The sequence below is a fragment of the Micromys minutus genome (assembly GCF_963924665.1).
Source record: "Micromys minutus genome assembly, chromosome: X".
Taxonomy (NCBI): domain Eukaryota; kingdom Metazoa; phylum Chordata; class Mammalia; order Rodentia; family Muridae; genus Micromys; species Micromys minutus.
The window spans coordinates 10,382,310-10,526,488 of record NC_137970.1 but is presented as its reverse complement, the minus strand read 5'-3'; the positions used below and the strand labels follow the sequence as shown (position 1 = coordinate 10,526,488).

The 144,179-nt window shown below is 36.9% G+C and overlaps 1 protein-coding gene across 3 annotated transcripts; it reads left to right on the top strand.

Annotated features, from left to right (window-relative positions):
* Positions 1–33,888: 33,888 nt before the first annotated feature.
* On the top strand, positions 33,889–136,888 carry USP9X (ubiquitin specific peptidase 9 X-linked). Of its 3 annotated transcripts, none has more exons than XM_080910606.1 (45): positions 33,889–33,976; positions 54,111–54,364; positions 57,953–58,098; positions 60,158–60,237; positions 63,042–63,154; positions 64,580–64,798; positions 69,764–69,879; positions 70,239–70,490; positions 70,565–70,703; positions 72,577–72,729; positions 73,422–73,526; positions 75,322–75,528; positions 76,225–76,361; positions 78,078–78,226; positions 86,091–86,178; positions 87,552–87,894; positions 88,990–89,085; positions 89,598–89,809; positions 91,806–92,046; positions 92,745–92,894; positions 93,652–93,772; positions 96,485–96,615; positions 96,821–97,099; positions 99,397–99,522; positions 100,749–100,874; positions 107,714–107,880; positions 109,664–109,772; positions 109,957–110,103; positions 111,041–111,187; positions 112,045–112,267; positions 114,856–115,076; positions 117,794–117,984; positions 121,368–121,541; positions 123,553–123,694; positions 125,197–125,950; positions 126,853–126,976; positions 127,964–128,189; positions 129,139–129,268; positions 130,285–130,470; positions 130,852–131,072; positions 131,160–131,248; positions 132,647–132,803; positions 133,384–133,596; positions 134,545–134,640; positions 135,291–136,888. In XM_080910606.1, exons 2-45 carry the CDS (start codon positions 54,269–54,271, stop codon positions 135,426–135,428), a joined length of 7,680 nt encoding a protein of 2,559 aa, XP_080766732.1. In that variant the 5' UTR covers positions 33,889–33,976; positions 54,111–54,268; the 3' UTR covers positions 135,429–136,888. The 3 variants fall into 3 exon arrangements, with proteins under 3 accessions (XP_080766732.1, XP_080766733.1, XP_080766731.1); XM_080910607.1 differs by lacking the exon at positions 33,889–33,976 and adding an exon at positions 34,499–34,605 and having other exon boundaries at positions 78,093–78,226; XM_080910605.1 differs by lacking the exon at positions 33,889–33,976 and adding an exon at positions 34,499–34,605.
* The last annotated feature ends 7,291 nt before the right edge of the window (positions 136,889–144,179 follow it).

The window sequence follows — 144,179 nt, the reverse complement described above, 5'->3', positions numbered from 1 at the left end:
AAAAATATTAGTTTCCCATGAATCTGCTATATTTGGTCACTTCTATATTACGTGTGTAAAATGAGGTGAGCGGTGTTACTTTTGTGTATTGGTTTAGTCTCGTTTTGAGACTGTCTCTACCTATTTATATAATCATTGCTGCTCTGAAACTCCCTATACAGATCAGGATGGTTTCTAATTTGCAGTAATCCTCCTGCTTCTGCCTATTGAGTTTTGGGTTACAGGTATGAGGTACCACACCCAGTTGGATTTTTTTTTTTCCTGAAAGTGATTTTAATATTTGATGGTAATAATGCCATGATTGGAGATCAAACTTATTAAAATGGCATTTGGAATAATGAATGGATTGTCTTGTACTAATAATCTGTCTGGCCTCCAACTCAAGAGATCTGTGCGCCTCTGCCTCCCAAGTGCTGGGATTAAAGGTGTGTGCAACCAATGAATACCTGGTTATTTTTCTTGTTTTTAAAAAGAAACTTTTTAAGATTTATTTTTGGTTGAGGGCACATGCACCATGGTGTGAATGTGGAAGTCAGAGGACAGCTTGTGGTAGTCTTGTTCCACCATGTAGGTTTGGGGGGGTCCAAGTCAGGTTTTCTGGCTTGGCAACAAGTGCCTTTTCTTGCTAAGCCAATCTTGTTTTTCCTGTTTTCAAAAGTATAAAAAGTTTTTTCAAAAGTATAAAAATTATAAATAACTCTATGGAAAGCCTTTAGGGGTAGTCTTCTGGGAGATCAACGATTGGAGGAGCCAGAAACATAGGGCCAATATGTCACAGAAGGTGTCTACTACCAGCTTTGGGGCTCATCTCCTTGCAAGAAGCATCAGATAGGCTGTCCTGTCCCCAGTAGCGTAATGGGCAGTTAATCACTTTCAGGGCTCAGTTCACATTTTCTTGAGTGGCTCAAAGAGCGAAGATGCCTGCTAAAATGGGTCTTTATATGTAGAAGGGAGAGTTTGCCAAGATTGCCTGCCTTGGAACAGGGCAGAGCTCCAAATGTATTGAGTTTGCATCTAGCTCTTGCCAAAGTTGTATCAGGCTCTTTACAAAGCCATTTCAGTCCATTTTACCAGCACTGTAGGTCACACACTCACACACACACAGTGGTACTTTGGGCTTTTGTCATCAGAAAACAGAAATGCCATGCTGCCCCAGCAGGGATCCCTTACGGTGCTGGAGTTAGATGAGCCCACGACTTGGCAAAGAGCCCCTTCTGGTGTGGTGGAGGATTGGAGAAGAGCCTTCCTTGAGTCCTAGTGTAAACAGCTGTGCCGGGAAACAATTAGCCAATGCACAGCTCTGTGGAAGAGCCTGGTAGGCTCTTCTTCTTTTCCACATTTCAGATGTACCCCAAAACATAGGATAAACTATGTTCTAGGTGACAAAAGGGTTACCTCTGACCTCCTTCCCTCCATCACCCTCTCATTTGCTCCCTCATCTGCCTTCCTCATGTGTTTCTTGTAGGCATTTTGTAATTTCATGTTGATTTAGCTCTAGTGTTCCTTGTATATAGTTTGCTTGTTTGTTCTTTTGTTTCAGATAGGGTCTCAAGTAGCCCGGGTTGGCCTTACACTTCTAATGTAGACCAGGATGACCTTGAGAGTCTGATTTGGATGACCTTGAGAGTCTGATTTTCCTACTTCTACTTCCTGGGTAGTGGGATTACAGAGATATACACAATGCCCAGCATTGTTCATCTCCTCTCTCTCTCTCTCTCTCTCTCTCTCTCTCTCTCTCTCTCTCTCTCTCTCTCTCTCTCTCTCTCTCTCTGGAAATGAACATCTCTCCTAAATTCTTAGGCTCAAGTCATTCTCCTGATGTGGCTTTGAGTAGCTGGGACTACAGTTCCATGTCACTATGTCCTGCTGGGTATATCTTTGTCTGGTACAGGCAAATGTCTAAGCATTCCATTATATATACACAAGTTAGTCTACTGGAACCTCCACTTTGACAGTTTGAATGAAGTGTAGAAATCTTGCCTCTTGATAACTCAACACTCCCCTCTTTATAATATAATAACGATTTCCTCTACATATACTAAGAACTTCAAAAGTCAGTGCTGTAACTGTTGCTTTAACTGTTAAACACACACACACACACACACACACAGAGCTCCCAGGAACTAAAACACCAACAAAGTGTATGCATGGAGAGACCCATGGCTCCAGCAGCATATGTAGCAGAGGATGGCATCGTCTGGCATCAATATAAGGAGAAGCCCTTGATCCCGAGAAGGCTCATTTCCCAGTGTAGGGGAATGCCAAGGTGTTGAGGTGGAAGTAGGTGGGTGGGAATGAGAACATCTTCATAGAAGCAGGGGAAGGGGGAGGTAGCATGGGACAGGAAGGAAAGGGGATAACATTTGAAATGTAAAAACATATCCAATAAGATGAGAGAAAAATGTCTATTGTATGTATTGCTCTTTTTATTTGGTCATTCTTCCTTCCTTTCTGATAGGCAAGACTTCTCTTGCCATTTATGTTTATAAAAATCATGGTTCTTATTTGCTATGCTGGGAAAGCAAACCCAGGGTCTTGTGCATGTGAGGGCAAGGGCTCTACCCTGGGGTCCATTTCAACTTCTTTTTGTCAAAAACCTTTCTTTAACTATTCTTTAGGATCTGTCAGCAGCAAATTCCTACATTTTTGTTCTTTGTTTTTTTTTTTTGTTGTTGTTTTGGTTTTGTCATAAAAAATATATCTTGATTTCTCTTTCATTCATGAAGAATATGTTTGTAAGCTAAATAAATCTACATTTGAAGCTATTTTTTGTTTGTTTTTATTCAGGTTGGTAACCCAGGTTGGTTTCTTACATGAGAGCCTCCTGCCACAGGCTGCCAAGTGTAGCATATGAGACAACACTATGCCTGACTAAATTTCTTTTCAGCATCTGAGAAACATGGCAGTCTTCTTCCACCATTCTCCGATTCCTCCCATTTTTACTCTTTAGATAACATGTTTTCCTCTGGGTGCTTAGATGAATTTGTATTCATTTTCAGAAGCTTGGCTCTGGTAAACCACAGATTTTTGTTGTTTGTCCTGCTTAAATTTTTCTCAGGTTTGCCCGACAGTGATGCCAAGTAAGTTTAATCCTGGCACTTGAGGCCAAGGCAGGGTGGATCTCTGTGAGTTGGAGACCACCCTGGTCTACAAACAGTGCGAGTTCTAGGATAACCCGAGCTACACAGAGAAACGATGTCCCCCAAAACAACACACACACACACACACTCCTGCACCTCTATGTTTATGCCCTTTGGCAAATTTCAGAAAATTTTAGGCATTAATTCTTGACTACTACTATTTTAGTTTCATCTCTCTTGAAATTCTCATGATCAAAAAAATTAGATTTTTAAAATATTATCTTCCATGGTCCTGAAGGTTTGTTTTTTCCAGTTTATTTTCTCTCCTTGCTTAAATAGAGTAAATTTTATTCTAAAATGGGATTCTGATTTTCTCTCCAAGACTTTTAGGTTCTGCTACTGAGGTCTATTATTTTTGCCTGTAAGCTATTGTAATATTCAGTTCAAAAAAATTGCATTTTGAGTTTCGAGGCTTTCCTCCCCATTTGTTTCAAACAAACATGCTCACAAAAAAAAAAAAAAAAAAAAAAAAAAAAAAAAATCCCGATGCATTTTTTTAAATGACAGCCGTTTTTAAATTCTTGCCAGTTAATTCTAACAATCCTGTCATCTTAGTGAATTGTCGTTTCCCACTCAAGCTGAGAATTCTCAGATTCTTAGTATGGAGAGTAATTTTCAAAAACTGACGTTATATTAGTCAAATACTATGTTTCAGCAAGTGTTCCCTACGCAGCTCAAACTAACCAGCTCCGGGCACGGAAAGGTTAAGTTCCAGCTTCTGAGACCAGCATTTGCTGACGTGTGCGCACGCGCGCGCCTGCACCTGCGCCTGCGCTCCTGGATTGCTTGTGACAGCCTGTGACTGCCTGTGACGGCCTGGAGGGGCGGGGCGGGGCGGGGCGGGGCGGGACGGGATGCTGGCTCTACTCTAGGCCGCTAACCGCCAGTTGCCTTGCGCTCTGTGGCGCCTCTACATCGCCTCCAGTAATCTGGAGGCAGCCAGGAACTCGTCAGCGCTGTGAGGGGGGTGAAAGTTCAGACCCTGGGCCAGGTGACGTCAGCGGAGGGGGCGGGACAACTCGGCACTTCTTGGAGGAGGGGAAAGTCCGGGCTGTTTCAGTTGAGCCAAGGAATGGGAGGCGCCCTAGCCTGCCCGCAGGCCACAGCGCTGGGAATCCTGCCTTCCCTGCTATCTCCCTGAGGAAAGGGGTGTGTGAGAATGTCTCTTTACTGTTTGAAGGCTCGAGCCTTTCCTGCTTAAGGGTGGGGCACACAGGCTTTGGAGATTTTCCCTTCCCTTGTAGTGTTTGGCTGAAATGGAACAGTCATTGTGCAGAAATTTTCTGTCTAGATAGAAAAAGCAGACTTTTCTTGCAGGGTGGTTTTTGTTTGTTTGTTTCATTTTTCTGTCTGTGCCTGCTCTTTCTGGGGTGCTGGCTTCTCCAAAACCAGTCTGGAAGGTATGGAACCCCACAGTGATGTGTTCTTCAGGTCCGGTAGCCCTCAATAGCTCTGCTTTTCTTCTCCACCTTATTTTATTTCTAAAATTAGGCATTTGGGGTGTTCTTAATGGTACTGGGGAAGGTGCATTTTACTCCATTTTTCTAGAAGCACAGGGCCCTAACTGTTTTTTCATACGTCATCATCATCACAACCATGAAAGGATGCGTGCAGGCTTGGTAGGCTTTCTCAACTGAATGGGAATCCATAAGTGAATAGGAAGACATTTTAGAAAATCAGTTTCTTGGTTGGGTTTTAATTTTTATTTTTTGTCTTTAAAGAAACTTGAAAAGATATATCCCTGCCAACAATTTTCTGTTTCCCTGCTTTGATGATTATGTAAGAGGAAAGAACCATGGTTTCAGGGAAAGGACAATAGTCAGTTCTGGTAATTTCTGTGTTTTAACTTAGGTGCGATTAGTTTATAAGGATGTGTATATATTTAAAATATATGATTGCATATAACACACACATACACACACCACTACAGCATCGCCACAATCAAAACTGAACAAATCTATCACCTCAAACATTTTCTAATTTCCCTTTCAAGTTCCTCCCTTCAGTCTTCCCTACCTGACTCCTCACCCCAGGTAACCAGGACTCAAGCTCTTGATGTAGCCCAGGCTGGCCTCCAACCCACCATTTTGAGGCTTTGGCCTCCTGGGTGCTGGGATTGCAGGCTTGCTATGTCACACCCGTACTATTCATCTACTTCCTTGCACAAAATCAAATCGTATTGTTTAGAATTTTGCATACCTTTAGTAATAATTATTGGCTGGCTTCTTTCACACTTGATAACTCAGTTGCAATTCATTCATATTACTATACCCATTGATAGTTTTTCTTCTTTTTTAAAGATTTCCCTATGGCTGTAGGACATCCTTTCATTTGTTGATGGGCATTCCAGTTGTTGTCAATTTGGCTGTTATAAATAAAGTGGCTCTGAATAACTAACTATTTTGTGTAAATATATGTAAGCTTTCTCTGCTTGTGGCTAAATACATAGGAATAAAATGGCTAGATCACAAAATTGGCACATGTTTAATATTCTTCTCTCCTTTTTTCTGTGTGTATACAGGTTGGAGGTTAACAAGGAGTATTTCTCAATCAATTGCCACCTTACTTTTTGAGATATAGTGTGTCACTGAACCTGGAGCTCACCAACGCAACTAGACTGAGTAACCAGCACACCTTAGGGACCCTCATATCTCTCAGCTTCCCCAAGATTGTAATTACATACATACCCAGGTTTGATATTTTGCTTTGTATTTTGATGAGGTCTCTTGCTATCTTGTACTTTTTACACCCCCCTAATACTAGTAATGGTACCAAGCATCCTTCCAAGTGCTTTGAGGTAACTTAGGTACCTTCTTCAACAAAGAGTCTGGGTTTGTTCCTTAGTAGTGTTTCTTTATATATTTTAGACATAAATCACTTACTAAAGACATATCTGGTCATTTAAAATTATCATACAATCCAGCAATTCTACTTTTGGGTATAGAAACAAAAGAACTGGAAATGAAGACTCAGAGAAATGTTTTGTAGCATCCATATTTACAGCAATCTAAGTACTTATGAATCAATAAATATCTATAGAAAGTATGCTGTGACTGTACAATGGAATACTGTTTCTGTATTTTTGTTTTTTTCTTTTTTAAAGGAAGTTCTGACAAATGCTCTAGCACGGATGAACCTTGAGGGCATTAAGCCGAGGGAAATAAGTCAGTGACAAAATACAAACATTCTGATCACACTTAAATCAGGTAAGTAGACTGGTCAAGTATGGAGAGACAGAAAGCAGAATGCTAGTTCCTAGGGGATGTGGAGAAGGCAGAATGGGGATTTGTTGTTCAGTGGAGACAAAGTTTCAGTTTTGCAAAAGGAAAAGATGAGACTGGGGACATTGCTCTCTAGCAGAGCATTCGCCTATCATGTCTGAGACTTGAGTTCAATCAATGTCCAGCAGCTTATACACACACATACACGTACATAAGAAAGAAGGAAATAGAGCTACCTTTACTAAGTGTTTATTTTTATTTTATGTTTGTGTGCCTGAGTTGTAAGTGCCGCCGAGTGCAGAAGGTGTTGGCTGTCCTGGAACTGGAGTTCCACGTGGTTGTGAGATGAGCTGTGAGCTGTACTCAGGCCTGAAACAGCAGCAAGGACTCTTAACTGCCAAGAGTGTCTTCAGCTCACTGTATGGGTTTTGAACCATGTAATACAGCACAATGAGCTTTGTTTAGACAGCTAATTACCTTTTAAAGATATTTACACAAATAAAAGATATTTTGAAAATTCTTATAGGGCTCAGGTATGACTGAGTTGTAGAACACTTGCCTACATAAAGCCATGGGTTTCATTGTCAGCAGAGCAGAATGAAATAAATGAACTTATATTTATCGAATTTGTTAAGCATTTCTGGCTTATTCGTTTGTATAGATTCAGATTGCCATCTGCTATAAATTTTCTTCTACCTGAAGGAAACATGAACATTTCATGAACTGTAAGTGCTTTTCACCACTGAGCCATCTCTCCAGCCCCTCTTTTTTCTTTTCCATTCTTTTGAGATCAGACATTCATCTATCTCAGGCTGATCTTGAAGTTGCTAGCTAGCAACTATGATGCTGAGATTACAGGCTTGTATCACCAGATTTATGCAGTACTTCAGATGTATCTAAGGGTCTGTGTATGCTAGGTAAACACTCTACCAACTAAGCTGTGGACCTATTCCTAACTCCCATTTATTTTTGTGTTTAAATTTTGGTAGTTTATGTGGCTGTGTATTCAAGTCCACAGTTGTTTTTCTTTCCCAAGAGGATGAATGACACCTACCAATAAAACAAAACAAAACAAACAAAAAACCCACACAAAACAAACAAACAAACAAAAAAACCCCAAAAAAACGAAACAACCCAAAACCACAAAAACAGAAAACCAAAAGCCCTATAGATTTGGAGTTAATGTTGAAGTATTGGACATTTCCCCCTTAAATTAGAGATTAATCAGTAGGAGCTGGAGAGGTGGCTCAGAGGTCAAGAGCACTGACTGCTCTCCCAGAGGTCCTGAGTTCAATTCCCAGCAACCACATGGTGGCTCACAACCATTTATAATAGAATCTGATGCCCTCTTCCGGTGTGCCTGAAGACAGCGAGAATATACTCATATACATGAAATAATAATCTTTTAAAAAGTTATAATCTTTTAAAAAGTTAAACAAAAGAACTCAGGCACTAGTATCCATTCTCTCTATTTCTCTTCAAAGCATGCAGATCAGAAAGGAGGAGGTGAAGCTGTTTGCATATAACATGACTGTTTCTTTAGAAAACTTTTAGGAATACACCCGGCCACTGCTGACCAAAATTTTAATGTCACAAAAGACAAAGTTCATGTTTCCAAAACTCATGTTTTTCTTTGATATGCTACCCAAAAAGTTGAAAAATGCAATTTTTAAAACGACATTCCATGTGTAGCCTCATCAAATCCATTAAAATAGTTAAGTAAATTCAACATGTGTACACCTCAGTGCAACAAAACATGTTTTTAGAGAAAGGAAAGGGAAATGAAGTAAATAATGAGATAGTCCATACCCACAAATTGAAACCTCAGAAGTGTTGGCATGTCAGTCTTCCCTAAATTGATTTCTAGATTCAAGGTAACCCATATCTAGATATCAACAGTTGTTTGGGTAAATATTGAAAATCTAGTTCTAAAGTTTATATGAAAATGTAAAGGGCCTAGAGTGTGCAAAAACTGGTTTTAATAAAGAATTATTCTCAGCCAGGGAGATTAGCTTATCTATCTCGGGTAAAGGTGATGGCTACCAAATGGGATCCCAAACCCCACATAGTACTGACGATGGGGAGAACTGACTCCTAACCACCACACATTCATGGCATGCTTGCACATGTACTAATGTTACACACACACATACACAATTTTATAAATAAAAATTTAAAAATTACTCCCCAAACAAGCTGGGTCAAATCATCTTTTTTTTTTTAATTTTAAAAATGTTGTAGATCAGTACCTGCTTTTCTACACTCTCTACAATTTTTATAACTCTGGACATCATCGCTATTTTTAATTTTTTTATCTGTTTGATGTTTGAATTTACTGGTGAGGTTGAGAGTCTTTTAATATTTTATTAGCAATATGGTTTTTCATTGTACATTGCTTTTTATATTTTTAAAGATTTACTTACTTATATTATGTATATGAGTACACTGTCTATTCCCATCTTCAGACACACCAGAAGAGGGCATCAGATCCCATTACAGATAGTTCTGAGTCACCATGTGGTTGCTGGGAATTGAACTCAGGACCTCTGGGAGAGCAGTCAGTGCTCTTAACCACTGAGCCATCTCTCCAGCCCCTATACATTGCTTTTTCATTGTAAAAATTCTATGCCTTCTCTTCTGAATTGATTTTTTTCCTAATCTATTTATCACATTCTCCAGACTCAGTCTTATGTCATTTCTGATGAAGATACAAAATACTGGGCCAGAGAGTTGTTGTTGTTGTTGTTTATTTCTGAAACAGGGTCTCACTGGGTAACCTTAGCTGGCCTGAATCCCCCTGCCTCCACTTCCTGAGGGCATGTGCCACCACACCTGGTTTAAGGTTTTGCTTTTTAAAGCATTCTGTGGTTAATATAATTTTTTTAAACTTAGATGTGTAACGTGTATAAGCCTTTCTGTTTGGCTTCTACTTTTGAAGTCTTATTTAAGAAATTATGCCTTAATTGTCAGGCATAGTGAAGCAGGCTTGATCTTAGTACTTGAGAGGTAAAAGCAAGACTCGGGTTTAAACTCATTTGCAGTTCCATAGGGCATTCTGCGTTGGTTTTGGGCTGAATTTGACCCTCATTCTCAAGAAATGAAATTCCATATCACATGGTCAAAAAGACATTCTTAGATTATCTGCTAAAATGTTTCCCAGATGTATTTTCTGTATGGGGAATCTGTATAAGACAAAAGCAGGATGACATCATGCATACAGCTTTATAACCTGTTGTTATATAGCAATATATTTTGAACATCCTTTCATTTGAATAAATGTATTGCTAGTGTTGTGGGTGGGGTTTCCCGGGAAACAGACTCTGGAGACAAGAGATTTGAGTTCAGGAAGCTTGTCTGGGAGGGAGTGCTTTCTAGACCAACCAAGCGAGAGTGGGGGAAGGGAGTAGAACAGGATTCAACTGGAGCGGGCGCAAGGCTGTGCGTGCTGCAGTCGTCACAATGGCTGAAGCTTGGGTTTAGAGTTCCCTTCATAACCGTCCCCATTCTAAGAAGGAAAGCCGGGGCATTTGATGCCGGCTCTCTGCCTCTGCGGAAGAGCTGGGGGTGTCACTGGGCAGGGCAGTTGCCTTCTTGAGAGAGTGTCATTCCCAGAGCCAGCCAGCAAGTGGGCAGATTCAGGCCGCTACAAGCTGGTAAGCCTTAAAGGAGGGGAATCTGAAGAGCACCTTACAGCTCACCGTCCTTAAAGGCACTGCTTGCTCCAAGCCGCAGAAAACACCACCCACCACTCGCTCATCAGGTTTGCAATAGGTGATTCTTGGCAGAAGGGTATCAGTCCCTTTCATGAGGAAAGCAAAAGTTTGGCGAGGTGCCCAGTAGGCTCTCACATTTCATTGACCTTAACTAAAATGTTAGGTGAAGGGGGAGCAGGGAAAGTGGGGTCAGGGTTGCCCTGATTTTGTGCCTTGAGTAGAGAACATTGCTCAGAACTATACTTCAGCCCAGAGAAAGAACATAGAGGATTTCTGACAGTGTCTGCCACAAAATGGAATTCTATACAAATATTTGAATAATAACATCTGCTTTAATGATACAAATTTCATATTGACTGGCATTTGGGTGTCTATAATTTATGTTGTGATCCGCTGTATTGATATTAACAGCCTAGTAATTTTTCCCTGCCCATAACTTCGATTGTTTCCTAAAGATTGTCCATGGTTGCTTTCTGTCTTGGTGAACACTATGACATAAAGCACCTTGGAGGGATTTGTTTTAGATTGCATGTTATTGTCCATAACTGAGGGAAGCCAGGCAGGGACCTGGAGGCAGGAGGCCATGGAGGAGCACTGCTTACTGGCTTGCACCCATGGCTTATCCAGCCTGCATTTTTATACCACCTATGACCACCTGCTTGTGGGTGGCCACATTTGTGGGCTGGGCCATCCCACATCTATCATCAATCAAGAAAATCCCCGGCAGCCATGCCTACCAGGCCAGTCTGATGGAGGCATTTCCTCAGTTGAGGTTTCCTCTTCCCAGGTGACAAAAAGTAACTAGAGCAAGAATGAAACGCCAAGTATATCACTTCCAAGCGCACCTTTAAATGGAGGGTGATGAAGAATACCAATAAGTACCATAGAAAGCCTCTATGTGTGCTTTCCTTGAGCAGTAAATGAAGAGGCCGATTTTTTCCCTGCATCCTTTTGGACACTGGATTTTTAGCATTTTCATTAGTTGTATATATATTTTTTTCTTTATAAGTACCCTGCCTTCACTTTCATTTTCAATTGATTTTATTGGCTATATATGCTTGTGGCTTTGTTTGTTGTTTTGTTTGCATTACAGTCTTAAAATGTCTTTTGAACTCTGTTAACTCTGAAAAGCTTTGAGACACCATCTGTGATGTGTTCTTTGTACTACAAGGGTTAATTTCAGTAGATCTGCCTAGTTTTGCTGGTCAAGCCATGAAACACGCTGATTAACAATGCTTCCTTTTAAGCATCAGCCCAAGGAATTTCAGGGCATTTTGACCCAGTTTGTTTTATTTGTTTGTGGATAACCATGAGATTGATGATTGCTTAGCGATCTTACTGTTACACGCTTCTGTCTGCACAGGGCTCTGGTATTCAGAACAATACCTAGGTGTCTAAATACTAAGATCTAAATATATATTCTCAGAATTGATGGCAGCAGAATTAGCGGCACATCTGTGCTAAGGTACTTTACAACATGAACAGTTATTTTTCTGACCCATAAATTACATTTTGGATAGCTGGCTAATGTATGCCAGAAATATTTTGGAGACATCACTCTGGAAAGTAAAAGGAGGGAATAAGGACACATTGACTTAGAAACAACTGGCCATGGTCATCTTGATGAGGAACATGACAATGCTATTTCAGAAATAATTTACTGAACGGAAAGCTTATAAATAATAGAACTCTAACCACCAGTTTAAATGTTCTTAGTGAAAAGGTATTCACAACCATTGTTATAGTCAAAATCAAACCACGATGCTATAAATCTAATAAAGCACTTCAAATACTTTCTGATCTTGAAACATATAAATTTATCATATTAAAATTTTAGGAATAATTTGTATTGGATTTTATATTACTTGCATGTAAATACTAAATATTTACTGGCTTAGGGAAATATTCGGAGTCTACATGCACTTTAGATTAAAGATACAGAAGAGTAAATTAAATGGTATTTGATATGTGTGTAGATTTTAAAAGCAATGAATTATTATTGAAATGCACAGTGATAGGGTAAACTAAGTACTAAAATATGGTGTAAAAATGCACAACTCCTACACAAATATACTTAGCTATCTGTCAGAATAGTAAAGATTAACTCAGTGCAGGTGAGAATGCAGACAAGAGCCCAAACATGGTAGCATGTATTTAGTTTCAGTACTGGAGGCAAAGGCAGGTGGATCTCTGAGGTTTGAGGCCAGCCTGGTTTACAGAGAAAGTTCCAGGACAGCCAAGGCTACACAGAGAAACTCTGTCTAGAAAAACCATAAAAAATAAAAACAAGAATAAAAAACACAAAACAAAGTGAACACTCTCTCTGTTTTATGTAGGAATGTCATAGGGGTGTATGTGATGTTTAGTGTGGATCAATTTGACAACGTATAAAACAGGCACAAAGTAGACCTTAGACTTAATAAATCTGTACCTTTAAGTCAAGTTGTCTAAGATAATTGCATATCCAGAAAATCTTCATACACAAGGATATTTTCTATAGTATTATTTATAATGACAAAAATTTTAAGCAATTCAGACACCCTAAAGGTAAAAAATAATTACAAAATGATGAAGGCATTGAAACATTAAACTAGTGACTAAAGGACATAGCAGAGTTGAATGAAGCGCCATAGTGGACTGATGACATCTGTATGCTACTGTTAAGAGTATGGTGCTGAGGGGTCCCCAATGGTGGAGTTAGAGAAAGGCCTGAAGAAGCTGAAGGGGTTTGCAACCCCATAGGAAGAACAACAATATCAACTAACCATGCCCCCCCCAAAGCTCCTAGGGACTAAATGTTTATTCCAACCAATGAGTACACATGGAGGGTGGCTCCAGCTGCATATGTAGCAGAGGATGGCCTCATCTGGCATCAATGGGAGGAGAAGCCCTTGGTCCTGTGAAGGCTCATTTTCCCAGTGTAAGGGAATATCAGGGTGGGGATGTGGGAGGGAGTGGGTGGGTGGGTAGGGGAACACTCTCATAGAGGCAGGAGGAAGGATGGGATAGGGGGATTCCAGAGGCGAAGCCAGGAAAGGGGATAACATTGAAATATAAATACATAAACTATCCAAAAAGTAAAAAAGAAAAGAAAAGAAAAATGGTTAACACATTGCAAAATAAATAAATAAATAAAAATAAAAAAGAGTATGGTTCTGAGGCATGGGGATCACTGAGTTGGAGGACAGCCTGGTCTACAGTTCCAGAACTATACAGAGAAACCCTGTCTTGAACGACCCCCCTCCCTCGGTGTGTGTGTGTGTGTGTGTGTGTGTGTGTGTGTGTATGTGACAGAATTAGTTCTGAGAAAAAGCAAGGTGCAGGAATGTTGTGTAGCAAATCAATCTTGGGAGCTGTCAGTGACTATTTTCTGATATTTTTCAAAACAAAATACTGGGAAGCAAAAGCAGGAATTAATAAAAGTGGTTTCCTATAAGTGGAGGGTGTTCAGAATGTACAAAGACAAGAGCTCCTTTCTTTGAATGTTTTTGCTTCATACCTTTTGTTGTTTTGTTTTTTAGTTTTATGTAAAAGGTAACCTTCAATGACAATTATCTCTCAGTATTCAGACCCGTGTGATGTCCTACCAAAGGGTGCCCTGGTTGGGCTGTGTGATCCTTTCCACAACTAGGTTTTAGACACAGTGAAGCTTCCTTGTTTCTCTTTTTGTTTCCTGGATCATTTGTTCTCTGAGAAATTCTTTGCTCTGCCAAGCAGTAATAGGTGAGCAGAATCTGAGGCCCAATGAGAGACTTGTGGGGGGCTATCTTGGAAGCCAGGGCTCCAGCTCTGAACCAGCCTTAAGGTGTGGCTCGGTAAGAGTGCCTCTAAACCAGGACTGCTAAGCTAAGCTGCCCCAGGTTTCTGAGCACGGAAAACTGTAGGAAAATATATGTTGTTTTCCACCACTAATTTGTTATATAAGCTGTTAGGCTGTAGTAGATCACTAGAGAACTGTCAAGTTGGTTTTTAATAATTTAAAAATTGAATATAAGCAAAAAAAGATAGTTTTTTTTTTTAAATTAAAGATGAACTGGGGGGAAAAGGAGCCCAACTATAAAGCTAGTGGCAAAAGTATACAGTAATTATTTCAAGGGACTTAGAATATTTTTACTATGTATCCCCTGTGTAGGGATTCCAAGGACAAAATAACTAGATAAATCTTGAATGGCACTTAGTGATCTAATTGTCACTAATATTTATATCATTATCCTGGAACTATATTTGTGTAATACAGTAAACTAGACAGGTTATTGGTTAACATCATTAAGAACTAAGATTTTACACATGAGAAGCAAAATGCAAATCAAGGAAATGAATAGGAAACCCTTTTACTTCTTAGATTGGAAATAGGAGTTTGTCATAATTTCCTTTTCTAAAAGGCACAACTTTCTTTGTCCTGTTCAATGAAGAGACAAGAAGAAATTATACCAAAATGCCAGGCAAGACTGCATGCAGGTTGTGGTGTTTAAATATCATTTAAAGCAGAGAACGGTTCAGACCTTCTTAGAGAAATGGCTAATTCCAGTTCCAAGGCTGAGTAGATAGACACAAGATGGACCTGGAAGATCCTCTTGCTAGAAATTAAGGATGAAAATAAAATTGTGTACTTCTTAAGGGGTTCTTTCCGACCCAAGACAGAAGAAATGGCCCAGGATAAAACAATCTGAACTTCAAAAGGCATAATGGCTGTTAGTATGTTTCAGTGGAAGAGAGCTCTTGCACAAGGCCTAGGTTCTAACTCTAGGCCACATTCCTCAAAACAAACAAACAAACAAACAAACAAACAAAAAAACAACTTGTAACTGTGAAACACTCTATATATTGATACATATTTTTTAAAAGCCCAAGGTGTTCAAACTGCTACTAAATAGATAAATGAAGTTGCTAGGATGCCAAGCCAGTAATTATGAAGTTGGCAGATGAATGGAAAACCTGCATCTTGCCTTTCTTTTATAAACTCCGGAGTATCCAGAATGATAGTTTTATGTTAAATGCATTCAAGCTCAGAAAGAACCTCAGGATTGAGAGATAAGCATTTAGTGAAGGGATAATGTGAGATATGTAAATGCTTTTGTCATCAGTGTGGACAACCCAGGCCCGTACAATTCATAAATGTTCATCCAGCCATTTGCTTAGTACTTAATGTGTTTTATTGCAACTTGGCTTTTTCTGTTACCATACAAAATAAGGGGCTTCATTTGGACACTTTCTTATGTATCTAACATTGTATTTATATTCACTAGCTGGTGACTCTCCTGTCCTTCTCCCCTCTTGTTGGTCCCCTTCTTTCTTGAAAATAGCCTCCTGTCTAACCTTACTCATTTCACCTCATTTCTAAAACTTACAGTCCTATGTCATGTCCACTTTTGGGGGAAGAGGGATGGAACCCACTTGCTAGGCACACATTGCCCTCATGCTGTGCCTCTGGCGCCTATGATCTAGATTTTGACTAGAAACTCTGTAAGCCACATATCTTCATTGCGGGTGGTTTCCTGCTTGGCTCTAGCTATGAGGGGCATAGAGGGGACAGAGCTTCGAGGAAGGTGAAGGAACTTAAATGCTTTCTCTTCTTCTTTCCTGTCAGCTTCCTGTGTCTCCCAGCTTCCCCCGAGATACTTCTCCTTGGTACCAGCTGCGCCTTCCCTGGGTGTCCAGCTGAGTTGTTTGCAGTTAACCAGCTTCAGAACATGTCGGCATAAGGTGAGCAGCATCCCTTCATGGGACCTGGGCCCAGCTCCATGGAGCTCCTCCTCCCAGTTTCTAGATTCTGCTAGTTCCATTATATTTGCCAGCCCCGATCCTGAGACAGTCACTGTCTCCAAAACACCACAAAGTGTTCTTTTATCCCCTTGGCTAGTTACTTTAAATTATTAATATGGGCTCCTATCCTTGACTAGCTCTTGACTGACAGAGTCTGTTATTAGTCACTAATGAACTGCATTAGTCCTCTGGAGTTCCTGCTAGCAGTTGCCAGTTGGACCAGTGTATGTTAAACCGATAAGGAAGAGGGACAGTGTCTGCAGCACAGCCAAATGGCCTTTCTAAAACAATTGATTTCTTGTTGTACAAACCTTCATTGTTTTTGAAAGGCAGTTTATTATTACAAGGCTGCAGTCCTCTCCATCCACACTTCCAATCCCCATTGCCTTCTCTTCATCCCTCTTATGAAGCAACTATACTGTATTAGGTAGCATTTATGTGTACTTTAAACATAGAAGTATTTGTTATTTTGAAATGTATGGCGTTTCTATAGGTTTTTACATTTCAGTTCCTGGTAGAATGATCTTTTTTCAAATTTCCCTTACTAAATACTTTATCCTGGAAGTCATTCCACATGGATTGTTTCTTTTTAACTACTGCATAATAGTCCTCAGCATGTATATACCATGGCTTATTTCACAGCTTGCCCTGTTTTAACTATCACAAAAGTTCTATGATTAATCCCAGTGTCCTTGTTGTTTCTCTAGGATAGATTCAGAGTAGTAGAAATACTGAGTCAGAAAGAATGTGCATTTTAAAGATTACAGTGGATGTTAACAAATATGCTCTCTTAAAATACAGTTCTAGAAACACATGTCTTTCATCCTAGCAGAGGCAGAAGGATCTCTGTGAGTTTGAGGCTAGCCTGGTCTACAAAGTTCCAGAACAGCCAGAGCTGTCACAGAGAGAAATCCTGTCTTGAAAAACAAAACAAAACAAAAAAAATACATTTCCAATTTTTAAGTATACAGGGAGACTGCCAAGTTCCTTCTTTCTTGCTGTATACTTAAAATCAGAAAGTTTTTGGGCTGGCTTGCTACCCTTCTGCTGACTTGGCTGGTACTACATAACAAGGGTCAGATGGGTAGGACTGATATTACGTAAAGAGAAAGTGGGATCAACATGGCGTCAGTGCTCTGCATCTGAGTTCTACAGGATGATGTCTAACCTAAGGAGCCAAAGTACAAACCAAACCACCTGAGTGGTAGGTAGGCTCTTCAGTCATACAGAAGCCAGATCTCAGTGCAGAACAGCAGCATCCTATTATGGCACAGATGCCTGTGGATGTCCTTGAGCTATGAATCAGGGAGGGTGGAAAGGACTGTCCTCCCCCAAACAGAGGATGGGTGAGAAATGGTCTTGTGGCGGTCTCCCACAAGATAGGGACAAGGAACTCCCTTGAAGCAGCCCCTGTCCTTATCTCTGCCTGTTCCAGGAGCAATCACAGGGCACTCTGCCAAGACTCCTTTCAGACTGCAGTTAAGTCTTGTTCATGTGGCCTAGATGAAGATGTGCAAAATAATCAGCATGCCATACAGGGGTCATCCCCCTATACATGGTTGCACAAGGCTTTTCTAAGTCTGTCTTCTAGTATTTTAGACCAAGGGACAGTCCAGTTTTTAAACCTAATTCTCAAATTGCCCAACTTGACTTTTCCTTTCTGCTCTTCAATCAGCCAGTTCTTTCCTGAGTTTGCCCCCACCTCCCCACTTTGCTAAACACAGCAAATAACCACCAATGCACACCTCACATTGCCTTCTGTCCCCTTTCCATGAAGTTATTGGCACAGGAGGTATTTTATATGGCTTCCAATTTATCACAGGTGACATTTTAATCAAGAATTTTGCTGTTTTTTAATGTGGCTCTCCATCTTTCTGAACTTCAATATTAGTTTTCTTACTTCCCACTGTTCAGAATCCTCTAAAATGTAATTGCTCATCTTACGGTACTGGGCAGGTGAACAGGTCAAAGGGCATTCCTCTAAACAGTCAGAAACCCTGGCTGACAGGGACTTTGTTGCTTTCAACACATAGCAACCAAAGTCATCATTGAGGGGACAATGCAGAATCGTTGCCATTGAAACAAACTGGAAGGGGAGAAATGCAGTTAAGACTATTGGTGTTTTATAGCCAAAAATTTCCTTTCATATTCTACTGATTGTCATCTCATTTATGGGCTGGGAGAGTGGCTTGGTTGGTGCGTACCTAGCATATTTAAAGCTTTGGGATCCATCTCAGTGCTTTGAAGGTAAAAGGCAGGAGGATCAGATGTTCAAAGTTATCTTTGGGTATATATTGAATTCCAGGACAGCTAGCCTGGTCTACATGAGACCCTTGTCTCAACACACACACCAACACCACTAACGAAAGCCATAATTTCATCATATGGCTATATCTACCTGCAAAGGAAGCTGGAAATGTGTGCCCAGGAGGAAGAGGCAAGCACTGCTGAAGTGAGCAGCTACGTCTCTGCTACAGGTGCTTTGGTATATGAGGATGGTGAGAAATGCCCAAACTGGGAGGTTTTGTTGAAGGTCGAAGTACCAGAATCTGTTGACTCCAAGGTATCTGGCCTGAATAATTGGGAAGAATAGAGCAACCATACGAGATGGCAGATGATGAAAATGCATGCAGTTTTGAGATAACTATAAAATGTGCACATGGAGTCATCAAATAGGCAGTTAAATAAGCAAGTTTACCTCTCAAAGGTACTCTTAAAACTGGATATGTAAGGGACCTTTGGGACAGTGACCATTGTTAAATCCACTGGACTTATATTTTAACACTGAATTTTATTCATTCTACAAAGTACATTTTCTCATGCCTTTGAAACTTCAATGTATTTATTTTCCAACATTCAATGGAAGTTTCCATCATTGTGAATGGCAGTATCTTCTTTCCTTGTCAATGGCATTTGATCTAGAGTTGTGTCTTATAATAGATGGTACCTCAGGATCAGTGAAATACAATAGCAGTAAAAGGCTGATAATATGGAATACGGACTACTGTAATCAGGTCCTCTGCTAGTGCACCAATGACTATGTTTTTATGTAGTTATACTATAGAAAGGTGAAAAGAAGTAGTTGAGGAGATAGCTTAATAGCTAAAGACTTGAGTTCGATCCCTCAACTCACATGAAAACAAGTCAGATATGGTATATGCTTGTAATGGTGGCAATGGGGAGGTGGGCATAAATGAATCTCTGGGGCTCACTGGCCAGCCAGTGTAGCTTTCTTGTCATGTTCCAGGTCTGTGAGAGACCCTGTTTCCAGTGTTGAGCTGGAAAGATGGTTCAGTGATTAAGAACAGTAGCTGCTCTTTTAGAAGACCCAAGTTAGTGTTAGTTCCCAACACCCCTGCCAGGCAGTTCACAACCACCTGTAACTCCAACTCCAAGGGATCTGAAACATACTTTTGGCTTTCAACAGGACTCCTACACATCTCTCTCTCTCTCTCTCTCTCTCTCTCTCTCTCTCTCTCTCTCTCTCTCTCTCTCTCTCTCTCACACACACACACACACACACACACACACACACACACACACACACACACAGAGAGAGAGAGAGAGAGAGAGAGAGACAGAATCAGAGACAGAGAGACAGAGAAACAGAGACACACAGAGAGAGACAGAGAAAGATAAAAATCAAAATTTAAAAAATAGAAGGAGGAGCTCCTGAGGAGCCCCACTCAAGGTTGTTCACTGGTTTTCATATGAAAATACATTCATGTGCGTGCACACTCGCATGCGCGCAAGCCCATACCCATCACATACATGTGTAATCCCTATTGAAAGGCTAAAAACACTTAAGAGGGCCCCACCATGTACATCTAAATTTTGACTCTCAGATGAAAAGTTACAGAAATCCAACTAAATGTTTAACCTATCTTATCTAACATGTAATGACAGTAGTACCTAACTTAGGGTTGATTCTAAGGATGCCAAAAGCTAACTAATATGGTCGGTAAGAGTGGTCAGTACATAATAAACAGTGAATGATAGCCATTGTTGTTAAAATGTGAAAACTGATATATGCATTCAAACAATAAGTAGTTATGGATCTCTGTGCCTTACTGAATGTGTTTTGTACATCAGAACAAAATAGTGATCATGTTTTTTTGTTTTGATTTAGACAGAGCCTCATGTAGCCTAACCTGGAACATCTGATCCACCTGCCTCCACAATGCTGGGGTTAGATGTACGCCTCTGCCTTGTGTAATTTTATGGGGATTCTTAGGATGGAATGTGGGGCTTTGTGTGTGCTACTAACAACCTGAGCTATAGGTACAACCCAAACTTTGTCTTCTAAATAAGAATAGGCACCAATATTCATGGAAGCATTTTTGTTGGAAATAATGCTTCAGTTTTCTTTTTATTAGTGTTAAGAAGGCAAAAATGCCATTTTTTTTACTTTTATTGTTATTTGTTTTGTTTTGTTCCTTGAGACATCATTTTACTTTGTAGCTCAGAGATCTACTTGTCTTTGCTTCCCAAGTGCTGGGATAAAAGGCAAAGCCATCTTTTAATCTTTCAATGCCTTTAACATTTAAAACGGGTTTCTTAGATAACAAATAGGCATTTTCTTTTAATCTCCTCTGACTAGCTTTCTCCTGGTTCCTGTTCCTGGTTTCACCCCATTACCTAGTTTGCTTGGTCTCTTTTTTTGTGTGCTGGAGATGCTATACAGGTTACCATACATTTTTAAGCCTTGGTTTCAACACTTCTTCTGTCTTTTAATTGGTGTATTTGGACTACTGATGCTTCTAATGACTATGAATGAATACAGCTATGTTTCTGTATCCCTTGTTTATTATTCTTTTCTGTTCTTTGGCCTTATTCTTTGATCTCCTCCACTCTTTTACTACTCTTTCTGGTATTAATTGAGCATTTTATATGGTTCCATTTTCTCTCCTTTCTTAGCATGTCAATTATACTTAAAAACCAAAAAGAATAATCTACTAGGGAAGAGCTTGTGAGCTCCACCTCAATTGAGAAGCTATTGGTGGTTGATGGCTTCCTGGGGATGGAGAAAAGGTTTTTTAAAAGGATGTGATTCCTGGTAGTCAATTATGCTCCAGTGGATTGTTCCACACCTAGGGTTATATAGTCATCACAAACTAGACTTGATGGGTTATTTTAAGAAAAAGAAAAAAAGATGTCAGGAAGTTGGGAGGGGGTGTCAAGATGGAGTTATATATCTGGGAGGAGTTAGCTGGAGGAATGGGGATGATTATGATCAAAATACATTATATGAAATTCTCAGTGTTATAGAATTTTCAAAGAATAAATAATAATTCATTTTTAAATCCCCCAACCATATGTTGTGTAATAGTTTCTTCCAAGATTGAAACATTCCATCCTACAGGGAAGCTCTTTAATTTAAACAAAATATTAAGTAACTCTAAATAGCTTCAGGACGTCCCTGAAACTCAACAGATTCAGGAGGCCCCTCCCTGCAAAAGTAAAAGCTGAGTATTCCCCTCTGACTAGGAAGCTGTCCCGAAAATTAGATTCTTGGAATAAAAACCACCCAACCAAACAAAAAACTGCAAATAAGACCCTGAGACAAGACCAGTCAAGGTGCCTGGAAGAAGTTTAGAACAACTGAGGCACCTGGAAGGGACACTTTCCAACTTGAGCTGCCTACAGGCTGTGCAGTGTACACCAGGATCCCAGCTTTGTGAGCTGTCACTGTGCTGGGTGGGCTTTGGTGGTACAGGTGTCTTTGCTGCATTTCTATTCCTATATAAGTAACCCCTTACTCATATTCCTGTAAGTAACCGTAATAAAATTCATTGGTTCACCAAGTTGGACTTAGCTGGTGTCCATACTTTGCTCTGTCTTGGGTTCTTTACTTGGGTAAGTAGGCCAGTACAGTTTGTCTCCCCAGGAAAATTCTTGTTACACAATACCAGGGACAATGACATATTCCTGTCCCAACCACTTGGGTGACTCATATAGGAAAAAGGCCTCGGTTCTAGTAAGTTTGGGGCCAGCCTGGGCAAAATAGGGAGACTTTGTCTTAGAAACAAACTCCAATGAACTTGCTCTTAAAGTTTGTAATATATATTTACAGCTACTCTGAGTCCACTTCCAAATAATGATACCACTTTTAGGTATTAAAGAAACTTCTAATAGAATATTCCTGAGTCCTCTCTCCCATTTCTCATGACATGCCTGTCATTCTTTTTAGTTATCCATCAGCTATGGCCACTGAATATTCTTTCACTGTTATGATTTTGAGCAGACTATTATTAGGTCAGTTAAGGAGAAATACCAATGATTTTATTCTACCTCCATTTACTTCTTTTCTAACTGTATCTCACTGGAGAACTGAGTTTCTGACCTATATAATTGAAGAGCTTATTTAAAATACTTCTTTCTAGATAATCCTATCAGCCACAGAACTTTGAGAAAGATCTTTATTTCTCCTTCACATTTAAAGAGTAATTTGGTTGGATAAAGAATTCTAGTTTGTGTGCCCACCCGGCACTTTAAAGATTCCATTCTACTCTCATAGGTTCCAGAGAGAAACCTAATATCATCTTTCCTCTTGTTTCTTCCAAAAAGTTCTACAATGAATATGATATTAGGTATTATATGATTACATGTGATACCCAGATACCAATTGGGGGGGCATTTATGCTGCTTACTGTCTTCCGACTTTAGATCTGTATGGTGCCTATCATTATTAATTTGGGGTGGTGCACACCTTTAATCCCAGCACTCAGGAGGCAGAGGCTAGCCTGGTCTATTGAGAGATTTTCAGGACAGCCAAGTGCTAGGGGTGGAGTTAAGGGCTACACTGACTCAAAACGAAGCAAAACAAAACTGAGGAATTCAGGCTAGAGAGGTAGCTCAGGAGTTAGGAGCACTGGCTGCTCTTGCTATGGTCCCAGCAAGTACATGGCAGATCAGGACTCTGGTTCGCCTCACAACTGCTGTTTATACAACTCTGGCCTCCATAACTCCTGTTTCAGGGTATCTGATTCCTCCTTCCAGCCTTTTTTGGCACCATGTGGTGTGTATACATTCCTCATACATCAAGACAAACGTGTATTCACATAAAATAATAGTAAGTAATTATAAATATTGTTAAATTCTCAACCAGTATAATATTAAATATTTCTTCCGTTCTTTTTTTTTTTTAGTTTCTTTTTAAGATTTATTTTTATTTTGTGTGCATAAGTGTTTTTGCCTACATGTATGTGTATGGGTGTAGGATCCCCTGGAACTGGTGTAACCGGTAACTGTTAGCTGCCTTCTTTCCTCCCTCCCTCCCTCTTTTTTCCCTTCCTCTTTTCCTCCCTCACTTCCTTTGTCTTTCTTTCCCTCCTCCCTCCCTCCCTCCCTTCTTTCTTCCTTACTTCCTTCAGTCCTTCCTTCCTTTCTTTCTTTGAGGTTTCTGTTGGCATATTTTTATGTTCTCTGACATTTTCCTTTGCACACTAGGCTAGAGTTGAGCCTCTCAAAGGTACATGTGCTTGATTTCTTTTGTGGTTGTTTTGAATTTGTGGGGTGTGGGGGGGGCTTTGTTCATACTATGTCTATAGTTTATGACTGTCCTATATCTGTAGGCCCCCATTTTGATTTCTAGAATTTTTCTATTCATTCTTGGAATTTCTGTTTTACTTGGAATGCATTCCAATTTTTCATTAAATCCCTTTAGTATATGGTAGTGGTTTTAAATTCTTGCTGATGTGATCAGAATCTCTCCAATAACTGAATGAGCTTCTGAGACTTAGCTCTTCAAACTGTATTTAATTTTTTTTCTCAGTGCTTTTAATGTTCTTGTGGACAGATGGGCATGGTATAAAAGGTAAACATTGCTAGCATGATTGAATCTTCACTGATGTGGCTGCAGTATTAGAGAAGGGAGAGATACTACAGTCTTATACATTAAGTGTCAGTCTTTTAGTGAGCTTATGCAGCTGGATGGCTGGATTGGAAATTTAGTTTATGTTCCTTACCCCCCTCCCCCATCTACATTGGCAGGTTGGGGAGAACTGAAGTCTGGCATTCCTTTCCCCTGTGTAGAAGGTTAGAAGCCTTCCAGTTTGATTAGAACCATACCTAAGGTGGTTAGACTTTGTTAAAATACTTTTCCTTGCAGACATGTTTTTATTGAGAGCAAAATCCTCTAAGAATATTTCAAAATAGTTTCTTCTCCTATCTGGTTGAGAAGCAGGCAATAATCTCCTGAAACATGCTCAAAGGTACACCCTCAGAACCTGAAAAGTTCCTGTAGGTAAAACAAAATGATATAGAACCCCCTGTCAGCTAGCTTTTAACTCTCAGGTTTGTCCATACACACTTTGAATTACAATTTAACTGTACCTACCCTAGTTCTGGCCCTAGCTGGCAGGCTTCTATTCCAAACTTATGTTTTGGTAAACTGTGATTTTTCTAAACTCTTCATGGCTCTGTCCTGTGTGTGTGTGTGTGTGTGTGTGTGTGTGTGTGTGTGTTGGGGGGATAGCACTTTTAACCTTGTGACCTCAATTTTCTGATTGCTCTAAGAGGAGTTGTTGACTTTAAGGTTGTTTGCTTTTCTTTTATTGTAAGGTCAGCAATGATGACTCCTGAGGTCCTCATGTGCTGGGTTAGAAACTGGAAGTCAGCATTTTCTTATCATAGTAAAAAGACTAAATAACAAACCAAATATTTATCATTAAAGGACTGGTTATCCAGTTGTCCAGCATTTACTCAGTGTGATACTGTTGACTAAAACTAGTTCGTTCTAAATACCCAGATGTTAAAGGTGTAAAATATTTTAAATTTTTCTAGAAGTTAGTAGAGAAAATAAAGAACATGCTGACATTTGTTCAACACTCTGTAAATGAGCCAGTGTTCATGTAAAAAATATTCATAGATAGCTACTTCTCAAAAGATCAACAAGGAGATCTTTAAAGATTAGTAAAAAAAATACATATATGACAGATTATAGCGGTTGTGTTTCAGCATTGTAAAAAATATTTTTGCCTTTTAATTTTCCAAACTTAACTCAAATATGGCAAGGCATGCCTGTAATCTCAGCGTTTAAAAGGTGAAGGCAGGAGGGTTAATGATCTAAGGTCAGCCTCAGCTCCATGGCAAATTTGAGATCAGCCTAGGTAACAGGTAACCTTATCTCAAAACCAAAACGAACAAAAACTTCAAATGTTTTTAATTTCACTAGATTAATTTAAGAATTGATTTTTAGAAAAACCGTTCTTTCAAATAAATCTGAAAGGAAATACGTTAAAATGACATTAGTTGTTGAGTTTGGTGGTAGAATACAAGACAGTTTCTCGTCTATCGGCCAGATATTTTTGTAATGTCATCATATTCTGTTAAATGGTTTGTATGTGATACATAGGAGAGCTTTGTTTACAGTCAGCCTCTGGTGTCCAGATGGTATAAAGCACAGTGCTCGTTCCATTGCCATTAGTAGTGCACATTTAAAAGCTGTCATACGTCACTCTTTCAATAAGTGCTTCCATGTTTGCTGAAGGACTTGACCAAGGAAAGGCTGGCTGAGTGCTTAAGCAAACTGAGAGGGAACAGCCAGCCTTTAACAGCAGCACCTCCTGTAAACAACCAGATGGGCTGGCAAAAGCAAGGGCAGAGCTGACATGTCTGCTGTCATACCCCCTCAACCCTCAGAAAAAGCAAGAGGTTCAGGAATGAACCTAAAAGTGGAAAGGAGACCATTTATACTAGACAGCTGACAGGTAGCCATACCTGTTTTTCTAAAAAGATATTTTAGACAGGGTTTCTCTGGGCCCTGGCTGTCCTGGAACTCAATCTGTAGATCGAGCTGGTCTCAAGCTCACTGAGATCTGCCTGTCTCTGCCTCCTGAGTGTGGGATTAAAGGTGTGGAACACCACCAATACTACCACTGCCTGGCATGAAATCTTTAAGAGTAAGAGACAAAAGACACTTAAGAGCCAAGAAAGAATGCCCATTTTTAGCAATAAAACATGCAACGTTTATAGTACAACCCTCCCAACCCCCCCACACATACCAAATCCTACTAGTGTCATTGGAAGGAAAAAATGGGCTCTCTTTGAATCAGCGAAAAGTTCTGGATTGCAGGATGTCTTTAATAATCACTCTATGACCACACTCTCAAACATACAAACTGGGTTAATGAATAATGTCTTAGAAATTCTGAAATAAATAGAACTCACAGTTCAGTAACTTGCCATGGAATTATCTGGAAAACATCCCTTTTAGTTGATTTCTTGGCACTGCCAGTCTTGATTCTAGAAAGTTCTGTAGAAAGCAGAGTGTTTATGTCATTACTATGTTATTTACAAAGGCTTTAAAGAAACTGTTTCAATTACTTTTTTTCTGTTTCAATTACTAAGAATGATTTTGGAATTTAGAATCTTAACAGATTTTTAAAAAGATTTCTAAACAATTCTATTAAGAAACTGGATTATAAAAAATAAAATCCCTTATAAATTTGTTTATGCTGTGAATTTTAATAAGGTCCTCATTTTTCTTTTGTGAAACAGGGTTTATGTTTATTTTATGTGTGTATTTTGCCTGTATGTATATATGTATGTATGTATGTATGTATGTATGTATGTATGTACCCTGTGTGAATACATGTTGCTTATATTGGAGGAGGGCATTGGGCCCCATGGAACTGGAGCTACCAATAGTGGTGAGTTGCCATGTGGTTACTGGAAAGTGAATCTGGGTCCTCAGTAAGAGCAGCAAGTATTCTAAACTGTTGAGCCATTTCTTCAGCCCTAGTCTTTTTCCCAGATGACAAAGCCAGCAGAAAGATCAAGACAATGGTCATGTAGAATTATCAAGTTTTGATTGTGAAAACGATGTAAAAAGTCATATTGTTTTTCTGTGTACAATAAACTTAGGAGACTTATATTGTCAATAGGGAAGACCTAGACAATTCAGAATATTCCAGACAAAGATCTGAGCTATGCTTCTGTGAGAAGCTGAAGTTATTAAAGCATGATAGGGTCAGGAGTAGGTATAATCTCTGTAACAATATGATACTCCCTCTCAAACTAAATAAATCTGTACTTCTTAGAGTTACACAGAATTAAATTTTGCTTACAAAAAAACCACAAAAATATTTAATTATTTTACATTGTGGTGGTTTGCACAAAGTATACAAAATCAGTCCTTTCACATTTTAATCGAACATTCAAAGATCTTCCTAATCTAAAGCAAAAAGAGTGTCCTAACACTTTGAATGAAAAGACCATGGAGTCACTGGACAAATATTAACTGATGCGTCCTGTTGGAGTGGGATGTCAGCTCTGTGATTCAGCCAGCTTTTTCTGGTCTCAATTTTTGAATCTTGAATGTTTACAGCTATCTGGTCTCTGGTTGCTAACTGCATGATAGCAAAATACAGATAAATCTAACAGAGAGTACAACTAGAAGTGCTCATTCTTAAAGGAAGACATCACTTATTATTAACAATGGTATGGTGTTAATTAGCCAAGGGATTTGCTATAGAGTGTCAACAGTTTGAAAAGCTACTTTTTAGTGAAATAGGTGTTTGTCACCTGTGCTTTTCTGTGCCTTCTTATCGTTGGTGGTCTGGCCTGCTGCTTTGTGTTTCCTCTGGTTTTGTTCCTGCATGTGAACCCCTTTTGGGCATCCCGAAGAGCCATGCAGTTTCCTGCACAGACCTGGGACACTGATCTTCCACCTTACCAGGTTGACCAGCTGGTCATGGTGGCCCAAACTTTTAAACCTCAAGAGGCAGAGGTTGATTGAGCTCTGTAAGTTTGAGAGTAGTCTGGTCTACATAGTGAATTCCAGGATAGTTAGGGATTTGGAGAGAGACCCTGTCTCAAAACAAGCAGAAAAAAAAAAAAAGAAAGAAAATCAAAGTGAAAAATATTTCATCTTGTTACATGTGTTTGCCTTTTTTTTTCTTGGCTTTTCAAAGGTTGCTGCAAACAACTTTATGTTGTTTATTCACTGGAAGAAGATATCACAAAAACATGCACAAATTTATACAGGCACTGAATTATTTATGTTTCTCATTTCTATGACAAGAGAGTTAGCAAAAACAACTTAAGGAAGGGTTTATTTTGGCTCACTGTTGTACTTTGCATCTAACATGATGCTTGGGGCAGCTTGAGGCATCCACATTCAGGAAGCAGAGAGAAATGGATGTTGGTGTCCATGTTAGGGTCCTTTCATTCTCCCAAGCCCTGCCACCTTTCTCTCCTTCCTTGAGAGAGTGTCTCTCTGTGTAGCCTTAGCTGTCCTGGAACTGCTCTGTACAACAGGCTGGTCTGGAACTCAGAGATCTGCCTGCCTCAGCCTCTGAGCTCGGTTTGAAGGTGTGCCTATCACTGCTAGGCTTGATCCATAGTTCCTAATGAGATAATGGGGAAACTCTGGGCTTTGTGAAGTCTGACACAGTCTAGGAAGCTTTCTGTAAACTTTTCAGAATTAAAATACAAAATATAAAAGTGAATATTTACAACAAGAAAAGGAATCACCACAATTATAAGTTGTAAAGAGCTGAAAAATTAAAATATCACAAAATCTAGGAAGGGTAAAACATGGTTGATTAAATGTCTTTCTTGTGAATAGTTTAGAAATTTTTGTTCAGTTTCACAACTTAATATCAGATATATTAAGGTTTCTTTATAAAAATTGAGACAACTATCCAATTTCATATATAAACTGTAAACCCTCAAGACTTATTTAATAATCTTAAATATTATTTGATTTGATAATAATCTTTAGCTAGCTTATCCCCGATATTTTCCTTGTAATGGCTATGATATTCATTGGTGACTGCTGGTGCAGATTCCATAATTAAAGCATTTATTTTAACTCTCTCAAGTAGGCAGGTATAGGAGATGTCTCTTTTGTGTGTATATCCGTGAGACACAGAGATGATCAAACCACAGAGTTACTCTTGGTGTTCCTACTGGACTTTGTATCCTTGACTGTTTAGATTAGTTTCAGAGAGGCACCATCAGAAAAAGATGGACAGATCATTTCTAATTAGGAGATTCTTTTTAATAGGGAGAACCATTTAACCCCTCACCTACAGAACTTCTTTGAAATTTGTCCTCAAGAAAGCCTACATTTTAGAATGTATGTTAGTAAGCAATGAATATACTTAGCAAATTTTTGGGGGGTTGAGTGGGGAGGGAGTAGCGTACAATAGGAAATTTTATGAGGAAACAGAATATAATAAAGTTCTGTTCTAATGACAAGAACTATGAAGTTTTTAAAAATTACAGTCTTCAACCTGAAAGGATAACTGTTAGAAAAGAGAAGCCAAGATAAAGGAAGTGAGAAGAAAGGGCTGGACTATAGTGAGTCTTCATTTCAGTTATACTGTGGCATTGAACTTCTCCTGATTCATGAACTGAATGGAGGTTGTCACAGGGGGTAGTCCTGTAGCCATACCCAGCCTGGCAGCCAAGTGCACACTTGCTCCTGGGGAGTAGCTGGAGAATAAGACTTAAAACTAGATGTGCTACTAATATGTAGTTTCCCATAGAAAATTATCAATATTTGATTGGAATTTTTCTTCTTTGAATGGGAGTGGGAGAGCTCTGAGGATTGACTCCAGAGCCTCACTTGTGCTAAACATTACTGAGGCACACCCCTAGCCTTTCACCCTTTGAAATACATAGTAAAACATATATAAAATTTACCATTGTGATTACCATGTGCTGCTCTATGACATTCAGTAAATTAGCAGTATTGTACAATCATCGCCATTTTCCACCGCCTCTAATTTTTGTCATCTCTATTGAAATCCCATGTCTCTAAAATGGAAGCTCCCATCCTCCTTACCCCTCCAGCAGCCACCATCCTACTTTGTGTACTCTTGGTCCTGCACAGAAGTGAAGTCACATGGGAGCCTTTATGTCCCACTTATTTTACTCGGTATGTTCCCAAGCTTCATGTATGTTCTAGTGTCTGGCAGAGACTCATTCCTTTTTAAGGCTGAGTAACATTCATTGTATATGTCTCCCATATTTTGTTTATCCATTCATCTACTCAACATTTGGGTGGTTCCCACATTTGCTGTTGTGACTATGAACTTTGGTGTACAAGCAATTGCTTGTTTTCAGTTCTTTAGGCTTTATCTAGGAGAAGAATTAGAAATTTGTTTTGTTTTGTTTTGCTTGTTTGTTTGTTTGTTTGGTTTTTCTTTTTTCTGAAGATCGGCCCTGTAGCAGCTGCACCATTTTACTTTTCTACCAGCAAGGTGGAATTTCAATTTCTCTGCATCTTGGTACTCATTATCTCCTTGTTTGCTACATTACTTTTTCTGTAATAGTCTTTCTAATGACTATGAAGTTTTTTCTTATGTGGCTTTGATTTGCATTTCTCTAATGAAAGTCTGAGTTAGGTATTTTTTCATTTATTTATTAGCCATTCACATATTTGATGAATGTGTACTCAAATCCTATGCCTATTTTTATTTTTAAATTTTAATTTTACCTTCATGAGGTAGAGTTTTACTATATAATTCAGACTGGACTCAAACTGAACATTGTCCTGACTCTGCTTCTAGAGTGCTGGGATTAGAGGCAACTGTAACTGCCTTATACCCAGTCTCCTTTGCTTAGATTTTACATTTTTAAAATTGTGTGTGTATATATGTATATATGTATGTACATGCATCACAAGAGACCAGAGAACAACTTAAAGGAGCCTACTTCTTCCACCATGTGGGTTCCGAGGATCAAATTCAGGTTGTCAGGCTGACAGCAAGCACTTTGACTCACTGAACCATTCACCAGCCCCCTTTGCTTTTTTGTTTTGTTTTATTTTTGGTTTTGTTGGTGTTTGGGGCAGAGTTTTTCTGTGTAGTTCTGGCTGTCCTAAAAGTGTCACTCTAGACATTTTTGCTTATTTCTATATTGAAAGGTTTTATTTGTTTTGTTGTTGAGTTGAAGGTACTATTGTAGATGCTAATTCCTTACTACATAACTGATTTACAGAGACTTAAAAAAAAAACATTCTGTAGGTCCTAAAAAGGGTTAGATTGTTATTTAAATAGACACATAGTAATCATATTTATAGCATGTAATATGATAGCTTTTTTGAGGGGATGAATGGAGATAGTCTGATCTCTAGCCTCAGTCATGTTAAAAATCATGTATTAGTTTTATTGTTTTTTAAATAGAGGATTACCCAGGGCTTTCCCTATGTAAGATTATGTTATTTGCAAGGAAAGTTTTAATTGTTCCATTCTTATCTGGGTATCTTTCACTTGTTTTCCTTCTCTGGCTAGAACCTCAAGAATAATGCTGAATTGAATTGGCTACTGTGGAAATTTTTTTTTAAGAATGTACTTTAGATGAGGCTGAAAGAACATTTATTTACCAATCCTGTTGGTCTTTCATGGTTTACCCGTTTTGTTTTTCTACCTAAAATCAAGGCTAGAAATACCTATCCATCTGTTTCAGAGGGTTCAATAAAATCCACCATACCGTGTACTTAGCAAATTTAGAATGTTACATGGGTGATAGTCTCTCTCTGGAGGCTCCATAAGCAAGGGAACGCATGAATGGAAGTAATTATATAAACAAGATTGCATGGACTAAGAGTTATAATAAGGACTATAAATAATGTGCTTAGGGTAAGCGATTTCTGTGGTGAAAAGTGCTGCATAGAGAAATGGTTTTTAAAAAATTATACCAGTAACCTGTTGTCACCTAAATTCTTTGGGATTTCATTTAACATTCTTTTATTAGAAATGACTATATTTAGAGCATACATTCAACAATCCTATATGAAATATAATGGACTTTATAGTATTTTATAAGGATTTTAAACAAGATTCACTGCCAACAGACATTTTTAAGTCAAAATGAAGTGTGATCGATCAGTAATTGTATTTACTTCCTCTTCATTTGTGAAATTTAGGTAAATTGTAGAATTGTTCCAAACCTATCAATGTTTGAGATTGCTGTGATACGTTTTTCTTCTGCAGCCTGTACTTTGAATTCTCAATATGCAGAAAATAGTCCCTGGCATAGCGGATAGGTTCATACGACCCTCCCAGGTTTGCACACTGAATAGTGCTGATGATATGGCAACAGTTCATTTTACTACATTTAATATTACTAAGTAGCAAAGGTGTCTAGGATTGTGTCTAATTTTTTTTTGTCTTTACTGTTGTAAGGATTCCTGTGTCCAAAATGTCCTCAGTCCAGTCACTATGCCTTTAAGACTGACGAAATGCTTTTAGGTACTGATGCTGCAGGATCCTGTGAATGAGCCGCTTAAAGCGCCTCCCTCAAAGTGGAGTGGGAAGGCCCCTGGATCTGGAGTTCAAGCCACACCTTCCCCCTATCGGCAGGGTGCAGGTGGCCAAACCCTCAGGACCTGGCACCACAGCTCAGTGGCCTAGCCTGTCCTCGTGTCACGTGATGTGGCTCAGCCGCACGCACTGTCAAGACCCTCGAGCTATGCGGGTGGTGCAAACGCCTAGCACTGGGACCCAGGAATCTCATCTTTCTGCCCCCTTCAACCCCCCCACCATTCCGGAAAAGGGGGAGGCTGGGTGACGTCACCATCCGGGCACTCCATGGTGGGGCCACGGTTCACAATGGAACAAAAACAAGCAGCCCTAGTCAAACTAGGCGACGAGGCTGCAGCTTGCGTTCTTAACCCTCTCCAGTCCAAATCCCTGCCATTACCGACGGACCCTTTGCCCAGGCTGCAAGCCGGATCTTTCCCTTCCCCAACACCACCCTCCTCTTCAGAGTGTTCTGGGTTCTTCGTCAGCTCTCGGCCCAGTCCCCTAATTGAGGGGTACGTAATAGTCTCAGGCCCTTGGAGGGGCCGTCCGGAAGAGACCGTATGACCGCACAATCTTTCCCTAGCATTGTCTTCCCCTCCCCCACCCAGTTCTCTGTGTTCTAGGCGTCCACTGCCTTGTCCGAGCCCCCTAGTGGCCCACAGCGCTCTTCCTTTCGATCCCTCACCAACGCGAGGTGGACAGGGAGAGGGGGCAGTTGGCCCAGAGGGGGGCTGGGCACGGGGGAGGGGCCAAGCCGAGCGCGGAGGGGCGGGGCTTGGAGGGGGAGGGCCCTGACGGGGGCGGAGAAGTTCTGAGGCTTGGGCGGTGCTGAGACTAGTGGGAGTCTGCGCTGCTGCCGCTGCCGCTGCCGTTGCCGCTGCCGTTGCCGCTGCCGCCGCCACTACCGCCACTGCCACTGGCCGTGCGGGTTTTCTTTTTCTTTTTGTCTCTTCTTTTTTTTTTTTTTTTTGATTTGTTGGGTCCGCCATATTGACGAGTCTGTGGTACCCAAAGCTGAGAAAGCTAGACTCCGCCGGTGGCGGAGCCGCAACCTCTCGGTAAACGGCCGTTCGGGCCCCCATCTCTGTCCCACCGAACCCCTTCCCTGCCTTACACCGGCGGCTCTCAGGCCTCGCAGGAGCCGGCCGCCGCCTCTCCCTCAAGAGAGGCGGCCGCCTTTACAGCCCCAGGGTTTGGGGTCGGTGACGGGAGTGAGGAGAGGAACCCCAGCAAAGCGAGCAGGCCCAGAGTGGGGGGACAGAGGCGGCGACTAGGGGAAGGTGAAACTGCCGCTGCAGGAGGAGGAGCAGGAGGAGGTGACGCAGGAGAAACGCACTGCCCGGAGCTTGACTGAGCTCAGAGAGCGCCCCAGCCTGAGGGGAGAAGGGGGAAGAGGGCCGCCACCGGCTGAGAGAGAGGGGAGGAGGCGGTCGTAGCCACCGCTGCCCTAAGGCGGCCCGGGTGAGGGGCGGACTCCTTGTCGGTAGGCGTAGAGCGCCGCGAGCCGGGCATCCGCAGACTCTCGTATTTTTGTCCCTCGTCAGCCTCTGGCTTGGGATGCTCCCAGGTTAGGCCTCGTCAGGGGATCGAGCTTTTGCATTTTGTCTCCCGCCTCCGCGTGTCCTGCTTCTTAGAAGACTCCTGTGTTGTGTTTGGTGAGTACTTAGCTTGGCGGTGCCGGGGCCACTCGCCTTTCCGGGGCCTACAGCTGGCTGGAGGGGTGGGGAGGACGGCGCGAGGGGGTGTGCGTGCGTAAGAGCTCCCTCCCTTGGGGGCCACTGACGGTTGGTGTGTGGGGTCTTGCCTTGTCGCCCCGGGGCCGGGTCAACGCGAACGCGCGAGAGGCTTCATCGTGCGCGCGGTCGGTGTCCCGTGAGCATGTATGTCTGTGTCTGTGAATGAGCGTGTCGGTGTGTGTGTGTGTGTTTTGGACTGGCAGGGAAAATGGCTGACGGCTCTGGCCCTCCCCTTCCTCCCCCTTCCCGTCCTGACTAGAGTGGAGAGGAGGAGGAGGATGGAGACTCCGGGCGCGGCGTGCCGCCCCTCCACCCGCGCGGAAGGTCGGCTCGGAGCGCGCGACGGCGCGCGGCCGCGCCGGGGGTGGGGGCGGGGACGGTGACGGTTGGTTCGCGCGCCCCTTAACCCGGCCGCGGACGCCCTCAGCCTGTTCCACTTGACACCAAACGCCATTACTGAGGTGGAGTGATTTGGAGCGGGAGTGCTAGGCCTTGGCGACGCCTGGCTATCAGGCCTGCGGACTACTTTGCCTCCTCTCCGCCCTCCCGCGATAACCCGCAGTCGCTCGGTGGCCCCGTGCCCTGGGAAGTCTGAGCCGGTTATCGCTCTCCCACACCTCCCTCGCCCCGCTTCATCTGCTCAGGGCCAAAGGCCCGGAAGGATGTTTTGATGCTGAAATCGCTTCTAAGCGAGAGTAGACCTACCTACCACCTTTGTATTTTTAGCTTATCCTGAAGAACAAGAAAAAAGAAGACGACGAAAGAAAATACTAGTATGTGCAAGTTTTAATAAAACCTTCAGATTGCTTGTGATGTGAGGCTTCAGGCTTGATAAATGGTTTGTTTTTCATTCATTGTAAAATATTTAAGTTAAACAGGTGCGAAGCTGGGGTTTTGTTTCTGTTTAGATTTCTTCAGAGACTGGAATGATAATATTTTTTGATATGACGTGCTTAAGATTATTTTGGAAATTCTGTAGTTAACACCGTTAATTGAGTTTTCACAGCCACAGTTTACAGGTGTGTGTAATTGCCGCAGTGGGTCGTTGATTGTAAATGAAGGAATTGTGCGTTTAGGTAATATTTTCTTGTTTCTGTTGGAAGGAGAGAGAGGTATTCGAAGTAAATTTTTTTAACCTTAAAACCCACCAGCCTTCCATTTCTGTATAATTTGACTTATGAGGGATTAATTTGAGTGTAGTTACGTGGGAACTCTTCAGCTCATTAGTTTCCTTTATTATAAGGATTGGTTAACTATGACTAGGTCGTACACTTGAACTTAATTAAAAATAGGGACTACAAACTCTTCTTTAGATCGTTCTAGTCTACTGAATCACCAGGCTGCCATTTTGGCTTCAACAAAATACCTTCCAATAATTAGAATATTTAGTGTTAAATATACACAGATAGCAACATTTATTTTTGCAACGTTTAAACTTAATTGCTTTGTCATACATGCGACTTTAACCCTTTATACTTTATTGTTCCAGTGTTTGGCAGAATTTAAGCCAGAAGTATTTGGAATTTAATGTTTCAAGGGTGAAGAAAAATACGTTTTTTCCCCCTCTCACTAAACAGCCCATCTTTTAAGCTGTATGAATGTCTTCATGCTTTTTCTTACCTCTACACAAAAATACATTGTTATCTTAATGTTCTGCTGTTTCTTCCTTTTGTTTGCTGACCTTGGTAGAATCTAATGATCTGGAAGGATTAAGGACCAGAACAGAACAGCATGGACAATAATAATCTTAGTTGTTGTTGTTTTTCTTTTTTTGAAAGCAGCTTTGAAAAGCAGATTTTATCCTTAAATTATGGAGCATTTCAATGGGGATCCCTTCGTTTTCTGCCCATCAGTGGAATGCTCCATCCATTAGGATTTACTTTGGTTCTTTTTGTTTTTGTCTTCTAGCCTTTTGAAATACATTTTCTGATAATCTCTGCAAGAGTGATTTAGTGTTGTCTCTTTAAATTATTTTTGACATAATATTTGTAAAGCTACTTATGGATGTTTGTCATAAGCCAGTCATTTCGTTATTGATTAGTTGGACACATGAAAACATTCTATTCATTTATTTTTTCCATTTAATGAATCAATTTTTAAAGTTTTTTTATTTCTAGAATTTGATTATTGGAACCAGTCTTTGTTTAAAGCAGGTGAGAGAAAATTACTTGAAATATATAGGGGTGTCTGGGACTGGAGAAATGGCTTAGTAGTTAAGAGTACATACTGTTCTTACAGAGAATCCAAGTTGGATTTCTAGCACCCACATTAGTCAGCCTGCAAACTAATTCCAGCTCCAGGGGATCTGACACCCCTCTGACACACACACACACACACACACACTTAAAATTCACAAACAAGTGTGTGATACACATGTATATATATGGATTATTCTTTGATCCCCTATGAAGTGAAATATTCTGTGGTTGTTGAAATACTTGAATTTTATTTTAAAAGCTCACAACACGTTTATTAGTTTGCACATTGTATTTTCTTGCAGATAAATTTTCTGAATCTTGAAATGGTTCTCAAAAATTAAGAAACAGGTCTAGTTTCCATTTTATTGTTTTAGGCTCTGCATTGTTGAGAACCATGTTATTTGTTGCTGTCTTGTGATTTTACAAGTTCTAACAGTATTTGGGAAGGATTTACTGCAGTCATACTCAACTCTGGATATTATAATCACTTGGGAATGGTTTTGTTTATCTGATATGGGACTAAATAAAAGCTATATTTTAAGAATACTGTGTATGATTCTGATACTGTATCAGAGTTAAAACTGGAGTTACTGCATATTATTATAGAACTTTTATAGATAAATAAAAAAATGGATTTTTTTTCTAATTGCTTTCCATTTTCAGCATAATTAGCATCTATTTAGTATTAATTACACTGTTAAGCATTTAAACATTCTCATTTATTACATTATATAGTAGTAGTTGTCGTCGTTGTTGTTATTATAATACCAGTGGAGGGCCTACCATTTGTGCTACTTTAACTTAGGTGCCATATTAGTGAAATGATACTATTTTAAAGGAAATTTAGAACCTCTTGTTGACTATAAGAGTAGCTTTTGCTTTATTTTAACATTATCAAAATAGTCTGACATTAGAAAAATAGCTTGATTGGTCATGGAAAAATAGGACAAATAGGTGTCTTCTGTATTTCTACTAACATGTTCAGAGTAATAGGTTATCAGTGACTCTATGACTAAAATAATAATAGGCAACTTACATTCCTGAAATGAAAATATATTTGTTTCCTGGGAATTCGTATTATCTCAAAATACAGTGAAATTGGAATTTCAGTTTGAGAACTCTGAATTTTATTTAATTTAAAATTTTACTTTCAGTAAAAATTTAAGGATTTCTTTTAGCATTTTTTTAGCCTTGGTTGATAATTATAGAATGAAAATAGCCACAACAGATGTTTGGTTTATGTGCCTCGTTTCCTTAAGGTCTCATGAATCCCAGGGCAGTTAAATTCTATCATCAAGTTAACATCTCTGTCTCTATGATCATTCTTAATGTGACATAAGAATCCTCAACTGTCTTTAGTGACTTTTAGAAAATGGGATTTTGGTGATCTTTAAAGTTCTTTTGTATTATTTATGTTTCAGTGTTTTGAGACAGGAGCTCACAAATCTAGGCTAGATACAAACTGGCTGTATAGCCAAAGGTGACTTTACATTCCTGATCCTTCTGCCTCTACTTTCCAAGTGCTGGGATTGTAGGTATTTGCTGGTACATCATCTGGCTCTAATTTTTTTAAGTAGAAAAAAAAGACTATGAAATATTCTGACACATGTCATTGATGCTAAAATATCTAGTGTATTCTAGGGAAAAGATGTATTTATTTAATTTTAATATTGTTAAAATGAGATATTTATCTAAAATTATACTGGATCTTTGCCAAAAGGCTAAGAAATTATTAACTTATTTTTCAAGCACACCTATGCTAAGTCCTCTACGTATCATAGGTACATATATACACCTTCAGCAAATAACTTGGTTGTTTGGTGTTTTCTGACTGGTCCCCTATGAAGCACAGATTGGCCTCAGCCTCCTAAGTACATGAGAGTATGGACCTGCCATGCCACACTGATTAATTTCCAATTTTATTCTGGGTGATTGCCTAACAGTTATTTCTCTGCCTCAACTGTGTCAGAATCATTTGTGGAACATTTTCAAAGTATGTTTGTCTTGGTCTTATTCTATAGATTACAAATAAAGTTCGGAGCAGGAACTGGGCATTTAAAGAAAAAAAAAAAGAGGACAAAGTAAAAGGTACTTGGAGTACAAGTCTAATAATGATTAGAGTTCTGTCTTGACACCCAGGACAGGAGAGTTATTTTGAAGTTCATTTTAGGGAAAAGGGAGGATTTGCAGCCCTGTGCATTTTGTATTCTGTTAGCAATATACTTGAACCTAATTTTGCCAATAAAAAATTTCTTACTCAAACCCAAACATAGGGAGAAGTTCAGCACTTAAGATTAAGATTGATTAGGTATGTGAGAAGGGATTGCACAGGTGTTACTCAAATATATTATTTCACACATTCATTGGTTTTGAGAACCTTCTCAAGAATTAAGGTTTCTAGCTCCAGAGTTAATGTTTTTAATATGTTTTAAAGCATTGACTAATTATCACAGATAACTATTTGGTATCTGCCATGTCTTAGGCATTGATCTAGCGACTATAATTGTATAAAAGGAGAGGCATTGGATTAGTTATCTATAAAGTCCCTCCTAGCCTTTAATTGGCATCATTTTGTGTGTCTCACAGAAACTAATTTAGGTAGATATAAGTAGTAGATCTTGTTAAGGTGTAAACCAATAGGATTGTCCTATTTTCAGTTTCTTTAAAATAACATCTGAATTTATTTTCTCTATTGAAGGATATATTTTTTTTGAGATAGGGTCTCACCATGTGTGAAACCTTGGCTGGCCTGGAACTTGTTAGATGGACCAGGCTGGCCTTAAACTCAAGAGATCCACTTGCCTCTGCCTCCCAGTGCTAAAATACCAGCCTGTTATGCCCAGCTGAAAATGAATTTTTTGAGCATTGGCATTAGGAGAATGCTAGTTAGAGGAGTCACTTGACCTGATAGTTCTTTTCTTATCTTTTATTTACTGGGTGGGGAAGGGGAGGGAGAGAGAAAATCAGTCAATCACTTGGTTAGCCTGGTGCTTGCTGTATAGACCAGGCTGGTCTGGAACTCAGACATGGGTCACCTTACCTACCCACCCATCTATCTTCTGTCTGCCGGCCTGACTGAATGACTGACTGACTGACTGACTGACTGACTGTCTGACTGTCTGACTGTCTGTCTGTCTGTCTGTCTGTCTGTCTGTCTATCTATCTATCTATCTATCTATCTATCTATCTATCTATCATGTGTGACTGTTAAATACACACATGGATTCAGTGTGCTCAGGGCCCAAAGAAGACAGGATCCCTTGGAAATAAGAGTTGTGGTTGTAAAGCCCCAAGATGGCTTACTAGAAACCAAACGTAGGTGCTCTGAAAGAGCAAATACTCCTAACTGCTGAGCCTTGATAGTTCTGTTATGAGGAATTCTGGAATGTGTCTAGTCTTTTGTTTTTTGTTTTGTTTTGTTTTTCAAGACAAAGGGTTTCTCTGTGTAAGAATCCTGGCTGTAGACCAGGCTAGTTGATCTGCCTGCCTCTGCCTTTCTAGTGCTAGGCTTAAAGGTATGCACCACTACTGTACTGCTGAACCTAGACCTTCTTAACAAAGAAGAAAATGGCCCAGTGAAATGAAGAAACATAGCCAAGATAGCATGTATAATATAGACTACCTTCTTTGTGATGGTATTTCCATAATTAACAAATACCAGTTGTTTTTAAAACCAATATCTTTGGCATCATTCATCAGTTAATGGATATTAAGGTCAGAAATTTTGTCCTTTTTAAGTATTTGCAGAACATTATTGATATCTCTGAATGGCAAAATTGGGGTCCTATTTGATTTGCTTGCAGTACCAGGGATTGAAACTAGGGCCTTGAACATGCTTGTGCAAGTGTTCTCTTTGCCACCAACCTTTTATGTATCCCCAGTGCCATTCTTCCACCTTTTATTTACTTTTTGAGACAGGGTCTTGCAAACTTGCTCAGGCTGATTTTTTTTTTAAAAATTCATTTTCTTTTGACTAATTGTAAAAATAAGTGTCACAGGGCTGATATTCTGAAAGAATTTTTTAAAAGTTGCATGTTTGTTTATTAGCAGGGTTACCTAACCCTTAAACAAAAGGAAAACTTCAGCGGGGCATGGTGTTGCAAGCCTTTAATCCCAGCACCTGGGAGGCAGAGGCAGAGACCAGTGCACTCTTGAGTTCAAGGCTAGTGGCTACATAGCAAGATGTCTCCAAAAAAAAAAGCCAAAACAAAACTGTTTTGATTTTAGTTTTTAAAAATAAGTGTATTTTATTGTACAAAATGAATTTCATGATTTCTAAATGTTTATTGTGTACTTTGATCATTATACCTCCTTATTATCTGTTCTTGCCTCTGTCTCCTTTCTCATCCTTTTTCCAAGTAGTTGCCTTCCTCCTTTCATGTTTTATATTTTATAACTTAGCTTATCTTCTAGAGGTCAGTATTTTTGTTGGCTTGAAAGTTCCTTACTTTTTAAAATCACTTTACATCCCAATATCAGCTTCTCCCAGTACCCCTTCACACAGATCATCCCCCAACTCCCTTCCCCTTCTCTGAGAATGGGGAGCCCTCCCTGGGTATCCCCTTTCCTGCACACCAGGTTACTGCAGATGCATCCTCTCCTCTGAGGCCAGGCAAGGTGGTCCAGCTAAGGGGAAAGGGATCCACAGGTAGGCAACAGATTCAGGGACAGTCTTTGCTTCAATTGTTGGGGGACCTGTGTGAAGACCATGCTGCATTTGAAATCGTCTTAATTTTTTATTCATATCAAAGTATCACTGGCTCGAGATTGGGATAAATGATAATTGTTTTTATTACTTTGGTCATTACTTATACCACCCAAGAAACTGACGCAGTGAAGTGACTGATAGCCAGGATCACTGGACCAGTAAAATTAAAGAGTAGGCACAGAGATGATAAATCTCAACCTGTATATTCTGAATATGGAAGGGAAAAACAGGAACAAAGGTAGAGAAGGGGAACACTCCCATTCCTGTCTTTAGTGCCTTGTGTTTTGCTGACTGGTGGCTTTTGAAAGTCAACAAATTTTGGTGGTTGGTTACAGGTCTCTCTTTGTCTTTACTCTCAATTATATGAGTTTCTTGAGTCTGTTTATTACTAACTTTGACACCAGAGAACATGACAGTTGATGTTTAGACCTGTATTTTAACCTTAACAGAGTGGTTTGTTTTTGAGCACAATAGTGCAAAAAAGGATGGGGTTGCTTTTCTTTATAATAATGCAAGTCAAAGGAAAAGATTAGGCAAACCTTTTTTCTATAAGAAGTCAGATAATAATAGTTTGGACTTTGTGGGCCAAGAGGAAAAATTGAGGACATTGAGTTGTATGTTGAAATAAAAATGTAACTGGACACATTAAGTATAATGAGAAAAAACAAGAGTATAATGCATTATTTTAATTGGGATTTAAAGCTAGTGTTCTCTCAAGGTAATTGCAAATATTTTAGTGTTAAGTCATTCTTCATCTTGTAGGTTGAACAAAAAACAAACCAAGAGGTTGGATTTAGTTTGTCACCCTAGTTTTGCCTGACCTGGTTTAGAGAAGTGGTTCCCAGACCTGAAGGGCTTGTTCAAAATTTTCTGTTCATTCCCAGAGTTTAGTTCAGTTAGTCTGCAGTGGAGGTCTAGAGCCTGCTTCTAAAAAGTTCCCAGGTAGGGAGTTACCCCAGGAGAATCACTCCATTAATTACCCTACTTTATTAGTCTATTATAGTCTAGTTCTATCTTGAATATTCTGCTTTTTGCTTAAAGTTCAATGATATAGTAAATACATTTTATGTACTGGGTTGTACTGTGTATTAGGAACTATACCAGGTAATAACAATATAAGGTTTTAAAAAAAAAAATTGCTCCAACCATGAATTTAAAATTAGTCTCCATATTTACTTCATTAGAATCTTTGAGCCAATTCAATTTTAAAAGGAGGCCAGTGATGTAAGCTAAATTGGAAAACTGTATTATCAAATATTAAAGACTTCATTTGATATAAAAATTTAAATATCAAAGTTCTCTTTCAAGACTGTTAAGCTGTAATTGAATATTTGATGGAAAGCTTTTAGGAGTGTTATACAGTTAATTTTTTCTGATTATGAAATTAGTCTTATTTCAGGTAGCTGGAAATACAGGCATCTGTCATCATTCTTGCCAGTCATCAGTTTTATCTCTTTACTATACTTTTGTAGATACTTTTTTGTTCAAAACTTAATCATGAAGTTGATTTTAATACGACTTTACAACTTTATTTCCCACTTTAAAAATGTCCTATTCACTTTTTTAACATTTATTTCCCATACGCTCTCTTCTCCTTTTAAAAAAAGAGTTTCTGCTTTTTTGTAGTAGTAGTTTGTTTTTTGTGATATAGTTTTATGTATACCAGGCTAGGCTGTAACTCATTGTGTAGGTGAATGCTACTTTAAACCTCCTACCTCCTCCTGAATGCCAGGATTACAGGAGTGTATTGCCATGCAGGGTTTATGCAGTGCTGCTGGGTATTAAACCAAGGCTGTACTATTACCAGAACAAGTACTACACCAAATGAGCTATATGCCCAGCCCATGGTTTTTATTTATTTGACAATTGAAGGTAATCAGGAATTTTATAAATTCCTCCATTCTGAGAGTGGGGAAACGCTGTTATTTAGCTTTGAGAGATTTGAATTCTTTGAAGGAAGATAAGGAAGTACACTTGAGGAGGGGGTATTCTTTTTTATTTTCATTGTTGACTTTGATACAGGCTTTCATGGTTTTGGTCTCAAAACTACTGACACTCCTGCCTCAGCTTCCCAAGTGCTGGTAGAAAATACAGGCCTGCACCACCATGCCTGGCTGTTTTTTCTTTTCTCTTTGAGTCAGAAACTTACATATAATCTCTTCTGGCCTCTAGCTCCCTGTGATCTTCTTGCTTCAGCCTCAGGAGTGCTAGGATTATAGTTAGGAACCACCAGGCCTGACTGGGGAAAGTGATTGTGGTTGTGTAGCTGAATGAAGACCAAAGAATCTTCCCATAAATTTATTTTTTGTGAGAGCTTCCCCTTCCTACTATGCATTGAAGTTAATAAGTCATATAAGCCATGTTGAAAGGTCACAGAGCAGAATCTGGGTTATAGAAGGATGACGTTCAATGTGTACCTTTATATTAAAGGGTGAATTATCTAAATATATTTATCACCTTTGTCCTCTATGTGTAAGAGGTTCAGGACCTGGTACCAGAAAGCATTAACTATAGGCTCTTCATATTTGTTTAGGTATTACTTTGCTACTTTAAAAATAGTTTGAATCTTTAAAAATAGGTGAATTTTCTGTTTAAGGTAGCTGTAATTTTATTGCTTATTTTTGTAGGGTTTATTTACTTTCCCAAAGAGCCCCCTTTTTAGTGAGAATTGGGTTAGTCAGTGGAAAAGTAGAGGGGACATGGAGTTTGGAGTAATTTTTCAAGTAAAAGAATGGAAAGGGTAAAACAGAAGTTGGATTAACAAAGTGCTTGGAGAGCAGAGGGATAATACAACTTGAATACTTCCTTACCTTGCTTCTATACCTACACGGAGTCTGGAGAGCTTCACAAAAAAAACCCAGAATCTTATGGGCTAATTATAGTTGGTCAGTAGCTTGCAGTGTGAATTTAGGGACCATAGATTTGGTGGTGTAGAGGTATAATTTTTTGACAGACAGCGTAAACCTTGATTGAATAATCATTGCTGTTTTGTGGTGCCAAGGATTAAATTCATAGTTCTTACATTCTAGGCAAGCTTCCTATTACTGAGGTATGTCCCTAGTCCAAAACTTGTTCACATTTTTTTTCATCTGAAATCTTGCTTAAGCTTCAAGAACATTAATGCAGCTTAAAATTGGTAGCCTACTAGGAAAAAAAATAGTATTTAAGTGGAAATTATGTTTTTCCCAGTAGAAGATGAATGTGCACAGGTAAATGTAGTAGCAGTGATTTTTGTCCAACATGCTTTCAGAGAAAATAGTGATACCCTACTTTTGACTTTTTTTTTTAAGGGAGCTAACCAAACAAGCTTATTGGGTCTTATTGTATTTCTTTTTGATTTTTTTTTTTTTTTGTTTTTTTTTTTGAGACAGTGTTTTTCTGTGTAGCCCTGGCTATCCTGCAACTCTCTGTAGTCTTGGTTGGCCTTGAACTCAGAGATCCAATTGCCTCCACCTCAAGTGCTGAAAGGCTTATATTACTTAGCCTAATAATTTTCAAAGATTTGTATTGGGTATCTCACAATCAGGTATAACCCCTGTTCTAGTGGATCAATCACTCTGGCCTCCATAGGTATCCATGAGTACATGCAAATAAATAATAAAAATTAAGAATAACTCATTTCCTATCAGTATACATGTTTTTATGAAAAAAGACTTCCTCAAAAATAAGAATTCTGAAGAATATCGGTGGTTTATAATTTTTGCATCTCTGAAAGACAGCTGGGTATGATATTTTGTGGCAAGTAATATCTAACTAAGAAGGATCTCAAAGATGCCAGGGAACCCCCAGACCATACTTGCACAATCAGTAACATACAAGACTGCTGTAAACAAGAAAGTTTAGATCTTTAGAATGGCATCTAATCTCCTATAAAATTTTAGTTTTTAACAGATAATTTACCTGTATAGTCACCAATCAGGTTATACAGAACATTTTTAATATTAGTCTAGAAGCTTCCCTTATTACTCCAAAACATATTTTGACCTTTCTACTGCAGTTATGTGCACATATATCAATGCATCATTTAATTTATCCATTCTTATGTTGGTGGACATTCTGATTTCAGTGATTTTTCTTGTACTAATAGAAATGTTGGCATAGGTCCTGGCATGGACCTTTAACTCCAGCACTTGGGAGGCAAGTGGATCTCTTTGAGTTTGAGGCCAGCTTGGTCTACAGAGTGAGTTTCAGGATAGCTGGGGCTTCATAGAGAAACCCTGTCTTGAGGAACAAGACAAAAACCATCCCAAACATCCTCATATAGTAAATATATTCATAAAAATATATACCATACAATGAAATATTAATGATAAAAAATGAAGTACTGATATGCTTCAACTTTCATGAACTTTGAAACATTCTGAAATGAAAGAAACCAGTTGCAGAAGGCAAAAAGTAGATCAAGGGAGGGTGTAGGGAATGGGAGTATGGTTTGTTTCTTTCTGGTGCTGGAAATGGAGTCCAGGGCTTCTTGCATACTGTTTGCTACTGAGCTACTACTCACTTAGCTTTGGTATGGTTTTTCTCTTGTAGATGATAAAAATATTCTGGAATTGTAATTGTACAGCTTTAAATATAGGAAGACTCATTCAGTTGTATAATTCAGATAAAATGATTTGTATTACACTGAGATAATTTTATTAATGGGAAACAGTTTGAAATTGTTTAGTTTCCTTTGTCACATCCTTTACTCTTCTACATATGTTGCATAACCAGTCCAATTGTGGGAGATGCAGGCAAAAATATGTGCATAAAGTTAGTAATGCTCTATCTGCTTTAAGATTTTTATTAAGTGAAGTCTTTGGTGTTCTGAAGTCATTCTGTTTGTCACTTTTAAAGTTTTTTGACAACCTGGCGGTGGTAGGGCACCTTTAATCCAGCACTTAGGAAGCAGAGAAAGGTGGTGGATCTTTTGAGTTCCCGGACAGCTAAGGCTACACAGAGAAACCCTGTCTGGAAAAACAGTCTGTTAGCTATAACTTTGAGTTCATCTTAAGCAGCCCTTTCGAGAGTAGGGTAGGTAATACATATTACAGAAGGATTTATTGCTTGATACGTGATTTATGTTTTATGGTTTAAATCAACGCTTCTCATGTATGTTGGCTGATAATGTTTTGGGATTGAAGTTTATTGTGCTCTTGTACCCTTTGCAAGGATTTAATAAATTTTTGGTAAAAGTATGTATCTTTTTGTTGTAAATAGACCCCAAACTATATATAATTAAAAAAAATTTTTTTAGAAAGATGTTAAGGTAGATAGTGGTGAATTTAACTTTATATTACGTTTCAGGAAGCAGAACTGTAATTAATAAAGCAGTGACAAGGTAAAATAGCATTTTGATGGTAGGAAAAAATTTTCTATGGCAGCAAGGAGTGCCACAATGTTAACATGTCTAGGGGCAGAATGGATGTAGAATCACCTTCATTTTGGCTGGTTATTTCCAAATTCTAAATTTTCATTGAGCCATCCCTACCTAAATCCCTTTAGTTGAGGTTTTCTATAGATTTCTTTTGTGTGTTTTTCACATAGTGCTTACCATTTAAAAAATAAGTCTTTTCATCTGTTGATTTCTGGAATAATAAGAATAGCAGGCAAATTTCACACATGAATGGTATGTTAGTGCCAGGAACAAATGATATTATAGCATAATGTGTACAGAGTGATGTAGTAATAGAAATAGAAGTAAGAAAGCTATCTTCTACATGGCATGATAGTTTTGGTATACCCATGTAGGCTCATGAATTCTAACCTAGCAGTCACAACTACTTCCAAATCTGTCAAGTTATATTATTAGGTTTGTTTGGACTTTGTGTGTGTGTGTGTGTGTGTGTATGTGTGTGTGTGTGTGTGTGTGTGTGTTTGATTTTATATAACTAAATTTAATTTTAAATTTTGTTTCTGTATAAAGTAACATTTCCTTTTTAATTTTGTCCCCCCCCCCCCCACAAAGGTTTATCTGGGTAGCCCTAGCTGTTCTGGAACTTGTTCTGTAGACCCAGCTGGCCCTGAACTCAGCAATCTACCTCTGCCTCCTGAGTGTTTTAATTAAGGGGCATGTTACCATGCCCAGATTCCCTAGCAATATTTATAATAGAAAGTAATTAAAAGATTCTCTAAATGTAGAACTGGAATTAGCCAACTTGAACCAGCTTAGCATTGATAAAAACCTAGCAGGTATGATCAAATGAACTAGAATCACAATTGGTTACATATTACTAAGTCATTTCTCTATTAAATGGAAAGATAGATTTGTACTTCAAAGGGTGGTTAGTTTGTATTTTCTTTCATTCCACAGATAATTAGTAAGTTGTGTAGAACTGCCTAATTTTGATGTCATCTTGTTACTGGCTTATTTAATTTCCCCACTATTAAGATTTTTTTAGAACCAGAACAAACTCTGATAGGAATATTAAGACACGATGAATTAAATTTCAGAGGTTAACTTTTTTTTTACTTGAAATTCAGTTTTCACAAAGGATAATGTAACTATCAACTATAGTAGAGTTTTGGGTTAATGCAACATAATATACAGCAATGTTATATAAAGATGTTGAAATTTTGTATTTCATAAATCATCTATAGCAATTGTGACAATGTATATCAGAAGCAGAAAATCTTGGTAGTGTTTATAATTTGGGGATCCCCCGTCTAGAAATCCTATTCTTAAGGAACCTTCGAAAGTTCAAAGATTTGTCAAGAGTGAATAATAATTTAATCTGCATTTTGAAAAATATATTTACTGGGTTCCTTCTGCATGTTCCCTGCACTTGCACATCCTCTCCATTAAAGTTTTCTAATAATCTCTGGAGGTGTTAGCCACCTGGAGAGAATGAGTGATACTTGGAAATTGAAGAACTTGTTGAGATCCTGTTATATTGTACTATGCATTGCTGAAAGAAGAAGGGGGAAAAAAAACTATGTTCTGCAAATCAGCCTTGGAAAAATAATGGGATTTATGAGAAACAGTAAAACTAAGAGCAGTTTGGTTACCCAAACTCTGTCTTACTTTTTGTAGTGGCATACCCCTTTAGTCTTAACACTTGAGAGGCAGAGGTGCGTGGATTTATGAGTTTGAGGCCAGCCTGGTCTGCAAAGCCAGTTTTAGAGACAGCCCAGGGCTACAGAGAAAAATTTTTTTTGTCTTCCCCCACCCCCCCAAAAAAAAACCAACAACAAAACAAACACATCAACATCACAATGAAAAGGTCCTCAATTCCTGACAAAGTATAAGACCCTTTTAAAGGTAACAGAATAGAAGGGATGGGGAGGTACATGCAAGGGTTGAAGTTCTGAGTTAGGATACAAGGTTAAAGCAAAGCACATATAAAACTCAGGTAGAACTGCAAGAAAACAAATTCTAAAAGCAGAGCATGTAGCTAGACAAAGCCAAAAAGAATGGGACAATAATGTTATAGCTACACAATAGCATGACTGAGGAAGGCTGGCAACAATCACAATTCTGCTTTATGAATTTGATGACTAGGTACCTCATAAATGATATTATGGTATTTGTATCCTTTTCTAACTGGCTTATTTCACATTTTATTTCATAAAATAATACACTAAATTTTCATGCATGTCATGGCTTATACAACTTTGAGAGTCTTAACTACACAAGCTAGCCTTTACTAAACCTGGAACTTTGTAGAGTAGGATAGCCTCAGGCTGAGAGATCTGCCTGCCTCTGTCTCCAGAGTGCTTCGATTAAAGACATGTGTCACACCACACTTGGTAAAATTACCTCTCTTTGGAAGCAACACACAGGGATTCTAATTTTTCCTTATCTTTATTACCACTCCCGCCCTATCTTCATTAAAGCTCAGGCATTTGGCTGGCCCTTAATTTTAATTTTTAATGCTAGAGATTGAGTTTAGTGCCCATTCAAATACAGTGCTTACATTCTCCCATTGTGCTACAACCCAAGTCTTCCGAGTTTGTAATTTTAGTTAAGTCTGCTTTGTCTGTTCCTTTTGTTGCTTGTGGTATAAGGAAAATCCATTGCCAAATCCTAAACTATTGAAATTTGCTTTTTATGCTTTTAAATCAGTGAAGAGTAAACAAAATAATTTCACATTACATTTTTCTCTTTCAAGGTGTCAGTTTGATTTACATGGAGGTTTTGACCATAATTTCATCAATAATTTGTTCTTGGGGTTTTTTATTTTTGTTGTTGTTTGGTTGGTTTTTGCTCTCAGTGCTTTTCAGATTACTATCTAACAATCTGCAAACTTGATGATTATAGTGAATTTTTAATTTCACTTATATTTTTCAAGCCCACGCCTTTGACTTGGGTCTTGGGTTTTGTATCTTATTGACAGTTCACCTTTAAAGGATACAATCACATTTTCTTTTCCTAGTACCATGCTTTCCTTTAATTTTTTTGAGGATACATACAAGAGCTGTTTTGAAGTCTTGCTGAGTTGAGCATCTGGACTCTTTGAAGGCTTTTTTTTTTTTTTTGTTCCTGTAGGTGGATCAAACATTTGTTTGTTTTCATGTATTTTAATTTCTAATGTAAAAATGGACCCTTTATACAATGTAGTACATTGGATAATGATTATTTTTACTTACTTTGCCACATCCAGGGCTTTGTTTTTTGTTTGGTTTATTTATGTAATAGCTAGCTGAACAATCTTTCCTGTCATTTTTGGAATCTCTGTGGTCTATCTGTTAAGTGTTCTAACAAGCACTATATGTGTCTTGTCTTTGCCTGCCTACTCTTCAACCCAAATATTAGCTTTTACTAATTACTTACTGATTGCTCTATTGTTTTACATGATGCTTTAGGTTATAAAATTCTCCAGTCTGATCCTATTAAATTCTCATTTTCCAGGGATAATCTTTTTTGCTGGTTCTTGAGGTTTTGTTTTTGACCCAGGATGGTTTGCAGCTCCATTCCCTGATTCTCTTTGGTAAACTGCTAGCTGGGTGGATTTTATTGGCTTTTATGGAGCTACCAGAATCTTAATTGAAATAAAGCCAGTTTACAATAGAAGAACTTAGATTTTTGTTTTTATTTTCTTTCCCCCGGTAGAACCTTTATACCTCTTCAGAACTGAAGAAGCAGACTATAGCTGGGTTCTCTTATAGTTAAAGCCCCTACTTTAGCAGACATCTGCATGGAGGCAGCATCTACCATGTGGCTTTTAGCCTTTCTTCTGCCTTGGGATCTTGAACCTATGGATGAGACAGGGTAAGAGCCATTAGTACGGTAGTATTCTTGGCTTGCTGCCCTTGGAGTAGAACTTTGCCTCATAAGTAGGGCTTAGATGGAACAAAAGATCCCAGACAGTCTTCTTGTAATAGAGCCTGTTGCTGGATGTGATAAGAAATCTAGCTGTGTTTTTCTCCCAAGAAGATAGCAGTAACTTGAAGGGGAGAGCCCAATGTTCTTTGGTGTGCTCTTCTGGAATGAAACCATGGTGATTTAAATACCAGGTTCTGTTCTTAACTGATATATGGTAGATTTGTTGTGATCAAAGGTTTTGTTGTATATATAGTTGTATATTTAGGACTTGATAAACTTGGGGGAAGTCTGAATAAGAGTATTTGGTTAATTATCAAGCATTTCTGAGTGAATACATTACAGTTGCTGTAAGGAATTTCAAGTGCATGCATGGTACAGGTCTGTTGCAGTGACTTCTAGAAAAGATATCCTTAGGAACTAGTCTTAGTTATAGATAGATATAGTGACTTAGTTACAAAATACATGAAGAGAGCTTTAAGTAGTGTTGAGGATAGAATATGAACATTTAGTTGACATGGGAATATAATAGTAATTAAACATCTTTATTTTCAATTTCTAAACTGTTTGGTTGTAAAGTTGTTTAGAACTGTCATTACACTTGGAACCTTGTTCTTAATGTTGGGAACCAATAAGAATTCAGAATGATAACTTCATATACTGATAATTATGTGAGTATTGGGGGCTAGGACAATGAAATAATTTTATTCTTGAAGAAAGATTAAATAAAAAATTGCTTACTGACCAGTCAGCCGATAGAGGTGTCTCTGCCATCAAACCTGAAAACCCAGGTTCAATCTCCATGACCTACATGGTAGGTGAGACCTGAGTCTTAGCAAATTGTCCCCTGAACAAAAACAAATCATACTTTGTTTGTATACTTTAACACTCTATTCTAAAATAACTGTAAATTTAATTTTCTTGTTTAGTTTTTAAGACAGGGCTTTTCTGTGCAGCTAGTCTCAAGCTAAAGAGATCTGCTTGCCTCTGCCTCCAGAGCTCTGTGATTAAAGGCATGTGCTACCACTACCAGAGAACTTTAAATCTTTTAAAATAAAATTTCTTAGAGATATTTGCATTCTTGGCTATGGACTAAACTGTTAAATTATAAATGCACTGTCTTGGGCGGGAGAGATGGCTTAAGGTCCAGAGTTCAATCCCCAGCAACCACATGGTGAGTTATAACCATCTATAGTGTGATCTGATGTCCTCTTCTGGCATACATGTAGATAGAACACTCAAATACATAAAATAAATAAATTAATTAAAAAATTAAAACAAATTACTGTCTTTCAAACTTTGTAGCATGACCTTTCATTATGTGGAATAATTTTTATAAATTTTTATATGTGGGTGTGGATGCTGGAGGTCAATATTGACCTATCTTTCTTTCTGTGTACCTTATTTTTTAAAATTAAAAGGGTTTTAACTATTTTGGTAATAATTAATACTTTTTAATCTTAAACAATTATGTGTCTGGGTGTTTTACCTACATGTTTTGTCTGTATACCACATGCATGCCTGGTGCTCGAGAAGGGCAGAGAGGATCATCTTGGAATCAGAGAAGATTATGAACTGCCATGTGGCTGCTAGAAATCTATTTAACCTGAGTCCTCTCTTCAAGAGCAGCCAGTGCTCTTAAATGCTGTGTCTCCATTCCCTTCAGATTTCTTATTGTATGTGTGAATGCATGCATGTGGAAGTAAGAGGACAACCTACAGAAAATGGATCTTTCCTTCCACCATAGGGATCCAACTTGGGTCACCAGACTTGGTGGCAATTCAGCTAGAGTAGCTAGCTGGTCAGCAAACTCCAGGTATCCTCCTGTCTCTACCCTCCCAATGCTGAGATCACAAGCATGTGCTGTTTTACCTTGCTCTTCATGGGGGTACTGAGTATTGAACTTAGATCTTCATTCATGCTTGTATGGCAAGTATTTTACACATTGAGCTATCCAGTTTATAATTTTTAAAAGCCATATTTCTTATTAATATGCCTAGTTATGTTTTAGAAAAATAATATGAGGAAATCATTCCTCATTGGAAAAGTCCAATTTTGTGAAAGGTCTCTAAATCAAAAATTTTTGATAGGTTCCTGTAGTTTTGCCCCTTAGTAGTTTATTTGGTACTTTTGTCTGGGGTGATTTTTCTCATCACTTTTGCCCAGTAGTTGTGGTTTGTCTATTGATGCCGAGTTTTGAATATTGTACAGATGGAAGGGAGAGGTGTGTGTATGTGCGTGTGCCTGTGTTTATGAATGTATGGGCTAGAGAAATGTCTTGGCAGTTTATTGCCTTTGCAGAAGACCAGGGTTCAGTTCCCAGGACTCACATGACTGATCCCAACTGCCTATAACTCAAGTTCCAGGAAATCAAAAAGGCTTGGGTTTGGTTTCTGAACTAACTCTTGGTGGTAGCTAACTCCATTTCAAAAGCATGTCTCCCTCTTCTGGTATCTGAGTTCACTGCTTGCACATGATGAACAAACATACATGTAGCAAAACAGTCATACACATGAAATATTGGAAAAAAAAGTTTTCTATCAAAGACCTATAAGCAGTCACCATTTCCAGAACTTTTTCTTCTTTAACTGAAAATATCCCTTTAATGTTTACTGCAGCCTAGCCCTTAATTTTTAATTTTCAAAGATACATCTGTCCAAATTCTCCTGCTGTCTGTGAATGTTGCCTAGGGTAGAACATTTTATTTTAATTGGTATTAAGATTTTTATTTACATTTTCCTCATTAACCTACTGATAAGGTACACTTTCTTTTTTACTATAAGGAGATAGAATGTAGAGTTAGACACAAGTTAGATATGGCTTTGAATAGGTTTGAATAATCTGCAGAATTTTTTGTCTCTAGAATGAGGAAAATAATACCTTCTGTACTGCACAGACTGGGAGAAACAAATAAGCTGTATAAAGTTCTTGAACATCTGTTGTACTTTATTGCTACAGTGCTGAAGTACAAGAGCTCCAAATACGTTTTAATGCCATGCTGATCTTGAATGGCTTAAGCCAGGTTATGAGTAGAAATTTTGCAAAATACTTGTAGCAGTCTTTCAAAGAACCAGTAAGAACCTTGACTGGCTTAGGTGATATTTCAATTTTAGGGTACATGGGCTATTCTGGGGAATGTGAGAGTGGTGAAAATTAGACCAAAATATAAAGATCCAGTTTCTCAATCTAGTGGCACATTAGACTCAATCAGAGGAGGTTGGTTGGTTTCTTTTTAAAGTGCACTTGAATAGGCCCGATTGTACCTAATGAGGAATCTGGACGTCAGCACTATTAAAAATACCTCTTGGAAAAGACCAAAAGGAAACTCGGTGGTAGAATAATTGAAATTAAAGTTTTGGTTGTATTCTGTGCACTTTTATTAGGTTGCAAAGAATGCTTGCTGCTAAGTGATTGGCACCTGTTGCCTTGAGAGGGCACCAGGAGTGCTTGTAATGAAAACCTTATCAAAAGTGGAAAGGTACAATTACTTGATGAATTTGGTTCTATTGGAGTAGTAGGTTACACAGTTAACAAAAATTCCCTCCAAAATGTGTGATAGGGTTCAAGGTCTTTGGTTTGGGAATAAGGGTAGGATATAAATAATAACAGTGTAGATTTCTTATAATTATGGAATCTGAGATTCAAGATAGGTTTGCTTGTTTGTTTTCTTTTTTAGGTGTGTGTGTATCTCTGTTGTGTATCTGTGTGTGTTGGAGAAATTGTTGCTGTCTTTGTTAGATGAGTAATGTGTCTTAAAATTTCCAAGTGAGTTTGTGCTTTACATCCTGAGTATACATGTTGTTTGCAATATACTTAAGGCATTAGCCAGTAACCCATTCCATGATTTAAACAAGTGGCAGCTAACTTTTTGATACACTTGAAGTTCCAGAAGAAAATTGAAATTATTTGATACAACTACACTTGTATGGTTTTTGTGGTATAATGGCTACAATACCATTATTTAAGTTGAATATAGTAATGAAGCTTTAGTGTTTCACGTTTTACCTGTCATTTATATAGCCATGCTCTCTTGACTTAATTTACTGGTGATACTAAACTTGAATAGTTTTTTTAGTTCATGATTGTTATATCTACAATAAAATATTCTCTTTTCTCTTTTACTTGTAGGTTATGCAATGGTCTCTGCAAGATGTTTTATTCTTGAATTGGAAACTTTTAAGACTGACAAATGCTGGTACTTCATCTTCTATAAGTGGACTATAATTTCTTTTCTTAAGACAACTACATAAACAGACAAAATTGCAAAGATCTGCCCTGTGTCGAGTATGACAGCCACGACTCGTGGCTCTCCGGTTGGAGGGAATGACAACCAGGGCCAAGCTCCTGATGGACAGTCTCAGCCCCCCCTCCAACAGAATCAGGTAAGAAATCAAAGATACTAGTTAAAGCCACATTGCAATGTCTCCTAAACTCTGGAGTGCTGAGTAAGGAAATGTGATAGAAAGAATTGTCAAGTAACCATAAAATGAATGTTTTAAGAAAAGTAAATAAGGCTTTCAGTAGCAAAAAACTTGGGTTATGAAAGCAACATTGTTTTCTTTGTTTTAATTTTCAGATGTCTTACATTATCAGTCTTCAATAAAATGAATGAATTAAGCTTAGTGTCAGTTTTGGGAGAAACCATTGTATGATTTAGTGTAGCCTATGGGACACGTAAATTATAATTCCATTTTGTATGCCATATACACAAAATCATTAATTGTCAATCTAAAATAGTTTTAAAGAGTATGTACTGAAGTATCATTATTATTGGTGTTCATATTTCACCTTTGCACCATACTAGCTTTATGAGTAGGTAAATTGTAATCTCTAATCTTGTTTCTTTATTTATACAATATGGATAACAGTAATGGAACTTTATAGCATTGTTTGAGGATCAAGTAAAATAAGGAGGGGGAATGGGGGGTTAACACCCAGAGTGGGGCTTCTCCTAAGGGAAATGGGGGGGAAGACTTATGTGAGGAGAGGAAGGACTGACATTGGATTATAAAGTGAATAAGTAAATAAATTTAATAGTGATGATACATAGCATAGATACTGGTGTCAGTATTTGTGTGCCCTAAAGCTCTTAAGGTAATATGTATTCTCAATCAGTGTACATAAGGCTTCTAGTTGTGATTCCTGTTCCTCTTGGAAGATTTTAGTAGGAAGATTTTACTAGTTAAAAAAACAAAACAAACCCAAAACCTTGATCTTGTAAGCAAGTTTTCTATATAGATCAATCTTTTGTTTTTGTTTTTCTGAGACAGGAACTCTATATAGCCCTAGCTGTCCTGGAACTCACTATGTAGACCAAGTTGGCCTTGAACTTGCAGAGATCCTCTTGCCTCTGCCTCTTAAGTGCTGGGATTAAAGATGTATACCATCATGCTGATCGTAGATCCATCTTTTTAAAAAGTGTTATTTTTAATTTTTTTGGGGGGGTTGGTTTTGTTTTGTTTTTGTTAGCTTTGTGCACATCATCTAGAGTGTCAACTTTATTTAGATGCAGTTGTTTACAATAATCTTTGTGCTCTTGGGTACAGGGATGAAACTTGTGTGCTGTAGCTTGCAGCTGCTCCTCACCCCAGTTCCTGTTCTGGTACTGCTAATTTGTATTTTCTCTCCAAATCAGTCTTTCTATGGGGTTTTATCAATTTAATTAATGCCTCCTCCAAAAGCTTTTGGGACTTTGATAAACCCCCACAAGCATACAACATGCTTTCACTCTCATCTCCTTGTTCATTACTGTCTATGGATTTGGTTTTCTTTTCTTTTTTGTTTTGTTTTGTTTGAGACAGGATTTCACTGTGTAGCCTTGGCTGTTCTTGAACTAGCTCTGTAGAGCACCTGCCTCTGCTTCCTCAATGCTGGGATTTAAGGTTTGAGCCACTACCACACAGCTTGGATTTGATTTTTCTTGTTTTCATCTCCTGAAATTTATTTCAGCCTTTTCTAATATATATAGTTTTATACTTGGAAGAATTAAATTGAATAACACAAACAAAGAGTAAGATTTGTGATAATATAACTCCTATATTGGTAGTACATGTAAATTAATTGAAATTGTGCATACATGAATGGCTTGCTCCTAACAGGTATACATTTCTATGTCTTTTCTGCCAACCTGCATTGGATTTTAACCTCTTTTGCAATGTTTATGGCTTTGTGGGGCTTTCAGTGAAAAAAGAAATCCTACTTAACATTATACTCATGTTGAGACAAGTTCTCTCACTATGCAGCTTTGGCTGGCCTGGAACCCTCTATGTAAATCAGACTGGCCTCAATCTCAGTCTTTGTCTCCCAAATGCTGAGATTAAAAGAACATGTTAACTTTTATTTTAAAATCTACTTAATTTTTTAGAGGTCTTAGGTTTGTGATATTAATATTATATGTCTGTTAGGTATTATGTACAATGTGTTTGTTAAAACTGATATTTTTAAAACAAGAAAAACAAATTACGTTCTTGCCTATAGAATCACTGTTTACCTTAGAATCTCTTGTTGTTTCTTATTGTCATTCTGTATTCTTTAATGTTAGTGTTTTAAGTACTTCATAAGATCTGATACTGTTGGATCACAAAGGAGCAACCACAGCTTAGTTAGGGCTTAGGTTTTTTTTTTCTTTTCCTTTTCATAATTTTTAAATGTATGTGTGTATGTGTCTATGAGTATATGCACATAAGTGTAGGTACATACAGAGGTAGGAGGTGTAAGATCTCCTTGTAGCTGGTATAAAAGGTGCTTGTGAACTGCCTTGTCCAGGTTCCAGGAATTGAACTCTGTTCCTCTCTTAACTGCTGAGTAATCCCTCCAGCCCAGGGCTCAGTTTCTCATAAACTTTACATATATTTACTTAAAGGGAAATTAGAAATAACAACTCAAACAAGTTGATTCTCTGCACCTTGTGTGTTCTGGGTGTTTAATTTGAGGCACCAGGTTCAGCAGCAAGTGCCTTTCTTACTCACTAAGCCATCTTGCTATGGCTCATAAAGGGAATTTTTTTAAAGATTTATTTATTTATTATATATAAGTACACTGTAGATGTCTTCAGGCACACAAGAAGAGGGCATCAGATCTCATTACAGATGGTTGTAAGCCATTATGTAGTTGCTGGGATTTGAACTCAGGACCTCAGCAGTCAGTGCTCCAGCCCATAAAGAGAATTTCTTAATTAAAATTTTAACTTTAAAATCTGTACCTGTAGAAGAAATTTTAAATCATAAATCATAAAAACCAATACCAAGTAGGATGAATAGTTCTTAGATGTGGTATCTGAGAAGAATCTGGATCATAATTTGGTGACACATTCCAATAGCTTTAAAAGAAATTATCTATACTGTTGTAGTTATATTTCTAATATCCTAAAGAAAAAAATTTATCAGATTTATACTTGCCAATGAATCATGTTAATTTTAATTTATGTAATGCTTAAGAATTTGAATGTTTAGGTATTAGATAATAAAGGACAGATATAGTCCTAGTTTTATTGAAAATGCATGCATACATGGCCAGTTTTTATTTGGCTCATAAAAGATCTCAAGGGGTTAATTAAAATATCATTACTGGTGTTTTATTTGTTGGTGTGGTGTTATAGATGTTTATAGTTGTTTTTGTCAGTGTTTTCTATAAGAATGTGTTTTGTTGGTTTTAAAATACAAAAGGCTTCTAAAGTTACGTACTTCTGATAGCTTTTGTATGGGGTTTCTAGCACTTGAATTCTTTGCCTGGCAACTTAACTGTTTGGGTAACTGCAGTGTTCTCCATTTTAAGTGTAAAAGTTCAGGTTGCTAGTCTGTCTTGGAAGTTCAGCATAAGCTTTGAAAGGAGAACATATTAAATCATAAGCTTTCAATGATGTCTTTGTAGAATTTTATGTTACTAACATTTTTTAGAATAATGCTAATATGTTAGTTTTGTGTGTGTATGTTAATAGAAACTTAAATCTGTAATGTTATTTGTTAATCAAGACTTCATCGCCTGATTCATCCAATGAAAATTCCCCTGCAACTCCTCCTGATGAGCAAGGTCAAGGTGATGCTCCTCCACAGATTGAAGATGAGGAACCTGCATTTCCACACACTGACTTGGCAAAGTTAGATGATATGATCAACAGGTCAGTTGGTTTTGTTTCTACTATATATAATATATAAGAAAACCAAGTTTTTTTTTTTTTTAATAGCATGTGTGGTGGGTAACACAGAGACAGTAAAAAGGGAACCTGTATCTTTAATTTTCCCATTGTAGTCACTGCCAAGTTCTTTACAACTCATGGTTCTTGGTGGGTCTAATAAAAAGGAGCAAAAACTTTAGTGAGGTTTTGTTGTTTCTGTTGTTGTTTTAGATTAACAATATGGCCTTAAATGTTTGTTCCAAAGTAGAACTAGTTACTTAGCATGCCTTTTTAAGAGTTGATGAAGCTTCTTTACAATTGGCATGTTCTTGACTGACTTTAATAACTTTAGGGTGGCCCTGAAGCAAACCTAGGTAGGTTATAAGGAGTTTCTTAGTCTGACCTTCATGATAGTCTGTAGAGTAAAAAAAGGTTGTAAAGAAACAAGAAAAACATATAAAAAAAATCCCATACTCCTCACTAGGTGGTATGAGTTCAAGGCCACTCAAAAACTGGACACTGAAGTAATAGCTCAGCTATTAAGAGCTCTTGCTGCTTTTGCAGAGGATCTGGCTTCAATTGCTGGCACCTACATGGCATCTTACAGCTGTCATCTGTAATTCCAGACCCGGGAGTCTGGTGGCCTCTTCTGGTTCCTGAAGGCACAGAGACACAATACCTATATATAAAAATTAATTAAAAATGAGATTTTTAAAAGATTTATTTATTTTATTTATATGAGTACACTGTAGCTGTCAGACACACCAGAAGAGGGCATCATATCCCATTACAGATGGTTGTGAGCCACCATGTGGTTGCGGCAGTTTGAACTCAGGACCTCTGGAAGAGCAGTCAGTGCTCTTAACCACTGAGCCATCTCTCCAGCCCTTTTAAAAGAAAATGAAAATACATTTTTATAGGTACTTTGCTTTAACTTTTTTGGTGTATTTTTACTTAAAGTCAAAACTAATAAATACATGCACAGGGAAATAAAACATTTTTGTATTAAAATAAAATTGAGTTGGTCATAGGGCCCCAAATCATTAATCTCAGCACTTAGTGGGTAGAGGTAGGCAGATTTCTGAGTTCAAGGTCATCCTGCTTTACATAGTGAATTCTAGGACAGCCAGAACCACATAGTGAGATGTGGTCTGGAAAAAAACATGCAAACAAGTATCTGATTTTCTTAGTAATAGAACTGGGTTGTATAATATACAGTAAATACATTAAATTTCTCTAACCCCTCCTTCATAACCCCCAGCTTTATTTCCCCCCTTTACATATTCCAAGCAATTTTTCAAATAATCAGGAGTATATTTTTCATATTCTGTTTGTCATGTATGTATTGATTTTTCTACACATTCAAAATCTTAACTATAATTTTTTATAGTTTGTTTTAATTTGCTTGAAATGTTCCTCCAATTTACTCTTTTTCAAAGGAACATTTAACAGAACATATATGCTTTTAGTAGCAGCCTGTGTATATGGACTATTGAAAGTGTGTATTTATAATGATCCTTGATTGTTCTCAGATGACATAACAGTGTTGCATTGTTACATTTCAGTTTTTTTCTGGTGGTCAGTATAATATGCAGATTAGATACTAGGCTGCATTAGAACAATTCTTGATGGAAGAAGGCAATGGATGTTTATAAATAAATAATGGGTAGTTATTTGATTCTTATAGGTTATTAGAAAAAGTTGACAGATTATCAAGCATAAGTCAGTCTTGGCCTCCTAAAGTTTTTATTCTTTCTGAAGAAGTTCAGGGCTTCTTTTATCTGAATCCTGAAAGCTCTTTTCCTGTGGTTTTCATAGTAGGCCTCTGTGATGCCTAAATAATATTTTATTATAGTAGTTTATATTATTATTTTTTAAATCCTGCTTGTGGAGGCAACAAATGACAGTTGTAAACTTTTCAGCCAGCACCAATGTTTTCATATTTAATGCTATTTTAGTTATTTAATATTTTCATAGTGAGTAATTGTAATTAGTAACTGGCTGTAATACTTCATTTATTTAGTGCATAACCAATAAGCCTCTTTATTTTATAAATTCCTAGGCCTCGATGGGTTGTTCCAGTTTTGCCGAAAGGGGAATTAGAAGTGCTTTTAGAAGCTGCTATTGATCTTAGTAAGAAAGGTATGTCTTGGTGTCATGCTTTTCTAAATGTGCCCTGCTAGATATATTTTCACTTTATTCTTGAAAACTTCATTTTCCTGTTAAAACACAGTGTTTTAATTAACTAAGTATATAGTTAAGTTTACAAATAGAGGGTTGTCCTTTTTAAAAAAAATATGTGAGCTCAAGAGTGCTAGACATAAAATGAATATATATTCACATTTCTAAATATTGAGTCTGTTTAGATTTGCAATCGCTTAATGACTTAAAACATTTCTGTTATGGGAATTCCATAATATACATAAGAGGTTTTATAATTAAATATTCTGTAGGTGATGCATAGTACAAATAGCACTCAGGTTTAAGTAGCTGCAGAAGTGGGAAGGGATTTCTGATACCGAGATGAGTCATGTATAAACCTATAAATTACTTAAGCTTTCCTGAGGCAAAGGTGCATGACTCCTGTGATTCTTTGAATGAAGATGACTATTTTGTTGATTCTTTTTTTTCCAATTTATATATTCATTGTGGTTGTAGGGAGGTAGGTCCTTGGGAGTAAACTGTTTTTATAGACTGAGCCGTATGACTAGCCCAATAATGTGTTTTTTAAATAAAACTAGCTTTTAAAAAATTAAAAAATCCATTTTTTCTCTAAAAGAAAAAAAAAACACTTGCAAAGTGGTTCTGTGTTTAAAAGAAATATTAAAAAGAAACAATAAAAGGAATCTGGTACTCAGTTGTTTAGATGTAAAAGGTTAATGTTGAAATTATGCAATTTTATTATTAAATTAATCTGGTCTATTTCTGGTGCTGTAGAATTCTTTCAGTAGAGGACTATGGCTATGGTACTCAGTTCATTTTTTAAGGCACTGGAATTGTTTTGCTTTTTTGGACAGGGTTTCTCTAAAGAGCCCTGGCTGTCCCAGCACTCCAGGTCTGTCTCTGCCTCCTGAATGTTGGGATTAAAGGTGTATGCCAACACTGCCCTGGCTAAGCACTGGCAATTAAAAAGGAGCAGTATTTTACTTTACAAAATAGTATTTTGTATTATCTTTTTATTACTGTAAAAATAAACAATCAGCTTATAAAATAATCAGATTATAAACAGAAAAGATTTATTTTGGCTCATAGTTTTCAAGATTTCATAATATGGTCAATTGGGCCAAGGCAAAGTGTGAGTAGAGCAAAGAGGCTCACCTTTTAGTGTCCAGGAAGCAAAAGAAAAAGATTTGGAATCTTTTGGGAGTAAAATCAGTTTTGAGAAGAAACCACTACCTTTTTTAGATTTTTTTTTTTACTAGATTCTGCCTCTTACAGGATTCACCAAGCCCCCATATCACCACAGAGTGGTGACCAAATCTTTAGAGGACACTTAACCACAGAGCTGTGTTGTGTTATAACTGACAATAAACTATTTATATTAGCTATTGTCAAAATTAATGTCTTTATATAGTACCTAGCTTTGGTTCATGACATTTCCTGGCAAGGGGAATTTTATCTCATTAGTTATTCCTTTTTTTGTCTAAAGAATCTTTATTATGCCTTATCAATCTTGAAAAGTTATAAAATAAGTTATTCAGATGTTTATTTTTATAATTTCAATGAACATTGCTAGTTATAGTCCAAACATAAACTGTATAATAAAAACACGGTATTTAGTAGGCTTGTCTACCTTGCTCATATTTATTTTTAGCACGTTTGTTTTAATAAGGCTCAATTAAATACCACTCATATTGTACAATTAAAATCAAATAAATTGAGATGTTAAAAACATTCTTTGTATTTGATGACATGTGATTCTGTTGTCTTTTTTAAATCAGATGAGATGAAGCAAGGATAGAAAAGTGTAGGGTTGGCAAGATGGCCTGATGATATGAATTCAATCCCTGGAATCCACTTAAAGGAAAAAGGAACAAATTGACTTCACAGTTGTCCTCTGGTTTCCATATGTACTCCATAGCTCTCATCTTCCCAGATCATACATGCATGGAAGAATACTCATGAATAATGCATTTTTATAAAGAAGATAAAATAGTTTTTTTGGCTTGGAAGAAGAAAGATGTGTATAGATAGTAAAGTAAAAGAAGATAAGGCGATTCATTGTACTTGGTCATTAGGAGAATAGTAAAAATATGAATGGATGCTAAGTACATAGTTTGCAAACTAATTAAAAAGTAATTATGAAATGTAAAATTTAAGGCATGTTTTCAGAACAAAATGGTATAAAATACTTAGTCTCTTTGTTACATGATACCATTTTGGGTTTAAGATACAGTGTCATAATTTGTATCATTTTCAGTTAATTATTTTATTTTTACTTCATTAATGATTAAACCTCTAAGATCTTGTACATGTCAAGACTAGCTGCCTTCACAGTGAGCTATATCCCCAGTACTGAGTTATTGTTAATATTTTCACATTACATGTACTATTGCATAATTATTTTAAAATTTTATTTGGGACGGGAAGGCTGATGAAACAGCCAAGCAGTTAATTTTTGGATCCTTGCTGCTCTTGAAGAAGAAACCAAGATTTGGTTCCTAGTACCTATGACTGGTGGCCCACAACCACGTGTGATACCAGCTCCTGGCAATCAAGATACCATTTTTGAGCACCTGCACTCAACATGGTATAAACTCAGGCCATTGCATACACACATACTTAAATTTTCTTTAGTAATTCTTCGTTGAGTTTCTTTTCTGACATACAGAAACTTTGAAATAATAGTAGTGTAATTTCACTGTGAGCATTTTCACCAGATGTGCTCTGCAACTGCTAGCCTGTTATCTGGGTTTTTGCTAATTATTTTCTTTCCTTTTTCTTAGGCCTTGATGTTAAAAGTGAAGCATGTCAGCGATTTTTCCGAGATGGGCTAACAATCTCATTCACAAAAATCCTTACAGATGAAGCAGTGAGTGGCTGGAAGTTTGAAATTCATGTGAGTTTTTCATTTGACTTTTCCCCCCATTTTTTTATTAGATACTATCTGTACTTACATTTGAAATGTTATTCTCTTCCCTCACCCCATCCCATCCCCCATCACCCTCCACTTGTCTTCACAAAGGTGCTCTCCCTCCTAATCACTCTCTCTCCACCCCCATTGCCTTGGCATTCCCCTACCTACATTGGGAAAACGTACTCTCCCTGGACTAAAAGTCTCTTCTCATATTGATGGCAGACACTGCTATTCTCCACTACATGTGCACCTGGAGCCATGGGCCTCTCAATGTGTGCTCAATAGTTGGTGTTTTAGTCCATAGGAGTTTCCATTTGAGTTTTAAAAAGCAGATATAGTGATCCGTTGGATGGGAAGAACAAGTCTGTGTGTGTTTGTGTAGTTTGTGTATGATATATTCAACCTATTAGAAGATAAAAATACAACTTTTAAAGTAATTTCATATTAGTTCATTTCTTTGGAGGCAGCATGGGCATATTTAAAATTAGCATGAGATTGTAGAGTTAAAAGTACTTTAATCTTTCTGGTTCTCCTAGTGCCTTGTGAGGTTAGGAAGGTCGCCACATTTTATTGAAAATCTGATGTTATCAATTATAAAATGAGCCAGTATTTTATGTATTAAAGGCAAAATGCCCAAGAAGGGGAAAATATAACACAGTTCTGGGGGCAACCAGAATAGAAGTAATGATACATAAACTCACATGTATATTTTAATTTGGGCACCTAAAGTTCCTAAGTATTTGGATTATGAGCTAATGTTTAAACAGTTATATATAGCCTTGATTCAATTTACAGTTTTGATTCCTTTTTAAGTAAAGACTACTAAAGTGGTCTCAGGTCCCTAATATCTCCAAATACTGAGCAGAGACAAAAACAAATACTTCAGTATTCATTATTTGTAGGATGAAATCAGATTTCACTCCAACAGTGAAAGAAGTTGTTTTGGGACTAATAAGATGCTTTAAAGGCTACAAACCTGTTTCTATGTATGGAAATAGTCATGAAGCAGATGATGTTTTGTGGTCTGAACCATTTTTTCAATTAGACCATGGGGTAAAAGTCCCACCATCTGTTTTAACATAATTTCTTAGATTTAGAAATGCAGAGCTTGGCAGTGTGTACTCTTCCATCTGTGATAATTGATACATTATTTCAATTTTAGAAAAATGGGAATTTTTATCTTGTCTGAAGATATCAGAGCAGGATTTGGCTACTCATAGTACCTACTTCATTTTTAAGCAAGTAACATTGAAAGCAAATTAATTTCGTCATAATACTAGTGGATAAAGTAATTATCTACCAGTATAAAATGAGGAGCTCATTTAATATTAAGGGTAATTAGGGTTACATCTGTTTGAAATTGCAATGTTTTCACATTCTAAATCACCTTTCTCCTATATATGACAGAGATGTATTATTAACAATACTCATCGCCTGGTGGAGCTATGTGTGGCTAAGTTAGCCCAAGACTGGTTTCCACTTCTAGAACTTCTTGCCATGGCCTTAAATCCTCATTGCAAATTCCATATCTACAATGGTACACGTCCCTGCGAGTCAGTGTCCTCAAGTGTTCAGTTACCTGAAGATGAACTATTTGCTCGTTCGCCAGACCCTCGATCACCAAAAGTATGTTATTTTGTTATTTTCAAATTTAATTAAGATTGTTTTGCTCTACCACAGAACTTTAATCTCGGTTTTCTGGTAACATGGCAAAAGACTGGTTTAATTATACTCTGAAAGAGGTTCTGCATTATTGTTTAGTTTATACCAAAGCTATATTTTATTTATTTTAATCCTTTTTTTATTGAAGAACTTTATTTAAAAAAACAAAGATAAATGTACAAATTTTAAGCATTTTTGCATAAAAGTATGCGAATACATTTTTTTGTCATTGCTTGGCTTTTTTTTTTTAAGGTTTGATAGTATGCATTAAGTTCTTACTAGTTACAATGAGCATAAAGTACATGTAAAACCGGATGTAACCTGGAATTAGTCAAAGTTTTTTTGGTGTGTAAGGAGTAAACATAGTGTTTTTTTTTTTTTTTTCTTTTCTTTTCTTTTTCATGAACTTCACACAGTCTGTGAGTTGTTTCTGGGGTGTTCAGAGCTTTTTGGGGTTAGTATCCAATTATCAGTGACTGCATATTATGTCTGTTGTTTTGTGACTGGGTTACCTCACTCAGGATGATATTCTCTAGATGCATCCATTTTTTTAAGAATTTCATAAGGTCATTGTTTCTGATAGCTGAATAGTACTCCATTGTGTAAATGTGACTGGGTTACCTCACTCAGGATGATATTCTCTAGATGCATCCATTTTTTTAAGAATTTCATAAGGTCATTGTTTCTGATAGCTGAATAGTACTCCATTGTGTAAATGTACCACGATTTTTGTATCCATTCATCTGCTGAAGGACATCTGGGTTCTTTCCAGCTTCTGGCTATTATAAATAGAGCTGCTATGAACATTGTGGTGCATGTGTCTTTGTTGTATGTTGGAGCGCCTCTGGGGTAAATGCCCAGAAGTGGAATAACTGGGTCTTCAGGTAGTACTATGTCCAATTTTCTGAGGAATCGCCAGACTGATTTCCAGAGTGGTTGTACCAGTTTACAACCCCACCAACAGTGGAGAAGTGTTCTTCTTTTTCCACATCCTCGCCAGCATCTGCTGTTGTCTGAATTCTTGATCTTGGCCAGTCTGACTGGTGTGAGGTGAAATCTCAGGGTTGTTTTGATTTGCATTTCCCTGATGGCTAAGGATGTCAAGCACTTCCTTAGATGCTTCTCAGCCATTCAATATTCGTCAATTGAGAACTTTTTGTTTAGCTCTGTACCCCATTTTTAATAGGGTTGTTTGATTCTCTGGTGTCTAGCTTCTTGAGTTCTTTGTATACCTCGGATATTAGGCCTCTATCTGCTGTGGGGTTGGTAAAGATCTTCTCCCACTCTGTTGGCTTCTGTTTTGTTTTCTTGACAGTGTCCTTAGCCTTACAGAAACTTTCCAATCTCATTAAGTCTCATTTGTTAATCTTTGACCTTAGAGTATGAGCCATTGGTGTTTTGTTCAGGAAATTTTCTCCTGTGCCTATGTGTTCTAGGGTTTTCCCTACTTTCTCATCTAATAGTTTCAGTGTATCTGGTTAATGTGGAGATCTTTGATCCACTTACACTTGAGCTTTGTACAAGGAGATAAGAAAGGGTCTATTTTCATTCTTTTGTATGCTGAGTGCCACTTGGACCAGCACCATTTGTTGAATAGGCTGTCCTTTTTCCATTGAATGTTTACTGCTCCTTTGTCAAAAATCAGGTGACCATATACATGAGGGCTCATTTCTTGATCTTCTATTCTATTCCATTGATCCACATGCCTATTTCTGTACCAGTACCATGCAGTTTTCAGCACAATTGCCTTATAATATAGCTTGAGTCAGGGATAGTGATTCCTGCAGATGTTATATTTTATTATTTGTACTACTATTTGGTTTTTCTCTGTAGTAATAATTGACATCTGATAACCAAGTGTGTTTTGAGACTTTTATAGTCATAGAATTTTAGATCAGTGCTTATGGCTTCTTAAAAATCTTCTCCATGTTAATTAACTATACTTAATTCCTGTTTGTTATCTTTTACTCTACCTAGAAATAGTCATAATTGGGTTAATATATAATGTTTTCATAATAATAATAATAATAGAGAAAGATTATGACTGATTAAAAACCTCAGTTATGAGTCAATAAGGCTATCATGATTTTATATATTCTAAGTGTTTTTAAACTTCAAAATAGATAAGTGGTATGCATGCTTAATAATACATAACAAAAGTAAAATAGTAGAAATTATAAGATTATAAAAAGTGCTAACAATACATAATTTCTAAATTTAGACTTTAGGGACACTTTTTCAAGATTTATTTATTTTCTATTCCTGCATGTATGTTTGTGCACCATGTGTATGCCTGGTGCTCTTCGGAGGCCAGAAGAAGACATTGGATCCCCTGTAATTGGAGATACAGAGTGTTGTGAGTCACTATGTGGGTACTGGGAATTGAACCCCATTTCTCTGTAAGAGCAAAGCTGAGCCACCAATTATGTTAAACTTAGAACTGTTATTTTTCCAGTTCATATTCTTGCCACTAGATGGCTTGGTTTTGCTTGAGTAGCATCCAGTTACCCTCAAAGTAATGATCTTCAAAGCCAGCCATGGTGGCATACATCTTTAATCCCAGAGGCAGAAAGAAGGCTTGGTTGGATCTCTTGAATTCAAGGCTAGCCTGGTCTACAAAGCAAATTCCAAGACAGCTGGGACTATGCAGAAAGACCCTATGGGGGTGAGAGTGGAGAAGTCTGTCTATACCTACATTTCTTTTATTTCATTTCTTTTCTCAGTCAATAATCTTCTGCTTCAGGGGCTCACAGAAAATAACTCGATTTAACATGAATAATGCAAAGATTTGGAGTGACGTCTGGCTGAAGATATTTTACTTATTTGAAATCTGATTCTTACACAAAAACTGTCAAAGACAAACATTCAAATCTTTGAGTTTAGTATATACTTTTGTTAGATTATGGTTATAATCTTTATTTCTGGGGAGTTGTCTAGTAGCCACTGAAATCTGAGGAATTTTGTAATTTTTTTTCATTGTTGAATCTTTGTAAACTTGAAAAAATTTATCAAGAATGTCATTGGTCAGAATTTTCAACTCTGTCCCTCTTTGGATGCAGACACTATGATATAAAACATAAACTTTCCAAAGATTGAGCATTTTTAGGCTCAATATGTAGACCAGACTCAAGAGATCTGGCTGCCTCTGCCTCCTGAGGGCTGGGATTAGTGGTGTGTGCTACTCGGTATACCAAGCATATATGAGATTCTTAAAAAAAAAATGAGTATTAAAAATATAGGTAAAATTACATTTAAAAGTGCATGCACATTCTAGGCTATGAAATCATTTCAAAAAATTTTCTATGTAGGATTGGTTTGATGTTGCCAGTTCCAAGGTATATGATTCCTCTTGATGTCCACAGGTATGTGGTACACATACATGCAGACAAAACACTCAGAAACATAAATTCTTTTAAAAAGAGAAATATATAACTATTAAATATATCAGCTCAGTAGTCTTAAAGCATGCTTAGCACCTTACTGAAGAAAAATTTAAAAATATATAACAAATCCATATCTTGTTTAAAAAAAAAATCCCAAAAGAGATCTGGTAAGCTTTGGGCCTGGGGCAAGAGAGATGGCTCAGTGTTTAAAGAGCACTTGTTGCTCTTTTAAAGGAACCAACTTTCCTTTAAAGCTGACAGCACCCATATAATAGCTCACTATCATCTTTAATTTCAGCTTTAGCGGATCCAAAGGTCTCTTCTGGTCTCTGGACATGGACACCAGGCATGCACAAGGTGCAAATGCATGCAGATAAACACCCAGACACATAAAAAAATGAAAGTTTAATGACTTAAAATGGTCTTTTAATTGCAAAGGAAAATGTAGGAAAATAGAAAAATATACTGAAATTTGTAGTTTAGATTTCTTAGAATTTTATATTGCTACAATTTATTTTTTGTATTTGGTCTTAAAAAATATTAACAGCTGGGCATGGTGAGGTTTCAGGCAGGTGGTGGGATCTCTCTGAGGTTTGAGGCTAGCCTGATGTGCAGAGCAAGTTCCAGGACAGCCAAGGCTACACAGAGAAACCCTGCCTCAAAAAACAAAACAAAATAAATATTAATATTAAAATCTTTTATTCAGTGTCACTCTTTTAAAAATTGCTATAGGTATTGTTTTTGCTTAGGGCATAATAAAGAAATCGTCTTTCCTTCCCTTTCCTGTTTTTTAAAAATGGCCTTTTAGATGGTGGGAAGGTATAAAAAAGGTTGTCTTAATACTTAGCTTTCAGATATATTTCTCTTTTGTAACCTTTTAGTTCATTTTAAGTTGTTTTTAATTGCAAACGTGGTTGAAAAATAATCAAGCGGGAACTTAATGTATTGATATAAGTTAGCAAAAGCATTCAGATGTTCTAGTTCTACCATATATTCCACCTTATTAAGTTTTCTTTTTAATTTTTTTCTCTTTTGTTTGCCCTGCAATGCAAATAGTTTATCAAACTTGTGCCTTTGCTCATGGTAGACAACGTTCAATTTCTGCAACAAACGTAGTTTAGTTTTCAGTTGACAGTTCACTTTTAGGCTTTAAGATTATGTGGGAAAGTTAAATACTTATAGCTACAATAAGAAATTCTCAGAATTTTTACACTAGATTTTCTTTGATCTATTATTTAAGGTGTTTTTAACTTTTTATGTTGTTTATAATACAAGTGCTTTTAGGTATTTAGGAAAGCCATGCACTCTTAAAAGTGGGATAGCTGACAGAAACAGCTTACCAGGCAATACTGATATGAGCAGTGTGTTTCTGTAATTTAATTCATGATTACTATTTATGCTGCTGTATCACAGGTCGATTACTGTGAATGTTTTGAAGCCTTTTCAAGAATGATTTAACATTAATTGGCTTTAACATATCAGTCAAAATAGTACTTTGTTCATCCTAAATGCCAAGAAAGTAAACTTCTTGTTAATTGTATTACAGGGTTGGCTAGTGGATCTCCTCAACAAATTTGGCACTTTAAATGGATTCCAGATACTGCATGATCGCTTTATTAATGGATCAGCATTAAACGTTCAGATAATTGCAGCCCTTATTAAGTAAGTAACATTTTAAAGTGAAATGTTAAATATGTTGTTAGTTTTTGTTTTTATTTTGACTCAATTCAGAAATGGAGTAATTGGGGTAGAGAGATGGCTCGGTGGTTAAGTGGCTGTTCTTTCTGATGACCTGAGTTTTATTCCCTATACCTGTGTCAGGTAGCTTACAACTGTCTTTAACACCAACTCTAGGAGAATCTGGCATCTCTGGCTTCTAAGGGCATCTGCAAATACCTAATCCAAATTTGAAAACATATACACACAGAAAGTGTTTTTTAAAATAATACATGTGCTATGAGAAATTACTAAGTTGATGTGAAGAAATCAAGTATTTACAGGAGTTTCCTATCTTATTTCAGACCATTTGGACAGTGCTATGAGTTTCTTACTCTTCACACGGTGAAAAAATACTTTCTTCCAATAATAGAAATGGTTCCACAGTTTTTAGAAAACCTAACTGATGAAGAACTGAAGAAAGAAGCAAAGAATGAAGCCAAAAATGATGCTCTTTCAATGATTATTAAATCATTAAAGAATTTAGCTTCACGAGTTCCTGGACAAGAAGAAACTGTAAAGAACTTAGAAATATTTAGGTTAAAAATGATACTTAGGTAAGTTATTTATCTTGAAAATAATTATTTACATGAATTTTTAGAATGAACTTACAACTGAATTTCTCTTACAGATTATTGCAAATTTCTTCTTTCAACGGAAAGATGAATGCACTGAATGAGGTTAATAAGGTGATTTCCAGTGTGTCATACTATACCCATCGACATGGCAGTCCTGAGGAAGAGGAGTGGCTCACTGCAGAGAGGATGGCTGTGAGTAAATGAACATATAAGCCTTGAATGGCTGTCAGTAAAATTAGTAATTTTAACATTCTAAAATAAAGTTGAAAGTTGGATGTTTTAATTAATTTACAACTTGAAACTTTTAACCTTGAACTTTTTAAAGTAGCAGCATACTTTTGTGGTTGGCCGCATATATCTTTGTTAATTTATTGCTGAATGTAATTATTAGATTATTACAAGTTTTGCTATAGAAATTTTAGAAGTAAGCTCAGGAATGAATGGGATAGTATTTGAAACATAATTGAAGAAGGGTCTTGTACATATGACCAATTCTAGTTAATGTCTTTTAAACACAAAATACACAGGAGAGTATGGTAGGGCACAACCAGAATCTCAGCACTACGGAAGTGGAAGCAGGAATATTTGCTACGTGCTTAAGGCCAGCCAGACTTACATATTGAGACCCTCTCTCTCTCTCTCTCAATATATATATATATATATATGAATGGGAGGTACACAAATTACTTTTTATCTTGATTTTTAGATTTTGTTTTTAAAGTGCATAATTTTGTATCATTTTAGCATTAAATACTTAGAAAACTTTTTGTTTCCCTTTATATTTTATGTATGGCTGCTGTAATAAATTAATAATTATAAAACTCATGTTATTTGAGTACATATGTGGCAATTATGAGACGTGTAGCAAACCAATATCTTTAGAGAGTCTCTTCTGTTAATATTTTGAGAAATGACTAGAATGTGATTTAAAAAGAAAATATGAAGAAATTTGAAGTATAGCTAGCTCATTAAGGCCTTTGGTTTAGTTGTCAACAAAGAAAAGTTTACAAGATATTTAAACCAGTCCCTGGGTTAGGAGGTCAGGTGGTAGATGTCTAGTTTTCTATATGTCATGTGCTTGTCTACATTGAGACTGTTGTTTGTCCTTGAGCTGTGTGACCCCATCCTAAAGTATATAGAAAATATCATTAAATGTATAAAAAATTGTGATAGTGTGATATTGCTTATATATTTGTTATATTTTAGAAAAAAATGATTTATTTAATAAGTTGGGAATTTTTAAACCTATATTAGCAAAAAAAGAATCATATTTATAACATTTTTGGGCTGTCCTACCTTTATTCTAAGAAAGTTGAGTATTGGATTATCTTTTTAAAAAAATTCATGAGTCCTACTTTATTGCTCTTGAAGTTAGGTAAATGGCAGTCACGCTGGCTTAGTCTAGCACAGTATTACAGAAACAATGGAAGTATGAAGACTTGATTCAGATTCCTGTGCCAATATCTGCACACCGTTTACTGTGCCAAGAAAATGTATCTCTTACTTAGATTTCAAAGATGCAAACAACAATAGCATCCAGTACATGTCAGTCAGTTAATAAACATAGTCTTTTAATCTAATACCAAAATCATTCTGGGGCAGAATTAGTTTAAGGAACCAAATACCGAAGATATTTGTGTGTGCCCATTCTACTTAAACCTTAAGTGATGCATTTAAATAATATTATGAGTTAAATGCTGGAGTGTATAATACCTTTTTGATGATTTCAGTTTTTATAATTTATGGAGATATTCACCAATAAATTACTTCGTCAGGCATGGTAGTTTCCAGCTTCAATCCCAGCGCTTTGGATAGATGTGGAGTCATGAACATCACAAGCTTAAGACTAGCTTATGCTACATAGCAAGATGCCATTTTAGGGGTAAAAGATAAGAGATTACTGCAAATTTTTTAGAGTAATTTTTATGAATACAATGCATTCTTGCATATTATTTTGTGTACATGCTTATGGAGTTCTATGTATTCGTTAAATTATATTTTAGTACTTTTAAAAAGTCTTCGTGTTTTATTTTGTTTTGAAACCTGGTTTTTATATTATTTTTAGGAATGGATACAGCAGAACAATATTTTATCCATTGTTTTACGAGATAGTCTTCATCAACCACAATATGTAGAGAAACTAGAAAAGATTCTTCGCTTTGTCATAAAAGAAAAGGCTCTGACCTTGCAAGATCTTGATAATATCTGGGCAGCACAGGTATGGCTCTTGAAACCTCTTAAATGCTTCTGGAAGAAATTCTTCTAGAAACTTCCTGAAGTTGTCAGGAATGCTTGATTACTCAACAGTTCATGTTTGGCAAAATTTAAAGAGTCAAAAAATAAGGGAAATTGAGTGTTTGTGTATATCTGCAATCTCAGTACATAGAAAGTGTACAAGTGGGAGATTTATGTATTAGAAGGTAGCTTAGTATACAAAGTGCAAATTTCTAACTCAGAAAATAAGGGCTAGGGATACATATGACTCAGTGTAGTTAAATCACTCAATTCCAAAAGACTTCTAATTTACAAAGCTTTGGTTTTTTGGGGTTTTTTTTGTTGTTTTTGTTTTTTACTTTATAGAAATACAGAAAATAGCTTTGCTTTTTAGTATTTACTACTTCAATTTTGGGAAAAATAATGTGCCTTATTTGTGGTATTAAAGTATTAGTATATTCAATAAACTAATTAAAAATTGTATATTTCCTAAAGTATATATTAACTGTGTATATGCAGAAGTGAAATTGTCAGATTTCAGAACTAAAGAATCAATAGTTAAGAATTTTATGTGGCAGTTAAATGGAAATGATGATAATTTCCTGTTGGTCATTAGGAATCAGTATAGGTAATGGTTCTCTTGTTCACAGTCTAGTGTGCTATGTGTGCTATGTGATCTTTGTTTTTATGAATAAGGCAGGGAAACATGAAGCCATTGTGAAGAATGTACATGATCTACTGGCCAAATTGGCATGGGATTTTTCTCCTGAACAACTCGATCATCTTTTTGATTGCTTTAAGGTAATTATTAACACAGCAAAGTTATTACTATTTTATTTTTAGATAGAATTGAGTCATTAAAACTTCAAGTTATTCTTAATCCACAAATACCTCAAAAGCTCATAAGACAGCTTCTGATATGAAAGGACTTTATCTTGTTTGAAAGACTTTTCCAGTGTTTTCTTTCTAAGAACTTGATTTTCATTTTCATGATAGTGCTAAGAGCCCTAATAAAGACTCTTGTTCAAAATTCAGGTTACTGTTTTGAATTTTTCCAGTCTATTTTGGAGAAGAGATTGACGTTTAGAAAAGTAGGAAAGGAAGATTGTGAGAAACATAAGAGATGGCAATAAAAGAAATATTAATACAATGGTGTTCTGGGGATATATACTTGGGTAAAGCCTAACTTAATAGAAAAATGTAGCAGTTTACAAGGCAGTGCCAGACCATACAGTCATACTCACATTGGTTCTGTCAAGTACTTTTATATAGTGTTAATAGTCTTTCTCACTAGTTGCTGAGATTCAGTGCATGGTTAATTGATTAGTGAATTTATGAATTAAGAGCATGACATTATGTTTACAAAGAGAAGGCCTTTTAACTATTGGCATTACATCATTAGCCAGCAAGTATTACTATTCAAAATAGTGATTCTGACTGGGAACATAAGTTGCTGTAACACTTTGGAAGGTTATGTGGTGTTTCTGATGAAATATAATATTCTGGGAATATCAGTATAGCTCAACAGTAGAACACTGGTATAACAAGACCCCCATTCAATCCCAAACACCAAAAAATTCTTGGATATATGTACCAGCTTGCATGTCCAAAAACACATTAACTGAAGTGGTTTGTAAAAAACTTTCAAATGGCTCTGTAGAGAGGTTATATAAGGGATGTTCATGTAATGGGAATGGGAATATGCAAGCTGGAGTGAATTAGCAACATGGATGAATTTCATTGGCAGTATACCGAAAAAAAGGACTAAAACTATGTAGTAATTTCTGTACCTTGATTAAATTAACATAAATTTCAGAAATAGTCCCCAGATGACTCCTAGGAATTTTTCACCACATATGAATTTTAATGTAGTTAATGGTTACATAGAGCTCTACAGCAGGTACTTTTATAATAAAACCAGTTTACATCTTCAATGTATATTTCACAGTAGGGAAAAAATGACTTCTACCCCAAGCATATTAAGTCAGTCACTAGGTACAAAGCCTAAAAGTCTGAATTTTCATTAATGTGTCAGTTATAAATCGGATGTCTTGTTGAAAATTTTTATTGCTTTGAAGGGAACAAATTATTAAATGACTGTTTTCTGCATTTTTAAATATATCTTACACATTTTACATATGAGAAGATAAATTTTCTGTATATATTTTACTCATCTTTTGAAATGTGATGATGAAATTTTAGAAATAACGTAAGCAGCAGTTATTGTGAATGCCCTAAAGTTAGTCATTCATCCTTAATGCTGAGGAGACTTCTGAAATAGTGCTGATAAATGGTCAATGACAGACTTGAAAGAAGAAAAGAAATAAAACAATTATCATATCCTTTGTGTCTTCTTACTCCCAGGATAATCTTTAGATAATTCCTTAATTTATTCCCCCTTTGGATTAATAAATTCTTATCAAGAGCTTGCTAAATAACAAGCAGTTTTTTTAAAAATTGGGGAGTATCTAGCTGCTTGGAACTCGCTGTATAGACCTGGTTGGCCTCAGACTGGAGAGAGCTAACACACTACCATAAAACCCTAAAAATGAGAAAGCAAAACAAGGGTCTTCATGTCATTTCAATGTCTTTCTAGGCCAGTTGGACAAATGCAAGTAAAAAACAACGTGAAAAGCTCCTTGAGCTGATTCGTCGTCTTGCAGAAGATGATAAAGATGGTGTGATGGCACATAAAGTGTTGAACCTTCTGTGGAATCTAGCGCACAGCGATGATGTACCTGTAGATATTATGGACTTGGCACTCAGTGCTCACATCAAAATACTAGACTATAGTTGCTCCCAGGTAAGGAGTTGTTGCTTGGCTTGGTTGTATGACTTTTATGCTCCTACAGTACTAGGTAAGATGGCTAAAGTACAGGGTAATTTTAGGTTATTCTAGCATTATCTTTTTAATGATTTCAAGAATTGATGTTCATGTAAGTCTGCCTTTCTGCAGTCTCTACAATAATGTTTTAACAGCCATCTGAGTCTTTATGGAAGGAAGTACAAACAATAAGTCATTTAGTGATGGTGTTGTCAAAGGTATGGCAAAGGAATCAAATAGATCATAAAATGTTAAAGCTGAGTTAGGAACTTTGTAGATAAAAGTTTGCTCATAAAAGATTAAGAACAATTAGAAATTTCTAGGTAGTAGATCATAACATTAGGATGTTGCATGTTAATGCATGATTCTGTGATGTGATAGAATCTCTTAAGTCAAACTTTACTAAATGAATGTGATAAATTTTAGTGTTTTAATTTTTCGAGTTTGGTGGTAAATGTGAAGATATGACATACCTAGAACACCTTTAAAAAAAAACTCTTAAAGTGCAGTATTCATCATGTTCATCTTATAAGAAAAACTGAGTTTTTAATTCCATGGATTATTGGAATTTAGCTCAATTTCATTATAATATACATTTATCTTTAAATACTATGACTTAGATGAGATAGAATTCTCCTGAGTATTGATCTATATAAAACACTGAAATTGTTTAAGGACCGGGACACACAAAAGATCCAGTGGATAGACCGCTTCATAGAAGAACTTCGCACAAATGACAAATGGGTCATCCCTGCACTAAAACAAATTAGAGAAATTTGTAGTTTGTTTGGTGAAGCACCTCAAAATTTGAGGTAAGATTTTAAAACTAGATAATTTAAATATTTTATTTATGGTTTGTTAATTTCAGTTGGCAAAAGAAAATTTTAAATTAACTTTGTTTTATTGAATTGCTTCATTGATGAGGAAAGTAAGCCATGATTAAGTGATCAGTATTAAATTCAAAGTGATCTTATCTGTTTCATGGTAGTTTTAAAAAAGATTGATTTTAATTTTTAAAGTTAATTTAGAAGTTTAAATTGTATGGAGATTTAAATGATAGTAGATAGCATGGTATAACACTGAATTTTTGAATATCATTTCTTAAGTATACTACGTTAGGCCAGACATGGTGGTATACACCCTTAATATAAATAAGCACTTAGCAATCAGAGGTAGATGGATTAATGTGGTTTCCAAGCCAGCATGGTTTACACAGTGAGTTCTAGGCCAGCTAAGACTACAGAGTGAAACTCTATCTCAAGCAAACAGAAAACAAAAACAAAAAATAAATACACAAAAAAATCAGGTGCTGAAGGGATGGTACAGTGCTTAAGAATACTGGGTAGTTTTCCAGAGGACTGAATTTCAGCTCACAACTCTTTGAAATCAATTTTCAGGGGATCCCATGCCCTCTCCTTGCCTCAGACACTGCACATACATGGTGCACAGACACTTGAACATGTAAAAAAATTAATATTTTGAAAAAAAAGTGAATTAACGGATAAAATAAATGTACTATCTTAAGGTTCCAAAATCTGTTTATAAATACAAATTGTCCTTTTTTTCTGGGATTGAGTTAAAATTGTTGACATAGAAAGGAAAAATTATGTGAAGTGAAAGAAAGCTGAGTGTAGTAGAACTAATATTCACAAATGAAGAGTGAACAATGCAATCATACAATCTTGGGAGTAGTCTCTAATCATGGTCTCCTTGTGTAATAGATGCAGATGGGGAAAAAACATGGTTGTCAAAGTGATCTATCTTGAGTATGTTTGGCCCAGGGTATATGTGCCACTTGTTCTTTCTGAAATCTATTAACTTGAAGAAGGTAGACATGGTATTCAGTCTCTCAGAAATTAAAAACCTTCTCTATATTAGAATGGTAGTACTACTTACGAAAGTTGACTATGAAATTTGTTTTGTGACAAAACAAACTGAAAAGGAATTAAGTATTTTTCTTTTGACAAGACCAACTGAGCTGCAAACCAAATGTTCCCAGGGTGTAACTTAAACAGCTAATAGTTTTTAAAATTTTACTACATTTTTTATTTTGGGGGGGTGTGGAGAGTAGGAATTCATTTTTGTATGGCAATCAGAGGACAACAGGTTCTCACCTTCCAAACAAGGATAATGGGGATCAAACTCGGTTTTCAAGCTGGCAGCAAGTGCCTTTTTCTGCTAAGCCATCTGTAATAATAATAGTAATAGTAATAATAAAGTAAAAAAACCACTGACCAGCAATTGCAATACCAGTTGTACAAAGAAGTTTGGATTCTTGTAATTTTCAAAAAAAAATATGTATTTTAAAAATGCTTTGCTACTGCCATATTGTAAGAATAGACACAAACTGATTCTTGAGTCTCAAGTAAAACAATTTTTATTTTTTAACACTAATTTATTTTAAGTTGCTTAATGTCATTAAGGAAGCAAATGAGTAAAGCTGGCTTTGAGTTGTTAATTAGTAGCTAGTAATTTAGTTTAATAAACGCTTGATTACAAGAGTTTAATTGCCTAATTATATTGTTAAGTTCTTCTCGTTTCAGTCAAACTCAGAGAAGTCCCCATGTATTTTATCGCCATGACTTAATCAATCAACTTCAGCACAATCATGCCCTAGTTACTTTGGTAGCAGAAAACCTTGCAACTTACATGGAAAGCATGAGACTGTATGGCAGAGGTATGTATTATAGGGTAACTGAACTGTGGGAAGTAACAGTAATTGCTGTTTTCTATAAATTATCTTAGGAGTGACAGTTTTATTTTAAAGAACTAAAACCAGTTGGTTTTATGAATTCTTACTTTGTACATCCATATATATTGTCACATCTTACATATATACAATGTTCAATACTTTTTACTCAGTATTTGCCTTTCTCAGTTAAATTTGGTTTCTGTTTTGCCTCTACTTGGCGCTCAGGAATTTCTTCTGACTTTCTAAGATATGTGCCTGATTTGTTTTACTGCATCACCTTTTACGAAAATTTTTCATATACTTCTGTAAGTTCAGTGTCTTCCATATGTGAAGCCTTATATCAAAATATTTGACTTCTAAACAGCATGTCAAAATCTGTGTACTAGTGTGCTTCTTAGTACACACTCTGTCTTATGTCATATTTATAGTCCAGCATTCCCAAAAGAAAAGCCATCTCCTGATGTTCTGGTTTGCCCCTACAGCCATTGAGAACTTTATGCAGTTTCAGTGCTAGAAGCTGAATTATACATGATTTCTACACATACTATTTATTCATTTGCCATGTTAAAGGATTTGCAATGAGTATATTAAAAATAAGATTTGTAACATTATTTCAGTAGAATGAACTTGACATTGAATTAAATTCATAAAAATTTTATTTTATTTTTTACTTATAAATCACCAAACTTTTGTTTTTAACACTAAAAATTCAGATAACTCAAATCGTTTCTCATCACCATGGTAGAACATTGAACGTTATATAGGTATACAACCACGTGGTATGTGTTCTATACCAAAGAAAACCAAAATCGGAGAGATAGAACGGTCAAAAACTCTGCATGTAGACACTCAAACATTGAAACTTAATTTATCAGACTTTTTCTATGATCTCTTGGAGATTTTAATTATCAGTACAGACACAGTACCTTGCCCCAAGGTAAGTGTCATACAGGCTATATTTTATTGTCAAAAATTAAGGACTATGCTTTTGGGTATTTAGGAGGTGGTACTTGTGTAGTTTATTTTTAGTTCAACCTTACTAAGGTTTTCTATTCCATTTGAGTCAAATTCTACATGAATTACTGCCTTATCTTAGTTTTGCAGTCACAAGAATGCTTGCATTTTTCAAGGCTTTTTTTCCTTTTTTTTTTCTTTTTTTCTTCTTTTAAGCAGTCATTAAATTTATTTTCTGAATAAGTTTGCTTAAAATATTAGACTTTTAAAAAATCATTTATTTTATAAAATATAGCTCACAAAATTTGTAACATATATGATGAATACATGATTTTTTTCCTTTTTCTTTTTTTCTTTTCTGTTCTCTTTTTCTAAGAAGGACTGAGGTGTCCACATTCTGGCCTTCCTTCTTTTTGAGCTTCATAAGGTCTGTGAGTTGTTACTTGGGTATTCAGACTCTCTTTTAAGGAAGACACTTGGCAGACCGGGTTGTTAAATTTCTCTTTGTACATTAGGCCATGAATTCATAGGGAACAGGGTCCAGCAGTTCAGGCTCCTTTCCTTTAGTCCTCACAAAGTGCATTTCTCTGGGTGGCACAGGCTGGTGCTTCAGCTGAACCCAGGTGCCCTTCTCCTTGCCTTCCTTTTCTTCTGTTTTTTCTCCCTCTTCAGGAAGCTGTCTCTGCTCTTTGAGTGCTTGATGTGCTCAATCCGAACACAGTGATCCTCTTAGCCAGAGTCTCGCCCTTATCTTGCTTGTTTATAATGATGCCCACAGCATGTTATAGCCTCTTCCACACTATAGCCTCTTCCAGTTTTTTTTTTTTTTTCTTCATGCTAACACTTATGGGGCATTCCTTTCTGAACAGTGCCCATTCCCTTGATGTCTACAATAATATCACCCTTCTTGTAGATTCACATGTATATGGCCAAAGGAACAACTCCATGTTTCCTAAAAAGGCTTAAAGTACATATCCCTTTGTATTCTTCATTTGGTGAGTTAACTGGAAGATGGCTACTGCCTTTTTTCCCTTTTCTTATATTGTCTATTTCTGTGTGTGTGAATAAATGTAAGTCTGCACATACATTATCCAAGTCTGATATATGACTGACTCAAACAATAGTATTTTTTATGACCATGACTAAGTTACTTATGCTAAAACAATATCTGGCACATAGCAAGTACTGAATTTTTAAAATATTTTCCTCTGAATTCATTGATACCACACACCTTTATGTCTAAAAATCAGTCTGTATACTATTTCACTATAATAGTGTGGTTTTAGTGAACACTAATCTAGGTATTTCAATATAGGCAAGAGGTTAATTTTTAAAGCTACTAAATTTGTATTGAATTCATATTAAATTACTTCTGTGATAGTAATGTCTGCCCAATTTTTGAGTTTGCAATTGTGCAAGTAAATTACAGAATTTGTTGCTTATGCATAGTGAAGGTGTTTCGTGAATGTTATTTATAACATCAGACTTCCACAGTTAACTGATAATCTGAATTACAAGTAACCATTGCATCAGCAGTAAGTATATGTTTTGTTCCATGAGCACCTTCAGCTTGGGTGAGACTATGTATCAGTCAAATGTTTAGAAGATTTCAACTTCTATGTTTGAGTTGTTTATGTCTTGTTTTGTTTTGGTCCATGTTGTTCTTCACAACTTTTCCATCTTCTCCTCCTCTGGAGAAAGGAAGATCTTACTGTATAATTCAGGCTGTCTTGAAATTGTATACAAGATTGCCCTTGATCTCACTGAAATCTGCTTGCTTCTGCTTCCCAAGTACTGGAACTAAAGGCATGCACCACTATACCCAGCACTATCTTCTATATTAACTTTCTTAAATAAAGGAAGATGAACTACTAAAAATTTCCCCAATATTTGCCTATGTGTTGTGACTACTAGTTCTTTCATGTGCTGGTGCTTTACCAACCAATCTTTCTGGAGTTTTTCTGTACAGACAGCAAAGTGTAAACTACCTTTCAGTTGTCACTGAAGCTTTAGTTCACTGGTAAGGACCTCAACACTTAAATAGAAATGTGATTTACCTCATCACCTTTTCTTGTTTTCAGACTTGAAGTACAAAGTTTATATTGGTTTAAAAAATACAGTATTAACAACTTTGTTAGCATTTCTACCTACTACCTATCTGGAGAAATGGCTGTTTTGGGGCCTGGAGCAAGAACTTCTTAAATGGAAAAGTGTGAAAGTGATCAAAGAATCAAGTTTATGTTGAAAGAATGAAGGATTCAGTGTTTATTGGCCAAAACTAGAACAAAATAAAAATAACTATATACATTGAATAAATAAAATACAAACTCATATAAAGGAAAAGACTCAGTAGACTTCGACAAAACAAACATTTAACTGGATAAAAATACAAAAATAATTTTAAAGTGTCTAGAAATTGTTATAAGGAAGTATAACAAATAAGATCTAAATCTCAGAACTAGCAGTTGAGCCACAACTTGTTCATTCACTATGAAGAAACTATTCTGGACTAGTTTGACTAATGAGTAATCCCCTCCTCACAGGTCCTAGTCTAGGAATGCACTTGGCTTCTTGCACAGCAAGCTGCTAGCCTTAGTCCTTTGTTACAGATGCCTTCTTAAATAGGCAGATGTAACTTCATTATTCTGCCTACTGGTATCTATGTGAGTTGAAGCTTAACTCCAAACATTATAAGCAGGCATTAGGGCCCTAATTATTCTGCCACAGCTGGCTCCAGTGGTCTGTACCAGTGGAAATTAATGGCTCTATTTTCACCCCTGCACATATTGATAAGTCAGAGATATCATTCTTGGAAAAAAGCTGGGTACTGTCCTGCCTCTGATTCCTGTCTAGTGACACAAGACATTCTGCCCAAAGGATAGAGAGAAGCCATAGGGACACAGTTTATGCAGTCGGTTATATTTGAAGAAACCAGAACATTCCATGCGAAGTTAATTATCTAAAAAGAGATGGGTGAAGAACATCTAAAAGGGTTGTAGCTCCCTCTTAACTGCTTCCAAGTTAAATGGTACAGCAAACCATTTCCACCTAGAAGACAAAATGAGCTCTTCTTTGATCCCAGTCTCACAAAGACTCAAAACTGCTGTGTAAGTGTATTATGCTACATCACTCACTCAGAGCTGGCTATGGAACAGGTTGAAATTTCTACAGAGAAACTATAGGTAGGTAGCTAGTAAGAACTTTAAAAATGCTCAATAGTGTTAATTTTAAAAATGTGAGCCAAAACCACTGTAAGAAAGAGTATATTGTGATATAGGACAATACTTGGTATTGCTTAAACTGCTAAGAAATTGGATCTTTACTCTTTGTGAGCTTATTTACTATTAGATTGGCAGTTCTTCTAAATATTAAACAGAATTTACCATAGTATGGTTCATACTCAAGTAAACTGGAAGCAAACTAATAAAAACTAGTGTCTCTTCTGTCACAGCAGCAGCCCCAGCGGCATCACCTCAGCCCAGTTTCAGCCCCAATCCCACCCATTGCCAGTTCTGCCACTGGCACCCGTGATCCTGCTGTAACTATGCCTGCAGCTCCGGGCCAGACCCCAGCGTCTACACCAGCCCCTGCAGAGACTCTGGTGCCCTCAAGGCCTGGGCCTGCCCTCCTGAGGCCTTGTGGTCAGGCTATACCCAGTCATTTTGACTTATCAGTCATTTGGATAGCTGTGAATGCAAAGAGGGAAGCTGGTAGTGGAACCCTGCTGGGAACTGTTGACAAGCACTCACATAATTACATGTATATGAAATGCCTCAGATAATACTCTGGGTTGTGTATGGAGGAAACAAAAAAGATTTGTACAATCTTTTATTTTCTTTCAACTTTATTTTTTTAAAAAGAGACGTACAGATTTTTAAAGGCCTTTTGGCATAACACTATGAATATATTTTTGTCAGCACTTAATTCTTTTAGAAGTTTGATAGTATGCATTGAAATCTAGTAGTTACCATAAGCATAAAGTACATGTAGAACAGAATGTAACATGGAAATAGTCAGTTTTCTTGGTGTGTATAGATTTTTGAATACTAAAAATTGCCACAGGGCTATATTCTTAGCTCTTGGATTATTAATGATTTAAGGCCCAGGAGTACTACATTCTGAGAGGGTGCTATATACTTATTTTTTTTTTCCTCAGAAGGACTGAGGCTTTTACTTTTTGGCCTTTGTTTTTCTTGAGTTTCATATGAACTGTGAGTGGTTTCTTGGGTATTCAAGAGCTTTCTGGTGCTAGTATCCAATTATCAGTGATGCATATTATGTCTGTTCTTCTGTGACTGGGTTACCTCACTCAGGATGATATTCTCTAGATGCATCCATTTTTCCTATGAATTTCATAAAGTCATTGTTTCTAATGAGTAGTACTCCATTGTGTAAATATACCACAATTTTTGTATCCATTCATCTGCTGAAGGACATCTGGGTTCTTTCCAGCTTCTGGCTATTATAAATAGGGCTGCTATGAACATTGTGGTGCAAATATCTTTGTTGTGTATTAAAGTGTCTCTGGGGTATATGCCCAGCAGTGGAATAGCTGGGTCTTCAGGTAGTACTATATCCAATTTTCTGAGGTATCGCCAGACTGATTTCCAGAGTGGTTGTATTAGCTTGCAACCCCACCAACAGTGAAGTGTTCCTCTTTCTCCGCAGCCTCGCCAGCATCTGCTGTCATCTGAGTTTTGGATCTTGGCCAATCTGACTGGTGTGTGGTGGAATCTCAGGGTTGTTTTGATTTGCATTTCCCTGATGGCTAAGGATGTCAAGCACTTCCTTAGATGCTTCTCAGCCATTCTATATTCCTCAATTGAGAATTTTTTGTTTAGCTCTGTACCCCATTTTTAATAGGATTGTTTGATTGTCTGGCGTCTGTCTTCTTGAGTTCTTTGTATATATTGGATATTAGACCTCTATCAGATGTGGGGTTGGTAAAGATCTTTCCCCAACCTGTTGGCTGCTGTTTTGTTTTCTTGACAGTGTTCTTAGCCTTACAGAAACTTTGCAATCTCATTAAGTCCCATTTCTCAATCCTTGGTCTTAGAGCACAAGCCATTGGTGTTCTGTTCAGGAAATTTTCTCCTGTACCTATGAGTTCTAAGGTTTTCCCTGCTTTCTCATCTAATACTTTTAGTGTACCTGGTTTAATGTGGAGATCTTTGCCACTTGCACTTGAGCTTTGTACAAGGAGATAGGAAAGGGTCTATTTTCATTGTTTTACATGCTGAGGTACAATCTCTTAAGATGAGAAATGTAGTATACTACAAGACTGGTAATTATACAACTCTCTTAAAAACCTGAAGTCTTTAAATTGATGATGTTGATGATGATTAAAATGTATTTTATTTGCTTGAGGTGGGAACACATAACCTTTCATCTCCGCACTCAGGAGGCAGAGGTGGGCAAATTTCTGTTACACAAGGAGTCCAGGACAGCTAGAGCTACACAGAAACCTTGCCTGGAAAAAGCAAGTTTATTAACATGAATTTAAGTGATTTTGATTCTATTTTATGTGAATGAGTGTTTTACTGGTATGTATATGTTTACCATATACATGTCTGTTGGATGAAGCTGTCAGAAGAGGACATCCGATCTCCTGGAAGTGGAGTTACAGTTTGAGCCACTCTGTTTTGCTGGGAAATGAACCCATCTCCTGCAAGAGCAACAAATAGTCTTACCCACTGAACCAATTCTCCAACCCCACTTAATTTTTCATAATGAAATCTAAAATGGCTCTCAGAACTTGATAGTTAAAATGAGAACTGATTTTTGTGTTGGTTATCTGCCAACCAATTTTTTAAGATTCCTAAATTGATCGTATATATTTTCTCCATGGGATGCCTGCTGCATACACAATACAAGTCAGTGGTTGTGTTCCTTATTTGCTAGCAAACAAAAGAATTGTTGAGACTATTTACAGTAAAATTATCAGCTTTTATTTGTTTGGTTTTTTGTTTTTGAGATAGAATCTTTCTATATATCTATGCCTGACCTGGAACTCTATTATACAGAGAACTGGACTCAGACTCAAAAAGATCTGCCTGCCTCTACCTCCTCATTGCTGAGACTAAAGGTGTACACTACCACTTCCCATATATATTACAAAGCTAGTGTCTTATTTTTTGACTTTTCTTGATTATTATTTGGGTTTCATTGGACTATTTCAAAGCCCTATGTCCAAAGGGTTAATAATTGAACACAGAATAGAGTAAGGCAGGTTGCTAAAACTAGTGGGGCAAAAATAGCATCTTGACATTGAAGAAGCCTGGTGAAAATCACTTCAACTATGTAATCAAAGATCATTGTGAGGATTGCCATAAAGTGACATGATCTGTCTTGTGATTGTTAATACTAGGAGGAGATAGCATCATTTCTCTAATACTTTTGCCCAAAATTTTTTTAAAAATATATTTATTTTATGTATGTAAGTACACTGTAGTATCTTCAGACACACCAGAAGAGGGCATCAGATCCCATTGCAAATGGTTTTGAGCCACCATGTGGTTGCTGGGACTTGAACTCAGAACCTCTGGAAGAGCAGTCAGTGCTCTTAACCACTGAGCCATTTCTCCAGCCCTTGCCCAAAATTTATATCCTGAGTATATGAAGGAGGAAAAGGGTTGTTTTAAAGAATTTTGGTAACACATTTAATAGACCATTTCCTTTGGGTTGTATAAGAGGAATGCATATTTTATTAGGATATTAGATGGGTTGGAAAGCACCAATTATCAATGTACCAATTATTAGTAGATTTGCACTTGCCTTATATAATGATAGAAGATCAATGATTTTTTTTTTTAACTGACAAGTTACTTGGTTGAAATCAGCAGTGGTATGATGATTCATATATATAATGCCTCTTTTTATTTTTCTTAATTTGCAGACCATGAAGATTATGACCCACAAACTGTGAGAGTGGGAAGTAGATATAGTCATGTTCAAGAAGTCCAAGAACGGCTTAACTTTCTCAGGTTTGTTTGATATAATTAGTATTGCCTTCTGACAAGGCATATACTGACTATGCTATCTTTATTGATTTTTTTCCCTTTGCCACAGATTCCTTTGTTGCTGAATGCTTTAAGATTAGTAAGTGGATTGTAACATTCATCCCATTTTTTAAAATGTAGGGTAGACTTCTCATTTGTTTATGCTGGAAATGTTTACTTATAGAGGACAATATTTTAAATTTTTTATTTACATTCCAAATACTGACTTCTCTCAGTCTTCCCTCCCAGAGTTCTTCACCCCATCCCCCTCCCTTAGGAGAGGACAAATTTTTATACATCGATACAAACTAGATGGAGAACCATACTATCATTAGTACCATTGAGACTAAGAAATTGAGAGAAAAATTATTTTGGACCAAAGCAGTCTGAGTCCTGTAATACATTGTTCTACAGTGGCTATCAAAGACAGTTTGAAATTGGGTTATTAATAATGTTGTCTCTAAGAAGGATGCATATATTTCATTAAACCACATTGGAATCTTCAAAGATTCCCCCCATGATATCAGCTGCTAGTGATTATGCCTTTGAAGATTTGAAAAGTCCCTTGTGCTCAAAGGTCTATAACAAGGGGTATATCTTAAGAAGTCAGACAAGTGCTAAGTGTCAGTACTTCTGAAAATTGATTTCATTTGTTGTTCTGATATAGGTCCTGGAGAGTATTTTTGTGTTTTCCCCATTCATTGTTGATTTAATTCTATTGAGCTCTTTTGGGGAGAAAATAGGAGTATATAATGATTTTAACTTGAGAAAACCTCTCCCCTCTTTTAAGAATACATATTGGCATTTGTTTAATCGACCACTTAAGTAGAAGGACCTGTCTCCTCACCTTGCTAATTGTTGCCTTAGTGAGTCATAGTTATTGATGACCTGTTTTGTATCCTTTCGGCTTACTAGAACTAGAAAATGGTGCAAGCCCCTTTGTCATATTGAAGTTTGAAATTGAAGAAGTATTACACCCCACGCTGGTTATGTTAATACTTATCTGTGGATAATAGCAGCTCAACCAGAGGCAAAAGGACCTTATTTTAATACCTCTTTTATTTTAGCCTGTGCTAATATACACTTTATATTTTACCTTCTATTTAATCAACAAGAGTCAGATGTTTTAGAGTAACCAGTGTGAGACAAATGAGTTTTTTTTTTTTTTTGCTTCCTTTTAGTTTGTTTTTTATTTTCAAGACAGTCTTTCTCTGTGTAGCCCTGGATGTCTTGGAAATAAAAACTGAGAAACAAGTTCAATATATATAATTGTGGTATAGTTATTATTTCATACATAAACAGGTAGGTTGCATTTCATAGTGAATTTCAAATAAATTAATTTTTTGTGTTTTTCTAAGATTTTTATTGAAGGATGGCCAGCTGTGGCTGTGTGCTCCTCAGGCAAAACAAATATGGAAGTGCTTAGCAGAGAATGCAGTTTATCTTTGTGACCGTGAAGCCTGTTTTAAGTGGTATTCCAAATTAATGGGAGATGAACCAGACTTAGATCCTGATATCAATAAGGACTTCTTTGAAAGTAATGTGCTTCAGCTTGATCCTTCCCTATTAACTGAAAATGGGATGAAATGTTTTGAGAGATTCTTCAAAGCTGTGAATTGTCGAGAAGGAAAACTAGTAGCAAAAAGAAGAGCCTATATGATGGATGATTTGGAATTGATAGGATTAGACTATCTTTGGAGGGTAAGTCAATAAAGAGCTCTGTCAACATTGTTCCTGATATTGTATGAATAAGTAGCTACAAAAATGTAGCATAAATAAATTATAAATGTGTTCTCTGATGTGTGTCTCAGGAGTCTGAGATGTATTGTTATCTTGTGTTTGTGTGTTCCTTACTAGCATTGTTTAACATTCTTTTAAATCTAGAAAAGTATAATGTTGATCTGTTGAAGGCTGAAGTGTCCCTTATGGTATTTTATATTTCTACCTTTAAAACTTAGGTTGGTTATATATAGCTGTTTCTATTTTTAACTTTAGTTTTAGATGTTTGCAAATCATATACATATACCAAGGTGTTTCATGTGGTATTTGAGTACTTAACACTTTTCAAATAAGTAAATCTTAGAGTTTTAGGGTGTCTGTTTTATAAGCAGTGAAAGGACTTGAACAGCAGTGCATACTTAAGTGTGGATTAAGCCCCAGGTTCAATCTTCAGCACATATTTTAATGTTACAAACTCTTCTATAAATCCAAATTTTCACTTCACACAAAATGAGTGGGTGGCACATAGTTGAAAAGTAGAGGTCTAGGCCAGCCTGACTTCCAAAAATAATAATAGCAACAATCAAAGTTTACATGATAATGTAAAATGTAAACATCATTGAATAGAGGAAGCCTGTATATTTTTGTCCATTGTCTCCAGGTTTCTTAATCTTCGCTTCTCCAAACCGTTTTACAGGGATCAGCCTTGACACATTTCATCTAAACACTAGAGTGTAGAACCCGGCTTGAAAACCACCAGTGTAAATAGGTGTGGATTGTAAATCTTGTAGCACTGAAAGTAGGGAGAATATTTATACTAATCTGTATTCAAATAGCATCTTGTTTTCTTTTAACTAGTTTAAATTCCTCCTTGAAAAGCCTCTCACACTTTGGTCAAACCATATTTTATTTGCAGTAAATTTTAAAAGTTGCATTTATTCTTTGATCTGTTTGTCTCATTTACTTAATCAACTTAACCATTATGATATTGAATAGTGTATTGAAAATAACTAAGGATATGATTTGAATGTAAATGCCCAATGAAACATTTTTTGAGTAACATTTTTTTAAATCTAGGTTGTAATTCAGAGTAATGATGATATTGCCAGCCGAGCTATCGATCTCCTTAAAGAGATATACACAAACCTTGGTCCAAGGCTACAGGTTAATCAGGTGAGGCTCAGTGTGTATATGCTAGAATCTTAATTGATAGAACTATAATTCTTACAAGATTTTTCTCTTTAAGTCAGAATTAACTGAAAATTATTTTGTTTCAGCTACAAAAACCATAAAAGCTGGGTGTGGTGGTATATGCCTGTGTCAGAGTTTGGGGGCGGGAAAATTATAGGTTTTGAGCCAGTTTGAATTATATAGTAGCACTTTGCTTCAAAATACATACATATATAAAATACTTATGGAATACTATCTAAATGAATCTTGCTTTGATAATAATCTTGAAGAGGTTGGGTTACTTTGAATGTCATTTATTACATTTTGAAATACTGAAGACTATGCTGAGCTTTTTTTCTAACTAGTATATATCCTCTAAATTTCTTTTTTAATCTCATTTATCTTTATTTGACATTAGTTTCTTTTTAAACTGTCTGCTTAAAATATGATTATTGTTTAGACCAACATTGTTATGTATTCTCATCTCTGTCTTTATTTGCCCATTATATTTGTAGGTGGTGATCCATGAAGACTTCATTCAGTCTTGCTTTGATCGTTTGAAAGCCTCTTATGACACGTTGTGCGTTTTGGATGGTGATAAAGACAGTATTAATTGTGCAAGACAGGAAGCTGTTCGAATGGTCCGAGTATTAACTGTTTTAAGAGAATATATAAATGAATGTGACAGTGATTATCATGAAGAAAGAACAATTTTGCCTATGTCAAGGTTAGTGAATAACTGATAACTGGGATTAATGTTTAGTTGCTTGGTATTTTCCTAACCCATTTCCCTATTTTAAAATGTGTATAAGGGTAAGAGAAGAAAAGAGATTTATGTTCTTGAAAATGTATTTTGACCTTTAAAAACATAAGCATCTTATGAAAATGTTTGCTTATTCTTGTGATAGAATAGTCTTTTAGAGAAGAAAGAACTCACATGAAAAGTAGTTTACAGCTTCTACAGCTTTTTTAAAAAGTTAGTGATGATTTTGTTTTTTTAAATATGTTTTCACTATGTAGCGTTCAGGATGGCCATAAACTTAGATTATCACTGCTTCCCCTGTGCAGGGATTGCTGCCCAGCATGTTATTGTTTTAAAATAATAGACCCTTTATTCCTTTGATGCCAGTTTTTATCTTAATTTTCCTTTTACATAAAAAGTACTATTTTGTGTGTATGGCCATGCATGTGCCATGGTACAAGTGTAGAGATCAGAGGACAATTTGAAATAGTTGGTTCTTTTACCTTTTGGGTCATTTGGTTTTCAGGGACCATTTGGGTGTTCAGGTTTAGTAGCAACTCCCTTTATATACTGAGACACCTCATAAGCCCCAAGTTTCAATATAATTGTGTATTATATACACATTTTTTGTGTGTATAGGTAGGTGTACCCACCATCCTCCTTTGTAGTAGCCAGCAGTAGACTTTGGATATTCTATTCTTTTGTTCTCTGCCTTATTTCATTTAGACTGTTCTCTCGGGGAGCTAGAAGCTAGATGGGCAGCAAACCCCATTCATCCTATTTTTTTCACCCACACTTTTAGTATTACAAGTGCCTCTAGTTTAAAAAAGCTTATATAGGGGCTAGAGATTTGGGCTACACCAAGCACTCTTAACCACTGAGACATCCCTTAAGTTTCAGCTTTTATACTTTGTTTGTACTGTTAAATATTATAGCATGTCTTTTAGCCTAATACTCAGGAGGCATAGGCAGAGGGAACAGTTGCAAGTTTGAGACTGACTTCCCTGGTCAATATAAGTTCTAGCTCAGCTAAGGCTCCATAGTGAAATTTTGTTAAGAAAAAAGAAAAAGGGAAAGAAAAACATGGTACATAGTGACTATTTTTTTATTTTTAAGATTTAGTTTTATTTTCTGTGTATGAGTGTTTGCTTACATGTATGTATGTGTTCCATATGCATGTCTGGTGCCCTTAGGGGTCAGAAACAAGCATTAGTTCCTCTGAGACTGGAGTTACAGACGTTTGTTAAATTTAAATTGATCCTTAATAATATAATTTCTTATTTTTTGTATCATACCTTCAAGGTAAAATGTCAACATAATGTAGTTTTTGAATTACTTGATGTTAAGAGTTTTTTTGGGCAATTCTGGGCAGTACTGCATGCTTCTAATCCCAACACTCAGGCAAAGAACGGTGGATCTCTCCCAGTGATGGGCAGCTTGGTCTACATAGCAAGTTCCATGCCAGCCAAAGCTATACAGTGAGACCCAATCTCACAAATAAATAAAGTTCAGGATTTTCTCAATGTAAATCTTATTTTACACATTTATAAACAGCAAGGATTAGTGATTTGGGCTTTACAAGTGTAGAAGTCAAAGTAATGTTCCTACTATGTCTTAATTGAAAGCAGGGGGGATAAAGTTGCTAGGAGTTGTTCATTCTGGCCTTAAATTCGTAATCTTTCCACCTCAGCAATGGCTGAGATTTTCGGAATGAGGTACCATGCCTGATATTTGTATTAATTTCTTATAGGCCAATACATTATATTATATGACTGAGCATCAAAGTACTAACAGTGGAATATAGTCATTGTGTTTTGGATGCTGGAGAATTTATAGTTAAAGAATTTTTATTTTTGGGGGAAATGTCTTCAACTCACTTTTATTTAATAAGAACATTCAGTATTAAAGTTTCTTTATTTTCTTGGCAGCTAAATTTGGAGATTTGCTGAATATAGTATTTTCTATTTCTTTTCCCCACCAGAGCTTTCCGTGGTAAACACCTCTCTTTTATAGTTCGATTTCCAAACCAGGGCAGACAAGTAGATGACTTGGAGGTTTGGTCTCATACAAATGATACCATTGGTTCAGTTCGCCGATGTATACTCAATCGAATTAAAGCCAATGTAGCTCATACAAAAATTGAGCTCTTTGTGGGTGGTGAGCTTATTGATCCTGGAGATGACAGAAAGTTGATTGGACAATTAAACCTAAAGGATAAATCAGTAAGTATATTTAGTTATCCCCTGAACAAATTTTAAATAGCACTTCACCTTGTATTTTATTGTTGAATATTTATTATGTAAATATTAATGTCAGATGCTAGGGTTATAACACTAACTCACACATGCATTGGGACATTTAGAATATATCAAAAACAAGTAGTTACAACAGAGTACTTTTTGAATGTAATTTTGAAAATATTAGCATCTAGTGCTGCAGTGGTTAAGAGCACTGACTACTTTTCCAGAGGTCCTGTGTTCAAATCCCAGCAACCACATGGTGACTAACAGCCATCTGTAATGACATCTGATGCCCTCTTCTGTTGTGTCTGAAGACCGATACAGTGTGCTCATATAAAATAAATAATTGTCTTTTTTAAAAAGAAAGTATTAGCATCTAGTTTTTGTTTAAATTATTTTATGTATGATTGTTTTGTATGCACGTATGTCTACATCATGTGTGTGCCTGGTGCCCTTGAAAATCAGAAGAGGGCATTGGATCCCTTGAACTGCTATGTGGGTGCTAGGAATAGAACACAGGTCTCCTCCAAGAGCAGCCAGTGGTCTTAATCACTGAGCCACCTCTCCAGCCTCAGCATCTAGTATTTTTTAATTCAATTGTTGACATATCACTAGCTTCCAAATTTTCTGTTTTCTGTTGTTTTTTCCTTTTCTTTGATCCCAATATGTATCATTTTCAGCTAATTACCGCCAAACTTACACAAATAAGCTCCAATATGCCTTCAAGTCCCGATAGCTCCTCTGATTCCTCAACTGGATCTCCTGGAAATCATGGTAATCATTACAGTGATGGCCCCAATCCAGAAGTGGAAAGCTGTTTGCCTGGAGTCGTAAGTATATTCAGTTTATGCAAGGCATTATATTTGTTCAGAATTGTTGAGAATAGACAGTACATAAACAAGGATTTTGTTGTTGAACTCTTTGTTTAATGAGGTAAAGTCTCTACACAATTATCCTTAAATCCCCCTGAAATGTAATTATAACTCAGTTGAAATTTAACCCAAAACTTCCCTGTATTTGGTTATATTTGCATATAATTAACCTATTGGAATTTAATTATAACATCTCAGTATATAAATTTAGAAAGCTACCACTGTCTTACATATTTGTTCTGTAAAGTGGATCCTTTAAAACCTTGTATATAGTGAAATATCTGTTATCCTTCTCATTGTATCCAAAGAAAACACTTGATGCCCCCCATTGACCTCTGCGTTCACTTCATAAGAACTTTATTGACTGCAGTAACACCAGCCACTCCAGTGTAAGAACAAACGTTAGAAATTTCGTAGTGGTGGACAAGGAGGGGAGTAAAACCTGGAGTGTGAAATAAAGTAGTGGCATGATGGCAGTTTCACTGTTCAGAGTCCTCTTTAAGTTATAGGCAGGTGAGAAATAGTGTAATAAAATGGTTGAAGGGTATTGAAAATGTGGCTCTGATGATGGTCTGTTCCATGAAGAATTTGTACAGGTGAGATGAGCAAGAATAACAAAACTAACAGGAGCAAAGTATGAAGATAAGAGTTTAGAAAGACCTTTTTTGAAGCCTAGGAGTAATTTTTCAGCTAATTATTCGTGTCTATATTCTAGATAATGTCTCTTCATCCCAGATACATCTCTTTCCTTTGGCAAGTTGCAGACTTAGGGAGCAGCCTAAATATGCCACCTCTTAGAGATGGAGCAAGAGTGCTTATGAAACTTATGCCACCAGGTAAGATGTTTTTAATGATGACATAATGAATGCTAACAATAGAAGGTATATTAACGAATTCCTCTTCTAAGTGAACCATATATCAGTGGTTGGTAAACTAACTTGTAAGCCAAAATCCTCTAACAATTTATTTTTATACAGCCCAATACCTAAAGAAAGTGTCTAAATTTTTCAAGGGCTAAAATAAAATCAGAACAATATCTATTTGGTGTCTTGAGATGGCTCAATAAATAGATGTGTGTGCCTGCAAATTTGATGAATCATAGAGAACTGACTCCCTTCAGCTGGCTTTCCTCTGACCTCCATACATTTGCCATTCACTCACACATACACACCTAAAAATGTAATAAAAAAATTTTACGTTTTGACATCAGATTCTATGACATTTTAGTATATGTAATCTTTTCAGTTTTTCTGTCTTACAACTACACCCATTTGTTTATATATTATGTGCAAATTTTTGTTGATCAACAGCTGAGAACTTAATGGCAGAGGCCATGTGGTCCAAAATTCTAGAATAATATAATATGGTCATTTGCCAAACCTGTTTGCCTGGGGCCAATAAGATAGCCCAGTAGGTAAAGGTGCTTGCCACCCACCTTGAAAGCCTGAATTTGATCCCTGGGACCCACATGGTGGAAAGAGAATGACTTCCTCCAAGTTATACTCTGACCTCCACTTGGGTGCCCATGGTAAAAGCATATAAACAGTTGTGCATACAAATACAAATAAACAAAGCTATACTCAGACTTCTACATGTGATCTGTGTTGTGTGTATACTCACAGCTTATGCGCACGAGCTCTCTCTCACATACACATACACACAAACAAATTAACTTCACAATTTAAATTCAAGCTATAGTGTCCAAATTTAAAACAGTGAACATTTGATTAAAGTATGTATTGCTTTACCAAGCAGAATGAATTGTTTTTTCTTAAGAGCTACCTCCTTCCACAAGTTTAACGATTACTATTAAATATGCCAAAGTCTATTTTAAACTCTTCTTAGTCTTTATTCTCTGCCTGCCTGTCTGCCTGTCGAACTCTCTGTTTCTCTCTCTCTCTCTCTCTCTCTCTCTCTCTCTCTCTCTCTCTCTCTCTCTCTCTCTCTCTCGCTCTCTCTCTCTCTCTCGCTCTCTCTCTCTGAGAACAGGGTCTTACTACGTGGGTTTTGCTGACCTAGAATGCATAGAAATCTTTGCCTCTGCCTCCTTAGCACTTGGATTAATGTCTTACACCATTGTGCTTTCCTGGAATTACTTATTTAAATAATGCGTTGCTATAATTATATGATTACTTGGATCTGGGTTTCCTTCAAAGAAACTTGAAAAAAGAATAAGGCAGAAGCTTACAAACTATAAACCCATATGATTAGAAACCTGCTCACTTTTCTGAATTGCTCAAAAAAAAAAAAACAAAAAAAAAACATGTTTTCCTTTACTTTTCTAAACATGCTTTTCTTAACACTTGGGCTTTCCCTGAGTACTTTTCCCTGAGTTTTCTTTCTCTAAAGCTTCCCTTTCTGCCATGTGGTTTCTCATTTACCACGTCTTAGTTTCTTGCCTCCTTAAATGTAAACATAACTACTCCTCCTTCATTTTTTTCCTTCAGGCAGCTGCTGAAGTTTTACAGCTTACCTGCCCAAAGATTTTTCTTTTAAACTGTAATAAAATTGTCCTTCCTCTTCCAAAAAAACAAATGAACTCAAGACTATAGCCATCTATTGATGGCAAGTTTATGGATAGATTTTTTTGACATCTGTATTTTATAATAAAAAGCTTATATATGATCAGGGACCTGAAATAATTTATATATGCGTGTATAAGAGCTGGATTCCTTTGGTTAAGACTCCAGATGTATAAATTTTAAGCTAAAATCATTAAGTGATTTGTTAGAATTCATTGGTTTCTTTTTAGATTTTTTTTTTTTTTTTTTTTTGTTCTTGGTGGTGGTGGTAGTATTTGGTTGTTTTTTTTTTTTTTTTTTTTTTTTTTTTTTCCTCCCCACCTCCTACTCTACCCCTGTTTTGTTGTTTTACAGAGTCTTGCTAAATATTCCTGGCTAGCTTTGAATTTGCCTGCCTTTATTGGGTACTGGGACTTAAGGCATACACCACCTTGAACTTTTGTTTAAAAACATTTGTGGCATTTATTTATTCATTTTTTTTGTGTGGGTACCACAACGTTTGTGTAGAAATCAGAGGATTACCTCAGGAATCAGTTTTCTTCTCTCTCTGTCTCTCTCTCTCTCTCTCTCTCTCTCTCTCTCTCTCTCTCTCTCTCTGTTTTAATAAGGTTCACTTTCTTGAGTGTTGTGCTTCTTTCAGTGAAACAAACTAAGTAATCTGTATTGTCATAAAGAAGGAAATAAACTTGGGGGTAAGAACTGTTACTGTTATTTAAACTTCTTTCTTTGAAAGTAGGTGGGTTTTTTGTTTGTTTGCTTTTGTTTTTTAATCTAGTTTCTTGTAGCTGGCTCCTGGATGAGATACAGTTCCCTTATGCTTAGGCTGGCTGATTAAAAGGCTCTGCTTGTTGTTTTGGTTCTCTCTGATTTGTTTACTTTCAACCCAAGTATGGGTCCTATATTATAGAAGCTTAACTGAATGTGTAGCTTAACTGAATTGTTTGCTATTTCATGCTCTTGAAAATGCTAGAAGTGATATAGATGTGGATTGTGTTTTATTTCAGACTGTTCCTCTCTCTTTTACAGATAGTACAACAATAGAAAAATTAAGAGCTATTTGTTTGGACCATGCCAAACTTGGAGAAAGCAGCCTTAGTCCATCTCTGGACTCACTTTTCTTTGGTCCTTCAGCCTCACAAGTGCTATACCTAACAGAGGTTAGTTTTTTGGTTTTGTCTTTTATTTTGAACTTAGTTCTTGTTTAAATTTGATCTTTGATATATTGCTATGAAGAATGTGGATATAATTATTATAAGGTGGTTTTGAAGTAGTCAATGTCTTAGTAGTCTTGATGGTAAAATGGAGATTGTCTTATATCTTTTTTAATACAGTCCTTCTCTTTTCCCTCCTTTTTATTTTCAGGTAGTTTATGCCTTGTTAATGCCTGCTGGTGCACCCTTGGCTGATGATTCTTCTGATTTTCAGTTTCACTTCTTGAAAAGTGGTGGTCTGCCCCTTGTCCTGAGTATGCTAACCAGAAATAACTTCCTACCAAATGCAGATATGGAAACTCGAAGGGGTGCCTACCTCAATGCTCTTAAAATAGCCAAACTGTTATTAACTGCTATTGGCTATGGCCATGTTCGAGCTGTGGCAGAAGCTTGTCAGCCTGGTGTAGAAGGCGTGAATCCTATGACATCGGTAATATAGACTTTTGTTTTGGTTTCTAAAATCAAAAGTTTCTAAAAGTAGATAGTAATTTTAAGGGTAAATTTCTCAATGATTCTACAGTCTAGAATTCAACCTTTAACTTAGTATTGAAATTTTCTTTTCAGTATATGTCTTGTTGATAGAAATGTTCACTTATAACTCTATATTTCTATTAAAAGTACACACACTCTTCTGTCTTTTATGTTTAAGAGGGCATTTCCTTTGGTTCCTTTCTGACCACTTGAGTTTTGCTTCGTTCTCACTTATTGTAAAACAAACACCACATGAATGGAGTTCTACCATGTGCCAAGCAGATAAAATACCAGCAGTGTTAAGACTTGTAATTGGTTTAGCCTTTTACCAGTTTTCTGTCCCATCTTCATTGGCTTAAATGTGAAATATGAAGGCTTTGTTATTCTGTCTTTACCAGGATAGGATCTTTGATTCATTTTGCTGATCTCAAGATATGCTAGAGTTTAATGACTAGTAAAAGGCCAAACTATGCAAATAGTTACTAAATTACTGATAGAAGGCAAGAGTCTTTAGGGGGATGAGGTGAGAGGATTATAACATATTCAAGGTCATCATGGGCTATGCAATGAGAGACCTTCTCTTTAAAAATAAAAGTGTTAAGGAAGAAAGTTTCTTTAGAAATCATTTAGGTCATATTCGGGACGAATAGCATATTGGTGATTATGATATGTAATTGTTTTATATCTATAATACAGTAATATTTAAAGAACCTTTTTATTTTTTAAATGGTTTCTAAAATAATTCGTAAATGAAGTTTTTAATTAGATTTGTTGGGGGCTTTTGTTTGTTTTTGTTTTGTGTGGTTTTTTTTTTTTTGTTTTTTGTTTTGTTTTGTTTTGTTTCTTGAGACAGTTTTTCTGTTTAGTCCTAGCTTCTCCTGGATCTTTATAAACCAGGCTGGCCTTGAACTCACAGCTATCTGTCTGCCTCTGCTTCCCAAGTGCTAAGATTAAAGTTGTGCACCACCATGCTTGGGTATAAATGAAGTTTTATGATACTTAAGATTTGCCTACTAGCAATCCTAAAGGTCAGTGAAGATGGAAAGTTAGGTGATTGACTATAGTTGAGGCAGAATAAAGGAGGCCTTGATATTTTTAACAACATTTTATTTTATGTAATTGTTCTGCCTGCACTTTGTCTGAGAATGTCCTATTCCCTGGAGCTGCAATAACAGACTCCTACAACTGAGCTGTCTCTCCAGCCCTCAATAATAATTGTATTATTTTAGTCTGACCACTTTCATATATTAGAAATTTTCAGTAAGCCAGCCAGGCGTGGTAGAGGTTTATAATCTCAGGATTTGGAAAGCTAAGACAAAAGGATCACAAAGTCAAAGCCAGCCTGGGCTACATATGACCAAAAAGAAAACAAAAGGAGTGAACTTTTCCATAAGAGATAAAAATGGCTAAGATTATATATTGTGGACTATGGTCCATTTCATTAGGATTTTTTAAAGTAATTTCAATAGGTTAAAAAGAAAGACTGATTCTTATCAGCACTTGGAAGGCCAAAGCAGGAAGAAAGCAAAGAGTTTAACAACCTCCTCCATCCCCAGCTTTAACATGAGACCTGTATTTAACCACATGAGGGAGGGCTCTTGTTAGGACAAAATGATACTTATTTTACCTATGACATGACTACTTAATGAAGTATACAGAACACACAAAAGGCAGTAACATGCTTGCTCTTGTAGCTTTTATAATACTTAGAGAGCGTGGCCATTTGCTAGCTGTAGATACTAAGGCATTATAATTGTGAAGTATTTGTTGGCAATTAATGCTAAACACAAATTTAGTAATATTCCAGATATTTTGAACATTTACAATATGGAGAAAAGATAACCAGAAATATTCATTATCTGTTTCTCATTGACAAACAGTATACTATTAAGTAAAAGTACTGCTATTTGTATGTTTCATTTTTTATAGTCATAATATTTCTAATTTTTAAAGTAGAATTTGATAACTGGAGATTATGAGCAGAGTCTGCATAAAGGATATACATGTAAAAGATATGATTTACTGCATCTTGAAATGAGTTTGGGCTTGGTCTGTTCATAGAAGCATGAGTCAGATTAATCTAGAATGGAGGATTGTGGAGAAATCAGTGCCGGTTGCATACTATGTTGGCAGGGTAGAGTACTTTGTGTGTGACTGTGGAAAGAAAACATCTTGGGAATGTTGATAAGTGGGATATGAATGATTGGGTCAAGTTATATGCAGAAAACTCAAATAAAATGGTTTACTGTTTTTCAGGTCAACCAAGTAACTCATGATCAAGCAGTGGTGCTACAAAGTGCCCTTCAGAGCATTCCTAACCCATCATCTGAATGCATGCTTAGAAATGTGTCTGTTCGTCTTGCTCAGCAAATTTCTGATGAGGTGAGTATTGTAAGAATTACGTAGGATACACACACACACACACATACACACACACACACACACACACACACACACACACACACGTTATTCTGTGTGTGTGTAATATGTTTGTGCACAGTTTGTGTGCCTGATGCCCTTGGAGATCAGAAAGACGGCATCTGAATCCTCCAGAACTGGAGCTATAGACCATTCTGAGCTTTCATGTGGGTGCTGGGAATTGAACCCTGGGTCCTCTAGAAGAGAAGCCAATGCTTCTAACCACTGAGCAGTCTGTCTAACCCCAAAACAGCCTTTATTAAAATTCACTTATTTTACTTTTTCAGTCTAGATCATGTTTTTCCAAGGACAACTTAGTAATGTTAGTACTTTATTTTCAACTTTATGTATAGTAAACAGCATTCTTTCACAGTGTACATACAACATTTCATACTCATACAAACATTATACAATAATTTTTCTGTTCTTTTGGGACTTAACAAATCTAAAGTTTCACACCTATAGCCCTAAAACAGAATGTTTCTGTAGCTGGTCCTTGTGGGTTTTTGCAGTCAGTAGTACCTTTCAACTCTAATATCAGATAACCACTAATTTTTGACCCCTATGAAAGTTTTTATTTTCTTGAGTTTTATTTAGTTGGATCATGTGCCTATAATCCAAACACTTGAGAGGCTGAAGTAGGAGGATAAGAAGTAGAAAAACTGCCTGCAAGCCCCAATCTCAAAAAATAAACTAAAGAGAAATCAAGTTATTGATGACTTTTTTGAATTGAATGTGTTCTGAGGTTCAATAGTTCATTGATTCCATTTTGTTAAATATTATCCCATTGTATGCTAGTCCTGTTGACATGTCTTTAGACCTAGGACCTGGGGGACGGAGGTAGGTAAATCTATGTGAGTTTTAGGCCTGCCTTGTCTACATAGTGAGACTGAAAAAAAACTATACATATGCATGCATATATGTACACTTGGGTACACTACATGTAAATAAATAGATAGATTGTATATATTATAAAATAAAACATAATCCCATTATGAATATTCCATTTGTTTATATATGTGACAAAATATACCTAGATTTTTTTACCTTTTAAATATGAATAAAACCACTATAAAAGTTGTATACCAATATTTGAACTTCCTATTCTCTAACACCGGGGCATACAATGATTGTTGTTTCTGTAGTGATCAGCACTAATAGTCTTGTTTTAATTAATCATTATTTTATAGGCTTCAAGATATATGCCTGATATTTGTGTAATTAGAGCTATACAAAAAATTATTTGGACATCGGGATGTGGGGGATTACATCTTGTATTCAGCCCAAATGAGGAAGTCACAAAAATTTATGAGAAGGTAAGAATTGTGAGAGGAATAAATCCCCTACAGAAATGAGTGTTAATTGTGTATATGGATAAACTTCTATGTTTGTCTTTAAAGACCACTTGCATAGTTATAATTACAGTTATACCTGAATAAAGGCTCATTTTTTTAAACAACTTTATTTTACAAAACAAAGATAAATGTACAGATTTTAAACATTTTTTGCTTAAAATTATACATTTTTGTCAGTACTTTTTTCAGATTTTAACATAATTTTTACATAAAACTATATGAATATATTTTTTAGTCAGTACTTGATTTTTTTCAAGGTTTGATTGTATGCTTTGAAAACTTAGAAGTTACAATGAGCATAAAGTACATGTAAAACAAAATGTAACATGGAAATAGTTAAAGTTTTCTTGTTTTGTAAATATTTTTTTTGTTTTGTTTTGTTTTCATTATTTCTTGGACTTCATACAGTCTGTGAGTTGTTTCTGGGGGAGTACAAGCCTCTGGGGTTAGCATCCCACTATCAGTGACTGCATATTATGTCTGTTCTTTTGTGACTGGGTTATCTCACTCAGGATGATATTCTCTAGATGCGGCCATTTTCTTAAGAATTTGGTTAAGTCATTGTTTCTGGTGGCTGAGTACTATTCCATTGTGTATATGTACCACAATTTTTATATACATTCATCTTCTGAAGGACATCTGGGTTCCTTCCAGCTTCTGGCTATTATAAATAGAGCCGCTATAAACATTGTGGTGCATATATCTTTGTTGTGTATTAAAGTGTCCCTGGGGTATATGCCCAGCAGTGGAATAGCTGGGTCTTCAGGTAGTACTATATCCAATTTTCTGAGGTATCGATCGCCAGACTGATTTCCAGAGTGGTTGTATTAGCTTGCAACCCCACCAACAGTGAAGTGTTCCTCTTTCTCCGCAGCCTCACCAGCATCTGCTGTCATCTGAGTTTTGGATCTTGGCCAATCTGACTGGTGTGTGGTGGAATCTCAGGGTTGTTTTGATTTGCATTTCCCTGATGGCTAAGGATGTCGAGCATTTCCTCAGATGTTTCTCGGCCATTCGGTGTTCCTCAACTGAAAACGTTTTGTTTAGCTCTGTACCCCATTTTTTAATAGGGTTGTTTGATTCTCTGGTGTCTAGCTTTTTGAGTTCCTTGTATACCTTGGATATTAGGCCTCTATCTGATGTGGTGTTGGTAAAGATCTTTTCCAATTCTGTTGGTTGCCGTTTTGTTTTCTTGACATGTCCTTAGCCTTACAGAAACTTTGCAATCTCATTAAGTCCCATTTGTTAATCTTTGACCTTAGAGCTTGAGCCATTGGTGTTTTGTTCAGGAAATTTTCTCCTGTGCCTATGTGTTCTAAGGTTTTCCCTACTTTCTCATCTAATAGTTTCAGTGTATCTGGTTTAATGTGGAGATCTTTGATCCACTTGCTCTTGAGCTTTGTACAAGGAGATAAGAAAGGGTCTATTTTCATTCTTTTGCATGCTGAGTGCCAGTTGGACCAGCACCATTTGTTGAATAGGCTGTCCTTTTTCCATTGAATGTTTACAGCTCCTTTCTCAAAAATCAGGTGACCATATACGTGAGGGCTCATTTCTGGATCTTCTATTCTATTCCATTGATCCACATGCCTATTTCTGTACCAGTACCATGCAGTTTTCAGCACAATTGCCTTGTAATATAGCTTGAGGTCAGGGATAGTGATTCCCGCAGATGTTTTTTTGTTGTTGAGGATAGATTTCGCTATTCTAGGTCTTTTGTTATTCCATATGAAATTGCACATTGATCTTTCCAATTCCATGAAAAACTGGGTTGGAATTTTGATGGGGATTGCATTGAATCTGTAGATTGCTTTTGGTAGGATGGCCATTTTTAAGATGTTGATTTTTCCAATCCATGAGCATGGGAGATCTTTCCATTTTCTGAGATCCTCGTCAATTTCTTTCTTTAGAGGTTTGAAGTTCTTGTCATACAGGTCCTTCACTTGCTTAGTTAGAGTCACACCAAGGTAGTTCATAGTTTTTGTGACGATTGTGAAGGGTACCTTTTCCCTAATTTCTTTCTCCACATGTTTGTCCTTTGAGTATAGGAAGGCTACTGATTTGTTTGAGTTAATTTTGTATCCAGCCACTTTGCTGAACTTGTTTATCAGCTGTAGGAGTTCTCTGGTGGAATTTTTGGGGTCACTCAAGTACACTATCATGTCATCGGCAAAGAGTAATGTTTTTATCTCTTCCTTTCCAATTTGTATCCCCTTGATCTCCTTTTGCTGTCTAATTGCTCCAGCCAGGACTTCCAGTACTATGTTGAATAGGTAAGGGGAGAGTGGGCAGCCTTGTCAAGTCCCTGATGTTAGTGGGATATCTTCAAGTTTTCCGCCATTAAGTTTGATGTTGGCTGTTGGTTTGCTGTATATTGCTTTTATTATGTTTAAGTATGGACCTTGGATTCCTGTTCTTTCCAGGACTTTTAACATGAAGGGGTGTTGGATTTTGTCAAATGCTTTCTCAGCGTCTAGTGAAATGACCATGTGATTTTGATCTTTGAGTTTGTTTATATGGTGGATTACGTTGATGGATTTCCTTATGTTAAACCATCCCTGCATCCCAGGGATGAAACCTACTTGGTCATGATGAATGATCGTTTTGATGTGTTCTTGGATTCGGTTTGCAAGGATTTTGTTGAGTATTTTTGCATCAATGTTCATAAGTGAGATTGGTCTGAAGTTCTCTTTTCTTGTAGGGTCTTTGTGTGGTTTAGGTACGAAGGTTATTGTAGCCTCAAAAAATGAGTTGGGTAATATTCCATCTGATTCTATCTTTTGAAATAGTTTGGAGAGTATTGGTGTTATATCGCCAATAAATGTCTGAAAAAATTCTGCACTGAACCCGTCTGGACCTGGGCTTTTTTTGGTTGGGAGGCTTTTGATGACTGAAGAAGTTATTTAGATGGTTTACTTGGTCCTGGTTTAACTTTGGGATCTTGTATCTGTCTAGGAATTCGTCCATTTCCTCCAGATTTTCCAATTTTGTGGAGTATAAGTTTTTGTAGTAGGATCTGATGATTTCTTGAATTACCTCAGTTTCAGTTGTTATGTCGCCACTTTCCTTTCTGATTTTGTTAATTTGGATACTCTCTCTTTGCCCTCTAGGTCGTCTGCCTAGGTGTTTATCAATCTTGTTGATTTTCTCAAAGAACCAATTCTTGGTTTTGTTTTTTTTCCAATGGTTCTTTTTGTTTCTATTTGGTGAATTTGCCCTAATTTTGATTATTTCTTGCCGTCTACTCTTTTTGGGTATATCTGCTTCCTTTTGTTCTAGGGCTTTTAGCTCTGCTGTCAGGTTGCTGATGTAAGCTCTCTCCAGTTTCTTTTTGGAAGCACTTAGGGCTATGAGTTTTCCTCTTAATACTGCTTTCATTGGATCCCATAGGTTTGGGTATGTTGTGTTTTCGTTTTCGTTGAATTCTAGAAAATCCTTAATTTCTTTCTTTATTTCTTCTTTGACCCTGCTATCCTTTAACAGCGCGTTGTTTAGTTTCCATGTGTATGTGGGCTTTTTGTTGTCTTTGTTGTTGTTAAAGACCAGCCGTAGACCATGGTGATCTGAGAGGATGCATGGGAGTATTTCAATCTTCTTATATCGATGGAGGCTCGTTCTGTGTCCAATTGTGGTCAATTTTCGAGAAGGTGCCATGGGGTAGTGAGAAGAAGGTGTATTCTTTTACTTTAAGATAATATGTTCTGTATATATCTATTAATTCTAGTTGGTTCAAAGTCTCTGCTAGTTTTGCAGTGTCCTTGTTCAGTTTCTGTTTCCATGATCTGTCCATTGGTGAGAGTGGGGTATTAAATTCTCCCACTATTGTGTGGGGTGAAATGTATTTTTTGAGCTTTAGTAGGGTTTCTTTTATGAATGTGGGTGCTTTTTTATTTGGAGCATATATGTTAAGGATTGAGAGTTCCTCCTGACAGATTTCCCCGGTAATGAGTAAAAAGTGTCCTTCCTTGTCTTTTTTGATAACTTTTGGTTGGAAATTTACTTTATTCGATATTAGAATAGCCACTCCAGCTTGCTTCTTGGAGCTGTTTGCTTGGAAGTTTTTTTCCCGCCCTTTTACTCTGAGATAGTGTCTGTCTCTGAGATGAGTTTCCTGTATGCAGCAAAAGGCTGGATATTGTTTATGTATCCAGTCTGATAGTCTATGTCTCTTTATTGGGGGGTTGAGTCCATTTATGTTAATAGATATCAAGGAATAGTTGTTTCTGTTTCCTGCCATTATTGCTTTTTTGGGTTGAGTTGTGTCTGTGTTTTTTTCTTCTTTTAGTTTTCTTGTTTAGGAGTTTTCTTGTTTTTACTAGGCTGTATTTTTCTTCATTGTATTGGGTTTTCCACCTGTAATTCGTTGTAGTGCTTGGTTTGTGGTCAGATATTGTGTAAATTTTGATTTGTCTTGAAATATCTTCATCTCTCCATCGATGGTGATTGATAATTTTGCTGGGTATAGCAGCTTGGGCTGGCACTTGTGCTCTCTTAGGGTGTGCATGATGTCTGTCCAGGCTCTTCTAGCTTTCATAGGCTCTGTTGAGAAATCGGGTGTGAGTCTGATTGGCCTGCCTTTATATGTTACCTGACCTTTTCCCCTTACTGCTTTTAGTATTCTTTCTTTGCTTTGGGCACTTGATGTTTTTACTATTATGTGTCGGGAGGTATTTCTTTTCTGGTCCAACCTATTTGGAGTTCTGAAGGCTTCTTTTATGCTCGTGGTCATCTCATTCTTGAGGGTAGGGAAGTTTTCTTCTACGATTTTGTTGAAAATATTTACTGTGCCTCTTAGTTGATACTCTTCTCCCTCTTCTATTCCTATTATCCTTAGGTTTGGTCTTCTCATTGTGTCTTGGATTTCCTGGACATTTTGGGTTAGGAGCTTTTTGTTTTTTGCATCTTCTCTGGCTGTTTTGTCTATGTTTGCAGTGTTGTCTTCTGCCCCCGAGATTCTCTCTTCCATCTCTTGTAATCTATTGGAAATGCTTGCTTCTGTGACTCCTGATTTCTTTTTTTGCTGTTCTGACTCTTTTAGCGTTTTCTTTATTGTGTCAATTTCTGTTTTAATTTTCCTCTTCCATTCCTTTATTTCTTTGGTTCTGTTTTCCTCTAGTTCTTTGAGTTCTTTGAGTGTTTTTCTTGTTTCCTCTTTAAAAGCTTCTGAATCTTTTTGCTTTTCCTCCCTTTCTTGTTTAAGTATCTCTATCAACATCTTGAGGCATGATTTCAGGTATGTGTCTTCTTTTTCTGGAGTGTTTGGAATTCCGATGTTTGCTGTTATGGGAGAGCTGGGTTCTGGTGTTGCTAGATTGTCTTGGTTTCCTTGGGATATACTCTTTCTCTTTCCTCTTGCCATTTTGTTGTCAGTGATATGTTCTTACCTTTCCCTTGTATCTGGTCTGTGTCCGTGGATCTCCACTGGTCCAGGTGTCAGATGGGCCGAGTCCTGTTTTATGCCTCAGAATCATCGGGTGGGAACAGAAGTTCCAACGTTCTGTTTCTGGTCGCTGGATCAGGCATGGCATGGCATGGCAGGGCAAGGCAGGGTGTGCACTTTCCGAGTGCACTCCGCAGAGATCTCTCTGCTCCCTGGCAGCCCAGGTCTCCCACCCACCAGTTGCTCAGCCTCTTCCAGCCGCCGTTCCGGGTGCTAAATGCTCATTTTTAAAGCAAAGAATTTAATCCTGCTCTGAGGCTACTTTAAAAATTAAGGGGAGATTTTTTCCATTTCATTAAATAAAGTCAGACCATCTCAAAAAATTTACATTTTTCACTTATTTTTCAGTTTTGTGTAAGTTACAGTTCTGCCATGTATACCTATCCCTTGGATACATTGCATTCTAAGTTTTGCTTTGTTATTTTTTTCTGTGTGTAAGTGTTTTACCTATATTTATATATGTATACCATGAATGTCTGGTTCCCTCAGAGGTCAGAAGAGGGGATTGGAATCCCTGGCACTAGAGTTATGGACAGTTAAAAGCCACCATGCAGTTGCCATGTATGGAATCTGGTTCCTTTGTAAGAACAAGTGCTCTTAACCTCGGAGTTAACTCTCCAGCTCATACCTCCACAGTGCCTTCTTTATATTGAACTTTTTGTCCTTACTACTATTTTGGTGTTCTCGCAACATCTGTTTGGTATAGTGTCTCTTTGGTATATTTATTTGGCAAAATAAATGAAAGCCTATTTGAGTCACATTAAAGTCACAGCATATTTGGGATTAGGAAAAAGTTTTAAAGCCTTACCAAGCAGTTAGTTGTCCAAGGAGATTTTTTTTTTTAATTAAATAGCACAATAACGTACCTACCTATTGTGCCAGAGTTGTTTATAAAGAAGGAATAATTGGTTGTTGGTTCAAAAGTGCATGAGTTAGAAGGTCTCTAGGAGGTTCTTATCTACAAAATGCTCGATATATATGCTCAGTATATACCCTTTTGGGTTATAGCAAAATATTGGCATTAGACTTAGTTTTCTATTATAGTTTCCAAACTAATTCAAAAGACTTCAAGAAACAGGTAAAGAGGGAGACTGTGTAGTTTAATAGTAGTTGAATTTTAAGCACTGAGCTTTTGAAACTACGTAGAATTTTTTAAGCACTTTCTAAATTAGCTTACAAAGGGTTAGATTTCTTTATTGCATTTTTAAAACAATATTAGGGTTTGTTGTTTCCTTCCCTTCCTCCTCCCTTTTCTTGTTTTCTCTCTTCCCCAGCAAGGTGTCTTCCCTTACACTTTTATATTAGATAGGGTTTTTCTTTAAAAGCTTCTTTAAATAATTTGTTCCCAATTATTTTACAGACCAATGCAGGCAATGAGCCAGACCTTGAAGATGAACAGGTTTGCTGTGAAGCATTGGAAGTGATGACACTGTGTTTCGCCTTGATTCCAACAGCCTTAGATGCACTAAGTAAAGAAAAGGCTTGGCAGACATTTATTATTGACTTACTGTTGCACTGTCACAGCAAGTAAGTTACTTTCTTATTTTTAAGAAACTTGATTTTATATTTGTAAAGTAGAATCAAGTTTTATGTTGGCACAAGGTATTATAGAAACCAAATACTCTTCATGGTACATTAATGTTGAGGAAATTTCACTTAATAAATTTTGACCTAACCTAAATTTGCTTTAATTTAGTCAGCAAAATTGGATAGGATATTGGCCACCTGTCTTGTATTCCTCGGTGCTATTACTTTAATATGAAATTTTATAAGAGGGTTACCATAGGAATTTAGGCATAAAGATTTTTTTTTTTCATTTTAAGAGCATTTAATCTGTATTACTAATGTTGTTTCAAGCTGCTTTTATATAAGTAATTCAGATTTAAGGCAATTCAAATCTTTAGAAATTGGTTTCCATCCTTGTATAGTGGTCTGATGCTAATCTTCACATTAATTATAAAACCAATTAGGCCAGACATGGTGCCACACATCTTTAATCTCAGCATTTTGGAGGCAGAGAGCAAGGGGACCTCTGGGTTTGTGGCTAGACTGCTCTACATGTTCCAAGACAACCAGGGCTATATAGCAAGGCCATGTCTTTAAAAAAACAAATAAACAAACAAAAAAAATACAAGCACAACATGTTGGTTGTGGCAGCACCACCAATGCGGTACAAACCTTTAGTCCCAGCTCACCTGTAGTCCTAGCACTAAGGAGGTAGAGGCAGTTGAATTTCTGTGAGTTCAAAGCCAGCCTCTTTCATAGAGCTAGTTCTAGGATACCCAAGGTTTCACAAAGAAACACTGTCTTGAAAAACAAACAGCACAATCACTAATGATCAGGTACAGTTTTCCTAGTCCTAGCAACACACTAATATACAGTAGAGCATCAAGTGAGAATGTTTAGTGATCAGAAAAGAACCTTGAATGACTTCCTTCAAAATAGTCAGTCTGGCCTATTGAGAAACTCTTTTTCATCTGGGTAGTAGCAGCACACCTTTAATTCCAGCACTGGGGAAGGCGGGAAGCAGTGGCAAGTGGATCTCTAAGTTCCAGCCCAGCCTATTCTACAGAGTGAGTTCTAGGACAGCCAGGGCTACACAGAGGAACCAGAAGGGGGTAAGGGGTGAAACCTTTTGTTCATGGGATCCAAACAAATGCAAAACAGGGAAAGCTCATTACTTCTATATGAAAATTGTACCATAGTTAGCTGTGTACATTGAAAAAAACAGTAGGAATCATTCTAGTTCCATTTAATCATTAGCCATCTTCAAGGAACTACTTCATAAACCCTTCTATCCTTAGAGACTATCAAAATCACCTGAAAGATTTGTAAACACATTCTTGGTCAGGCCTACTAACATTTCTCTTCAGATCTGAGCATTGGCATTTCTATGAAGTTACCAGTTGATGCTGATGTTGCTCATCAAGGAGTTATGCTTTTGGAATCAATACTACAGTACAAGGAACAGGTGCAGCAGTAACCTTTCTGTGATAACATAATTTTTACTGTCCTCTCTTCTAAGGTACACTTGGATAAAAATTCTGTGGAAGAGGGACTGGAAGGTGTTTAAAGGTTTGATATAGAACATTTTTATATCAGAGTTTTTAGCCTGTTCAGAAAAAGGTTAGAAGTTAGCCCTCAAATTCTTCAGTGACAGTACGAGGTCATAGCCTTGAACATGCAGTGGTGAACACAATCTACGTGTATTTCTTTAGTGACTGTTTAAGTGGATGTTAGTTTGTGTTCCTAATTTATTACCCCATCCCCAAGAGAAAACTATATTAAACATAAATCATTTCCATTTCAGAACTGTTCGTCAAGTGGCACAGGAACAATTCTTCTTAATGTGCACCAGGTGTTGCATGGGACACAGGCCTCTACTTTTCTTCATTACTCTGCTCTTTACTGTTTTAGGGGTAAGAGACTTAAAAATATGTTTACCAGTATAACCAATTCCTTCAACAAGGAAGGATATTCTAGAATTTGTGGGGTTTAGCTTTTATCAGTTAGGGCAATCTATACTTAATAAAACAGGATTTTGAAAAGGGAATTCAAAGCATGAATATATTGATTGATTATACTGTATTTTATCATTTTCAGAGCACAGCCAGAGAGAGGGCTAAACATTCAGGCGACTACTTTACTCTTTTAAGGCATCTTCTTAATTATGCCTACAACAGTAACATCAATGTACCCAATGCTGAAGTTCTTCTAAATAATGAAATTGATTGGCTTAAAAGAATTAGGGTAAGTTGCAGTTAATACTTTAATCGTTAAGAAATAATGCTTCATTTATAAATGGTTCATAATTTAGAACATTTTAAGTTCCAGAGTTAAAGAGCACCAAAGAATATACATTACATTGTTGGGTTGTATTTTATAGAATGAATGCATTTACTACTTACAGAAAATGGGTGATGAAGCATGGTACTACATGCCTTTAAGCCCAGCACTTGGGAGACACATTTTTATGAATTTAAGGCAACATGCTGAGGTCTTGTCAGTGGGGGTAGAAGGGGTTGTCATACTGAGGTTCAGCTTTTCTGCCTTTTAGCAAGTTGTCATTTTAAAGAAAATGGTGCCCCCACCGCCAAAAAAAGTTTTCAAATACACTAATTTTCATCATAAGTTTTTTTCAAGACCACATGAAAATTTATTTCTGAGGAAATCTATAGTTATATTGATTACTTTTCTGTTTCTATGATATGACATCCCAACAAAAACAAGGGAGGGGTGTTTAAGAGCCCATCATATGAAGAAAGGTATGGCAGTAGTAAGTAGCAGGAAGCTGTCTATTCACATTGAAATTGAAGAACCCAGAAAGAAGTGAAGTCCAAAATTCAAAATCAACAAACACACCCTTCTAGTAGCTAATGTATTTTCTCCAGCAAGATTTCACCACTTGAGGTTTCTCAGGTGTCCCAAACAGCACTGCCAAATGGGGGCCAAGTGTTCAAACATGGGATCCTCAATGGGAACATTTCACACCCAAACTTCAGCAGAGTTAAACCTTTAGATTAGCATTTCTTCCAGTAGTTCGTAAAGCACATGTGTAGAAATTTTAAATTTTAACTTGCTAGACTGGAAAGTTTTGGGGGAATTGTCTCTCTCTTTTTTTTTTAAGCTTTCTTGTTCAGATTCTTCCAGTTTATAAGTTAAGCATTTGATTTTCCCCCTTTGGCAGGATGATGTTAAAAGAACAGGTGAGACAGGAATTGAAGAGACAATCTTAGAAGGACACCTTGGGGTTACAAAGGAACTACTGGCTTTTCAGACTCCTGAGAAAAAGTTTCATATTGGTTGTGAAAAGGGAGGTGCTAATCTCATTAAAGTAAGTTCTGTGTTCTTGATTCTAAACTACCTATCCTTGTATGTGTTGCTGTTTGATACGGTCTTTATGTGTTATTTTAACCTTTTATAAAACCTGTCTTTTAAGAATCTTTACCAAGGTTACAATATTTGTTTAGATAATATAAAGAAAGCACTAGTATTGTCTTCCAGTAACCATGCCATGTTTATAGGTATTATATGCATATAAAATGTAAGTGTAAAGTGTTACTTAATTTTCCTTTTTGAGAAGCCTAAACTGTTCCTAAGAATATATAAATGAATCAAGCCTCTGTTTTAGTTTTTTTGATTTTCTGTGTTTTCCTTTTTTTTTTAAGAGGGTCTCTGTAGTTTGGACTGTCCTGTAATTCACAGAGATCTACCTGCCTCTGACTCCTGAATGCTAGAACTAAAGGCATGTACCACCATATCTGACAGTCTGTTTTATAAGACTATGTCATATATATCAAATTTTTAACCGAGTTTTTTAAAACTGGGTAATTCAGGGAAAAAATGTCATTTTAGTTTAATTTTATTCAAAATTGACTTCTATAGTTATCCATTTGATTTTTAAAGTAAGTTTAAAATAGATCTGGGCACAAGGATCTGTTGAGTTCAAACGACAGCCAGGACTCTACATAGACTCTTTTCTCAAAAAAAGAAAGTAAGTGTAAAATATAAATTGTTAAAGTATATACCTTTATTTTAAAAAATAATAAGAAATTAAGTGATTAGAAAATAGGTAGAAGTGGAATTTTTACTAGAAAGCTTACATAAATGTTCTGTGATGTAAAGCTTACGTCTGAAATTCTCTTTCCAGAATATTTTGCTAATATTTAATCCTTTCGTTTAATTGTTTAGGAATTAATCGACGATTTCATCTTTCCTGCATCTAATGTTTACCTGCAGTATATGAGAAATGGAGAACTCCCTGCTGAGCAGGCCATTCCTGTCTGTGGTTCACCAGCCACAATTAATGCTGGTTTTGAGTTACTTGTAGCATTAGCTGTTGGCTGTGTGAGGAACCTTAAACAGATAGTAGATTCTTTGACTGAAATGTACTACATTGGTACAGCAATAACTAGTAAGTACTTTTAAAACATGGTTATGGTAATGATTTTGTTTTAAATTGTTTGCTCTTTTTTATAAATATCTTTAAGTCATATTTTGGTAGTAACTAGTATAGGATTTTTACCAAATAGATAATGAGAACACGAGTGGTTATACACGTATTTGGTAAATTAAATGTTATCTTTCAAATTGGAAATGCAGCCTATCTCCATTGTAGTCAGTAAATGCAACCACAGCCTAAATCTCTTGACTCAGAAAATCTTTCAGGCCCTCACCAAGAAATGCCTCCACATTTTTTTGAAGCTCTCATTATGTTCTAGATGTTTAAATGTAGTAAGGTGAAGTTTTTTAACTTAATGAAGAAGAGTTTTTCTTTTGAGTTTTGCATGTTAACAACTTTGGGGGCATGGCTCATGCCTGTAATCCCAACACTGGGGAGGGCAGAGGCAGGTGAATCTTTGTGAATTTGAGTCCAGCTTGGTCTACAGAGTGAGTTCTAGGACAGAAAAGGCTACACAGAGAAACCCTGTCTTAGGGCAGGGGAGGTATTTAAGTATAAATTGGGTACGTCAGTACACACCTATAATCCCAGTACCTTGAAAGGTTGCTGTGAGTTTTAAGCTAACCTGTTTCTATTAGTTAATTTTTTATTACTGTGATAAAACACAGCAAGCAAGCCAATTTACAGAAGGAAGGGTTTATTTGGGTTGCTATTTTCAGAGGGATATAAAAGTATCACTGGGGCTGGAGAAATGGCTTAATGGTTAAGAGCACTGACTGCTCTTCCAGAGGTCCTGAGTTCAGTTCCCTGTAACCACATGGTGGCTCACAGCCGTCTGTAATGGTATCCGATGCCCTCTTCTGGTTGTGTCTAAAGTCAGCAGACAGCAATAGTGTATTCATATAAATAAAATAAAATATATCTTAAAAAAAAAAAAAAAAAACAACTTATCACTATCTCAGCAAGGAAGCCTAGGAGCAGGTAGGCATGGCAGGAACAGTAGAGCTGACAACCTGGAGCTTCAAGTAGGAAACAGAATAAACTGGAAATAGCATATAACTTTTAAAGTCTCAAAGCCTGCCTCCAGTAACATACTTTTCTAACAAGGCCACACCTTTCTAATCTTACCCAAACAGTGCCACAAGCTGGGGCAAAGTCAAATGCCCAGAATACATGTCCTTCAAAAGGACCACACTGATCTCCATAGCAAATTTTAGGATAGCCAGGTCTTCCTAACAAGGCTTTGTCATAAAATAAAAGTAAAATAAAGCAAACAAATGCTAAATAGAATATACATTTAAAAAGTGCCTTTTTACCTGTCTATTCCCTTGGCCCTTTTGATAGTTATAATTATTACCGTAGTTCGTATGTTTCTTACTATCTCTGTATATTCAGGTCCTCTGGAAGAACAGTCAATGTTCTTAACTGTTGAACCCCGTCTCTTAGTCACCCTGATATTCTTTGCTTTGCTTTCTACTTGATATTGCTGTCATTATTCCTTGTTAAACACTTAAGTGGTTTAACTATTTATTTATTGGCTACAAACCTTTCTCTTAAGTATATTGTCATTCATTTAGCTGGCCATCTAGAAAATAATATTTATATTGTTTTTAGCTTTATGCAAGGTACAGAAACATAAGGATATGTTTAGTAAATTATGACTCCCATTCTCAGCAAACTTTTATATCCATCATGTGGTTTGCTCTTCAAAATAGCACTGTGGATATAAGCAGATCTCATTTTAACCTCATTTGCAAGTATCAGACAAGAACATAAACCCAGGTAGCTTTGGGGGCTTATTGAAACCACAAATATAAATGAATATATTTCATTAAAGCTAAGCAACCACCACGTTGTGTTTTATATATATATAAACTCAAAGTTAATAATGAGCTGGAAAGGTGGCCCAGTGGTTAAGAATGCGTATTGCTATTATAGAGATCCTGAGGTTAGTTCTCAGAACCCACATGGGGTGGCTCAAAAATACTGTAACTCCAACTCCAGGGGTCCTATGTATATCTCCAGCCTCTGTTCATACAAACACACATATAAATAAAAATAGTTTCCAAGAAATAATGACTGAATAGTACAGATAACACCAAACCTAACAAGAAAAGGTTAGTTATATGCCATCTCTTGTAAATATATTAGAGACTGCCATAAAAGCCACACCAGATTAAAAATAATGGGGTTTGTGGGAGTTGGCATGTGGCTCGGTTGGTAGAATACATGCTTGACCTACACAGAACAGTGGCTTTGATGCCCAATATTCTATAAACTAGGCATGGTGTTGCATACCTATAATAATCCTAGCACTGGGAGGGTTATAAAAACAGGAGGATCTTAAGCTGAATATCATCCACAGTTACATTGATAGTTCCAGCCTGGCTATATGAGACACTGTCTTAAAAACATGCAAATAGGATCATAAGTTGGTAGGTGTAGGAGCCTGCAGTGATGTGGGTTGCCATCTTAAATGCCAAGCAAGAACCGTGCCTCCTTTGACTGCTTAGGTAGTAGTGTTCGTGTTTTGTCAGCTTAAGAGAACGTAAAAAGCGCAAAATCATTTCTGCTTGTGCTGCAAAACCCTTCTTTTTCAGCTTGTGAAGCACTTACTGAGTGGGAATACCTGCCACCTGTTGGACCCCGCCCACCAAAAGGATTTGTGGGGCTGAAAAATGCTGGTGCTACTTGTTATATGAATTCTGTGATTCAGCAACTCTATATGATTCCTGCTATCAGGAATGGCATTCTTGCAATTGAAGGCACAGGTAGTGATGTAGATGATGATATGTCTGGGGATGAGAAGCAGGACAATGAGGTAAATCTCTTTTATTACTTCTTTGTGTGAAATTCTGATAACAGATACCATTCTTTCACTGAATATGGAGGGGATAAGTACAGTCACCAGTCAGTTTCCACCGGATTCCCTTCTAAAAACCCCCACCCCAAGATGTCAAAATTTGCCAATATACAAGTAGTCTGAATGAAACCTATGCAAATCTCTTTACATACTTTAGTTCATCAGTAGATTAAATATAATGCCTCATAAAGTATTAATGCTATATAGTTGAATTACATAAAAAGTACTGACTTTTTAAAGTCTGGGTGGGTATATTCGGTACTGAATCAATTTACCTTCATGAACCCAAAGATGTCGTTAGTTGATATGAAGATCTAATTGTGTTGTGGTTTCTTTCCTTTGTCAAAAGTATGTTTGGAAGTTGGCACAGCCTCTGCCACTTGCTACCTCTTAGTGGAGTGTGTCTTCATTATAGCAGGTTCAAAGTATCTATCTTTTTTTTTTAATTAGTGTTTGATAGAAGTTGAAGTTTAACTAGTTTAAATCGATAATGCCCAACCTTTTGGCTATCTTGAGCCATGTTGGACATAGAATTGTCTTGGGCCACACTCTTCCCCCACACTCTTCCCCTACCACTCATTTTTTGTTTCCGTGATTTTTTTTTCTCGAGATAGTCTTGTTATGGTGTCCAAGCTGGCCTCTGAAGGTCTCTAGCTTCAGTTTTCCAGGTAATAGAATTATAGTGTATACCACCACACTAGGCTATGTTTTTCACTTTTATATCCGTGCTTGCTTCCTTTTGTTTATGCTTCTATTTTCTCCCAAGTCTTATCTCTTCCTACTTAAAAATAAAACTCTTAACCTACTTCAAATACTATTTATATGATCTTGTGACAAAATCTTAGGCTTCCTGAAAAGTAGCCAAAGCAGAATAAAGCAGTAGAAAAAATGTAAGTGGTAGCAACCGGCAAAGGTTGATAACCCTGTGGCTTTTCAAAGAAGAGAATGTAGCAAGCAGTACTGAAGTTGGATCTTGTTTGTTTGTACACATACTGTGTGTCTGTGTTTTTATTGTTTTATCTATCCCTGTTTGTAGTGTTAGAAGAATCCCATGAGTTGTATTCTTATTGTCATGTTTTTAGATATTTCTTCTTTTCTTCCCTTCATTCAGTAAAATTGGATTTGTTCTGAAGAAACAGCTTACCACCTCTGGAGCTTCTAAAACAACTCTTCCCCTAGATCTACTAAACTTAGATGATCCAGGGATTGGGGACTGAGTATTTTTACTTTCTACAAAAGCTTCACGGGGGGTGGAGGGTCCCTTATTTCTATATTAAAGGTTTCAAATACAAGATGTCCAGTGAACTTTAAAATTTTCCTCTGTAGCCCTCAAAATTTTGAGCCTTGGTAATTTTCTTATTACACTACTATTTGTTTTTGTTTAACTTAAGGTTCTGGCTATGTTTCCCAGATTGCCCATTACTGGCCCTAGTAGCTGGGATTCGAGGCACATGCTGTAATGCTCAACTTTACTACTTGTTTTCCAAGGTCTTAAAATATACCTGATCTTAAACTATGTTTTATTATACAGCTAAATACTATAAAGTGCACTTACTGTTGTGAACCTTTACCCAAAACTATTTTCATCTTGCAAAAGTGAAACTCTGCCCATTAAATGACTCCTCCCAAATTTGAAAACAGCCTTTGACAAGCCTTTTTTTAATCTATGAATTTGACTACTCTTAAGTACCTCATATAAATGGAATCATACAGTATTTGTTCTTCTGTGATTGAGTAGATTTGCTTTTTTTGAGAATAGTGTATTCAGATCTGGAACTTGTGAACCTCCTTTTTCCAGCTGGATAATATTATACTGGCTATATATGTAGCTCATTTTGTTTATCCTTTTCATCCGTAGCAAACACTTGGGTTGCTTCCTCATTCATTTTAGCTACTATGAATATTGCTGCCATGAACATGAATATACAAAAATCTCTTAGACCCTGCTTTTAGTTGTTAGCATAGTAGGTATTCTGGTTGACTTTAAAATAGAACATCTTTGGGAAAAAAACTTGTTAAATCTTTCTGTTTTTTTTTTTTTGTTTTTTTTTTTCAAAGCTGTGTCTCTATATATGTAGTTCTGGCTGGCCTGCAACTTGCTGTGTATACCAGATAAGCCTTGTACTCATATCTCTCCTAAGTGCTAGGATTACAGACTTGCCAGCTTCTTGTATTTTAAAATTTGAATTGTGGGTTTAAGGAGTCCTCTGTCTATTCAGGATTCTACTTCTTCATCAGATAAGTGATTTTCCAATTTCCTCCCACACTGAATTCATTTGGCAGTATATTTACACAAGTTTTTTTGTTTTCTTGAGATCCAACTTGTCTTGTATTGTTTGTACTTTTGATATCATAGTTACAAATCATTACCAGCTACAATGTCTTGAAGATTTTGCCTTCAAGTTTTTTTTTTATCTTTTAACTTTTAGGACTTTGGTACAGGTTGAGTTGTTTCTTTCTATGTAATGTTAAGGAGGGCTCAGCTTCATTCTTTTACAACTATTAATGTCTATATTCTCACAAGCACTGACACTGTAATTTAAATGTATGCACCTTTGGAAAATTAAGTACCTAGAAACAAAGTAAAAGTAAGTGTATGTTCACTAACTGGAATTTATCTCAACACGTTATTAAACTTCTGATTAGCTCATTAATAATATCTTTTTGGTTTCTAGAGCAATGTTGATCCCAGGGATGATGTGTTTGGATATCCTCAACAATTTGAAGACAAACCACCACTGAGTAAAACAGAAGATAGGAAAGAGTACAATATTGGTGTTCTAAGACACCTTCAGGTTATCTTTGGCCATTTAGCTGCTTCTCGACTACAGTACTACGTGCCCAGAGGATTTTGGAAACAGTTCAGGTAAAGTATGGATGGACAGTAATAAAACACATCACTTGAAAAATAGCTCATATTCCTAAAAAAACATATTTAAGACACCTTTACGTTCAGTTTTTAAGTGATAGTAATACTCTAACTATCCTTAGATTTTCTTAAGTCCATAGTGAAGGATAATTTTTTTGTTTTGTTAATTTTTGGCATGTTAAATTTATGGTATATGTGTGATACTTTAATATATACAGGGATAGCATTCTTTAGTCTCCTTCTTTTTTGATGACTTACTACTGTTCTATTGCTGTGAGAAGACCCCCATTACCAAGCAACTCTTATAAAAGTGGCTTGCTTACAGTTTCAGAGAGTCAGTCTGTTATCATCATGGTAGGAAGCAGACAGGCATGGTGCTGGAGTAGTAGTTGGGAGCTCTACATCCTAATCCATAGGCAGAATTTTGCTACCTGTTATAAATTGTAAATATTTTGGAAGATAGAGGTTTGCCAAAGGGGTCATAACCCACAGGTTGAGAACCATAGCTCTTTGCTGTCCTGGAACTTGGCTTTGTAGACTATACTAGCCCTAAACTCACAGATGTCCTTCTGCCTCTGCTTCCAGAGTCCTAGAATTAAAGGAATGCATTACCATGTACAATCAAAAAATTATTCATATGAGTTTTTTGCCTGTATGTATGTCTTTGCATCACATCAATGCCTGGTGCTATTAGAGGCCAGAAGAGGGTGTTGAATCCTGTAGAATTACAGAGTTTCACCTATAAATACTTTATTGTGTATCTTTGTTTTAAAACATAATGAATCTATTACTATGCTTTCTAAAGCTCTGTTGATAGTGAATATAGTCAACACTTTAACTTTCCCATTATTTCAAATAATTTCCCCAAATCAAAAGCCATGTGAGGACCATATCCTGTAAATAGTATTTTCTCTTTTTTCCCCTGCAAGTTCTTTAAGGTGCCCAGTGAGATCCAGAGGCTTGATCAGATTAGCATGGTATTTTTGGTTTGTGCTGGAGATAGCCAAGGCTACTAGATGGGTGGTGTGCCTACAGTTTTACCTCCATGAGGAGTTGGTACATGGCATTTTCCTGCCACTTCTGATGGTAGCAGCAATTGTATTACTCAGCTTATACAGTGAAATTCTTCCAGCTGTTAATCTATCAAGAGAACAGTTTGAAGATTTGAAATCCAAGATTGAACATTTGAAAGAGGAAGAAGATTGATTGCCTTCTGTTGATGGTGATGATAGAGGCCCACAAGTGCTGGATTATGTGTAGGGGAAAACCATGTACAGAAGGAATAAGAATAGGCAGGGCCAGGCTTGCTCCTTTTATAATGATCATTTGGTGAAAACAGTCTTTAGCTTATATAGATGGTAAGACACTGCCTCACCAACTATTTTGCTACCTGTATCATGTTTCCTATAGCTTTACAATAATGATGGCATAAATGTGCTGCTCTAGAAGGTTGGTTATGTGTAGTTTTGTTTTTGTTTTTAGTTTCAGTTCGTGTTTTTAAGTCAATACCTACTATGCTATAGTACTCCTATAAAAAACACTATACTTGAGAGTGGTGTACACTTGCTAGGCAGTGGCGGCACTTGTCTTTGATTCCTGCAATCAGGAGGCAGAGGCAGAGTTTGAGGTCAGCCTGATCTATATAGTCAGTTCTAAACAGCCAGGGCTACACAGAGAAAGAACCCTGTCTTTAAAACAAAAAGAGAGAGAGAAGGAGAAAAAGCCACTGTACTCGTCATAGCAATATAGCTTCAGGGTGCAACGGATACCATTAAGTAGCATGCCCAAGGGACCTCTAGGCAGCTCACAGAAGGAACTAGAGGGTTATCTGTCCTTCCCTACTTCTAGCAGAGTGATGCTCCCCTTGGGTTGGTTGGTTTGTTTGTTTATTTTGCTTTTGTTTTTGTTTTTCCTTCCCCATAAGGAGTTACTTTTTGTACTACCAGCAACAAGAAAAATTGCAGTTTCTTACATATACCCTAACTAAGCCCCTACTTAGTTGATACTGGGAGCCTTTATGTACCACTTTATTCAGTCTTATCACCCAGAAACACCCCCACTTCCTCTTCTTGGACTATTCATCCTGTTTTGCCTCTATAAGACTTGTATAAATCCAAAATTTATGTTCCTGATATTCTAAGAATTGCTCACTTTCTCACTTTTTATGCAGAAATTTGTCTCTTGATTATAGTTTTCCTTCTTGTATTTTGTTTGTTTTGTGAATTATGTTTTGGTGTTTTGAAATTTGTTGTTATTTGAGACTTGTGTATAGCCCAGCCTAGCCTTGAAAATGGGATCCTGAATACCGAGATTATAGGTATGTGCTAGGTATTTTTATCTCTTCTTATGTGCTTCATGTTTTCTGCTCCATATACTAGTAAACCTCACAATTAGGTTTATATCATTGGTTCTTTGAGATTATATTTAGATTAAAATTTGAAGCGAGCAAGAAAAGCACATTAATGGTATTATAGGCATCTAACTGCACATGAGTGTCTGTTCACTTAATAACTCAGGATAAGAACTGGTACCTTGGTGTCTTAACAGATGTCTCTGTTGTAAGGAGCATACATGTTTTGAAGTATGGTGAATTGTGTTACAGCTTGAAAGTAAATAGAATAGACTAGTGTTATTTCTAATAATGTAACAAATGATAGGTCTTTTTTTATTTTTAACATTGCCATGTTGTAGGGCTTTTTTGTATAAAATATGTGATATTATTTGCTACATACAAGAAATATTTATTGAGTAGTGCTGTGTGGCATATATAAAGTACATTTGTCATAATCTCTTGCTTGGAAAGAATTCACTTAGGTCCTTTGTGTGTATTATTCTAGGAATACAATCAATGTCACATGTAGATTCCATCAGAACCTGGGCCGAAGCAATGGCTGTTCTTACTTTGTGTTATATACACATGTATGAATTTTAGTTTTGGAATTAGTTTGTCTAGCTTAAGTCATCAGATCACTGAAAAGAGATTAACAATAGAACCAAGCCGTTCTTTTTTCACTTAGAAAAATCAGCTTAATGAAGGTAGACATACATTCTTTTTTTTTTATGGCACCTATAGCTGGGTTCAAAATTCATGTGTACATCACACCATCTGAAGCAACCACACCTCTCTTAGAGCTGTGCTATCAAACATACCATTAGTTCTATGGCATTTCTTTGCCACTTTATTACCACTTTTACTATGGGTCTCACTATCCCCCTCAATACTCAGAACATAAATTGATGGCTTTTTTGTGTTGTTTCCTATGCTCCTGTAGTCGTTTCAGTATGCTGTCATTGTAATTGCCTTACCCACAACCATAAAAAACAAAATGTTTGTATTGTGATTGTCACATGTTACATGTTATATTCCATTCATTTCTCAGGCTTTGGGGTGAGCCTGTTAATCTTCGTGAACAACATGATGCTTTAGAGTTCTTTAATTCGTTGGTGGATAGTTTAGATGAAGCTTTAAAAGCCTTAGGGCATCCAGCTATGCTAAGTAAAGTCTTGGGAGGTTCCTTTGCTGATCAGAAAATTTGCCAAGGCTGCCCACATAGGTAAGTGCTAATATATTATACTGTTATATGCTAATAAGAATAAAATTCTTACTAGTGCTAATATGAAAATGGAATATGCCACTATATCAAACTCCTACAACTGAATAAGTACTGCGAATATCTGAGTACTGTGGGATGTTTTGTTAAGTAACTTGATTCCTTTGGTGCTTTTAATAATGTCTTACTATTTCATACTTTTAATTCTTTTATTTTTTCCTAAGGAATTAAGGTGGCAATTTACATAATGACTAGAGATGTTACAAGTTTGCCTTTTATCTTAGAATTTAGATAATATAGACACACTGAGTTTAGAGGATGACAGGCTACAGGTTTTTTTTTTTATGAAATAATCACTTTTAAAACAGTATCAGCTACTTCCATCTTTTCCACACACAACTATTATCATTTTTAAGGTATGTATATATACAAAATACTATAAAAGTTAAGGGGAAAGCAGCATATTTTGTTGTTGTTACAATGGTTTTTAATTTTAAAGGAACTTTTAATTGCTCTTTTCTGTAGCTCATCCCGGTGCTTGGGAAGCTAAGTCAGAAAGATTAAAGAAGTTTAGAATACCTGCTAAAAATAGCTAAATAAGGGACTGGTGAGGAGGCTAGATGCTTAAGAGCACTTACTGCTCTTGCAAAGGACTGGGTTTAAGTTGTGAGCATGTACATGTTGGCTCACAAACATGTAACCTTAGTTTTGGCAGATCTGATGACCTTCTGGCCTCCTCAGGCAGTAGGCATGCATATTGTACAGTTCTATCTAAAACAGTCTATATGCATTTTCTCTGTATAAAATATGAAATATGCATTACTGTCAAATCACACCAACATTCTATTTCAATGCTGTAAGGAAATCTGTGTGATGATTTAAAAATTGGAGGTGCTGGAGATCCAGCTTACTTAAAGAACTGGCTGTTCTTGTAGAAGACCCAAGTTCAATTCCCATCACCCACAAGGAAACTCCATTTTCAGGGGATCTGACACCTCCTGGCTTCTCTGGACACTGGACATGTACATTGTACATAGACATACATGCTCGCACATACATTTTTAAATAATGTAAAATAAACTAGAGCTCAGCAGTTACAAGCTCTTGCTGCTCTCCAGAGAACCCCAGTTTAGTTCCCAGGACCCACAGTTCAAAACTCTAGAGGATCTAACACCCTTTTTTGGCCTCTATAGGCATACAACACATGACAGACACACAAACTTACACTTAAAGTTTATAACTAACAAATATTTTTTAATTAGGGGCAGTGAAGTGGTTCAGCTGATAAAGACACTTGGAGACTCAAGTTGGCAAAAATAGTTTTCAAATAAAATTCTTTTTAAACAGCAATCTACTATTACAGAACTTTATTTGCCTAGATTAGTGGTCAATAAAAACTATAAATCATGGGCCTTACCTAGCCAGTTACCTGTTTCTGTAAAGTTTTATTAGAACCTGCTCACTATACCCATGCACTCTTGCTCACGCACACACATGCACACTTACTTGCTAAAATGGCAGAATTGAGCACTTGCCACAGGAGCCCATAATTACTGTCAAAACAAATCACACCTGAAAACAACATGGTAAACTAAAAGAGTTTAAGCTCAAATAGCCATGTCTTTTTGTTTGGTTGATTTTGTTTGTTTTTCCAAGATATGGTCTCTCTATGTATCCCTGGGCTGTCCTGGAACTAAAACAGGCTGAACTTGAATTCAGAGTTTTGCCTTCCTGTGCCTCCCCCAGCTGGCCTGTCTTAAGTACCAAGTCACTCAAGTGTGGGTGGTAATCTCAAGCAATTTTGTCATGAAGGTAAAGGAAAGGATGTAACCAACCTAATGTAGTAACCAACACAGTCTAAATAACCAGGAAATGTCATCAGTATTGGTATAACCTTAGAGGTTTCATAGTTTAAGTATTACAAATTTAGTTTCATTAAATATGTAAGTAATGAAGTGTTTAGAGACCTGAAGAGTGAATCCTGTTCTGATAACTAATTATATAATATCTTTAGGTACGAATGTGAAGAATCTTTTACGACTCTGAATGTAGACATTAGAAACCACCAAAATCTTCTTGATTCCTTGGAACAGTATGTCAAAGGAGATTTACTAGAAGGGGCAAATGCTTATCATTGTGAAAAATGCAATAAAAAGGTATGTTAACTATGATACCTGTCACTGAGGAGCTATGGGTAGTCAATAGTTTCTGGTGAAAAAAAAAGTTTTCTTTAAGGTGTGTGTTAAAGAAGAAAGTTTAAAAAGTAATACTAGAAAAAAAACAATTATAATAGACTAATACCACCTTTGTTGTATGAGTTAACATGGGTAAATTTGATTCTGCCTAGAAACAAATTCCTGAGCTGATGGAAGAAACTATTTTTCCTTTTATATCCAGAATTGCTTTGCTGAAACTATTATTCTCTTTGATACAGTAAAATTTGGTTTTTACCACCTGATTAGATTTTGTCCATGGGAACTTAGTTCTTCAAGGGACATTGACATGTATGGATAGTAAATTATGTTTTTTGTATCTTTTTAAAAAATCTTTTCTTATAGTCCAGATTTTATCTCCCTCCTGGTCCACCCTCTGATTGTTCCACATCTCACACCTCCTCTATCCCCCAGCCCCCAGCCCCACCCTTGTCTCCATGAGGAAGTCCCCATTCCACTAGATCTCCTTATTCCCTGGGACCTGTCTTTAAGGTTCAGTAGTACCATCTTAAGATTGTAAAGGTTAAATATGTTATTACCTGTATAATATTAACTACCTTCTAATTGCCCAATAAAAAGTAAATTATTCAGTTTGTTTACAGCAAACAACCTTAGTTGGGATAATTATAAGTAACAAACAATGGTTAGAGACAAGGGTAGAAACTAGGCAGTAAGTAATGTGTAAATAACTTAATTTTGTAATTTGTAGTATGGGCCATTTCCATATTAATCAATTAATGTTTACATCAACTTCACAGAAATATCTTAAGATTATAATTCAAGTAAATCATAAGAAAACTTGATGTAGTGCTTTTTTAAGAATTTGCTTAAGAAGCCAGAGAAAGAGCTCAGCCATGAAAAGTGCTTACTGCTTTTGTAGAGAACTTGGATTTAGTTTCAAAAACCAACATGGCAACTGGCAGTCATCTATGGTTCCAGGTTTCAGGGAATCTAATGCTCTTCTCTGGCCTCCTCAGCCACCAGCACACATGTGGTACCCTTACACATAAAATCATTTACTTGAAGAGTTACATGTAGTGATTTACAACTACACAAGAAAAGCCCAAGTACCAGGTTCAGGCCTGCCTAAACTTCATAGTGCACTAATCTAAAGCCAACTGGAACTATAGTATGAGGCCCCCTATCCCAAGAAAAAAAATCCAAGAGAAAAAAAATGTTACTTGGTCTGGTGATCTTGATGGCACAAGCCTGTAACCTTAATAGGAGACTGGGGCAAGAAGATCATACATTCAAGGCCTGTCTGGGCTACAAGTTCAAAGCCAGTCTGAGCAAAAGAGAATTGGAAATAATAGTTAAAGAATGAGTACTTGCTTAAGGTATGTGACATCCTGGGTTAACTTTCTGATTGGGGCAGATGGTGGTGTTTGCTTGGATTTTATTTGCTTTTTGAAATTGATTGTATCAATTTTCTCTATTGATTTTAGGTTGATACTGTAAAGCGCTTGCTAATTAAAAAGTTGCCTCCTGTTCTTGCTATCCAACTAAAACGATTCGATTATGACTGGGAAAGAGAATGTGCAATCAAGTTCAATGATTATTTTGAATTTCCTCGAGAGTTAGACATGGAACCTTACACAGTTGCAGGTGTTGCTAAACTGGAGGGAGATAACGTCAACCCAGAAAGTCAGCTGATACAACAGAATGAGCAGTCTGAAAGTGAGAAAGCAGGAAGCACAAAATACAGACTTGTGGGTGTGCTTGTACACAGTGGTCAAGCAAGTGGGGGGCATTACTATTCTTACATCATTCAGAGGAATGGAGGAGATGGTGAAAAAAATCGTTGGTATAAATTTGATGATGGAGATGTAACAGAGTGTAAAATGGATGATGATGAAGAAATGAAAAACCAGTGCTTTGGTGGCGAGTATATGGGAGAAGTGTTCGATCACATGATGAAGCGCATGTCATACAGGCGTCAGAAAAGGTGGTGGAATGCATACATACTTTTTTATGAACGAATGGACACAATAGAACATGATGATGAGGTGATAAGATACATATCAGAGATTGCCATCACCACAAGGCCCCATCAGATTGTTATGCCATCAGCTATTGAAAGAAGTGTACGGAAGCAGAATGTTCAGTTCATGCACAACCGAATGCAGTACAGTTTGGAATATTTTCAGTTTATGAAAAAGCTACTTACGTGTAATGGTGTTTACTTAAACCCGCCTCCAGGTAAGTGTCAAGAGTTAGCTTCTTCTAACAAAGAGTAATCCTTATTTCTAAGCATTCACGTGTGCTGTGTGTGTGTGTGTGTGTGTGTTGCTTTTTTAAGACAGTTTATCTGTAGCTCTGGACATCTTGGATCGCCAGGAGGATGGCCTCAAACTCAGATATCACTTGCTATTGCCTCCCAAATTCTGGAATCAAAAGTGTGCGCCACCACCACCCTGCTAACTTTATTCACCATATATGTATAAATGTTTTGCCTATGTGTATGTCTGTACCATGTGCATGCAATTCTTGAGGAGGCCAGAAAAAGGCATTCAATCCCTTGGAACTGGAGATACTGAGTGGGTACTGGGAACTTAACCTTGTAAGACCACAAGTGCTCTTGATTGCTGAGCCATCTCCCCAGTCTTCGTTGCCCCTTTTTGGCAGGTGGGGGGTGTGGTTGGTTTGGTTTTTTTAGATGATGTTTCTCTGTCACCTTGACTGTCCTAGAACTCTACCAGAGATCTATCTGCCTGTCTCTGCCTCCTGAGTGCTAGAATTAAAGGCATGTGTCAAATATATAAAATTATTAATATCTTATTTCAAATGGATGTAAGTTGATGCTTTTGGCTAAAATTACATTTAAAATTATTTGTGTTTAAGTACTAAGTATTATCCTGTTTGGAGATAAGTTTTTGTTTGTTGAAGCAAATTTTTATTTAATATATTACTATAAAACATTGTTTTAGTTATTTAATATAAAGCATTGTTTCTAAAATCAGGAATAATAATTTTATAAGTAAGCTAAGAAGAGTTTTAACAAATTGAGAACGCAACATACAAACTTGTTTTAAAATGGGGCTTGAACAGACATTTGTTTTTTAAAAATATGTGCATTTTATTTATTTGTTTGTTTATTTTAGGGCAAGATCATCTGTCTCCTGAAGCAGAAGAAATCACTATGATTAGTATTCAGCTTGCTGCTAGGTTTCTTTTTACTACTGGATTTCACACAAAGAAAATAGTCCGAGGATCTGCCAGTGATTGGTACCTTCTTTTGGATTTTTATTCCTGTTTTAAGATTTGGTAGTAGTCTTTGTAGAGTGATCTCTATTGTTTTATCAGAACCATAAGACTATTATCCAAACTTAAGAGGCAGAATTAAAAAAAATAATAGTAATAAGAAATCATACTAAAATACTTGGCATAAATTCAAAGGGTAAAAATAAGTACAGAGGCCATTATAATGCCTTTTTAGCAATTTTTATTTACTCAGGGCCCATGAGATGGCTCAGTGGGTGCAAGTTCTTGCCACCAAATCTTGAAAAAACTGAGTTTGGAACCTAGAACCCAAATGGTAGAAGGAGTAAACCTATTCCTGTGCATGACCACGTGCACGCGCACACACAGAGAAGAGTAAAAACAGCTGCTTTATGTATCCAGAGGATACTACAGTAAGGAAAGAAGTTATTTTGTAAGTTTTGAAGACAAGGTTACTCTGTGTAGCCAGCCTTCAGTGTTCTGAAAGTCAGTCTGTAGACCAGAAATGGCCTTGAACTAAAACTCCCAATTTCTAGAATTAAAGGTATATGCCAACATCCTCTGGCTAGTAATGGAGTTTTAATGAACAATACAAGCTTTTTCCTATTTTATTATTCCATGAGATTAAGCCAGTTCCTATAGTATTCACCTCTCTTCTACCCCACCCAACCCTACTCCGCTCTACCCCCCCTCCTCCCGCCACCACTTATACACAGGGTTTTACTGTGTAAACAGACCTGACTGGCCTGGAACTCCCCATTAACCAGACTAGCCTTGAACTCAGATCTGCCTGGAGATTAAATACATGCACCACCACACCTAGCTCATCAATCATTTTATTGATAATACTAGAAATGGTCATTACTGATGTTCTTTCCAGTGAAAAAAAGATACTGCCTTTTGTTTTTTGTTTTGATCTAAGTCTCTATCCCTTTACTATAGGAAAAGTGAACTGAATTGATAGTCTTATAGTTGTGCTTTGTTTTGTTTTAGGTATGATGCATTGTGTATTCTCCTTCGTCACAGCAAGAACGTGCGGTTTTGGTTTGCTCACAATGTCCTTTTTAATGTTTCAAATCGATTCTCTGAGTACCTTTTGGAATGCCCTAGTGCAGAAGTGAGAGGTGCATTTGCAAAACTAATAGTTTTCATTGCACACTTTTCCTTACAAGATGGGCCTTGTCCTTCACCTTTTGCATCTCCTGGACCTTCTAGTCAGGTAATTGTACTTTTATTTATATATGTATTTACAAAACAATATACTTTCCCGAAGTTGAAGAGAGAAAATTAAATGTGGTTTTTATGTTTACCACACATTATCAGACAAGACACTTAGACTGATAACCTGAGTTTATCTAGTAAATAATTACTAGATAAAAAGCAACAGTAATTATTTGCCCTTTAAAAATATATGGTTGGGCTGGAGAGATGGTTCAGTGGTTAAGAGCACTGACTGCTCTTCCAGAGGTCCTGAGTTCAATTCCCAGCAACCACATGGGTGGCTGACGACCATCTGTAATCTAACACCCTCTTCTGGTGTATCTGAAGACAGAGACAGTGTATTTATATAAATAAAATAAATAAATCTTTAAAAAAACATGTGGGTTGGGCTGGAGTGTGGTTCCATGGTAGAGAACATTTCTAAAGTATACAAGGCTCCAGTTTCCATCACCAGTACAAAAGGGAATTTTCTTTTGAAGAGATTATTATTTTTTAGTGTGTGTCACACACACATACAATTGTAGAGATCAAAGGACATATGTGGGAGTCAGTTTCTCCTTCCACCATAACATTTCTTTTTGGTGGATTTTTAATAAACATTTTTGGTTTTAATTGCAGCAAAGTGAAAGGTCTATAATGAATTCAAAAGCTGGGTGTGGTGCCACAATAGTTTGTGGTTCCAAACTATAATTCCAACAGTTTGGGAAGCTAAAGCTAGCTTGGGCCAACTTAGTTGAGGTGCTTTCTTCAATAAGATCTTGGTGGATAAGCTTATTGGCAAAACTCTTCTAGCAATTGTATACACAAGTCCTTGGATCCATCTAGTGTTGATAAGCAGGGTGAATAGAATTCATGTGATCAGTCCTTCCAGAAAAGTATTCTTGTGTTCAACATCCATAAAATTATCTTTGCACCTTGAGAATCAGCTAGTGTTTTCTTCTTTACAGGCTTATGACAACTTAAGTTTGAGTGACCACTTACTAAGGGCAGTACTAAATCTCTTGAGGAGGGAGGTTTCAGAGCATGGACGTCATTTACAGCAGTATTTCAACTTGTTTGTAATGTATGCCAATTTAGGTAAGAATTGAAGTTTTCGGAATTTCTGTTAAACTGTATCAGAAGGTTCAATGATAAATAGGATTTTTCTTTTTTTTTTCTTTACATTAAACTTTCTTTAAATACAGAACCCACCCCCCAACACCGAGCACTTCATAATTTTGTACACAGTACTTCTGTGGCAAACACATAAGATTCTGTTGTCTTAAGTTTTGCTTCCAAAAGCAATGATACTACACATGTCTACCTGCTTTATTAACATACTCATTTCCAGGCTTCATCCAATTCACTAACTGAATCAGAATTACCACAGCTATTGCAAAGAATCCATGTTTTTACTATGAGAGTCATCAGTTTTGAAATAAGGTGTAGAAAAACTTGAAGAAAAATACATTAAAATTAGAGAAAATATGTTCAATTAGTGCTAAGAATATAGGTGAGCATTTGCTTAGCTAATACTAATCTCAGGTTTGATTTCCAGCATCACTACAAAAAAATTTAAGAATTGACTTAAATTACTCTGCTGCTTTTCTTCTCAAAATAACTTGCTCTTTCTAATACTACCTGATCATTCCTGCTCAATTACTTCTATAACTGTACATAAATATCATGCACAATTGAATTCCACTATTTTACTTTGTTTCAAAAGATTGGATTAGAGGAAAATACTTGTCTAGCTTGAACATGGGCATTTTCAACATCAAGGGATGGGGGTACAGCTTTAATTTCAGTACTAGGGAGGTAGATAGATCTCTTAGTTTAATGCTAGCTTAATCTATAGATTGAGTTCCAGGACCGCCAGGGTTACACAGAAAACCCCGTCTACAAAAACAACAAAAAAGTAGCAAATAATTCTTAGGTTATTTATTTTAATTAGCGTGGACATGACATTTTCTGTAGTAGAAGAAATTATAAGATTGCCAATAAGATATCAGTATGCTGTTACTAAGATAACTGCCCTTTTTTTTGTTCACAAAGTTCTTTCCATCCTAATACTTTTCCCCCTCTCTACCTGTTTTTTGTCTCTTTCCCTGCAGGAGTGGCAGAGAAAACACAGCTGCTCAAACTGAGTGTACCTGCTACCTTTATGCTTGTGTCCTTAGATGAAGGTCCTGGTCCTCCAATTAAATATCAGTATGCTGAATTGGGCAAATTATACTCAGTAGTGTCACAGCTAATCCGATGTTGCAATGTCTCTTCAAGAATGCAGTCTTCGATCAATGGTAATCTATTCTTGGCAATAGTTTTGAGTACTCTGGGTCATATCTAGAACTAGATTAATAGGGTTCTGAAGATACTTAAACACAAAGTAAGGGTGTGAAGGAAGGTCTACTCTTGGAACATTTTACAATGTTTGCAGTCCTGTTCCTTTTTCACATATTTAAAGGACCTTTTTTTTGCTTGCTACTGGGTTAAATCAATTACATTTTTATGTTAGAATATCTAGTCATTACAATACACAGTATTGCTTTTCTTTGTTGTGCTTAGAAAACATGACCTTCAGCTCACTTTTCTGAAACACATTCATAGGCTATGTTCTGAGAAGTTTACATTGTTATTGTGGAAATGCTTATTGGTTGTTCATTGACAAATCTGTATTGTAGGTAATCCTTCTCTTCCAAATCCTTTTGGTGATCCTAATTTATCTCAACCTATAATGCCAATTCAACAAAATGTGGTAGACATTTTATTTGTGAGAACAAGTTATGTGAAGAAAATTATTGAAGACTGCAGTAACTCTGATGAGACCGTCAAATTGCTTCGCTTTTGCTGCTGGGAGAATCCTCAGTTCTCATCTACTGTCCTCAGTGAACTTCTTTGGCAGGTTAGGAGAACATGACCATTGTTAAATCTCTATGACTTGATTTGTTACCTATTTATACATTATTCACTGTGTCTTACCTGTTTCTAGGTTGCATATTCCTATACTTATGAACTCCGGCCCTATTTGGATCTGCTTTTACAGATCTTACTGATTGAAGACTCCTGGCAGACTCACAGGTGGATACTTTTTTTTTTTTAATTGGGCTAATTAGACTTAGTCCCAGGTGTACCGTATAATTGAAATTGACCACCCCACATTTTAAAAAAAAACATAAAAACACCCTAGAGTTCTAGTGAATGTTCAGTGTAACAGGAAAAATCTCAAGACAGAAATGACTACCAAGTTCTCCAGATTTTGTTAGTTTTTTTTTCCTCATTGCCCAGGTTTCATACTTAATATAATAACAACATTCAAATGAATTTTTTAATTAAAAAATAGCAATAGAATTTTTGTATAAATATGAATTTATTAATAAATTTAAAGATTGCTTTAGGTTTAGATTACACTAGTTTTAGAACTAACCTCATAACATAATATGTAGTTACTTAATTATAGTTCTTAAGTGAGGAGAGCATAGAGACACATGGTCCCTATACCTGGGAGATAGAGGCAGTTAGATCTCTGAGTTCAAGGCCAGCCAGGGCTGCAACAAGACCTTGTTTCAAGGTGGCTAAGTATGATATGGCAAAGTAATCTTTTAACACTTCATATCAGTTGGCAAAATAAAGTAAAGTTGGGGTGGCTTAGTGGCAAAGCACTTATCTAAAATGGTTTAGGCTGGCCGCAGCCGCTGCACTGCCACCTCCAATACAAAATTTGAGAAGTAGAGTTTATATGCAGTATCTTAGATCAAACAGCAAGAAGCCTATACCCATTTAGACACTCTTTGGTTTCCCCGGCAACCATTAATCTGCTTGCTTCTATAAGTTGGCCTTTTACAATCATTTTGCCAAAATAGAATATTTAGCATTTTGTGTCTAATTAATTGCAAGTATCCTTTACATGCAGCCTGTATTGGTTCCTTTTTACTGCTCAATAATACTTGGTCTTACAGGTACATATCACATTTTGTTTATTGGCATGTACTGCCTATCAAAATAAACAGACACTGGGCATGGTGGCATAAGCATGTGATCTCAGCAGTTTGGAGGCTGAGACAGTCATATTGAGAGGCCAAGATGATTCTGGGTTGCATAATGAAATCCTGTGTCAAAAAAAAAAAGACAAATGATTTAAAGCTAATTATTCTCTACTACAGTATCTGTGTTAGCTTTTTTTTTTTTTTTTTTTTAATTTTGTGTTACTTATGAGTCCTGAATTTAATTCTGGTAATGTATTTAAACTTTTTATCAAAAACAGTTTGAACAAGTAAAGTTAGTAAGGACACAGACTTGAATCAGACTAGTTAGCCAACTGTATGACCCTAGGCAAGATGTTTTATCAAGTGGTATTTACTGTCTATTATGAAACAACTGAACCCACAGACTTTATTGGGTGGCATGTAATAGGCACTCGATAAATATTAGCTTCTCTTAATTTTTAGAAGTTTTATCTTCCATTTGATTGTTTTTCAGAATTCATAATGCTCTTAAAGGAATTCCAGATGACAGAGATGGGCTGTTTGACACAATTCAGCGTTCTAAGAATCACTATCAAAAAAGAGCATACCAGTGTATAAAATGTATGGTAGCTCTCTTTAGCAGTTGTCCTGTTGCTTACCAAATCCTGCAGGTAAGGGTGTTTTCTTATTTCATGGAAATTTAAATTCGAGTTAAAAGAATGCCAGGGCAGGGAGGTGGGGATGGAGTGGATGGATAGGTGGGGGAACACTCTGGTAGAGGCAGGGGGAGGGGAATTGGATAGGGGGATTCCAGAGGGGAAACAAGGAAAGGGGATAACATTTGAGATGTAAGGAAAGAAAATATCCAATTTAAAAGTAAAAAAGATTCTGTTTTAAAAGGATAAACCTGTGGCTCTGTGGTATAGTGCTTACCCAGAATGTACAATTCCCCAGTCTGACAAAGAATAAGAAAGAAAGGGAAAATGGCATTAAGTTCCTATTTTAATATAGGTATGGGAGAGGGAGAGGTGTACATCTGTAATCCCAGCATTTGAGGCTAAGGCTGGAGGACAACCACAGCTTTCACAACAGCCCAAGCTATATAACAATTACCAGACAGCCCGAGTTACATAGCAAGACTATTTCAAGGGAAAAAAAACAGAATCCTCAGTTTGTGGGGTTATCACTTTAAGTTATCTTTGATGCATTTCCAATTACCTTAAATGTACATGATTTTATTTACTTTTGAAGGGCAATGGAGATCTTAAAAGGAAATGGACCTGGGCAGTCGAGTGGCTTGGAGATGAGCTTGAAAGAAGACCATACACTGGCAATCCTCAGTACACTTACAATAATTGGTCTCCTCCAGTGCAAAGCAATGAAACATCAAATGGCTATTTCTTGGAGAGATCACATAGCGCTAGGATGACACTTGCAAAAGCTTGTGAACTCTGTCCTGAGGAGGTAAAAAAAGCCACCAGTCTACAAGAGATAGAAATGGAAGAAAGCAAAGTAATTCTTTATAGGCCACTGTATTAATGATAGTGTTGTTTATTAAGAGTGTTGCTAGATTTGTGTTTGCTTTAATATGTAGTGATGTATTCATGAGGATGCCTACATCTGGAGAAATTACTGTGCTATAACCATAGAAATTATTTACAGAAGAACCCAAATTAGGAATTTTTAATTGTTTTTTTAAACCTTTATGTGTATGGGTGTTTTGTCTGTGCACCATGTGCCTGCCTGTTGTCCTTTGAGGCCTGAAGAAAGGATATTGGATCCCTTGAAACTGAATTTAACAGATTATTTTGAGCTATCATGTAGGTGTTGGAACTTGAGCTTTGGGTCCTCTAGAAAACAAGAAGTGATCTTTATTAAAATATAATTACATTCCCCCTCTCTTTCAGCTACTCCCACACATCTTGCTCTGTGTCAGATCCATGGGTTCTCTTTAAATGTTACATGAATCTATATTCTTAAATCTATAACAACCTGCTCAGTGTGTATGAAGTTATTTATATGTTTATGACTGTAGGTCTGGCTATTTGGTATTGGATAATCAATTGGGGGGGTTCTTCCCTGGGGGATATAGTTTTTCTGCTTTCAGCACTCTGCACACCTAAGGTTGAAGACTCATGAAGCTTTCTTCATGTTAATATATCCATTGTTTAGGCAGCCATGTTGTTGAGACTGCATGGATAGACCTTCCCTGGCATTTATAGGCAAAGTAGTTCACACCAGACTTCCTGTCCCCCTGGCTCTTACAATCGTCTTGCCCCTTCAATGTTTGGGAAGGTGCTCTGAGCCTTAGGTATAGAAGTTATAATCACAGTTTTTAAAGTTGTTACTAAGTTAACAAAGACAGCAGTGAGCTTGGTGTTTGCCTGCATAATTCTTTTTCTTTAAAATTAGGAACCAGATGACCAAGATGCCCCAGATGAGCATGAATCACCTCCACCAGAAGATGCTCCATTATACCCTCATTCTCCTGGATCTCAGTATCAGCAGGTAAATAGGAGTCAGATGGTGGGGTTAACCTCTACAGTGGTTCTCAACCTTAATTCTGCAACCCTTTAATACAGTTTCTTGTGTTGTGAACCCCTACAATAAAATTACTTTTATTGCTACTTCATAACTGTAATTTTGTACTTATGAGTCATAATGTAAATATAAAATTTGTGGGATAGCTGATGTTACCCCTGTAAAAAAGTCATTTAACACACTCACCCTGCAAAGGTGTTGAGAACCATTACTCTAGAACCAATTTCATGCTTGATTATAAAAGATGACTTTTTACCATGGCTCTGGACTAACTTTAGGGACATGATCAAAAGAATGGGTTGGATTGAGTAAAAGAAACATTTTTATTCCCACTAATTTCAACTCATGATTCTAAAATGTGCTTACAGCTACAAAAGGTTGGGTTTTTTTTATATTATTTTGCCGTGTTTAATTATATGTCATGCATTTATGCAAGTGAGTATCAGAGCCTCAAGTGTCAGATCCTCCTATAGCTAGAGTTATGCCACTTTAAGCCACCTGGTATGGGTGCTAGGAACCCTCCTGTGGTTCCCTGTCTGACCAGTACATGGTCTTACCTTTGATCATTTCTCCAGCCATGGAAAATTTGTAATCCACACATTTCTTTTCCCTTTCAGAATAACCATGTGCATGGACAGCCATATACAGGCCCAGCAGCACATCACATGAACAACCCTCAGAGAACTGGCCAACGAGCACAAGAAAATTATGAAGGCGGTGAAGAAGTATCCCCACCTCAGACCAAGGAACAGTGAAATGCACATATTAACTGGTTCCATCAAGACTGTGCACCCAGGCCTTACAGTCCAACTTTTTTCTGTGTCTGGCTAATATTTCAAACTAGAAAAAAAAAACTATTCCTAATCAACATGGAGTGGAGAGTTTATTCACTGTCTTATCTGCAGAAGTTTGCTGTCAATATATAACCCGCCTGCAGTGGAAAGTGTATAGTGTTTTGTAATAAATGGCCTGATGCTAATGTGTAAATGGCAAAGGTGTATATAGTATATTAATGTTTGACTGTTAATTCTTAAGCAAGAAACTTTTTTTTTCTTGATGAGACTCACAGATCTACAAAACTACATTACTTTTCTTGTTATACCCACTGCACTCTGCAGCCAGTGTTGCCTATCTTGTGGCAGTTGAATCACTTCCTTTACAAAAACAAAAAGTAAACCAACATCAACAAAGCAGCCCATTCATTCATGCCACACCAATAGTTTCGTGTTCATTGTTTGCCACTGGAGTCAATTTTACTATGAGCAATGTAAGGCTGGTTACCTTTTAATTATTTGGTTGATGTGGAAAATTGGTGATGTACTATGTTTCTAGGTCTTTTTCATTGCCTTTTTATTCTGATGTTAGGTTAATCACTTTGAAGCTATAGATATGCTGTAACATTTAGCATGGCTTCACACAAGTTAGTGTAGCCAATGAAAAATTATTACCATAATGACTGCAGTTGTCCTGACATGACATCTGCATTGCTCAGAGCTTTCCTTCTTAAACCCTAGATTATAAAATACAGACTGAGGGAGAACTGTGGCAAGCAGGCGGTTCTCAATTACACACGTTCTTCTCATGTTTGACAGTGCGATTTCTGTGGAAATAAAGAACACTTAAACTTATCAACTTGGTAATGGGAATTTTGAAAGATTTAAAACAAAATACGCAAAAATTTGCTATGCCAGGATACTGGCTGGAGCCTAGTAGATTGTATTTGGTGTGCTTGTTTTGTTCTTTGCTAGAGCTTACTAAGTGACTCTTCTCAAACTGTCCTTCTGCTGGATCCCAGTGATGCAGAAGTCCTCAGAATCCCACAATTTTTGGAGTACCTCTGCACAAAGGTCTCTAGATGATTCTCTGCTCAGTCATAATTTTACTTGAAAGCAAAAATTGTCCTGGCTCCTTTTCCATTATTCCAAAAATTTTAACTTTCAAAGCAGGGTCTAATTTAAAAAATTACTGGTAGTTAATATAATTGAGAAATTAAATTTTAGAATAAATAAACAATTTGAATAAAGATAAAGGAATCAGTTAAAACTGTATTTCAAAGAAAATTGGTAACTTGGATATGTGTAATTTTTTGAAACCTGTCTAAAACCAAATACCCCTGCAAACAGATACAACAACCTACCCTATTTAAATATTTTGCTGTTTTATTTTATAGAAATTATTTTGCTGAATTTGCAAATAGAATTTGATTTAAGAAGAACTTTTTGTCCTGTGGTGTGTTTGGGGGTTTTGGTATCTTCTCTGTCTGCCTCTGTCTGTCTGTCTGCCCCCCCCCCCTCCTGAGGACATCATATTTCTGGAAAGCTAATTTCTGTGTATAGCATGTGTAGACAACCTGCAGTGAAGATTTTAGTCTTGTTTAAGTTTTTGTGCACAGAATGACAGGGTCTTTGGCTCTTTACTAAAGACTTGGAGAACAGGATGTTGATGCTGTAAAAGTTCCCTAACAATCAATCTTGTACTTTTTGTATGTTTTTATATACATGTGTATTTAATGAGCACAAGCTTGGTTGTATTTTTTACAGTTCGGTTGCTAGGAAAATGTCAAAAGGGTATAGTTGGCATTGAAGGAAGCAGAAGCAAAGCTGAGCATTATGTGATTTTGTGATTTAAAGGGGCAGTGTTTAAGACCAAGGGTTAGGTATCTTATTGCAGTATTCGACAGCTCTGCTTCTAGGCTTCCTATCATTTTAGTAACTTTTGACACCAGATAGATGCTGTTACATCAGAATTTGCTTGTTTCAGTTTCTGGAGCCTGAGGATCCAGGGCCTGAAGTACTCCAGGCAAGTGCTCTACCACTCAGGCTGCAGCTCCAGCCTTAGGTGAAGTTTGAGCAAAAATTGTACAGTGTTTTTGCAATTCCAACTGGAAGTTTTTAAGTTCTTCAAGTAGTGAAGTAGGTTAGCTTTGTTTGGACAAGTAACTGGTACTAGTTACATTATCTTACCATCTGACATGCAACTTCGGTGTTTTCTGCTTCTTAAGGAAATTATGAAATAAGTAAAACTTAGTGACTTCCTAGATAAATGAAAACTTGACATTTTCAAAGGCTGTGAATTTTTCTTGGAGGGATTCTATCCCCCGTCCCCATTAGTTGCTTTGAGTGTATTAGCCCACCAGTTCCAGATGATGAGGGCTTATGAGTCATGGTTCCCCTTCATTTGAGGAAGCGTGGGCCTGTGTCATGACCAGGAGTGAGGGAAGGTGAACAGAGTTATTTTTGTTTGTTTGTGCAGATTATTTTCTATATTAACTCTTAAGCATTAATGTATAACCAGAAATTTTAAGATGCATGTTATTGTAAGAGCAACATAGTGGTGATTTTGAGGTCTTTCTCTAAAACATAAGTGGCACATTTTAAATTTCAATTCTTAAAGTGCCTAAAAGTTATTTGATTCTCTCAACTGATTTCTTTTGAGCCATATGTTTCTTCCTTTAAATGTTTGTTTCCAAATCACTAGTCTTCATTTGAAGTACTCCCCACATTTCTAAATGGCATGATTATTCTATTGAAGACAGTAGAATCTGTTAACATAACACTGAGATTTTAGTTGTGCAACTGTAAACTAGGGCTTTGCCCAGTTGAATCTAAGTATTTTTGTGTACAACTTGGTAAACACCATATTGCTGCTGTTTCTAAGCCCTCCACCTACCAAATTCTCATGTTCAGCATCGCAGAGGCAGAAATACAAGCATAATCATGTATGGGCTTTGTTTTTCTTTTGTTTATTTTCTCAGTGATGATTTCCCATCTTTTTTTTAATCTCTTAGCTATAATTATACAGTCCTAGAATTATTCAAATGTTTTCTATTTTCATGATTAACTTTTATTAGTGGACAATAACAACTTAAGTCTTTAATCCTCATATTGGTTAAAAAGATGAGGAGCCTTTTTTATTTGAATTACTTTTGTAAAAGAAAGCAACAGTCTGAATATTCAGGTGACTACTTTGGCATAGTTCTTCAGGTTTTTATTAGTATTTTTCCAGGTTATGTTTTCCCATGAACTATTTTACTTTGTTAATTTTGTGGTTAATTTGGTGGCTATATCCTGCCTTATTTAGAATTTTAGGAAATTGCCTTTTTGTGATAAGTGCCCAGTTTTTATTTCTAGTTTGAAGGTACGAGGACATACAGACTGCTGATAAAGGAAAACAGCACCCCTTTGCCCCAGCTTTTGTGTTACCAACAGAACTATTCTCAGTACTGGTTTCATTGTAGGGCCCAATCAGAATTGGTCCTGCGCCTATATGAGTGTTGCATATTTGAAAAGGGTTTGGGTGTGATAAATCACTACAGAAGTGCTGAATGTATTAAGAACTTGCTGCCGATTGTATTTCTAACGATTATTTTGTGTTTGCACTTGTCCTCCAAGCTTCCAGGTGTAAGGGGGAAAGGTGAACCACATTTTAAAGTCACTAATGAGTGCAATTTTTTTTTTTTTTTTTTGGAATTGGGGTTCCCAAGAGGAAGTTTCACCGCCCAAATCTCACATACTTCTTAGCCTTTTACAAGCCAACAGACTGACATAAAGATTGTCTGCAGTTCGTAAGATCTAGCACATATACAAAAATAAAACTTTATAAATTAAATTTGGGTTTTTCTTTCATTTATTAACATAGGGTTTCCCCCTATAGCTAGGGGTGGCATGCAGGGCATCAAATGTATATAGGCAAGTGCTGTATCATTCAGCCACATTTGGCCCTTGAATTTTTTTAAGGGAAATGTTTATAATGGGTCATTTATAGATACAGCGTGTATTATATCTAAGCAGTTGAACATTGGTTCTTGATATTAAATCTGAGAAGTCCCCTGTCTTGAGGGGTTGTTGGTGTGAAAATTTAGCATGTCATCTGAAATGCTGAAGTTCCTTTTCAGTGTCTGAAAAAAGTACAATTGGCTTCTGCAGCAGGGCCTGTTTATGCTTCCCTAAGGGTTACTGCTAAAGAAGGGGCAATCCAAAGATTCCTCACATTTGATTTTACTGAAACACTGCCCACCTCTGTAGCTCGAGCTGGTCTGGAATTCACTGTAACCCGGGGTGACATCAAACTGACCTTTTGTCACAGCCTCCCAAGTACCAGGTTTACAGCTGATTTTTCTGGTTCATCCTTCCTGCCCCACCCTTTTTTTAAAAGTAGAATCAGGGCAAAGTGTAGTAGTACAGGCCTATGAACCTACCGCTTAGGGGGATCAGAAATTCAGGGTAATCATAATAAATTTGGGCTGAAGGCTCTATCTCAAAACTATAATAGAACCAAATCAAATACAAAATTTCTGCCTTTTAGAAAACTAATTTAGTTGGCCCATTTCTGTTTAAATTTTAAGAGCCAGTTGAGTATCCCTTAGCTAAATATTTGGGACTAGAAGTGCTCAGCATCAGGAGCCTAGGGAGTTACTTGCATACATGAGATGTCTTGGGAATGAAACCCTGATGTAAACACAAATCATGTGGCATGCACAGTCTGAGAGTAGTCCCGTGTTGAAATGGTCCCCTGCATGTGACTGAAGTATTTTGGGGTTTTTTTTTTTTTTTTTTTTTTTTTTTTTTGGTTTTTCAAGACAGTTTGTGTAGCCTTTGACTGAACTGGAACTTTGTGGACCAGCCTGGCCTTGAACTCATAGAGATCTGCCTGCCTTTGTCTCCCAGATGCTGGGATTAAAAGTATGTGCCACCTCCAACAGGGTGGGTTTCAGTGGTTTTGTTTTTGTTAGTGTGCTGTGCCGGGCATAGAACCAAGGGCCTTCCACATACTAAGTAAGCTAACACTCTATCACTAAGCCATTCTAAGCCTAAAAATGTGACATTAACAAAACATTCTAAGCACATTTTTAAAAATTACCTTTGAATGTATGAAATTTAGGGACTCATTTCAGCTAAGGTACAAATGTGCCTAACTACTCCTTAATGCTTCAGAACATACTGTCTCCCCAGGTCAAAGATACTAGCAAGGAGGGGGAGCCCACATTCAGGGATGTTTAACGAGAACCCTTTTGGTTGGTTGTCTTTCTTACTGCTGTTGTCTTTCCTAGCCATTAGAGCATTGAATGAGCTCAGGAGAGATTGTTGGATGGGTGTTCTGATGCTGTAGCTAGGCCCAGAGAAAAGGAGAAACTAAAGTACAGGATTGCAGGCTGGGAAAATGGCTCAGTCAATGCAATGCTGCCAGGAAGCATTAGAACCTGAGCTCAATTGCAGAACCTACATAAAAATGTAAGTTATGGGTCACCTGCACTTGTAATCTCAGCACTAGGGAGGTAGAGGTAGTCTGGGGCTCCCTGCCTAGTCAGCCAGAGACCCTGTTTTCAATAAAAAGATGCTAGAAGCCTGCATGTTGGTACATTTTAATCCTAGCACTCAGGAAGCAGCAGTAAATCAACCTCTGATGTTGAGACCAGCCTGGTCTACAAAGTGAGTCCCAGGAAAGTCAGACTATGTAGTAGACCCTTTCTCAAAAAATGAGGGTGGTGTTTATTACAGTATATGATGGGGGAAGGGGTGCCTACATGCCACTGTAAACTCATGGATGTCAGAGAACTGGAACTTGTGGAAGGCAGTTCTCTCCCTTTTCACCCTGTGGGTTGAACTCAAGTAGTCATACTTGAGAGCAAGTGCTCTTTTTATGCTCTGAGCCCTATTGCTGGCACCATTTAAGTGTTTTAAAGTGCAGAATGGACTAAAAGAAAGCTGGGTAGCTGTGGTAATAAAGTTATAAGTACACATCCAAAGTTAGAATCCAAAAGAAATATGATGTCACCTGAATCCCCACTAAATACTGAGGCCTTGACATGAAGTTAATTTCAAAACAGTTAAAGGTGGGAGCTGGAGAGATGTCTTGCAGGGGACCCTAGTTTGGTTGTCAAGGCCACTTGGCTGTAGTCAGGCTATTCTCACCCAAGAGAAGAAAAGCAAGATGAACTCTGAATCTGAAATTTTATTGAGCCTCACAGATGCAGCTGGGCCAGGTACTCTAAATGACCCTAAACTGAGTGAGCGGTTTGGGGTTTTTCTTTTTTGAGACATGTTTTTTCTCTGTGTGGTCCTGGCTGTCATGTAACTTACTCTGTAGACCAGAATGGCCTCAAACTCAGAGATCCACCAAGCAGAGGTTTTATAAAAGTAAAAACCCACAGGTTTGGTATATCCTGTTGATGTAGTTTGAATAGCTGTTAGCAAGCATGACAGGATATGAACTTTGTCAAAAGAATAGGGCACAATTGTGTTACCACAGTGCTTCTGTTTGATCAGGAGCAGAAAGCCTTGCAGTTACACAAAACAATACATGTTAGCAAAAGTTTCTGTAAGTGCCATACATGCATGAGGGTTATTCAGGTTTAGCCCAAAGTCTGGCCAGGATCTAGCAAATGTATCCCAGCTCATACAACTGTTCATAGCTCCGTGGGCACCAGGCACATAATATGGTACACAAGCAGGCAAAACACTCATAAATATTTTTCAAAAGTTAAAGGCCAAGAAGATAGCTTAGCAGGTAAAATTATTGCTACCAAATCTAGAAACCTGAGTTCTGGGCTGGAGAGATGGCTCAGTGGTTAAGAGCACTGACTGCTCTTCCAGAGGTCCTGAGTTCAATTCCCAGCAACCAGATGGTGGATCACAACCATCTGTAATGGGATCTGATGCCCTCTGGTGTGACTGAAGACATCTACAGAGTACTCATATAAATAAAACAAATTTAAAAAAAAAAAAAAAACCTGAGTTCTGTCCCCAGGACACACAAAATGAGAGAACCAACTCAACCCAACAAGTTGTCATCTGATCTTATGTTTCCACACACATAAAAATAAATTGTGATTGATTTGTTGTATTTTTTAAGTGGGGTTTAATATGCAGAGTTTATTTTTAAATTTGAGACAGGGTTTCTCTGTAGCCCTGGCTGCCCTAGGACTCACTCTGTAGACCAGGCTGGCCTCAAACTCAAAGGTGTGCCTGCCTCTGCCTTCCACGTGCTAGAATAAAAGGCATGTGCCATTACTGCCTGGCAACATATCTCTGAGTTTATAGTCCCAGCAGAATTTAGGAGGGAAACAATAATTCCTGGATTTTCTGGACAGCCAATCTAGCAACCTGTTTGTATCTACAACTTTGAGATTACAAGGGAATAGACTTGCAAATAGAATCTTCTACACCAAGGGTTCCCTTTTCAGACCCTGCAGCTGGGTGTACAGACTCCACTCCAGTGGAGAGACATCGTTTTCATTGTTCTGATTAAAGGACAATCTGTGTCTATAGAGGTCACATTTATCAATCCCAATCTCACAGCTAGCACTTGAGCTCTCCTGCCCAGTGGAGCAGTTCCTCTATGGAGGGCATTGCTCATGCCTGCTTCCTAGATATGCTCACCTCAGAATGTGTCCCCCAGTATAAAATGCAAAGATGGTTTATTCATATTAATTGACAGCCTGCTCATGAGGCATGAGGAATTTTTTTTCCTCCCTCCCTTTCTTTGCATAGCCCTGGCTATCCTAAAACTCACTCTGTATGTAGACCAGGCTGGCCTTGAGTCTAGAGGTCTGCCTGCTTTTGCCTTCCATGTACTGGGATTAAAATTGGTCACCATCACCTATGGGCTTGAGGCTTTCCGTTTGGTTGTGTCAATGAGGTAATGTTTCATGTAGCTTGGGGTACCCTTGAGCTTCTCTTCCTCCTGCCCTCTCCATTCTTCAGTGCAAGCATGAGAGGCTTGTCTGAAGATCCATCAAAGTGAGGCAGACAATGTGGCCATAACCCCAACAATAGGGAGGTGGTGACAGGTAAATCCCAGAAACTCCTGGATCAACTAGTCTAGCCAATCGATGAACTCAGTGTCCCAGATAGATACTGTCAGAGAATAAAGTGGAGAGGCTGGAGAGAGGGCTCAGCTGAACCCCACTACTTTTGCAGGTCCCAGCACCAACATGGACAAGTTGACAAATACTTGAAACTCTAGTTCCAGATCTTCTGGCCTCTGGAGGTGTGTGCACAAGTGCATGCACACACACACAGGCACACAAAACCATATATGTTAGTTCCAAATTAATTTTCAAAAGTAGACTAGGGGTTATTGTGGGACTGTAATGGCCCAAGGACAAGGAAAAGGCTTGAGAAACAGCTTCAACCCTGGAAACCTCAGAGGCAGGACGACAGCAGTTGGCTATCTCCCCTCTGTAGTGGGTGTGGCCTAATGCTGCTAGTATTCTGTTAATATGGGTCCCCAAAACTGTTTGCACAAGAGAGCCCATTTGTCACACACTGAGGGAACCAGCCCCCATTTGGTTCTGATTGGTAAATAAAGATGCCAATTTAATAATAGCTGGGCAGGGCAGACAGAGGCAGGACTTAGGACCGGAGGAAACGAAGATTTGCCAGGCCAGGAGAGTGTGGAGGAGTGGCGAGACACCATGCCTGAAAAGAGTGCAAGACAGAGAGGCATGGCCACTGTGTAAAGGTACTGGGAGAGCACAGCCCAGTTGGCCATCCCTTTGGGTCCAA

Bases quoted from the DNA above. Each gene is read 5' to 3' on its own strand.
- USP9X (XM_080910606.1), top strand. From the start codon at position 54,269: ATGACAGCCACGACTCGTGGCTCTCCGGTTGGAGGGAATGACAACCAG. The intron at 75,529-76,224 runs GTAAGGAGTTGT...AAATTGTTTAAG, and splicing joins TAGACTATAGTTGCTCCCAG to GACCGGGACACACAAAAGAT. The intron at 89,086-89,597 runs GTGAGGCTCAGT...TTATATTTGTAG, and splicing joins CAAGGCTACAGGTTAATCAG to GTGGTGATCCATGAAGACTT.